The 144,179-nt window shown below is 43.0% G+C and overlaps 1 protein-coding gene across 2 annotated transcripts; it reads left to right on the plus strand.

Moving 5' to 3' along the window:
- The first annotated feature begins 30,288 nt into the window (after window positions 1-30,288).
- csf3r (colony stimulating factor 3 receptor) lies at window positions 30,289-100,713 on the plus strand. 2 transcript variants are annotated; one of them, XM_079469779.1, is made up of 15 exons: window positions 30,289-30,413; window positions 30,753-30,824; window positions 31,645-31,944; window positions 38,893-39,022; window positions 45,743-45,912; window positions 50,624-50,784; window positions 52,164-52,314; window positions 68,453-68,529; window positions 87,127-87,325; window positions 87,407-87,595; window positions 96,618-96,716; window positions 97,231-97,377; window positions 97,471-97,605; window positions 98,984-99,162; window positions 99,420-100,713. In XM_079469779.1, exons 2-15 carry the CDS (start codon window positions 30,764-30,766, stop codon window positions 99,870-99,872), a joined length of 2,451 nt encoding a protein of 816 aa, XP_079325905.1. In that variant the 5' UTR covers window positions 30,289-30,413; window positions 30,753-30,763; the 3' UTR covers window positions 99,873-100,713. The 2 variants fall into 2 exon arrangements, with proteins under 2 accessions (XP_079325905.1, XP_079325906.1); XM_079469780.1 differs by lacking the exon at window positions 31,645-31,944 and having other exon boundaries at window positions 30,306-30,413.
- The last annotated feature ends 43,466 nt before the right edge of the window (window positions 100,714-144,179 follow it).

The raw sequence follows: 144,179 nt of genomic DNA on the forward strand, positions 1-144,179 counted from the left end.
CAAATTAATACTTCCTAGGTTCGTACAGTTTATATCACTGAAATAGTAATATGCTAAAGCGTAGGTAACGTCAATATCTTAGTTTCATTGACTTCGAGCATGTGGTGCAAATAACCGATTCAGTTCAAATGTACTTTTTGGGATTTTAATAAACACGAGACAAAGGGGAAATAAACCAACTAACTAAACAATGATGAACAATTAGACAAACACCCATGGAACGTAAAAGCAGTAAAGAATGAAAGTAATAGACAAAGAAGGAGTGGCAATATTACCTCAGCAATTCACATCTGCATAAACCATCAAGGACAATCTCCTTATTGAAAGGGGTAAAACTTATGCGCAGCTATTTATAAAAAGACCAGATACTTGCATTGGCTTTTAGATGTGCTGGGACATGTTCTGGTCTGCGCTGATGGAAGTCCTGATGCGTTTAAAGCGAGCGGTGAGTCCGTTGGGTTCTCCCTGAGAACCGGATTGGCTGCCGAAGGAAGTACGAACTTAGCCGAAGCAAACTGCCGGAAAAGGGCTGTCTCCAGGGAGGAGACAGGTCTCGAGATATTGAAGGAACAGCAACGAGCGCATTTTCTTCCGTGCACAGATGTTTTAACCCTGAGGGCGTCACGCCCCTCCCGAGTGGGGGATCCAATGTAGTGAGCTGATTTTTGAGCGGGAAATGTTCCTTTGTCCGGCTCAACAGCCCATTTGCATTTATGGTCAACTGGAAGTTTTGGCGCTGTAATATTCTTAGATGAAAATAAAACGAGTATGGTATACAATACATTACTGTGCTATACACCATCATCTAAAGAAGGAAAAGGGGAACCTTTATGTATGAAACATGATAGGGTTATTAGAACATTGACCCATAATTTGTACAAGAAAACAATTATGAGCCTAGTTACGGTGTAACACCTATGCCTTTGATATTATGGTTAGGCTAGCATATCATGGGAACAAACATAAACGGTAGACACATTTATTTACACTTTAAGCCTTTCTAAGGTGGCAAGAGGGGAGAAAGAGACATTCTGTGGTAGACTTTGAATCTCTCTCTGTTCCTGGTGCCACATGGCTTTTGTCACCTTAGGACGCATTCGGGACCCCCCCCGAGAATGCCTTTGAAGCTCAGGGAGAGCGTCGGAATGTCCCCTGGTCAGTCCAGATAGGTGATAGCTCGGCCATTTACATTTTACGCTCCCATATGTTGGCCTTTGATCCGACCAGACGCTACACATGATACCAGATAATGATCCGAAATGTCTTCACTCTGCTGAAGGATTTTTACGTCGTCCACGTTTATACCGTAAAACAGTATTAAATCTAAAGTATGATTAGGAAGGTAATCCTGACACATGTTGTGGGTCCTGACACATGTTGACTAATGCCCTTGGAGCCAAGAGTGTCTTTAAAAGCCATTCCTAAAGCATCTGTATCATTATCTACATGAATGTTAAAGTCACCAAGAACAAGGACTCTGTCTGCAGCCAGTACTAGTTCTGATAAGAACCCACCAAATTCTTTAATAAAATCTGTGTGGTGCCCTGGAGGCCAATATACAATAGCCAGAATAAATTTTAAAGATGTTTTATCCTTAGTATTGTCTTTACTGGAGGACAGCGGGGAGGCTGTCTCCAAGCAGAGACTGGTGCAACTTGATCGCGGATGCCATCACTTTGGCCCACCGCTCCCAGGCCCTGCCCACTATTAGTGACGACTCACTCCACCGGGGTGTTGCCTCCTCGTGGGCACTGCCTCAGTGTGTCTTTTTGGCAGGCATCTGCAGAGCTGCGGGTCGGGCGACGCCCAGCACTTCACCAATGTCGGACCTGGTCTTGAGCAAGAACTATGGTCGGTTGGGACCTAGTGGTCCACACGTAGTAACCCCCACAGGGCTGATGTATCGTCATGGTGGACCTCCCCTTGGTGGGCTTCCACCTCTCGCTGTACAACTGCACATTGTTCCTTTGAGTTCTCCCCTGCGGTCTCAATGTTGAGAGACCGGCAGAAAGGGAACGTCTTTTTTACGCATGTAACCTTGCTTCCCTGATGGAGGTAACGAGACGTTGAGTCCATCATGCCACGAGCACTGCCCCACCCCGTTGCAGCGAACAAGAGTGCCTCTCAGTTTCCTCAGCCCAAAAAGGTGAATGAATGAGCCGTCCCATTCGAAAAGTTAATTGGCCTTTTCAAAAGTATAATTGGAGTTGATAGGTTCTCAAGTCAAACCCCTCTCTTTCAGTCTCGACACAACGTCTCATTCCCCTCCATCAGGGAACTGAGGTTAGATACGTAACCAAGACATTCTTTTTTTACCATTTGCACTATGCTTCTGTTCAATCTCGGGTCGATTTTCCGATTTTGCGGGCATTCCCAGGGAGGTTGGCTACAATTCCATAGACCTTAAAGGGAACCCAGGGTATAGAGAGATGTATGGCTTAATGCATTGTAATAGCATTACACTTCAAGCGTTTGTATTAGAAACACATTGAATATTTTCAATTCTTAAAAAAAACCTAAATGTAATACTCATTTTAACCTAAGGAGGCCGCCATGTTTTTTTTCGATTATCGAAAATGGTTTCACGCACAGCTAGGCAGCCAAACTAAACACAAGACACACTAATCGGTTCTTCAGTAAATATAAGGTTCTGTAGGATAATATATATATATATATATATATATGTTTATCAGTATATTCTCATAATGTATAAAATATACGATTATGATGGATGCTGATGTCTTAAATAGTCTTAAATGTCTTAAAGACGGTAGTTTAAAGCTATGATTTAATGCACTCTTACCTTGAACAGATGCTTTCTGATACTGAACACGTTCTTTTATGGCAGACAGGCAGGCTGGCTTGTGTCAAGAGGGTATACAGCCACATACTGTCTCTGTGTGTTTATATATCTGATCTTATGTTTTACTTATCATATTTTACTGTTATATATGGAAAACGTGTGTGCTTCGCTGTAGGGTTAAGAGAACAGGTTGAGGGTTACAACCATTGGACATCACTGATTTTGACGCAAAAGATTTTTATGAAAGTTTATGAATACTGTGACAGTTACACTGTTTTTTATTATTTACAAATATAAAGTCAATGCCATTGGTCATCAGCCATACATCGCTCTATACCCAAGGATCCTTTTTTCGTTTCTTATTTTTAATAAATTTGCAAAGATTTAAAACAAACTTATTTCACATTGTCACTATGGGTTATTGTTTGTAGAATTTTGAGGAAAATAATAAATTGAATCCATTTTGGAAAAAGGCTGTAACATGACTGTAATGAAGTTTGTTATAAGGGAAGGAAGGAGGCGGGAACCGGCGAACATTCAAACACTAAAACTTTAATTAAATAAATAATAAACACGGAAGTAACCGGCAGCCACCTCACGGTAGACTGCCGGCCATAAAACATACACAAACTAAACATATGTCCAGGCCCGGTGCTCTCTCGTCAACAGTCCTGCCGATCGTCCTTTTAAGCTCCCAATCTCCTCCGTGATAAGATGCGGGACCGGTGCGCGCACAGCTGCTTGCACTGATCACTCACGCCACCGGCCCCGCGTCACGGCTCTCGTCCCGCCTTCCTCACCACATACCCCCATCACCCCTTACAGGCCGGGCACCTACTCCCCCCCCGGGGAGCCAGTCTCAGAGTCGGCGGCGCCTTGGGGTATGCACCGGCGAGACGAAAGAACGGAGACGGGAGCCCCCGGAGCGACAGGGACGAGAGGGGAGAGAGGAAAAGAAAAAACAATTGTCCGGTTCCCTGACACCCTGTCGCTCGGTCCTCAGCCCAGCCGAGAGGCTCTTCCTCGCGGTGCAATGCGGTAGTGCTGGACTTCGGGGGGACGGCCCGATCCTCCTCCGCCTCCTGGCGGTTGGCGATGGCCCTCGGCGTGAGGGCAGCCAGCAGCGGGTCCCCCACTTCCTGTTGCTCACCCTCATGGTTGTTGGACACAGGATTCCGGCCAACGGCGACGACCCCTCCGCTCCCTCCTTAAGGCCGCCATCCCACCTCGGCCCAGGAGCATGGCAGCGGGCTCTCCGTCCCAGCCGATTCTTCTTGCTCCAGCACCACCGCCTCGGGCAGCCACCGGCGGACGTCCCTTGTCCGAACTCCTCCGCACCACGATGCCCCTCGGCAGCGAGGGCTCTTCGACAGCATGCCCCTCCTTCCTCCCGGGTTTCTGCACCAATGTAATAAAGTTCGTTATAAGGGAAGGAAGGAGGTGGGAACCGGCGAACATTCAAACACTAAAACTTTAATTAAATAAATAATAAACACGGAAGTAACCGGCAGCCACCTCGCGGTAGACTGCCGGCCATAAAACATACACAAACTAAACATATGTCCGGGCCCGGTGCTCTGATCAGACAGCGCCACATCTCTAACAGAGGTGGATGAGATGTTTAGACCTTTGTTAATGAGCAGATCCAGAATTGTGTGTGAGACCGTGCACATGCTGGATCAGATCAAAAGTGTTTAAACATTTAAGACTTAATTTGCAGTGTTGTTTTCTGTCTTGTCTACATGAATTTTAAAATATCCAGCAATAGCAAGGCAGTCAAATTATGTGGAAATAGCTGATAGCAACAAAGATTGCGAAGTATTTGGGAGGTCTGTAAATAATTGTAAACAGAATGCATGGTGCACCGTTTAAAGCACTACTCAACTGAATATAGGGTTCCCACTTGTTCTGTAAATATTTGAGATTGTTGCTGTTATTGTGGCAGGGACCCAATTCATATCAGTTTCCAGTGCTCTTTGCAGTCTTGTTCCCTCTCAATATTGTGTCGAGACTGACAGAATGGGGTTTGACTTGAGAACCTATCATCTCCGATTCTACTTTGAAAAGGCCAATGAACTTGGCGAATGGGACGACCCGCCAGACTCCGCCCCGTACATACGGGTATAAAAGGGAAGATGGCGAGCCCATTCATTCACCTTTATGTTCTTCGGAACCTGAGAGGCTTAAGCTGAGCGATCTTAGATTCTTCCTACTGTATCTACGACGCAAAGCAGCGGAACTCATCCTGGCGTTTACGATTCCCCTGGCCGTTTCAGTAGCTGGTCGGAGGTGTCTTAAAAGAGCAAATTCTCCTGCAGCGCGCACATGTCGCCAGGCATGTCTCACCACTGTAGCCCAATGATGAGCACAACGTGGAGATGTCAGGCATGCTTGCCCAGACCGTCGTGAACATTGGGCGTGCACTGCACTGCCTTCCCCACAATTCACGGCCGGATTCCTGGTACCAGGAAACAAATATGTGCTCACGAACACTGGGAACGCCCCCTCTGGGAGATGGGCTCGGTCGCCTTGACTTCCCTAGACTCTTGAGCAGCTGTAGGCCATGTCAATATCCCAGGTAGAGCATGCTCTCGTGGCACAAGTGCACTTGTGTCCACAGACGTGCCACCTGGAAGCACCAACCAAGACTCCCTTCCAAAGCGTGTTCGTCCTCGCCATCACTGATTTCGAGGGCTTACACTGCAGCTTACATGCAGCGGGTCAGCTGCCTACGCCCATCACGCCATGGCCATCCTTCAGATCCACCAGGCCAAGGTGTTGGAGTGGTTAGACGAGAGAAAGCAGGACCCATTGGTTATGCAGGGCATGCGCACCACCACAGACCTTGCTCTCCGGGCGACCGAAGTGACGGCACTCACTTGGGTCACTGGGTCCGACGATGTCCACTCTTGTGGTCCAAGAGAGACACCTGGTCCAATGAACAGTTGCTCAGGTTGATGCATATGAGACCGCTTCAGCATTGTCTTCAGAGACGGGTTCCCGGGAGAGCATGGCACACCGGCACAGGGCATGTTCCCCTCACCTCTATCTGCCGGCGCATCCTAGCCCCTCAGACAGACATGTCCCACTCTGGGCTGGAGTCCCGTTAGAGCAGATGGGAGGTGTGCCATAGTACGGCAGACACCTCCCTGCTCGGTTGGTGTGCGGTGTGCAACGGACAGGCAGTGTCATGGTGCTGGACGGGCTCCCACCTGCAGTGGCAATCCAATTGCCTGGAGTTGCTGACAGCTTGCCTTGCGATGTAGAAGCCTCTGCCTCTCATTTGGTGCAAGCACATGCTGCAGGCTCTCCTAGGCGTTTGTTAATGGCAGATGTCACAACTCGCCCGATGCCACCTCTGGAGTCAGCAGTGGGAGGTGGCCCTGCGGGAAGTTGCAGACTCCATCCCCGTGGTCCAGCTCATTGGGAGCAGAGCAGGCAGGAACAGGTGGTCCTGTTCGGTCCCCTGCACACCTCCAATTGCCCGCCTGGGTACTCTCTAACCGAGACCTCCTCGGTACGGATGTCTTTACGCACAGCGGAATGCGGGACAAGCGGGAGTACATCTCCCCCCCCCCATTGAGCCTCCCTGCACAGGTACTTTGCAGAGCTAGGGTAGAGGAGCATTTAAGTCTGCTAGTTGCGCCTGATTGGCCCGGGCCGCGTCTTGAGTGAGATCGACGGTGGCTGGGTGTACGCCTGCGAAGCGCAAGTAAGCGCTATTCCAGCCTCCGTATTTCCTCCACTGGACAAAATATAGGCATTCCATCCATCACTGAGAACTTGGGGGTACGAGCCTGGCGGAGCAGCTCGTATTCATTTCCCAGTATATGTGAGTTTCCCTCACGCGTGAATCCTTGTACCTGGGCTAGTGCTCCAGACGTAGTGACTCCCCTCCTTGGGTAGTCCCGTCTGATGCTTTCTCACTCTTGGTTCTCTTCGAACCTGTGACCTCCCCTCGGTGGTCTCCACCGCTTCTGTGCACCCCTGGGTGTGGCCCCGCACTGCTACTCCCATGAGTTTTCCCCACTGGTGAGACCGTGTAAGTATTCCACATTGATCTCCCTCCGGCAGATGTGGTCTCTGTAGCGTCCTCCCCTGCTTCCCGGTGCGCCTTACGGTGTCGGGCGGCCTACTCGGTTGTTAGAACCTCTTGTCCTGGTCACACGAATTGATATTTTACTACACCACTGGATGGTTACGATTCGCAAGGACACTCATTTGTGACTCGCCTAGGCTGGTCAGTGTCGTTCCGCTGGAAATCGTGAAGTTTCCGACATGGACCCCATTCTGTCAGCCTCGACACAACGTCGAAAGACCAACAGAAAGGGAACGTATCGATTACGTATGTAACCTCGGTTCCCTGATGGAGGGAACGAGAGATTGTGTCCATAATGCCACGAGCGCTGTGCCAGCCCGCAAACAAGAGTGCCTCTCAAGTTCCTCAGCCAAAAATGTGAATGAATGGGCAACCCATTCGCCAAGTTCATTGGCCTTTTCAAAGTAGAATCGGAGATGATAGGTTCTCAAGTCAAACCCCATTCCGTCAGTCTTGACACAACGTCTCGTTCCCTCCATCAGGGAACCGAGGTTACATACGTAACTGAGACGTTAGTTTACCTCCAGAAGTTGGGGGTTGGTGTTTTGGCAGAGGCCGGAGAGCTCTTTCAGAGAGAACAGGTTGGTGTGGTGGACTCCGAGGCTTTGGTGATTGTGGGGCACATCATTTGTTAAATGAAACTTGTGGACTCACGACAATAGAGTGAGTTTTGTTCCAGCAAACACTAGTTCCTCCATTCTCTGAGAATCTCAAAAGAGAGAGGGAGAGAGTTTGTAGTGAGAGGGACTGTGAGTCTGGGGTTTCTGAAGGCTGAATTATGTTATCTCCGCTCTCCCGGTTGTTATTCACAGAAACGGCCTTGGGTGTTGAAACTTCGTCATCATCCTACTGATGTGATGTCACTGGGCAGGGTACAGCCTGAGTGGTGTTATCCAAATGTCCATCCAACTGCTGAGGTGGGTCACTGAGGCCAGGTGTATGAGTGCCATTCAGGAGTGGGCTGGAGAGAAAAGGATATTGTCACATCTTGCTTATATGCAATATAAGCAAGACGAGACAACTCTGATTTAACTACAGTATGTAAATCCTTAGTCAGGGACACCCCTACTATTAATTTGTTTACTGACACGAATTTCCCCCTTTTTTCGTGTCAGTCAGCATGACTTTCAATCATATGTATTTTAATATGCGGTATCATTCATATGTATAAATACATATCAACGCAATCTGATGGGAATTCATACCTATTTTACAAGGTGGCTCATTCGTGTGAATTCCTATTTCCTACGGTCTCATTGGTATGTTTTGTTATGATTTGACTTTTCCCCTGTGACGTTAGGTTTAGGGGAGCCATTTATTATTGTTTTGCCACCTCGTGAAACTTGCATTTTAGGCATTATTTTAAGGTTTGTGGTGAAGTAAGGTGTTGGTTAGCACATCCTAAAATATGTACAACTTCTTTTGATATCAGGTTATAATATATAAATGTAAATACACAGGCAGTCTGTGTATTGAAAGTTGTGCTGAGTGACATTAAAAAAAGGTCGTGCTCACTGACAAAAAAACTTGGATAATCGTGTCCATGAACATGAATTAAAAGATTCCAAAGTTCGTGTCTATGCCACGAACTGCCTTGAGACTGGGTTGCCCAATTACACATTTGACCATTTGTAAGGAGAGTGGGGCATTCACATAAACAGTGGAGTTAGAGCATACAAGTTTTTGAACCTCATAATTAAATAATAAATGCGGGGGGAAAAACTACAAAAAAGGTCCACTTTTTGAGAAAACGGACCACCCCATACACAAGTCTGGCTACAGTCCTGTGACGTCTTTTTAGACCATATTCAGTGATCTGTAAATCGTGGACATTGTCACGTTCTGCTTGCGTCATTAATATACTGTTAAGATAGCATTGCATGATCGAATGCCATAGATTAGATTCCGAATAGAAACTTGACCTGGGATTTAGCTCCGTTAAATGCAGTATTGTATAACAAAATCACAATAAATTATTTTTTGTTTTGAAGATTTCTAGTAAAGAGGACATGAAAGATTGAGCAAATCTGCCCCTTCCTCTTTTGGCATTTTGCAACACCACTACAAGATTTCATAACAGTGGGAGGTGATCTTGAAATTGTTTATAATTATCTTATTCTTTGTAAAAAAAAGGGTTATAAGTGAAAAACTACATCACTCATCTCGTATTTCATGTATCATGTATACAACATAGAAAAACAGAACAGTCAGTATTATGAGAGGAAGGAAAGTCCATCTCTTTTCTTACTCAATGAAACTGTGTGTATGGATTAGGGACTGATGACAACTAATTTCCACACGCTGCACTTCTGTGAGGTGAAACTGTGCTGTTTATAGGGAACTTTCCATATATAAAGCTGTCTTGTATGTTCATTGGTCAAAACAACATCATATTTATACTAGAAATTCTGTGAAAAGAAACAGCTACTGTGCTTCCTTGAAGTGAATCAAGAGAATGGCTTAAAAGTGAGTGTAAAAGGAATGGAAATTAAGAAAACTGCAACCTCATTTCACTTGTCAAAAGTTGATTCTGTGTTGTAAAATATTTCATGAAATGAACTGACTTATAGAAAAATCTTGGAATTCTTCATGCACAAATTATTGAGTGAATTCAATTGTTATCATGTTCAACCCACTTAAACTTGTATAAAGGATCATTACCTCATTATTTTGTGATGGGACACATTAACTATTTTAGTTCATTTCACTAACTGAACAGTGAATTTAGAGTTCCCAGCATGCTTTGCATGTGACAGCATTAGGACAGTCATTTTTATGGAAAAGTTCTATTTTATGTGCTTTACAAAATCGTTCAGAGCGGTGCTTGTGCTTAGTTCATGGGAGAGAGCTCATAATGTGTGTTCTTTTCCACACAGTGAACAGCAATGCTGCTAATGCCAGTACTGGGACAACTCTCAGCTTACTTTTACATCATTTATGTTGTAAACAACAATAAATCTTTAACTGAAGTTAAAAAACACCAATGCTCCAATCAACTCCAAAAACTCCAATGCTTTGTGTTTCTCCTTGATTTTTTAAGATTATCATGTGACTTTGTTTAAACATTTTAGCTAATTTAAAAATAAGCTTTAATGTACTTTAAATATGATATTTTTAAGTAAGTATCCATGTCATTTTTTACAGTGTAGGCATTTTAAAATGTGCAGTTGATGCAACACTAGGTAGTGACATGAAAGAAGTCATTGCAAATATAATAACTGATGGCTGCATAGAACCACAGGCAATTAATCCCTGTGAGCAGAGAGCAAATGCTGAACAGCAGTCAAACAGAAGTGAACGGCTGATAAACTGAGATTGACAGAACCCCGTATTGTACCCTGGTGCTGGATTACATTGCGTAACCCAGTTTTATGTTGCTGGTTCTCTTTTGTTTTTAATTTTCACTTGTGCACTCTACAAACTCGATCTAAAAGGTCTTGATGGAAATGATAGAAGGTGTATTGTGTGTCAAGTACAGAAGGATAGGACTCAAAAGAAGATTTGAAATAATTAGACTTGTTTATCCAAGGGCGAGGCAGAGGCGAGGTCAGGCAGGCTGAAGATCAGTCGAGGTGCATACAGGGTCCTCCCAGCTCTCCGAGTGGATGACGAGGATCAGTTTATAGGAACACACCTAGAAGGGGCGCTCCAGGTTTTACTGAGCTCATCATGCACTTCCAGAAAATTGCACCGGGCCAGGCGCGGCTTGTCAAGGGCTAGTCGCACTCAGACCCGATGTACAGAGTATCCAGCCGCGATCGTTGGGGAATGGGCGGTGCATGCACTGCAACCCAATGCTCACGGCGGCCAGGGAGAGCATGGCTGACATTTTGACATCTGCTTTTTAGGTGAATAAATGCAGCATGTCGTCTCCCCTTTATACCCAGATATCCGGGGACGGAGTCAATTTCAATGGCATTTTTAAAACTAGTCAGGAGATGATAGGTTCTCAAGTCAAACATATAGATCAAAGTGATCCAAATCCTACAAAAAAGTTCTGAAAAACCCAAACTAAAGGTTTGATTAGGATGAAAACCAAGATTGGATTACGTGATCTAATCCGATTATGTGATCCGTTTTTTCTTTTGAAAAACACATTTTCAAGATTTGATCAAATCCGTTATCCAAAATCCTAATGGATTACTTTTGAAAAACCGGGCCCTGGAGTAACGTTAGTTACCACCAGCTGGCCCACCAGCCTTGCCTGGATGATGGCAGGTCGTGCCAAAGCGTGAAGCGTGCAGGGCGCACAGCAAAGCGCTTACTGTCTATAGAAAACAAGTGAAAAAATGCCTCTTTCTCTGCAAAAGCCTCCCTTCGTCTATTCACTACTTTATACTGAACTCTATGACCTCATCTTGGTCTATTTCGTTCATAATATCTAGCCTATTGAATGTCCGTCCTGGATGATATCCCTCCTATGTTGCTCTTCCTAACATGTTTGTCCATCAGGGATGTAAGGATTGAAGATATTCTATTGCTGTACAAATTGTAAAGGTCTTTGAGGCACAGATATTGGAATATACAAATCAAATCAAATTGATGTAAATCTCTCTTAGATTAGTTTGCAATGAGGCTTAAAAGACTAAGTGCTTTTGCAGATAACTGACAGCTAAGCAAATGATACTGATCTGAACTGAATTACTGATCATGTACACTGTATGTTTTTGATGATTAGAGTCCACAATCTATTAACTCCACTGAACGACAACGATTTGGATGAAACTGTGATCCAAATTCTGCAGCATCATCCCAACTGTGGTTACAAAATGATGTTGGGGCACCTCAATGCACAAGGCATCCGCATACAGAGTAAGTGACTGTATTACCATTCACTGGCTCTGGGGGAAGTTTGGGATTTGAGCTACTTGCTCAGGTTGAAAATTATTGTCCTTTATTTACTGTCAGGTTGGATTTTGGGCTACTTGTTAATGTACTGTGAGATTGGGAAAGGGTCAACTTGTTTTTTGAGTACAACTAATTCTCTGTGTTATTTTGAATATTATAGGACAACATGTGCAGGAATCCATGCGGCGTGTGGATTCTCAGAGAGTTTTGATGCGCACCCTTCAGCTGAACCCACGAAGGCGCAGGAGGTACTCTGTACCAGCGCCAAACAGTTTGTGGCACATCGACGGAAACCACAAGTTAATAAGGTATAAGAAAAACATTAATAATATCAACTACTTGTACAAAATTTCATAGCAACCTCCATACAGTGAATTATCCTAGTATTGAAAACTCGATAGGCCTACTTTTTATGTATATTGAGATTTTGATTTGTCCATGGTGGATGGATTAAAGGACTACTTTGAATCAAAATACTCCACAGAACTATGCATTAAATAAATCCACTTGTTTAGTTGTGAATGTATATTACAACATAAATTATGAACATTATTCATCATTCAGGAACCATGTTTTTTTGTGTCTATAAAAGATAGGCTATTATAAATACAATATTAAAAGCTTGATTAAGTTAGACTTCTGTGTAACACTTGCCTTGGCTTACACACAGAGGTGCACGATACAGGTGGTGTATTTGCTTTCAATATGTCCATATATGTTTCAGATGGCGAATTGTTGTACATGGTGGTATTGTCAGGATCTGGGTATCCTCCTTATCTCTTCCTTTACACTCTCGCTCTCATTTACCCCTTTACACACACATTTATACAGAGTTATTCTTCATCTCTCTTTGATACACGTTAACCCTGTTTTCACCTGTCGCTCGTCACAATCAGCGCTCGCGCTGTCTTGCGGTGACACCTGTTTCTCGTCTTGTCTTAATTGGTCTGTCTACTTCTAGCGTTTGTTCCTTCTGTTTCTTGTCGGATTATTTTGTGAGTAAGATCGTGTCTGCTGGCATTATATTTACCCTGTCTTGTTTTTAGAGCCGCCTTGCCTTGCGTACCCTGTCTCCAGCGACCTGTTGAGATCGGTCAGTTCACTGGACTCTGTTCTTATCTCCTCCTCAGAGGTTCCTACTTCTACGGGGAATTGTTCCCTGAAGCATTCTGATTATTGTTGCATCTAAGGGGACCTGCTCCCCCGAGCCGTGTGGATTACTCTTGCATCTAGGGGAATTGTTCCCTGAGACATACAGATTATTTTTGTGTTGCATTTTTCCTGTTTTGTTCCTGACCTCCTTGGGAGAGTATTTCTGTTTCATTTTTGCACAGCTACTGAGTCTGGCGTTTCTGTTGTACATTAAAGCCTCTGGATTGTACCTACCTCGCTCTTGGGTCTTCTGTTTCGTACGGCATAACAGGTATTGACGGCTTTAGTCGTCTCATTGTGTACCTGAGTGCTGCCACCAACAATCGTGCAGCAACAGTCCTGAGAAGCTTTCTGGAAGCCGTCGATGTCTATGGTGTGAGGTCGGATAAAGGAGGCGAAAATGTTGAAGTTGCACGCTTCACGGTGGCAAACAGAGGACTTGACAGGAATTCGCACATTGCTGGCAGGAGTGTCCATAATCAAAGGTAACAGATCACTTACCTACAAATACATAAATTGGAATCACTTTTAATTACCAATTATTATGATTTATCTAATAATGTGCACATTGAAGGAGTTTACAGTCATACAGAACACAAAATAAACATTTAAATTTCTAAATTTCTGGGCTTCATTTCCCAAAAGTATCTTCAATGCATAGCCTAGCCTACTATGCAAGCATTAAAAAAACAAAGACGATGTATAAACACACACTGCCTCTCAATCATCACTTGTGACTCACAAATGTAAGACGAACCAAAAAACAAATTCCTCTTTTTGCATAACAGCCTATATCAGCCTATAACAGCCTTTTTCCCATAAGAATAGAGAGGCTCTGGAGAGCTGTTTACACCGAAGTGCTTGATCTCTTCTACAGCATCTTTAACAACCTTGAGAGAGAAGGGGTTCTAAATCCTGACAGCGACGTTCATGTGTTTGCTCTACATTGGTGCTTTCTGCCTCATGTTCAGAAGCACCTTGAGCTTTTCCAGCGTGGTTGGAACTGCCACCGACTGAGCACTGAGGGAAATCAGTCCCCACTTCAGCTGTGGTCTCGCCATGAACATGAGGCACAGCAGGACCCTATGCAGGTTTGAATTTATTATTTTTCTATGTCCTAGATTTTATGTCTACATTCTAACCACCTCATCTGATATTGTACAACTACAGTGTTTCAATTGTTAATCCAGGTACAGACCATTCAAAAGTCCTGTACTGCAAGCCATTATCAGTAGAATATTGTAAATTAGATTGATATCTAGGAACTAAATGGAGAATTTAATTTTTTGTTCTTGCTATAATGTTGGGATTAAACAAGGAGCAGTGATTTGTGGTAAATAAACATTATAGCTCTCTCATCCACAAACTAATTTGATAATTACAATGACTTAATCACTCCTTCTGAATTAAAAGGTTGTCATGGACTATGGAGTTGACTGGACTGGACCAAATGGTTATCGTCAACCTGATGTTGTGGTCCCTGAAGTTCAGCTACAGCGCTCGCTGACATAGCAGGAAATACAAAGACTACCAAAACCTGATGGCCCTCTGTCCAATGTGTTGGATGTCTACATACAAACTGTGAGCCAGTTATCAGAAATGCTCCTGTAAATTCCAGATTCAAAAGCTGTAAGACGCAGAAGGTTTAACCTAAATAAGAAGCAAGTAGTAGTTGATGCTGTACTTTATAACAGCTGTGATTCTAATGGTGATTTCGATTTTTCTTGTTAAAATCACAATTAAAGACAATTGAGAGAAATCATTGTCTTTATTTGACAGCAGTCTTCATATAAAATACTTACATCCTTGGCCATAACTGTCCCATTGTGGTTAATTGTTGTTTTGAAGCATTTAGCTTAAATGAAATGAAAGCTAGACATTATGTAAATCACATTATGTAAAAAACATGGAGAAAAAAAGGGAACTCCAATTTGTCTTTTTAACAATGTACACAGATCTTTTGACTTAACAACTTAAAGCAAGAAAAGCACAGCTGTAAATAATAATACTATGATATGCAATGTCATTGAGACAGCATTAACATTACCAGAATGCTGGAACTCTTTAATAAACAATGCAGCATTCTTTAATGTATTCAATTAATTATACCAATTGACTAGTGTTATTGAACCAAACACAGAAATGCTTTACATAAAGTACTTAATAAAATTATGCCTCAACACGACAAGCTTGCACAGTTTTACACACAGAACTAGGTGCTACATGCAAATGCTTTTAATTCTTTAACTCTGAACTCATTCACTGTTCAGTACAGTTTTACTGAAAGAATCAAAGGCAACAAAATGTTATGGTGCACACATTATATATGATGAATGTCCTTAGACCATTCCAAAACCTGTATCAACACTCCAAATAGCAGCAAGGACATCTCTTTCAAAGACACTATATTCTTTGTAATGTCCTGGGAGTTGAAGCAGGTGGAAGACTTTGGGAAGCGGCTGTCCACCACTTCAACATCCAACTCTTTGGGAAGCACATTCCAGCCCACCCAGAACTGCACAAGTTTTCCAAGTATGTTTGGAGAGGCTACCACAGGAGAGAAAAAATGGCATTTTTCTGTTATTGTTGATAATGGCTGTCTATCTAATGCAAAAACCAAAAGGTTCACTATTATTTTATCATCAAATATGTGCTTTGGTTTGTTACACTTAGACCCACACCAAAAGATTCAAATAGAGGAAGCACATTCTTGTGTAAGCTTCAGTTATTTTCCTATTACAAAGCTCCAGTTAAATAACCTGCGAGGGATTATTACATTAAAGGCATAGTTCACTTTAAAATGAAAATTCTGTCATCATATACTCACCCTCATGTTGTTTCAAACCTTTATGAATTTCTTTCTTCTAAATATCTTCCTTTCTGTTCAGCAGAAGAAAGAAATTCATACAGGTTTGAAACAACATGAGGGTAAATATATGATTACAGAATTTTCATTTTAAAGTGAACTATCCCTTTAAGTACACTTTAACTTACCATTCTCAACATGTATCTTCCAAAGAGACATCACTGTCTTCCTCTTCGTCCTGTGTTGGCCAGTTGATCTTGTCCAAGACCATCTGCCAAAATATTTTTTAGCAATCAGTTAACGCCTGCTTTTCCTAAAGAGCCAAGACAAAATTCTTACAATAAACTGCCATATAGATATAGAGAGTCCATATAAGTTGTGTGATTACAGTATGGTCAGGATGTAGCGAGTTTGCAATCCAATGACAAGTGTAGCTGAAGGGAAAAGTAATGGCTGTTTACAGTTTCTACAACAGGTTTCAATACAGTTACACTTTGATTAACAAAATAGTTAAAGAATTGTTTCAGCCAAGCAACTAATTATTGTAGCTGTTCTCTCAAGTTAATTGTGGTTATGTTCTGAAACGACCATAGGTTAGGAGTGTTTTTGAATTGACATTTACCTGTGGTGTGCACTGTGCATCAGACATTCTTGAAAAGAGAATTGGAATTGTGTCTTTCCTGTCTGTTACCAAAGGCCAGATCAATGTCTCTTTTAAACCACGTCGTAATTGTTTTACTTGTCTGGAGGTTCTTCCAAGGACCTGCAAAATATTTGTTAAAAAGCCAGCAGCCTTCAACTCATAGCTCTTGTAACAGTATCTAATATATAATGTATCTCAAAGGAACAAAAGACAAAATACAATCCATCAAAACACCATTTTTGATCAGTCAGTGGGGTGTATATGATCTGTTAAGTATAGAATACTCACAGCATGGAGAAGCAGTTTGTCAAGCAGCCACCTCCTGTTCTCTGATGTGACTCGAGGCAAATCCCAGGACACTGCCAGCTCATTGATGGTGTGCTTTTCTTCAGATGACAGTTCCGCTGTGCCATCAAGCTCATAATGAAAGTTGGAATTAATACTTGATTTCTTAAGACGACTTAAGTTTTCACCCTTGAAATGTTTTTTTACTTTATACACATGACCAAAACATAGCAAAGTTCAAATAAATATCCTCAGAAATTAAAATGACTTGATAGAATTCCACTTTTTGGCTCGGCAAGGTCCTGCGAGTTCCATGCTGTCACTTTGCTTTCAACACATAACAGATGTTACACAGACCTCTTCTGATTTTATTAGTCACAAAGGCCACAAACACATAGCAACAAGCTTGCAGGGTGTTTTTTTAATACTGCCCATGTGTTGTCATGATGATAAGAGGTTTTCCTAATTTTGTTTCTGTTATACAGTATTTGGACGATTCCTTAAAGGGATACTCCACTGTTTTTTTCATATTAAACTATGTTATTCCCTTAACGGAGACGGGTTGATACATACCTTTCTCATCTCAGTGCGTGCACTCAATCGCTCTGGCGTACCGCGACACTTTGATAGCACTTAGCTTAGCCCAGTATATTCAATGGTACCAAACGGAGATGAAGTTAGAAGCGACCAAACACCTCCACATTTTCCCTATTTAAATACAGTTACACGACCAAGTATGGTGACACAAAATAAAACGTGGCACATTTCTAAGCGGGTAAAAAGGATAACTATGGCGTAATAGCACTTTTGGGAGTACTTCGACTCGGCGCAGTAAAAAGTTGCATTGGTTCTAATGACAGAAGTGAGAGGGAGAGGATTTTTCAGGCCTCCATTGAATGAACTGGGCTAAGCTAAGCGCTATCAAAGTGTCACCACGCGCTAGAGCGATTAAGTGCACGCACTGAGACGAGATAGGTATGTATCAACTAGTCTTAGTTACGGGAATAACAGTTTAATACGAAAGAACGGTGAAGTATACCTTTAAGTTGCAGTGCATTGAGCTCTCAGGACCTCCTTGTAAAATATATGATGTCACAATGGGACTTTTTCTGTTAAAAAAAAGGTTAAATAAAAACAGGGCCACCATAGATAGTATTTTAGCTATCTCACATATCATTAAAATGTTTTGGAAAAAAGTAATCATACCAACTTAATTGTCTCACAGATATCAAGGTCAGCACAGTCCTTAATATCTATTGTGGCTTCTTCTGGGGATCCATTAAAGAGCACATGTAGGATTGCCAGGCTCAGCCCACAGAGACATGGCCCATCATGTAAGAATGAATGACCAATCATTCGGCCAGCAACAACAAAAAAGTCGCTCTCCAGAAGGAAGTGGGAAGTGGAGGGAATCAAATGATCTTTTTCACCCTCAAACAGAAGAGTTCCCCCTGGCCCTTACAATGAAAAAGAAAAAATCAATAAATCTGCTAAAAATCAATACTTTTCTGAGTTAATTCAACTCCATAGTAATAGGCCCAACGTTTTATTTTCAGTAATTGACTCTGCTCTTAATCCTACTGCTAATCAACTCCCTGAGATGACTGACTCTCTCTGTGAAGATTTTGCGATATATTTTAATGATAAGATCTCACTGACTAGATCTCAAATGCCGGTGTCAACCTATATGCCATTGGAAATACCCTTATGCTCTTCTGCATGGTCTGTTTTTGAGCCTGTTTCCCTTGACTTGCTGACTAAGATTGTTTCAGCCTTGAAACCTACTAGCTGCTTTCAGGATGTGATTCCTACTAGATTTTTTAAGCACGTTTTTGGTGCTCTCGGTCATGACTTGTTGTCTATTATCAACAAATGTCTTCTTACTGGGGTTGTTCCTAACAGCCTGAAACATGCCTCTGTTTTGCCTAAACTTAAAAAATCTAATTTGGATTTGTCAGTTCTGAGTAACTATCGTCCTATTTCTCATTTACCATTCATCTCAAAAATTCTAGAAAAAGTGGTTTTGAGTCAACTTCAGTCTTTTTTAACAGATAGTCAGATTCATGAAAAATTTCAGTCTGGTTTTAAATCACGTCACAGTACAGAAACTGCACTTTTAAGAGTCATGAATGATATAATGCTTTCCACTGACACCGGGCGATCTGTGGCTTTGGTCCTGTTAGATCTCAGCTCTGCTTTTGATCTGGTTGATCATAATATTTTAATCTCCCGTCTTGAAGTGTGCTTGGGTTTTCGGGGTACAGTGCTAAAATGGTTTCGCTCTAACTTGTCAAATAGAAGCTACTCTGTGCGCATCGGGCAACAGGGTTCATCTAAAATGAAACTGGGGTCCGGTGTCCCGCAGGGTTCTATTCTTGGCCCGGAACTGTTTAATTCGTATTTGCTACCCCTGGGATCCATTTTATCTAGACATGGGGTTTCTTTCCATCTGTATGCCGACGACACTCAAATTTATTTGCCTCTGAAGCGAGAAGACACTTCTTCTTTAAAACCACTAATGGACTGCCTTGACGAACTGAAACTCTGGCTCTCTGGTAATTTCTTGAGTCTAAATGAGAAAAAGACGGAAGTTATCTTGTTTGGCCCAAATGATCGTAGTACCCATCATCTTGATCTCCAAACGTTATTACCTTACAGCACCACCTGTTTTCGGAATTTGGGGGTCTGGATTGACTACAACCTTAAATTTGATAAGCAAATAAATGCTGTGGTTAAATCCTGTTTCTTTCACCTCCGTCTCTTAGCTAAGGTTAAGCCATTCTTGTCCGCTAAGCACTTTGAGATTGCCATGCATGCATTCGTAACATCCAGATTGGACTACTGTAATTCACTATACATTGGTGCCTCACAGAAATGCATAACCCGTCTACAATTAGTCCAAAATGCAGCTGCTCGCCTCCTCAAAGGGAAGCGAAAATTTGAAAACATCACACCAGTTCTGATCTCGCTCCATTGGTTACCGGTCAAATATAGAATTGATTTTAAAGTTTTACTATTTGTTTTTAAGTCACTACAAAATCAGACTCCACAATACTTATCTGAATTGCTTCACCCTGTATCTCAGTCAAGATCACTGAGATCGGGGGACTCAAATTCCCTAGCCGTCCCCAGAACTCGACTGAAAAATAGGGGTGACCGTGCTTTTTCAGCCTATGGACCCAAGCTTTGGAATAGCTTACCCCTTTACATTAGATCAGCACAAACTCTGTCACTTTTTAAATCCTCTTTGAAAACGCATTTGTTTTCGCTAGCTTATAAATTATCGTGATGTTTTTTTTTGTATGTAATATGTTACTTATGTGCTTCTATTCTATATATTTTGGCCTTGTTAAGCACTTTGGTCAACGCAAGTTGTTTTTAAATGTGCTATATAAATAAAATTGTATTGTATATTGTATTGTATTGTATTGTAAAAGTCACACCACATAGAAGGTAATGTAAAGAATAAGGATATTAGGCTATGTACAGCATTGGTACTAGCCACTGGATACTAAAGGTAACTTTATCTTGCAGTCTATTAAGAAAGCAATGGCTATATTCACATGTACCTCTTTGGTATCAGGCAGTGCTGATAAACAAGCACCATCAGATTTATAGTGAAGAAATGCATCATAAAAAGTGTGAAATAAATGGATCAAATAAAAAGAAATGTCTGCTTACCAACACTGACATCAAAACCATGCTGTAGTTTGGACATAATTGTTGCAAAGAAATGGCGAGTCACGCCATCACCAATTGCTGGATCTCCTGAGCAGACAAAACACATAGCATATATGTCAGTAAACAAAAAAATTTAATGTATTTTGCTTTAGTGCAGAAATCGCTATGTCAACTAAAGATACATCTCTACCTGTCCATAACTTAAAGAACATTCCCAATAACTGTTCTACACATGTTTGTGACACATGTTTGTGACTCGGCTTTCACCGAGCTTGCACGTGTTTGTCTGGCTTTATTATCTTCCTTGTGATTTAACTGCAAACACAAAATTGCTATAAAAGAATATGTATGCTTTGCTATCCTGCCCTGTATAAATGTAGTTTAATAAAGAAAAAAAATGAATCTTTTAGCTTGTTTACCCACCCCCCCACCCACACACACCACACACTTACCCTGCAGTGTGCATGTCAAAGGGGAAGCCCACTCAACATGAGCCTTCTTATAAAAAGAAAGGATTGCTATTTCCCTATCCTCGGCACTGTCTCTTAAGATCCATGGCAAGACTTAGAGGTTTTCCAGTTGCATGCAGATTCAAAATGTTGTTTTTGAACATCTTTGCTGCCTTTGCAGGATCTGGCTCATTTCCCTAATCTAACATGGTTAAAAAACAACAACATCAATTATATATATATACAATAACACAATATATATACTTTTCTCTGTCTTGATACGAGTATTTAATCCATATATGTTGAGAAAAACAAATTACTAAAATAAATCATGCAATGTGTCATTTTAAGTTAACAGACCAGCAAAGCCTCCTTCCTCAAAGGAAAGTAGATCATAGGTCTGAGGAGTAGGCACATGTTCCTGACGTGGTACCGAGGCTGGCATATTTCCCTGATGTGGCCCTGAGTTGCTGGCCCTTGCTGTCTGACTCTCCTCGAAACGTGCTTCACCTCTCCCCTCTAATACAACACGGAATCAGGTTGTTGTATCACTTAACTTGCACTTCTTTCATATTAGTGTATTTTATTCATAGCATACATTGTTAATTATCACTGTCGTTGCTAACTTATCCTGATATCTCAATAACCTCTCCTGGTTATTTACTTGAAAATCTTAAACCAAAACACTCAGCGCCGTTAGCATAGCACAAGCGTGCTAGCGGGCTTTCTGTTTACACTGCTAAATATCATCTCGCCTTCTAGCTGTCTTGTGTGCTAACGGTTTCTCTTTAAAGCGTATATACTAAGAATCACCGAGCAGCCTTGGTAAGTTGGAATTACTCTTCAAACCCGGTGAGTTATGGCTTCTTCTCTTATTATTGTCACTTGCACCTCATGTCATATGTTTAGCTTAGCCTTCTCTGTCAGCGGCGAGGGCTTTACATGCGATAAATGCAGGGAAATAGCTAGGCTGACAGAGAAGATCACAGTATTAGAGTCTCGCATCCAATCTTTATCTGAGGATAGTAAGAATGTAAGGAGCTTAGAAAACACTTTGGATGCGAGCAATATTAGCGCGCACAGTTCGGTTCCGGTTGAACAACCCCCGCAGCTGGGAAACTTTGTGACTGTGAGACGGTGTAGTCGCAGGTCAAAACACCACTCAAACGTTCCGACTACAGTCTCGAACAGGTTTGCCCCGCTCAGCGACGCACCGACTGAGAAACCTGCTGAAAGTGCCCTAGTTATCGGTGATTCTATTGTTCGGAACCTTAACATAGAGGCACCAGCCACCATAGTCAAATGTTTACCGGGAGCCAGAGCGCCTGACATCAAGTCAAATTTAAATGTGCTGGCTAAGGCTAATCGTAAATTTAGTAAGATTGTTATTCACGTCGGCACAAATGATGTTCGACTCCGTCAATCGGAGATCACTAGAGATAATATTAAAGAGGTGTGTGAGCTCGCAAGCACGATGTCAGAAACTGTAATATTCTCTGGCCCCCTCCCCACTTATCGTGGTGATGAGATACATAGCAGAGTATCATCACTAAATGGCTGGTTTTCTGAGTGGTGCCTGCAGAATGATATTGTTTTTATAAATAACTGGAAGAGTTTTGAGGGCAGACCTGACCTGTTGAAAAGAGATGGTCTCCACCCCTCCTGGGCTGGAGCTTCTCTACTCTCTAGAAATATGGCACATAGTCTTAATGCTAAAACTTGACTCACTGGGGCCCAGGTCAGGGAGCAGACAGAATGGCATAACCAACGGTCTGCTTGCCGTCTCACGTTGCAGAACACACATAATACACAACATGCGATAATACTTTCTCCCAAACATCATAAAATAGAGACTGTGTCTGTCCCCCGGATTAGTAAACATAAAATAAAGCGTAAACCTCTCAAAGGTAATTTAGTTAACGTTAAACTAACTAAACATGAACATAATACAGATAATCAACTGTTACGACTCGGATTGCTTAATATTAGATCTCTCTCTAATAAAGCACTTTTTGTCAATGATATGATAACAGATCATAAAATAGACATGCTCTGTCTCACAGAAACATGGCTAAAGCCAGATGATTATATTGCGTTAAATGAGTCTGTCCCCCAAGATTATTATTATAAACACGAGCCTCGCCTAAAAGGCAGAGAGGGAGGTGTTGCTGCACTTTACCGTAACTCTTTTATCATTTCTCAGAAGTCTAATCCTAAATACAATTCTTTTGAAGTCATGGTACTTGATGCATCAATACCTAATACTAAGGACAAAACATCTTTAAAATTTATTCTGGCTATTGTATATAGGCCTCCAGGGCACCACACAGATTTTATTAAAGAATTTGGTGGGTTCTTATCAGAACTAGTACTGTCTGCAGACAGAGTCCTTGTTGCTGGGGACTTTAACATTCATGTAGATAATGATACAGATGCTTTAGGAATGGCTTTTAAAGACACTCTTAACTCCATGGGCGTTAGTCAACATATGTCAGGACCTACTCACCTTCGTAATCATACTTTAGATTTAATTTTGTCTTACGATATAAACGTGGTCGATGTTAAAATCCTTCAGCAGAGCGAAGACATCTCAGATCATTATCTGGTATCATGCTTGCTTCAATACCCAATGGTGGCAAATCAAACTACAAGTTACAAATATTGTAGAACAATAACTCCGACTACAAAAGGTGCGTTTCTTAATAATTTGCCTGAATTGTCTCAAATCTCTAGCATGAGTAATAACGTTGAAGATCTTGACTTTACTATTGAAAATATTAATGCCACCTTCTCGGAAACGCTAGACATAGTTGCTCCCTTGCGCTTAAAGAAGATTAAAAATGACAGACCGACACCGTGGAAAAATGAACACACTCAGGCTCTAAAGAAAGCGGCACTAAAATGGAGCGCAACTTTAAAAAGACTAAATTAGAGGTATTTCGTACTGCCTGGAAGGATAGTACAAAAAAATACAGGAAAGCCCTAAAAACGTCTCGATCCGCCTACATTTCATCATTAATAGAAGAAAACCAAAATAACCCTAGGTTTTTATTTGATACAGTGGCTAAATTAACCAAAAATAAATCGTCAGCGACTTCTGATGCTGTATACCAGCATAGCAGTGATGATTTTATGAACTATTTCACAAATAAAATCCAAGATATTCGAGAGAAAATTATAACTATGCAACCAAATGCGAAACCCGCTGAACAAACGACTTACTACAGCACCCCTAAGGAGAAATTATGTTTATTTTCTACTATAGATCACGATGAACTATCGAAAATCATTAGATCATCTAAATCGACTACATGCATGCTAGACCCTATACCTACAAATCTTCTGAAAGAGATGCTCCCAGAAATTATAGATCCTCTACTTAGCATTATTAACTCATCTCTGACATTAGGACATGTGCCTAAAGCATATAAGGTGGCTGTTATAAGGCCCCTTGTCAAAAAAACCATCTGGACCCTGGAGAACTAGTTAACTATAGACCCATTTCGAATCTACCTTTCTTATCTAAAGTTCTGGAAAAAGTAGTCTCAGCTCAAATATGTTCCTTCCTCCAAAGGAATGAGATTAATGAAGATTTCCAGTCTGGATTTAGAGCACATCACAGTACAGAGACTGCTCTGATTAGAGTTACAAATGATCTGTTTATGGCGTCCGACCGAGGTTGTATCTCCTTATTGGTGCTGCTAGATCTTAGTGCTGCATTCGACACCATTGACCACAGCATGCTCCTACATAGACTTGAAAATGATGTCGGTATTAAGGAAATAGCTTTGAAATGGCTTAGATCTTATTTATGCGACCGTTTCCAATATGTAAAAATAAACAATGAGGTATCACGCAAATCGCAAGTCCAGTACAGTGTACCACAGGGCTCAGTACTAGGGCCTATGCTCTTCGCATTATACATGTTACCCCTAGGAGATATAATAAAGCGACACGGAATAAGCTTTCACTGCTATGCTGATGATACGCAACTTTATATTTCCTCAAAGCCTCACGAAACACAGCAATTCCATCGAATAGTGGAATGCATTGTCGATATAAAAAAGTGGATGAGTAGCAATTTTTTATTACTGAACTCGGACAAAACTGAAGTGTTACTTATCGGACCGAAAACCGCCCTACGTAACAACCAAGAATACTGCTTAACTATTGATGGATGTTCCATAAAACCCTCATCTTCAGCTAAGAATCTTGGCTTTATATTCGATAGTACTCTGTCATTTGAGAACCAGGTCGCCAACACCTGTAAGATTGCGTTTTTCCATCTTAAAAATATATCTAAATTACGTCATATGCTGTCATCATCAGATGCGGAGAAGCTTATACATGCCTTTATGACATCAAGACTAGATTACTGTAATGCACTATGAGGTGGTTGCCCTGCAGGCCTATTACAAAAACTCCAACTGGTCCAAAATGTGGCAGCTCGAGTTCTTACACGTACAAAAAAGTATGAGCATATTAGCCCGGTTCTGTCAACCTTGCACTGGTTACTTATAAAGCATCGTGTAACCTTAAAATCTTGCTTATTACCTATAAAGCCTTGCATGGTTTAGCTCCTGACTACTTGAGAGAACTTCTTACGTATTATAGTCCATCACGTGCACTACGCTCTCAGGCGTCAGGTCAGTTGGTAATACCTAGAATTTCAAAATCAAGTGCAGGCGGCAGATCCTTTTCTTATCTAGCGCCTAAACTTTGGAACAGTCTTCCCTGCAATGTCCGGGAGGCGGACACACTCTGTCAGTTTAAATCTAGACTAAAGACGCATCTTTTTAATCTTGCATACACTAGATTATCATAATATATGTATTTCAAAGATCTAGGCTGCACTAGTTAGATCAACCGGAACCAGGGACACTTCCAATAACAACTGATGCATTTGTTGCATCAAAGAGTGCAGAACAGTACTCTACTCTCAGCCAGTCTTGTCTCATTGTTCCAAGGTTACAAGAGCGGAGCGGGCAGGGCGCAATCCATTCCTAGACCTGACAAATGCTGGACGAAGGAAGTGACGTCCCTACAAAACTTCAGCCACTATTAGATTATTAATGATAATTTTAAATCTAATTTTTTTTTATTTTCGCCTTGTTGTGCAAGCACTGTTGAGCTTGTGCAGAGGCTGCAGTTTTTGCCAGAGGGGAACTGGAATCCCCTGGTTAGGCCTGGTTTCCCTCCGAGGTTTTTTTTCTCCTCCAATGGAGTTTTGGGTTCCTCGCCACCGTTTGCATACTGTTTTGCACTGTTTTGCCTGGCCGGGGGGGCTGCTAGAATTTGGTAGTCTTATTTAATTAACACTGCATATAGGAATTTATTGTGTGTCTGATATTTGACCTGTGTTTTGAATTCCATAACCTTTTATGTTTTACTTATAGTCATTTTTTCTTGTACAGCTGCTTTGTAACAATGAAAATTGTAAAAAGCGCTATATAAATAAAGCTGACTTGACTTGACTTGACTGTGGTCTTGTCAATGTGCTCACAGATCTACCTTCACTTTGGGGGAGTGGGGGGTCGGTTTCTTTGGCTACCTCAACACTGCTCTGCAACAGTCTTGTATAAATAGAGGGGGTTTTGGTTAGTGTACTTTTTATATTGCAAGAAAAATTTAAATAAAGACTGCACTGTGCTATTACAAGTTGAAAAGGAAGGTCATATTAAAATAAAACATCGAAAAGGACAGGTGTGTAGGACTTAGTGGCATCTATCAGTGTAACCCCTTTGCTTTACCCTCACTCTCTCCTTCCTAAAAAGAAGGAAAAGCTATGGTGGCCGTAAAAAATGCACAAAAAATAAAACACACACACACACACTGTTTGTCTCTGGGCTACTGTAGAAACATGCATGTTCAGCATGACAGACTCCATGAGTGAGGCCCGATGGAGTCTGTAGAAACATTTTACTGATCGTACCTCATGCATTCATCACTATGAGCCTTAATACTTAAAAAAGAGAATTCTTCTCCACAAGTCACACATTTCTGGACTGGCCCAACCAGCTCACTGCTGCATTCAGTTCCACATATCTGTAGGAAAGTTCATTTTAAAATTCCACAAAATAATAATAATAATGTGACCGTCATTCATAGTCTGCATTTTTAAGAAGAGAACAGTAGTGGAAAATTACAGGATCCAGATTCAGATTCCTCTGAAGTGGTCGGATAAAAATTGTTGCATGACCAATGTGAGTTTGTGGTTCCTTTAGATATCGGACATGGTAGCCATCATTGGGACAGGGGATGAGGACCAGTTCACGACTCCGAGTTGTTCCAGATATTTTTAGCAGTTCAAATCCACCCCCCTGTCTGAGCTTAGGATATGCTGCTAAAAGGAATTCTCTGAACTCCTCTGGATTTGTCTGAATACCTGAAAAGAGAAGGCATACTATAACAACTGAAATTTCTTTTTTCATAAACTTTTTAAATTCATATACATTATAAAAACATCCACTTAAACAGAGTCTACACTGTAGTCATGATGTCTTATTTACCTTGAAATGTAAGACGTTTCTCCCCTAACCCTGCAGCAGCGAGCCTCTGTTTAACACATCGATTGGGGACTAACTCCACGTTTTTATCGTCAAGACAACAGAATAAATGAGTGTATGAGTGAAGTTGTACGGGTCCAGCAGTGGATCGCCGCATTGTCAACCTTCTCCCTCCACGTGCGTATGGCCCAAACAGTCTTGAAACCTCGGCTGTGATTCAAAAGATGAGACCGACATTTATAAAAGAATGGTAGGAAATAAAAATAACTAGGGATGGGGATCGTTTAATAATTATAATTCCTGTTCCCCCTGAACGTTCGCATGAGTCGAATGCTACTAAAGGGAACAGGAATTCCGAACAAAATCGACTGCTGCAGAAACACTGATAGCAGTATCCGATAAGCTGAGACCTTATTGATTTTAGAGAAAGTTTGGGTCCTTTCAGAACCGGGTCTCGATCCCCATTCCCCTAATAAAAACTATACTGAGTAACAAAAGAACGATGGTCTACAGATCATTAGTTGACAGTGTATGGTTTAATTTTTCTAACATTATATTCAATGGACAAATTCTTCAGTGTGGGTGCATTAAAGTCTGAAATTAAGTAAAGTGTTCTTGCAAAAACCTACCGTCCACTGGGTTTCTGGGTGTAACGTTGGGTGTAACGTTAACATTAGGCCTATCTGGCGGCTGAGGTGATGAATTAGATGAACCACTCGATGCTGCACAAAAAGATATGCAATGTGAACTTCGTGAACGCCACATGGTTGGTGAATTTGATTAAAGTTAATACATTTGCCGATATTATAAATTAGGTAGTTAACGTCATTAAAACGCGTCTGTTAACGTTTGCTAACGTAAAATCACTGTATGTGGTTGCACTGGGTGTTGGGGTCGATCTTAAAGGAAGTTATAGCAAGTTAGAAACTCACTTCTTTCCAGCTGGTCAGCCACATCGCGCAACAGGTCCGCCAACGGCCTCCCACTTGAAGCCATTTTGTTTCTCCAGCTGGAGATCCCACATGCATAAAATGCTGGAGACACACGGGATCCACTGATGGATGTCACCAATCAATCAGTAGATCCGACTGCGCAGTGCATGATGGACCTGTCCAAAGCAAAGCATCAGGGTCACAACAAACTGTAAAACTAGGCAATGCTGATCAAATATGAATCAAGATTATGTTGCTGGATTGTCTATTTCTCGACTTAAATCTTTTCAGAAATATATTTCAGTGTACTGTTACCTCTAAAATGGGAAAGTTCCTGACCCGACCGCCATGTTACCGCAGCATTCATACGTAACCTGATAGATGAATCGTTTGATTCTGTCTAGTTAGCGATGCTGTCTCCAGCTAACCAATCCTTCTTCAGACTGATGTTGGCACCCCCCACTCAATTAGCATACAGGCGCAGGGAAAAATAAATGTAGAAATGTGGAAATACAGAAATAAATAAATGTAGAAATGTGGAAATACAGAAATAAATAAATGTAGAAATAAATAAATGTAGAAATAATAAGTGTATAAATACATAAATAAATACATATAGAAATGCATAAATAAATAAATAAATACATGCAAAAATACAGAAATAGCCATTTATATTACCAAAATGTATTTATTTTCACTATTATTTATGCATTTATTTCTACTTTTATTTATTTATTTATTTTTCCTTCTGTCATTTTTTAGTCCTCCATACCTCAGCATGCAAATCAGGAAAAAAATGGCAACCCCCGATGCTAAGGCTATACCTGCTTCTTTAAAAACCTCTCATCCAGCAATTCAATTCAAGCAGTGCATTGGGCTCCCAGTTGAGAGGGCTCCGAAATCCCTTCCGAAAGTGACAGCCAAATGCATTTGAACACCCTCAACAATCCCTATCCGTAAGCCCCATGATCGAAGACGCCGCACCTCTTCAGACCGTGTTGCGACGCCTCGTAACGTGAGGGTGGCAAATATTGCCTGGATTGTCAAACCATTCAATACGGGATGTGTTCTTATCACCTGTAACTTGTTAAAATACTAACACATGGCTAAGGCAGGGCAAATACACTAAACATTAGGTCAGACACAGGTCACAGACTGTAGGTGACTGCATGTTTAAAGTGACCAATTAAAGGAGTGGAGAAATCTGCCATTGTCCCGCCTCCAAAGTCTCGAAGTCAACTCGACGAGCGAGTGTTGAACAGTTGCGAGTGCATAGAGGGAATTGTGCACGCACTCATCACAGACCCTTCTTGCGGACTGCATTTTTGCACACGGAGCAGAAATGCGCAATTGCAAGGATTTTTTTCAGCGCACAGATATTGTTCTGCGCACTCACAGTGTATAAATGTGCTCGTGCGAGGATGTGTATCTGCTTGTGAAACTGTTCTGCTTGCTTGCATCATGAGTGGGCATGTGGTTTTCATTGGAAATTTTCTTTAAGCAATGCAGTTAAACATTAAGTAAAGAACAGAAAGGTAACTTAATCTAAGCAAACTAAATTGTGTTAACACAACTAAACTATAATTTATTTTGAATTCAATTAAGTGTAAAAACTTTCTTCACTTAAATAAAAAACTCACCTGGGCTTAATTTAAAGTACAGTTCTTTGTAATTTAATGAAAAACTGTACTTAACCCTAATAGATATTCCTAAATGAAATAATCATGTTGCATTGTTTTAATGTAAATTTTAGATATCAAAGAATAAATAGCCACAACAAATTAGAGTAATTTTAAAATGTTTGTTTGATGTATATTTTTTGGTAAAGATACAGTACATCATTTATATAGTAGATTCAGTATAAAACAATTTATAGTTTCAATGCCTTTAGCATAGTATTAATAATGTTATTTTTTTTAAATGCAGAAAGTTTTCAAGGTTGGAAGTTTACTCTTGAGTTTACAATATACAGTATAGTTCGATATTACAGCAGAAACAGTAAGATGTTTGTAGAATGGTTTCATCAGAGCATCACATTTCCTGCTTCAGTTTGCTTGTGGTCCAGAAGGAAAGAACAATATACCACAGAGGAACAAACAGCACAGTCTTACAGAGATCTTTCCTCACAACAGCCACAGACTCATTCAACTGCAAACCAGAAGTTTCAATGTGATCCTTCATTCTCCAGATGCCTTTTAAACACTCTTGAGTATGTATTGTGTTTATGTTGGATTTACATTTTTTATTAAGATACTGGATACTTCAGAATATCTTATATTAATACATATTTTAATACTTTATTCGACAAATGATTGTGTAGATGATACAGATTTTAAATCAATAGCATATAGTTGAAATTCCTTTTTTAAAGAAAAAGTATTTGTTTTGAGACTTGAGACTAATGTATGTTATTATTATTATTATATAGAAACCTTTTGGTCTCCCTTTTCTTTGACAGTTACTAAAGTTTAAAGTCTTGCAAATTTGTATAACCTCATTTAAAAACACAACTAAATCGTTACGATTAAATGTTTTCTTTTTCTTTCAGCCTTAATAAATATGGCATCAGTCCGGCTATCAGTACTTGTCCCATGGATGTATATCAACACCTTGTTAAAAGGTGAATCATCTTCACAGTCAAATGATAATCAATCGTTTTCTTTCATTTTTGTTTTAATTTACCTTGATTTTTCTGTATTATTTTAAATTTTATTTAGGGGTACAGTTACTAGCTTGCAGTTAGTTGTAACATACATTAACTCGTAACACAGCGTTGAGAGATGAGCACTTTTGTTATTTTTCTCTCAATTTCAGATGACATTCTTCTGTGAATTTGTGTAAAGTTTTGATGTGTATTCATAGAAATATTGGACAAACGGTATTTTGGAAGCATGAAAGTAAATTTTATCATATCTTTTTTTCTATTTGGGTGTCATCTTATCGAAATATTGCCTTGTTGCCTAAAATATGGCACCATATTGGAACATGTCAACCATTCCTAGCAACGATTAACTAGGCTCCAAAAAAGATTTACACTGTGGGGTTAGTTGTAACAGTGTAGCAAGTAAGCCTATAAGTGTAAAATAACAATAATGAAATGAAAGCAGATATGTATATGTTGCGTGTGTGAAAATCTGATTTATCAAGCTCAGATATTTAGCAAAGAAGGGTTAGGTTGTGCCCTGATCTTCCCTATTCTTTAAGAAGTAAAACAATTTAGATTTTAACAGAAAAGTTACCTGTTAAGTTACTGTTTGTTTATTTGGTGTGATGCAATAGCTCCCCACATATTTTGAAATAGTTTTTTTAGAACATGTTGTCGGGAACATGTAACATAATGCTATTTCATCACAAAACGGTGTGTAGTTAGCTAAGCTATGATCACAATTCACTTGGATTAAAACATGCATATTCACGTTATGTACGTTTATTACCCACAGTGGCTCAAGCATTGGTCTGTGGCGAAGTAAACACTTCTGCTTCTGTGGTGGCTGTAGGGTCGTCCATATCAGCGTCCTTCCTCCTCAACAACAACTGCCCACTGACTAAAGGCAAAGAGTTTCGTGTGGAATGGAAGATTAACAACCATTTACTCCCCACCAATCTCACTTACATGGAGAGAAATGGGACGTATGCTGTATTTATTCCTCAAATTCTGGGCACAAGTGCTGAAATTACTTTTGGAATTTGTGTAGAAACCAACTGCCAAATAGTCGATGGAAGCACCGTCAAAGTGATACGTGAGAAACTTTTTAAATTGATGAATCACTAATGTTATTAACATCTATAATCTTACACCCCACATATTTCATTTGCCATTTATGGTGACCCAGAACCGAAGTGTGACCTCTGCATTTAACCCATCCAGTGAGTAGTGAACACACACACAATGCAGTTGTGAACACACACACCTGGAGCAGTGGGCAGCTATCACTGCGGCGTCCGGTGAGCAAACATGGCTTGAAAGAGAGGTTGCAACCAATCTTGTTAGGTGTCTTGCTCAAGGGCACGTCAGTAGCTACCTGCTGACCCTGAGAATCAAACCGGTGACCTACTGGTTACGAGTTATATCCGGGACTGATCCTGTTAATGTTACTAGGTCCCCTTTCCGGAATCACATTTCGGATCAATCCGTGATGTGTTTGCGTTCACACAGAAGGCACTCTGGCAATGTTTTGGCAATTTTCTGTAAATCCATCCTATATCCTTGAATCTCACCCCTCTTTACTGATGTCATCATGATGGTGTACAATGTCCTTAATGTGATGGGTGGTAAGAGAAATAAAGCACACCCAGAAAAAGAAAAGTTTTAATTACAGGGTTTAATCTGACTGCTGTTTACAAAAGGTATTACAGCGGTCGATGGAAGCAAAGAATTAACATAAGGGTTTTACAAAATAAAAATAAAATAACCCCTTACATACACGAAATGAAACAAAATACAAGAAAGTACTACAAAATACGGTAGTGGCTGTGCATAGAAGAACATAGCATACCAGTTAGCCACTTTACAACCGAATCAACATTAACGATAAAACACATGATACATTTATCTGATCAAACATATGCTTCTGTTAACAGCTTTTATAAAAATAATATTATAAAGAAAGCAACATACTGCTGTAATATATTAAACAAAATTACATACCCAAATGCTCGCTAGCATTCACCACGAGGTTAACTCGCCATGCGCACACTGAATCCACCGCAGCAAAATTACCACAATGCACAGAATCTGCAACCACGATGACACGCAACGTTTATATGCACAACACCAGCGATGACACGCAACACTCCTTCTTTACAAGAGTGTAATGTTTTCGGCCTCTCAGAGCCACGCAGCACACACAGTGCTTCGTCTCCACCAGAGCGTAACGTTTTTCATTTTTTTCTCTGCGTTACGCATGCGTACCAAGAGTAAGCGCACCGCATCACGTGAACGGGAGACACATTTCTTAAAGGGCCATACACAGATTGTTTAATTTTCTTTACCACCTGGCCACACTCTCCCCTGCTGAGAGTCATTGTCCTCAATGACTTAATACATACTCTTCACCTCTTTAACAGCCTCTCTGAAGAACACAGTACCAAGGCTTGTTAACACCTGCGAAAAAACTTCAGGACTAACAGAAACGGAATTACAAACCGACCTTGGTTCGTTAAACAGGTTTGAATGCACACCAGCATTAGGCCGGCTGGTTCGTCTGGGTGTAGGCACTGGTCTCCTAGACACAGGTCTGTCTACCTTAGCAATTACCACAGGCTCTGACGGTTCACCTGACTCAGAAGCGTGTTGTTCCAAATTCTCCAAAACAGGATAAGAGCCAACAATAGACACCTCCTCAACTGGCCTGGACATCTCAACATTCACACGCTCTGTTTCTGCAATATTTGGAAATGTGACCTCTTCCAAAACAACACAATCTGGATCAGAACCCCCCACTTCAACCTGCTCAACCTGACACTCAGGTTGTGGAGATGCTGGGCTGCTGTCTGTTACCACAGGTTTAACAACAGGCGCTTCACAAGGATGCAAATCCACTCTGTGAACTCTCTTACTGGGGCCACCCTCAAGAGGCTCAACAGTGTAAGTAGTACCCTGCACTTCTATGACCCGGTGCACCGTAGGAGCCCACGCATCCTGTATTTTGTTTCTGCCAACCGGTCTGTGACGCAAGTACACGGTCTGGCCAACATCAACAGTAGGACAGTATACCTTGTCATTCAAGGGAGCAAGTCTCTCGCGAGCTTTCTGCTCAGCAAATGCTCTTGCTCGTTCATGAGCTTCCCGGAGTCTGTTCTGGTGAATTACCAACCAATCCTGCCGTCTATCCCCAGCTTGCTCCTGACCCAGAAGAGCATCTACAGGAAGACGTGGATCTACACCAAACAACAAGAAATAAGGCGAGTACCCTGTTGTCGCATGTGGGGTTACGTTATACGCATAGACTAACTCAGGAAGGTACTCTGGCCAACGTCTCTTCTTTTCAGGGGGAAGAGTTCTCAACAACTCATGGAGCGTCCGGTTAAACCGCTCACACTGAGCATTGCCCTGGGGCCGGTAAGGGGTAGTTCGCGTTTTCTTCACCCCATACAATTTACATAACTCCGCTATCACCTCACTCTCAAAGTTTCTCCCCTGGTCCGAGTGTAACCTCTCTGGAATGCCATACTTCATGATCCACTCTCGGAGTAAAACCTTGGCGGTAGTGTCTGCCTTCTGATCTTTGGTAGGGAAAGCCTGTGTAAACTTTGTAAACACATCGGTAACTACCAACACATTCTCACGACCATCTGAGGCCGGTTCAAGCAGCGTAAAATCTACAGCCACTACCTCCAAAGGCCTTGACGCTAGAAATGGCTTCATTGGAGGCCGAATCCTCGGCTGAGGCATTTTAGTCAAAATACACCTTTGACACCCTTTGATCCACCTCTCTACATCCTCATACATGCCAACCCAGAAGCATCTCTGCCTCAACAGGTTAAGTGAGCGCTCAATACCCTGGTGTCCCATCTCGTCATGGACACTTTTCAGGATTCGTTCCTGCAAACAAACAGGTACAAGCAGCTGCTGACACTCACCATGACGAAGATCATTCGCAACTCTATAGAGCAATCCGTCTGACTCAGTAATACACTTCCTCTGTTTCAAAAGGGACAATACAGGCTTAGGCAAGCTCCGCCTTTCCTGATAAGTGGGCTTTCGGTGTCCATTACAGAATTTTCTGAAAGAACTGAGAAACAGATCCTTTAGCTGAAACTCTCTCAACTCTGCTTTTGTATAGCCTGGAAGAGTAAACATACCTCCTTGAGTATCAGTCTCTTCTACTCTGACTCCACACTCTAAAGCCCGAATTTGCCTCACTTTACAACATCGATCCCCAGTGGATAACAACTCTGAGTCCAAAGGGGTACCCCTAGTTACCACATTACAGATGGCAATACAGTCATCGTATTCTGCATCATCCAAGTTCACAGGCTCCCCTGCTAATGGGTGTCTAGAGAGTGCGTCGGCGGCAGCATTCTGCCGTCCGGGCCTGTACTTGACCTCAAAGTCAAAAACGGCTAACTGGGCCACCCACCGTTGCTCGATGGCACCTAGCTTTGCTGTTTTCAGATGACATAATGGATTGTTATCCGTGATGACTACAAACTTTGAGCCTAACAGATAACCACGGAACTTCTCTGAGACAGCCCATTTCAGAGCTAACAGTTCGAGTTTCATACTACTATAGTTTCGGTCATTCTTTTCTGCATGGCGCAGTCTCCTACTAGCATACGCGATTACTCTTTTTCCGTCACCTTGTTGCTGACTCAAAACTGCTCCTAGACCTTCATTACTCGCATCAGTTTCCACAATAAACGGAAGGGTGAAATCGGCATAGCCCAATATAGGAGCGGATGTAAGCTTCTCCTTCAGCAACTCAAAGGCTGACTGACACTCAGCAGACCATAGTGAGCAAAACTCAGGCTTCCTAACTGTACCCTGCTGTTTTAGGCACAAGTTCACCAAGTCGTGAAGAGGACCTGCGATCCCGGAAAAACCCTCCATGAACTTTCAGTAATAACTACAGAAACCCAAAAATGATCTTAACTCCTTCACTGTACTAGGAGTTCTCCATTGACTCACAGCCTCAACCTTTCTGGGGTCAGTGCCAATTCCTTGAGCAGAGATCTGGTGACCCAAAAACCTGACTTCTTTCTGCAGGAAACTGCACTTCTCAAGCTTAACCTTAAGCCCGGTTTCCTTCAGCCTATGAAAAACTACCTCTAACCTCTGAAGATGGTCGTGAAAGCTAGAGGAGTATACTAGGAGATCATCCAAGTAGACCAACATGATCTGGAAGACCAAATCTACCATGGCAGTTTGCATAAGGCGCTGAAAAATGTGGACGGACCATTACAGACTCCAAATGGCATACGAGAGTACTCAAATATACCAAAAGGTGTTGTGAATGCTGTCTTTGGTTGGTCTTGCTCACGCACTGCTACCTGATGGTACCCGCTTGCCAAGTCAATGGTCGAGAAAAACTGTGCCCCGCGCAACGCATCAAAACTTTCATCTATCCGCGGCAACGGAAATGCATCTCGTTTAGTCTTTGAATTCAATTTTCTGTAGTCAACACATAGTCTAAGACTACCATCAGTCTTTCGGACAAGCACTAGAGGCGAAGCGTACGCACTATTGCTCTCCTTTATCACCCCCTTCTTGAGAAGCTTGGTGATGTGTTCTCTGACCTCACCATACTGAGTGGGTGGAAGGCGTCGATATGGCAGAGAAACTGGAACATCATCTACAAGATGGATCTCGTGCTGCACTTTATCAGAGAACCCAAGATCCTCGTCGGCCAACGCAAACACATCAGAAAACCTAGAGATCAAAGCTTTTAGCTCTGCTTGTTGCTCTATAGTACCACCTAGACTCAGTTTGTCAACGAAATCTGGCAACCCATTCGCCAATACCTGTCTCTCTTCGGTTTCAACAGATACCTCCTCCACTCCAGCTGAAATTCTCTGGAACTTTACTTCACAGCCAGCTTTTGGATTTACCTCAACAGGGCAAAACGTACCCAGCCGGGCACGAGGCTGCAACCATACATCTTCTGTGGAGAGATTTACAACTGGAACAGGCAACAATGGTTTTACATTGGACACAAGGGACGGTACTACGACTAACCCCTCAGGTAAAGGTGAATTTCCAGACTCTAACAGCCAGCTGGAACAACCCTCAGGTAAGGCAGATTCAATTCCTCGAACCATTACTGTTGAGACTGATAAAGCAGGTATATGCACAGTTTCTTTTCCAGCTAGTCGTGCAACACTTCGTTTTTCAAGTCTACCAGCACGCCGCACCTGCTGAAAAACCTCTCTCCAGTCAGACCGTAACTCTCCACCTAGAGTGGTATCAAATTCAGCATGAACCAACTGCCTACATCTGTCTATGATAATCATACCGATGAGTGCTTGAACAGCAGATGAACTCTGTGAATCTCTAACTACTAAAAACCCACACTCCGACAGGGTCATACCCATAGTCTCAACTGTAAGCTCGAGATAGCCCAGGTAAGGGATATCTAACCCATTCGCAGCGGTAATTTTGAGCCAACCGGATGTAGACTGCATGTCTTTGGCTTCACCTGCTAAATGCTCTTCAAAGAACTGTTCTGTAATCGTACTGACTTGACTTCCGGTATCAAGCAAACACGACACATTTACCCCGCAAATTTTTAAATAAACTACAGGACACCTCCCCACAGCATTCTGAAGTAACCGGTCACGATCAGTTTTAAATTGAGTTGAGCCAATCATCTGCCCTCGCATAGCCTGACTCACAGCAACCGAGGGTGCGCATTTCCCTGAGGTGTGAAGGATACTGTATCCTCCCTGACTGTCTGTTTCAGCTTTCGAATGCAATTTTTGGCTATGTGGCCCACCTCATTACACTTGAAGCAGATGGGCTGGCCATCATCTGTAAATCTGGGCTGCATCTTGGGGTTGGGGCAACGCGCAACTTCAGCATTAGTACAACGAAGAGTTAATTTCTGAACCGCTTCAGTTAGTTCCCCTATGGCCTTCCCTTGCTCTGCTACTACCTTTAAGACTTCTTCAAGCCTGACAGAGCTTTTATCGGACATACCGATAGTCTCACAGCGGGCGTCTGTAGACTCAGAAGTGACATGCTGATGAAGGGTTACCTTGCTAACACGCAATTTGGGGTCTTCGAAAGACCACATGATTGCTTCGTCTCGTACCTCAATCAAGGCGTGTGTTCACTACTCTACTCTCTGGATGGGTTAAATGCAGAGGTCCCATTTCGGGCATGGGTCAACATATCTGACAAAAAGGTAACTTTGATGTTTTTTTCCCACAAAAGTTATTAGTTTGAGAAAATATTAGTCGTCTCTCGTTCTAATTTCAGTTCCACGTCACATATGTGTCACTCGGTGTAAATTCCGCCTAGGTTCCATTTGCAATGATGTACATGGTAGACCGATCACAGCAGTCTAGACCATCTGACCAATCAGATCAGAGTGGCCTGACCGAAAGGAGGGGATTAGATAGATGAATCACCGAACAAATAGTTTGAGAGTCAGGTAATAACAAAAAATTATTAGAAAATGAAAGTGTTTTTACAGCGTATATGTACATAAACTTGTTGTTAGACACTCCATGTGAATCATCGATCCAAAAAGTTTGCTCTGTGCCCTGCACTGCAAACTCAGCCAGTGTGGAAGCACAGTGGTCAAACGCTCACCCTACTTGCTGTTCATGAGGCGAAATAACACTGGAATCACGTTTATGACTGCAGAAACCCAGTTAGAACAGAGGTGTGGGTGAGCAGTAGCTTATTATCATTTTAAGAGGCAGGCATCAAACAGGGTCACGGTGAACAGAGTTTGAAAAGGGTGTTGTTTTTCATCAGTGGTCATACCAAGGCATAAGCATCCGCTGTCCCCTTTAAGCTGGTTAATGACATTGAGTGTATTTATTTAATTTAGGGATTTAATATTTGCTAAAATTTTTATTTTATTTTCCTTGGTTCTTGCTATCTGGAGGCGAATATATTGATGGATAATACAGTACATTTGAATTAGATAATAAATTACTAATGTCTGCCCTATATACAGATTTTTAAGATAGAATTGTTGGGTACATTTCAACTGCTGTAATTTATTTTATCTTTAAAGATCCACCACCCATTCCAAAGAACCTAAGCTGTGCCATGACTTTTGCTACGAGGGGAATGCTGTGTAAATGGGATCCTAGTCAAGAAACGGCAGACATTTCTACAACCTACACACTTCACACCTCTATCAGGTCTCTGTTTTTGTCAACATTACAGACACTTTAAAGGTGACATTTGTATCTACAAGTATAAAGCTTGGGGTCCACAGAATGTGTCTGTGAGGTTTCAGCTTAAAATACACAACAGATCTTTTATTATACAATTCTCTGAATGTCCAATTTCCTACTGGAAGAAAAAAACACATGTCTCTTTAAATGCTAATGACCTGCTAGTCTTATCCCCCTTTTCAGCAGAAAGCACATGGGTGTGTGTGAGCCAGTCTACAAATTTAGAAACTGTCAAATAGTGTCTTGTCTTTGTCCATACAAAGGACAAAGTGTTTTCTGTTGTACTCAAACATGTAACTTCTTTAAAAACGTCAAGTCAAGTAACGTCAAGTCAAGTCAACTTTATTTACATAGCGCTTTTTACAATTTTCATTGTTACAAAGCAGCTGTACAAGAAAACATTGACAACAAGCAAAACATACTGTACAAATATATTGATCTGATTAATTTGCGGAACTCCTGCACTTGTGCAGACTGACACACACTTTACTAACTCAGATTTATATAGCTTTGTCCGGAACTACATTTTCTCTTTTTTTTTTTTTTTTAATGCTTTATTGAACCTTTTGCTATAACAAAACAATGTTACAACAGAAACTTAACAAAGAAACACTAGATTAATGAAAAGAGAGAAGAAAAAAAAACATTTCCATGGCTCGAAACAGACAAGACAAAAATAAAGAATAACAATAAAACAGATCAAAAACCAATACATGAGAGGGAGTTACACAAATAATATAAATAAATAAAAAATAAAAAATTAAATAGGTTGAAAAGCTTATAATCAGTGCAAATTTTACAAGTCCTTTGTGCTTTCATATTGGAGGAAAACATAATTGTTTTTAAATAAAGTTTTATCTCTTGTGGAAAAACTATAAAAATAGGTTTGCTATTAGAAAATTTACATTTATGTATATAAAATTTACACAGAGAAAGAAATAGGTTGATTATAAAACAAGCATTTTGGTCACCTTCAAAAAATCCAAAAATAACAGTTTTGGGGTTCATAACAAAGCCCTTCAAAATAGTATTTGAAATAAACAAACCAACATGTTTCCAAAGTAGTTGAGTACAGTTGCACGACCAAAACAAGTGAAGAAGAGATTCAGTGTCATTCTGACAAAAGATGCACTTGGTGTCAAAGTCAGATCTAAATTTTTTCTTTAGAAAAGTTTTGGAAGGGTAAATGTTATGGAGTATTTTAAAGGATATTTCTTTGACTTTATTAGAAAGAAGATATTTTTGTTGCATGGACCATATCATTTTCCAGTTTAGATTATCAAAAAGGCTGTTCCAGTATGAAACAGCAGAAGGGGCACAGGCAATGCTCTCAATAAGTAAAGCTCTTACCTTAAGATTTCTTCCTTTTTTATTAGTAAAACATAATTTACCCGAAGGTGTATCGCTAGGCTCAGGTAAAGAGACTTCTGAAAATAAAGAACAGTTTCTAAAAAGCATGCATATGCCAGATGGAATAGCATCCATAACAATGGCAAACTCCCTAGGAGTTACTGGTATATTATATTTATATTGCAATATTCCATTACTGAACCACTGTTTAAAGAACAAAGACCTATTTTTAAATAGAATGTTTTTATTGTTCCAAATGTAACATCGATGAGGGGAAAAGTTATGTTTGTACATAAGAGTCCATGCCAAAAGAGCCTGTTTGTGAAAATTAGATAGCTTAAGGGGAAGTTTTTGAATATCGTAATTGCACATTAAAACAAATTTTATGCCACCAAATTGTGAAAATGCAAATTGGGGGAATAGATTCCAAATCGAGGTAGGATTATTGAGAAATTGACTGAGCCAGTTTATTTTAAATGAATTATTCATTGTATTAAAATCAATAAAGTTTAATCCACCCTTATTGTGAGAGTTTACTAACACAGATTTTTTAAGATAATGAGGTTTGTTTTTCCACAGGAAATTATATAGCATTCCATCGATTTTACTTTACATGTGGACTTGTCAATGTACAATGACTGCGCAGCATACGCAAGGCGAGACAGACCCTCCGCTTTAACAAGTAATCCCCTACCTGTCAAAGAGAGGTCCCTCTGTAGCCAGCAGTTAAACCTTTTCTTTGTTTTAGGTATAATTCCTCAAAGACTAAAATCGAGTTATTAAGTTTCCAATAAGAGGGGGTTATATGCGATATGTATATATGTAATATGTATATATGTAACTTCATTTGAGAAAGGAATATGAATAGTAATACATTTGTGATCAGACAAAGGTGAAGGAATAATGTCAGTCGAAACGTTATGCAGCTCCTTAGAAATAAGCCAAGGTCAATGCGAGATTGACAAGAAAATGAATTATTATTCCATGTAAATGATCTTAAAGAAGGATGAGTATCTCTCCAGCTATCAACCAGACAGAACCTTTCCATGTACATCTTTAGATAAGAAATAGGACTATTAAGTTTTGGTGGCCATCTATCCATGTTATTGTCACTAACCATATTAAAGTCACCTCCGAAAATCAAATATGAATTTGGGTAGTTAGTTAACAGTGAAAGTATACGTTTTTCTATGTGATCAAAAAACCTTTCATTTTCTTTTTGTTGATTGTGCCCATAAACATTGGTGACGATAAACTTCTTATCTGAAATTTCTAGTAAGAGGCAAACATATCGACCATTTGGATCACACTCAGTGAATAAAACTTTCCCCTTGAAACAATGACGTAAAACACATACCCCAGCTGAGCTTGAGGTTGCATGAGATCTCCACAAGTCCATGCCCCATTGGGATCTCCATAACTTCAAATCTTCTCTGACTGAATGACATTAGAGTTAAATAGATTACAGAGATTACAGAGTTAAACTGTTTAAGGTACAAAAAATAGCTTTACGTTTGGTAAGATTTCTTAACCCTCTCACATTAAATGAAAGAATAGACAGAGCCATAACAGAAAAAACAAAGACAAAACGAGAACTTCAAATTAAACAATAATATCAATTATGATCCAAGTAACGTGCTAAGGGATCACTTATTTATGGAATTTATGCAGAGATGAGCACAGCAAAATCTTAGAAGTAAAACATCCTAATAATGTAGTGCAGTGCAAGAACTACTCCAACAGAGTGAAGTAATAACTTTATAAAAAAATTTTTTTAGCAACATATAAGTAAGTGATATGTTACCTTAAGAACATGGCTTTCATACAAGTGGAGTGGATAAACACAAAGCCAAAACAGATAGTTCAAGTTGCTGAAAAGATTTCAGTGCCATCCACAAAAGCTCGTCCTCCTACAAAACAAGCTCGCTTGTTCTCACGACGTGCTTTATCCACAAGAGGCAATAGTTTATTTCTTCTTTCCCTGTCAGATGGAGATAGGTCCTCAGAGATTTTTAGATTGTTGTTTCTGAGAAAGGTTGAGTCCTTCGCTGCCCGCCAAACGGCATCACGATAGAAGCGCGATGTAAACTGGAAGATTATCCCTCTAGGCTTGTCGTTATACAGCTGTTTGCAACCGAGTCGATGTACAGTGTCTACGGTGAATGTTATTTTTTCCTTTGCTTCAGGTAAAAGCTGTTGGCATACCTGGATGACACGTTCACGAATATCCTCTTTCTCTTTTTCTGGCAGTCCGTACATCCTCAGATTCCAACGACGTGTATATCCTTCGAGATGTGAGAGACTTTTCTCTTGCTCAGAAGATTCAGCATCCATCTTTTTCACTTTTGTCTCCATTGCACCGAGTTTAACTTTAACATCATTAACTTCGTCGCTCACAAACTCAACCGCTTTTTTCACATCAGCTATCTGTTTGGCATTTTTAATGACCGTTTCTTTCATGCTCGAGATCGCTTGAGCATTGTTTTTCACCATTTTTTCCAGTGCATCCGAACGATTGTTGATAAGTTGAGAAAGTTCTTTGAGTTGAGTGAGAATATTAGCGGTATCCAAGCTCTCTATTTTCCGCTGTTTAACAGCCGGAGACTTGCTTGGAGTTTCAGGCAAAGGAGGGAATACTTCATCCATAAGCATGACACCTGTAGGATCCATTTCTGATTCCAGATTATCGTGTAAATTTTCGCTCAAAAGCTTATTCGGGGCTGGTTGCGTTACCGAGGTAGCTTGATTAGCATTGGCTTGAAACACGTTCTTGTTTTTCCTTTTTATAGATTTTCCCATTGTCAACCATTGCAAATTATGTGGCAGTCAATTACAAAGCGACATATAACCGAAAATATAACTTACTGCACTACAGAACAAATTATACGTACTGACTTTGCCGAGCTCTCTTAAACACGTGTAATCCGGAACTACATTCACGTGACGTAAAAAGCAGAGGGGCAAAATCAAATATGCCCATATGACTGTCTATCAGACCAGACTGCACTTCCATTTCTCGCCTTAGATTTACATTGGAAAACCTTAGATCTCAGGAGGGCTGAAGCTTTCTCTGCCCTGCTTAAAGTTCATTATATTGCTAACCTATCTGCGGAAGCCAAGCTCTAAATTTCTACATATTCGTCTCATTTTACGAATTTAAATGACAAAGAAGCCCCGAAAATATTTGTTGAAAATATTTCAGAACACATTTTTGAGTTAACAATCTTGCTTGATTCCGTTTATATACAGTTCTGTATTTCTGTAGAGGATTATTTTGGAGGGGCACTCCCCAAACAGATGAGCAGAGGCTGCTTGCCACAACTCTATTATCGAGTTATTTCTTCTGTGAAACTCATGTATTTTAGTTATTTAGACCCCACAGAACCGTTCATTCGCATGCCGTTAGAACTGATACACTACATTTCGCTTGTGAAAACAACAATTGTGGCAGCACTAGGGGTGGAAACGGCTGGTGATATTATAAGAAGATAGGGTAGCAAAATATTGCATGGGCTCATTTTTCTTACATGCTTGCAGAGAAAGGCTCAGCAAAACAAATTTACTGGGTAGCCCTCTTTTTTTTTAAATGTCACCTTTAACTGTCAAACTGTCAATTTCCTACTAATGTATACCAGTTTTTTCTATGATGTTTGTATTTCTTTGCTTCTTTTTTAAATGTGTATTCTAAAAGACATTCTACTTATTACTTTCTGGGGGAATATTAACTCTTTCCCTGCCTGTTGCTTATGTTTCCAGCTAGTGCCAGTATTTTCACAAAACATTGATGCCCTCCATAAATGTTTCTTCTATGCATATACAATATTTCAAATGAAAGAACAAAGTAAAAATACCTCTCTAAAAATACATTTAAATCCTGTTTCTTTTTAAATCACAGTTTTAATGTAGCTAGGTTTTTCTTGTGTCGAAGAATTCATCCAAATCTGGGCCCGTATTCTTAAAGCATCTTAGAATCCTACAAGAAAGCTCTTAATTTAGCTTAAAAACTTCTACGTATGAGTCTTAGGTTAAAGGTGATTCAGGACCAATATGAAAGGACCTTTGAGCAAAGAAAATACAAAGGCTGAATCTGAAATGGCATACTTTCTTACTATATACGTAGTAGGCAAACAAATAGTACGTCTGAAACCTCGGTCTTCATAAAACCGTAGATGAGAAATACGCAGCTGATGCACTATTTCTGTGAGATTTTGATGTCCATATACAAATGTTGCATCCGAAAACGCTAAAGAGAAGTATGTCTAAATCGTCAGTATTCATAAAAGAATAGGCGAAAAGTTCCCAGATGGCGTAATGGTTACGCACAGATTCTGAAGCGATGGATAGTTTAGATTCTCTATATCCCATGAGCCCACGGGACAGAATACCACACAGCCTGCAAAACAGTCTCAGTCGACTTTTGTATACAATTAAACATGTTAATTATTGTAAAACTAATGTAACATTAACATTGACTTTGCTTTGTTAAAATGTTGGACGTTAAGAGCTCTTTTAAGGGTTAATATGCTTTATGAATTACATAATTTTTACTAGGGTATTTTCTGTAATTTTAAAAGGAAACGGCCATCTTGGAATTTTCTTAGAAGCAACTCTTTGCACTAAGATTTTTCATGAATACGGGCCCAGAATTACAGTGGAATGATTAACAAAACAGAAACAGTTGCTGTTTTTGAAACCATCAATGCTAAACTATTTCAGAAGATTGGTAACAGTGCTCCCTACTGTATTAGCAATGTACATAGTTTTGCAATAAACAACAGAAAATGCTGTCATGGCAGGGAAAGAGAATACAGCAAATAACATCTATATGATGTATAGGTATCAATTATATTATATCTGATCATGTGTTTGGGTTAGAGGCCTGGCTTTCAGCCCAACAAATTGTCCCTAGGGCCGGGCTTCGGGCCAGTTTTCAAGTCATAGTTAAAATGCTGTGCAGGCATCTGGCCTTTTTTCCACCGTGCCTTTGTCCCCACTTCCCCGCATAGCAGTATCTCTTCGCTATCTGGACCAGAGCACGCTTACATTATTACTATGCGACTGTTTTGAGTTAAACAGTAAGAAAATGCTGTAATGTTAAGTTTGTGATTTCTAAATATGAATAATTTGCAATTAAAAAACAAAACAACTATTTTAATGGCTGCAACAGCATGTGTAATGCGAAAGTAAAAAAAACACGGGCCTAGAGCCTTAGCACTCAGGGCCAGGGCCGGGCTAGGACCGAAAGTTGTATGGTGTAACATGTATTGGCGGGGAGTGTTAATTATGACCTTGTGTTCTGATCTGTGACATTTTTGTGAACTTTGGTTATTTTAGAAGCACCACTCCAAAAAGTTACAGGTATGCTCTTCCTCCTGGGGTGCATTTTTACCAGATTCCCCGAGTGGATATTGATCTTTCATCTAAGATGGAGATTTATGTGGAGGTAGCGAATGTCTTCTGGAGCATCAACTCTGCATGTCTGCTGTTGGTGCCAATGGAATCAGGTACAGAATATTTTGTTATTCTACTATTAACATCATTGAGTTTATTTTTAGTAACACCTGCGTTTATATCTGGCAAACGGCGCGTATCTGTAACCGCTCAGCACAACCTGTGCTTATCCGCAAACAGCCCAGCACCTCTAGCCAGAGCCAAGTCCAACAGCAGAATAAAGACTAGCTCGATAAATAGCGCAGCACATCGACACCATGTCCGGTGGCAAAACAGCCACCTTAATATACCCGGATAAATGAGACGCGGATTAACTGCAAGCATCTAGGGCGGAGCCGACAAACGCAGAGAGTGCGCCACCCAAGACCGGCACTTCACTACATAGAGTACACAATATAAGTGCTCCAGCTACAATTATTACTCTTTCAATATTTCATTTTCAGTATTAAATATCTTTTCATTCTGTATATCTTAAATTAATACTTAATAAAGTGGATGTAACATGCAGTTTCTGCCAATCGCATATATATCTTGAGAACCAATAAAGCATACTTTATGTAAAAAAGATGAGCTTCTGAAGGCGAATGTTTCAGAATGCATGAGACAATGATGAACCACCCCTCACAGTGCGCACACTCAGCTACCTCGAGTGTTCGGGACCTGCTTGTAAGGTGCAGGGCCAGAATGATGGGAAGCAAATATGAACTTATGTCTAACAGGTTGCGCTGGTGCTGGCATTTATCATTGCTGGCAAACAATATGACGCATTTGCAGTTTTGATTGGATAGATAAAGATTCACTTTATATCTGCTTTTTGTGTTCCGCGTGAGTGAGAAATCCACCACTTCAGATGATTCAGATCGTGCTGCAAACTAAACAAATAATTTGAACTGATTCGTGAACCTATTCAGACAGTTGTGCCTATTGTTCGATTAATCCTTTCAAAAAGATCAACTCAAAATAATCAATCCCTCGGGAATGCCTGTAAGAAAGGACGACAACCCTATAATAAACAACACTTTTTAAAAAGAAGGAATGTCACGCAATGTAACGAAGAAAAAGTACAGTTTTTCTATTACAAATATTCTCAAGTAAGAATAAAAGTACCCACTTTTAATATTGCGTAAATATTTTCCAAAAAGTTAATGTGGTGACAATCCAGTTTTTCCCGTCATTTTCTAAAGAGAGCGCAGGGCGCGCACGGAGAGACGCTCACTGGGGCTCTTCCACCCAGACATCGAATGATGGCAAGCAAACAGACAGGGACTACCTCGGTAGGCGACTGCAAATGGACGCTAGGTCTCCCATATACTGAAACCTAAATGTTGACAAATATTGTTAAAACAGATAAACAGCCACCATAACGCTTTATTTAACCTGAAAAGAGGATTCATTCATTCAGTGCAGGGGAGAGTGACAGCGTGATGCCATTCCCCTCACAACACACAGTTTGACGAGAGACTATACAGTGCCTGCCGAAAAGTAGGTTTTAAACACGTTTACATTTTAGATAGTGTTGATATTTTTACCATTAATAATTGATCTTATTCGCCCGCGACCCACTTGGAATTATTAAATGTTAATCTATAGCAATTGATCCTCCCGACCCGCGGATTATCAGCATCACTAATCTGCGCTAATTTGTGCAACATTTAGTAGATTTCGTTGGTCATTATGGGAATAAGATTTTGGGCCTGTGTTTTTTTATGTGCACCCACAGAGATGTCCACTCCCATTGGCGCTTTTTTGAAAGTGTGTTTCCGTGCTATATTGCCCTGTGAAGCAGGGACGTGCACAGGAATTTTGAGGGGCAGTTGCTCTGACCTGAAAAAGGGCACCCCAAAAAAAAAACTCACAGGCTATATGAACTGAGAATAACAGGGTCTTTATTAAAAAAATATATATAAAGAAGTAAAACACTGAAATAGAGCACTCAATCATCTTAACTAGTACTAATAATAACACAGAAAAACATAACTCCCTGAATGATCTCTCCCTCTCCTGAATCCGCCTCTTTTCAGTGGCCATCTTGGCTTCAAACAATACCCAAAATAGTGAAAGGATTTAGGCATTTAACCATTTAGAATAAAATAATGAATGTGATGCATTGCTTCCATCATTCATTCTTCTTGCTAAAACGAAACGTGAGAAACTAACTATCAGCAGACATGTAGCTTAGTTTTGCCTAATGCCTTCCTACCAAAACAATTGTAGCCTAGGCTGCTTGTCTGCAAGCTATCTGTCTTATTATTTAGGCTAAACGTGGCAAACTCAGCCTGGATTTATGAAGATTTTAATTCATTTCATAAAACTTGATGATGATGATCGTTCGTTTGATATACATCACAAACTCACCTTTTCTGACAACGTAATGGTGGCCATTTCCATAACACCAAAAAGGAGGACACTCAGCATTTAGTGAGGCAAGAATTATTGCATAGGACTCTGGTGTACTCGCAACTACAATACAATTGTGTGCGTCATATCGATGGTCTCATGATACAGTGATTCTGAAACAGCCTACTCTGTTTTGTAAAAAATTGTCTGGCAATGAATTTTTGACCTAAGCTTAAGGGAAGATGTACCTGCAGCTCATCGGTTACTTTTGTTTTTCTGTGCTGGCATGTCGCATGTCCCTTGACTACAAACGTCCACTTCACAGCGACCTCCATGAAAAGTGCCTCTACTGCTTTTTTATATAAAGTTGTGCTCTTTTGTCCATTCCGGATTAAATGAAGTCTGACGTTTCAGGAAGTTACCGTTATGATGTGACGAAGCTAGCACGTGGACTCCACTTCCACGTCATGGAGGCTTGTTAACGTTTTTAACCAATGATATATCAGGTATTTATTTGACACCTCTTTCAGCCAATCATTTGTTTGACCGGAGATCTTACGGCATCAGACGCTATGCTGCTGCGTCCCTATAAATGTTCTAAAGCGGGTTTTGTTTAGGCTGATTCAGCACAACTCAAAAAAGAAGGACAAATGAGTGTCCGGTTTGAGGCTGCCTCGGACGCCGGACAAGGGCTTAAAATCCGGACTGTCCGACCGAAATCCAGATTTATGGCGTTGAGTCGTATCACCCGATAACCGCGACAAACTCCTACTAGGGCCGCTCATGCACGCTCAGCTCAAGTGCCGGTCACGTGCAGCGCTGCAGCCATGTAAACAGAGTTTGCCCTTCCCCTTCTGACTTTCACTTTAGTTGCCCGAATACAGAAGTGAATGAGGCATTTTTTTTCATCTAGACGTATGTGAAATTCTGCATCCATTGTACATGATTTATTTATTTATTTTCTACCTCGGAAGGTGTTGAGGGTAGATGTGACAGAGTCGTCTTGAGCAGATGTAAGCACACAGGAGAACAGTTGCAAACAGATGGGATCTTTTTGTTTATCCTCCGTAAGGCCAAAGAAAGGTACTATAAATTTAACAAAAGAAAAAAAACATACATGTTTGGGGACAAAAAACAAAAAAAAATCTAAATTGACTTGAGTCAAATAAATAATCAAAATTTTGCAGCTGCTTGGAAAATAGCCTTTACACAAGCCCATATACAAAGAGCATCGACAGACTTATGTCCTCTCTACTCGCTCTTTTCCATAAGACTGGATCATTTACCCTTTATATGCCTGAAGGCACCCCTAGAATTGGCACATACCAACACAATATCACAATACAGGGGTGGCTCAGGTGAATATGCCATAAATGCTTAAACAGCCAAAACGTTACCTCTAGAAAACTAGAAAATTACAAAATATTATTTCTATGGATTTAACTTACTTTGTCAAATAGTATATAGTTAAATTAACCGCTGAAAATTATTAACTTAAACTCCGAACCACTTCCTATTGACCCGGAAGTCATAGCGTCATATAAGCCCCACAATTGAGGCAAAAAATCCTTTACTCCAGGAGACGGCAGTAAGACATAAAGATGGTATGTCAGAGCTATGTTAATTTTAAACTAAATAAAAAGATACATGATTAACGAAAAACCTGTGTTGCGTGGTTATTGTAACTGGTAAAGATTGTGAAGTAGATTACCTGGTTTTAAACAGCTCAATATGTATTGATAATAGTAGCTATAGCATTTAAATCACTGTAGTATTAGATATTAAAGTGTGCACACGAAAGCTACGGGATTACTGTAGAGTTTGGATAAAAGACTAGGTTAACCGCTAATTTGCAAGAATATGAGCAATAGGAGAACACATTGACCCGCTAGACAAACAAATACCAGCAACATTTGCACTCAGTCTTTGTGAACTTGAATAGGTAGCGCATCGCTGCCGTGACGGTAGCTATGTGCCCCGTCACAGAAGGGCAACGTGAGTCGAGAAGGGCATATGGGCAGTTGCCTGGGCAACCTGAGCAACCCCCCCTGTGCACGTCCCTGCTGAAGTAAATCTGGCCCTTAATGTATTAAGGTGTCTTGACATATATTAATTCATTTCTGAATGCTGTCAATCTATTTATAAAATGCGTGAGACTGAGTGGCATAGGATTCTGAATGAACGAATGCAATTAAAAGTAAATGGTTAAAGCAGATTACTCAAACATTTACATAAAATGTCATGGTTATTAAAGATGGTTGATAGAAAATGTGTTCTGTCAACACAATTAGCTCAAATAAATTCAGTTCATATGTGAAATCATGAATTGTAGTATAAATTTTTTGAAATTCTTCTTGTTTGCAAACATTGTATTGTGGAGACTGAGTGTGCTCAACACGGATTAACTTTTAATGTATCGTTTTTCAGCAAAATACGGCCCTCCTGACATTCAGAGGATTGAAGCATATCAATTAGGATGTTTCAGTTACAGATGGAGTCTTCCAGAGTCTCAGAGTTGGGTGAGATTGACCTTTGATGTGGAGCTGAGTCTGAAAGAAGTGGACAACAAGTTAGCCAAAGAGGAAAGAGTGAGTTAATGCTTTTCACTATAATATTTACAATCTATAATTAGGGTTATCCCGTGTTCCAACGTATTATAACAAATCATGTTTTGTCTCGTGTTAGGGTTAGTTGTTTTTCCGAAAATTTCTTTTCTGCTGAGTGATACAGCGAGTCCTCTTTCATGCAAGAATTGCCTACTAAAATGTCTCCAAATACTTTTGGAGAAAATTTATATCAGTCAACTACCAGTTAGTGAGGGCGGCTGCCAACATCAGTGAAGTGTACAGAGCACGGAGGGAGATCGAGTCAGAGGAGAATATGTTAAAGAAGTGTGTGTGGACATCTAAGAACATCCAAAACAGTTTCAGTTAGGTTTCAGTTTCATTATGCAGCAAATGCACACAAATCTTATGGATGCTGCTAAAAGTGTCAGCCAATTTTTTAATCGTAAAAAGTTTTGAATAGTATAAAATGCATTCAAGTTAAGGACATTTGTTATTTATGAACAGTTTTCAGCCAGAGAAACACACTCCATAATTGATAAAGATCCCACTTTTTCTGATCATAAAAAATCAGAGGAGTTGTGTGTTCAGAGGTCCCATGTCCAATGTTGGGTGCTATTCCAGACATTTATTTCATGTGTTCAAGGATAAAATTTCCTAAATTGTCTGTATGTTGTCTGGAAAATGTATTTCATTAATATTTTGTATAAATATTTATTTGATATTTACAGTCATAGTTTTAATAGTCACTTAATTTTGGAGTTAAACAGTGTGTAAAAGTATGGATTTCCCTTATAATTGTAGCTACTCATTGGAGAACACAAAAGGCCTAGAGTGGGTTTCCTGTAGCTCAGTGGTAAGAGCATTGCATTAACTAACAACGCAAGGTTGTGGTTTGGATCCCAGGGGATTGCACTTACCTATGTATAAATGTATAGAATAATGCAAAGTAAGTCGCTTTTGAAGCGTCTGCCAAATGCATAAATGTAAAAGTTTTCTAATGAAATGTGTCCCAAAGTGGAGAGACATTCAGAGCAGCATCATCATCAACTTGTACTCCAGAAATCCTGCTTTCACGTTCACGAAACCATGCTCTCTGATGAGCGGGCTTGTGCAAAAAACACTGTCACTTGTTGAAACAAAAACAAGGTGCCTGTGTCTAATAGATGCACATGCGCAGTTAGTTAGATGGGGAACAAGTCACTTAATTTTGGAGTTTTATGCCTGCCTGCCTGCCTGGTATGGTACATCTGCACACTTTGAACAAGTGTTATCCTCAATTAATCTTCGTCCCGTATTCCAGTTTAACAAATCTGTTCAGCCTATCTGTAATAAAATAATTTTATACTCTTGTTAAAAAGTTATTACAGGGTTGTATTTTTAAAATATCCATTTCATTTTAGGTTTTCCTAAGAAGTCCATTACAGCCAAATAAACCAATTAAGAGGTGTGATCTCCTCCACTGGACTAATTACAGCATCAAAATGAGAGTTCGGTATGTCAATGTATGGAGTGAATGGAGTGATCCAAAAGTAGCCACCACACTTACAACGGGTATGTAACTGACTAATTATTTATTTTGAACCACATAAACACCAAACCTTATTCTCTGAACATTATCATCTTAACATCTTAATCAATCAAGGTCAGATACAATTAGACACAATTTTTAAAAACTCTCTCCTTTAAAACTATTTAAACTATTTAATCACTGCAGTTTTTAAAAAATGCTGACACGCAAAATATGATACCTGAGGAGCATTTAGTGAAAATATTCACTCACATCACTCATCTTCAGAGAAAGCCTGCATAAGATCTTGGGTTACTTCATATTCTACTTACGTTATAACAAATGAAGCTGTCTGGGTCATATCTAATCAGTCAAGTCAAGTCAGCTTTATTTATATAGCGCTTTTTACAATTTTCATTGTTACAAAGCAGCTGTACAAGAAAACATTGACTATAAGCAAAACATATAAGGTTATGCAAGTCAAAACACAGGTCAAATATCAGACCCACTATAAATTCCTATATGTAGTGTTAATTAAATAAGACGATAAAATTCTATCAGACCCCCCGGGTAAATTATTAGATTTAAGATTATCATTAATAATTCTGTACTGTCGCCGCGTCCTTTGTCCAGCTCTATCATCACAGTATTTGTCAGGTCTGGGTATGGATTGCGCCGGTCCGCTCTAATAACCTTGGAACAATGAGACAAGACTGGCTGAGAGTAGAGTACTGTTCTGCACTCTTTGATGCAACAAATGCATCATTTGTTAAAGGAAGTGTTCCTGGTTCCGGTTGATCTAACAAGTGCAGCCTAAACCTTCAGAATATATATATATATTATGATAGTGTAGTGTATGCAAGATTAAAAAGATGCGTCTTTAGTCTAGATTTAAACTGACAGTGTCATGATTCCGCTATCATGTCATGTTTATTCTTTGTCTTGCAGCGGAGTCATGGCATAGCCTTAGGTTTTGTGTGAGAAAGTAATGGCGTTGTTTATATTCTGACTTGCCATGTGCTTTCTCGTGTCTCGTCGGTGTTTCCCGCCCTTTTGTCTCGTTAACCTTCCCTGAGTGTTTCAGTACCCGCACCTGCCCCTTAGTTATTATCCTGTGTTTGTTTCCCCTTTAAAACATCCTCGTGTTCATTGTCCTGTGCTCGTTCATTGTATGTTATATGCCTTACCCAGTCTGTAAGTTGGATTTCGATACTGCCGTGCTTTTGTCTAATTCTTGTTACCTCGTGTTTAGTGAGTCTAGTGGTGTTGAGTTTGGTACTAGTGTTTATTTTCCTCAGTCTAGTTAGTCCGTGTCCTAGTGTCATTATTATTTATCCTGTCTGGTTTTACCCCCTCGTGGGTTTTTGTTTTGTTCTTGTTATTTATAATTAAACGTTTTTGTTAACCCCTTCATCCGTGTCTGCCTGCACTTGGGTTCTCCCCTCACGTTCCATGACAGAATGAACGAGCCAAAACAGAACCCAACAGGCAGATTGGAGGCAAGGCGAGCGGCCCAGGCTCGTCGCCTCCTGTGTTTAGAGTTTGCGGACCGCTTCTTTGAGGTGGCAGGGGAGATGGTCCACAGTGAGCAGGAACAAATGGTCCTGTTCAATGGCGGCCTCAACCAACCTCTAGCGGGGTGGGTGATGCAAATGCTGAGACCGCTGGGTTTCACCGACCTTATCAGGTATGCCATGAATCGGCCAGAGCCCAGGGTCTCAGTTCAGCCCAGTTCTTCCCCCCCACTGGCCGCCATCCCCGAGGGCCGTACCCTGCGAATCGGGGCTTTGGGCCTCTCCTCATCCTCTGCACCCTTCGACTCCTCCAGCACGGAGCTAGTCGTGCTCCCCACCGCTTCTCCGCAGCCTGCCACACTTACCGTGCACCGGCCAAAAAAGAAGCCGAGGAGGGGGGTGTTGTCCAGCCCGAAGCCCCAGCCAGAAGAGAACATCGGGACTCAGCCCAAATATTTTTTGGGGGGGCGCCATACGGGCAGGAGGGCCCGATCGTCCAGCGGGCCTCCTGAGGTCTCAAGTCAAGTGCCAAGTCCGGTGGTCTCAAGTCAAGTCCCAAATCCGGTGGTCCCAAGTCTGGTGGCTCGGCCGGCGTCTTCCGGCCGGCGTCTTCCAAGATTTTAAAGTTTATGTGATGCTTTATAAGTAATCAGTGCATGATTAACAGAACCGGGCTGATATGCTCATAGTTTTTTGTACGTGTAAGTACAAACTTGAGCTGCCGCATTTTGGACCAGTTGATCCATCAATAGTTAAGCAGTATTCTTGGTTGTTACGTGTCGGTTTTCGGTCCAATAAGTAACACTTCAGTTTTGTCCGAGTTCAGTAATAAGAAATTGTTACTCATCCACGTTTTATTAGTTGACTATGCATTCCACTATTCGATGGAATTGCTGTGTGTCATGAGGCTTCGAGGAAATAAAAGTTGCGTATCATCAGCATAACAGTGAAAGCTAACTCCTTGTCGCTTTATTATATCTCCTAGAGGTAGCATGTATAATGCGAAAAGCATAGGCCCTAAGACTGATCCCTGTGGTACAGCGTACATGACTTGCGATTTGCGTGACACCTCATTGTTTATTGCTACATATTGAAAACAGTCGGATAAATAAGATCTAAGCCATTACAAAGCTATTACCCTAATACCAACATCATTTTCGAGTCTATGTAGGAGCGTGCTGTGGTCAATGGTGTCTAATGCAGTACTAAGATCTAGCAGAAGCAATAAAGAGATACAACCTCGGTCAGACGCCATAAGCAGATCATTTGTAACTCTGATCAAAACAGTCTCTGTAGTGTGATGTGCTCTAAATCCAGACTGGAAGTCTTTATTGATGTCATTCCTTTGGAGGAAGGAACATAACTGATTAGAGACTACTTTTGCCAGAACTTTAGATAAGAAAGATAGATTCGAAATAGGTCAGTAGTTCTACAGGTTCGAGATGTTTTTTTTTGGCAAGGGGCCTTATAACAGCCACTTTATATGAATTAGGGGCACATGTCAGAGATGAGTTAATAATGCTAAGAAGAGGATCTAATAATGTCTGGGAGCATCTTGTTGTGGAATTTTCCTATTTCTTAAACTAGGTGAGTCAACCTTGACAAACGGGACACACAGAGAGGTGAGGTACTTTGCAAAGTATTTTATTGTCGTTTAATCTGCATCGAAAGCAATGAGATGGTGCATAGAAAAGGCCCTAGAAAATGTCCATTACATTCCCCCCTTTTATCATATATGATAACCAAAATATTTATACTTTGACCTGTAAGATGAGCAACACCCTTTCTCTTACAGGTTTTGTTCATCTAAATATTTCTTAAAATAGTGAATTAAACATGGTAACATAATCATAACCAAAAACAACCCCACAAGAATCGGCGGCCTGAAAATTCCTTGGCTGTACTGCTATCTGAACCTTCTGACCTGTCTCCTTCCCCTCTGTTGACCACACCACATACACCAATACTGCCCTGCATCTTCCATCGTCAGATTCCATATTCTTACTCTCATTTGGGGAGTCCCTCCCGTCCCCTCATATTTAAATGTGTCTGAGTTAGAGTTAGTCGAAAACTTTCTCTTTTCCCTTTTTATTTGGCCGTTCCAGGGGACATAATGGCCCACATTTTCAAATTGTATTGCCTTATCCACCACATCACCTGAGGTACACATACCTCTACACAAATACAAATTTATTCCCCAGTACCTAGCAGAATTGGGGTAACACTGTCCCTCCCCATACCATTTTATAAAACCTCAAAATATAGGGTTGCACAGAAACAAAATTCTATAATCTCTAATTTCTCGGGGTTCGATGCGTCAAACAGACTTAAACAGTTGATTCCCTTTGCGAGCACCAGCAGCCTCGCTCCTCCTGTTGCTCGAGACAGCACGACCATTGCAAAGAGCCATGAGGATGCCATTGTGATCGGCCCACTCCTTGGATACCCCTTTTTGCAAGGGGAGGCTTTTCCACGACTTCCTCCTGAAATCTTTGACTACCACAAAGTCTCCTGGCTAGAAACTGTGTAATGATTTGTCAGCTCCATTTGCTACTGCTCTTTTGACCTGCACAAATATTATGAGAGCAAAAACACATTGCCTGTAACATCCCCCCTTTTGATGCGTGGCCATGCGTCAAAATCGCAAAAGCAGGTAAAAAACTTTTGGCAAACAGGTGGGTCCCCCCCAAACATTGTCTGTGTATTTACATGAGCACTCCTTCCAGAGTGCACGCTGAGCTGGTTCTGCAAAATGTTTGCATCTCTGCAAGAGAAAGAGTTTTGTTAGTGATTTCTGGAGAAAATCTGTCTGTGGCTCTGATGTTGCTTGCTTTGCTGCAAGGTCAGCTCGTCGGTTTCCTGCAAAAATTGTATCAGATACAAAAGTGTGTGTAGCACAGTCACACATAACAATGGCTGATGTGAGAAGAATAGCAGAGAGCATATCAGCAACCTGTATGTAATTAAGAATGTTTTTACTATCGGCTTTTACAAAGTCTTTGGGTTTCCACAGTGAGCCAAAATCATGAGTTACACCAAATGCATATCTACTGTCTGTGTGAATGTCTACATTTTTACCCTTTGCTAATTCGCATGCACATGTGAGTGCAATGAGCTCTGCTGTCTGAGCAGAGAAATGGTCCCTAAAAATGATATCAATTGCTTCTTTGCTTTTGGACGTGTGATGTCTGTAATTGCAGACACGCTTTGTGGACAGCTGTCTGCCGTGGTCAGTAATTTCGTGACCCAAAAAATTAACAAATCGTTTTGCCAGCTGGACTTTGGAGACATTTACTTTTTATTCTTTTCTCTTATCTTTTTAACTAGAAACAAAGGCCTGCGCACCGGTGAAATTTGGCATGGCACAACTATGCCTTTTTTGAGAAACTCATTAAATATTGACTTATGCCATTGAGGGCTTTTGGTTTGATGGCTTCTGTTTTGAGGGGGTATTGCTGTTTGCATGGACGAAAATTACCCTTGGGCGTTATCCCAACAGGCTCACAGTTCCTAATGAACCCAACATAATATTTTCCTGTTACCCACAGTTGTACCTTCCCAAAATTTCTGGTATGTCAACATGCATCATTACGTGTGTGAAAACACTTCAAGTCCCCTTGTTGCTCACAGACAAGCATGATTCTCACGATGGGCATGCCACAAATTTGAATATTGCACGTCATCCCTTTCTTATTCCTTAAACTAGGTGAGTCAACCTTGACAAATGCGACACACAGAGAGGTGAGGTACTTTGCAAAGTATTTTATTGTCGTTTAATCTGCATCGTAAGCAATGAGATGGTGCACCCTCTTTCCTCCTGCACACAGAGTTTATATATGATTAAAAAGTGACACCCCTCCGTTTGCCCCCAGCAAGAATCCCGAGCTGATTATGAGAAGTGATCCCCTTTATTCCAAACAGAACATCTTGGCCCCTGCTCGAGGGCAAAGGCAGAGTGGTATGACGCTTATAGAGAAAAATATGATAACATTCTAAAGAAAACAAAGATAAACACTTCATAAACATAAAGACAGACACATCAAGAAGCAAGACTAGAAAATTTCCATTAGAATCTCTTTCAGTAGATTTGTAGGTATAGGGTCTAGACTGGACCGTGATGAACAGGTAACCGGCAAGAGAAGGGGTGGGGGAGTATGTGTATATATAAATGAGGGTTGGTGTGGAATTACACAGTAAGAGACTCTTATTGCTCGGAGGATATTGAGCTAATGTCGCAGTCGGTAAGATCTTATTATTTACAGAGTGTTTGTCACTGTGGTATATATTCATCCCCGCGCTAATATTAAGGTTGCGGCAAATAGGATATACGACACAATGGCTAAATTAGAAAACATGGCACAAGATGTGCCGAAGTTTGTTCTTAGAGATTTGAATGGACGTTCAATCACAAGTGTACTGCCCAATTACAATCAATACGTCAAGTGCCCGACAAGGAGGGAAAAGACACTTGATCTATGCTTCGGGAATATTAAGGACGCCTACAAGGGCTGCGCAAAACCACCCTTCGGAGACTCGGATTACAACCCAATTCAGCTCGTCCCGCTGTATAAACAAAAGCTCAAGACCGGCAAAACCGAGATAAGGACAGTCAAACAGTGGACTACTGAGTCTGTTGAACTCCTTAGGGGCTGTTTTGATTGTACTGTGTACCAGTCGGAGGAGAGTGCCTCGACAGCCCGATCCCTGGACACGGAAACTAGCTCTATTGACGTGGTACGTCACCTCGCTGGCGGGGAAGGAGCCTGAGATGGTGCGTGAGGTTGAGAGGTTCCGTCTAGAGATGGTCGGGATCACCTCTACGCATGGCTTGGGCTCTGGAACCACACTCCTCGAGAGAGGATGGACACTTCATCACTCTGGAGTTGCCCATGGGGAGAGGCGGCGGGCTGGTGTGGGTCTGCTTATAGCCCCCCAGCTCTCCCGCCATGTGTTGGAGTTTACCCCGGTAAACGAGAGGGTCGTTTCCCTGCGCCTACGGGTCGGGGTTAGGTCTCTCACTGTTGTTTGTGCCTACGGGCCGAACGGCAGTGCAGAGAACCCGACCTTCTTGGAGTCTCTGGGAGGGGTACTGGAAAGTACTCCGACTGGGGACTCCGTCGTCCTACTGGGGGACTTCAACGCCCATATCGGCAACGACAGTGCCACCTGGAGGGGCGTGATTGGGAGGAACGGCCCCCCTGATCTGAACCCGAGTGGTGTTCAGTTATTGGACTACTGTGCTAGTCACAGTTTGTCTATAACGAACACCATGTTCAAGCATAAGGGTGTCCATCAGTGCACGTGGCACCAGGACACCCTAGGCCGCAGGTCAATGATCGACTTTGTGGTCGTTTCATCTGACCTGCGACCATATGTTTTGGACACTCGGGTTAAGAGAGGGGCGGAGCTGTCAACTGATCACCACCTGGTGGTGAGTTTGATCCGATGGCAGGAGAGGAAGCTGGACAGACTCGGCAGACCCAAACGTACTGTAAGGGTCTGCTGGGAACGTCTGGCCGAGTCTCCTGTCAGAGAGATCTTTAACTCCCACCTCCGGCAGAGCTTCAACCAGATCCCGAGAGAGGCTGGAGACATTGAGTCCGAGTGGACCATGTTCTCAGCCTCCATTGTCGAAGCGGCCACTCGGAGCTGTGGCCGTAAGGTCTCCGGTGCCTGACGAGGCGGGAATCCCCGAACCCGGTGGTGGACACCGGAAGTAAGGGAAACCGTCAAGCTGAAGAAGGAGTCTTATCGGGCCTGGTTGGCTTGTGGGACTCCTGAGGCAGCTGACAGGTACCGGCAGGCCAAGCGGACTGCTGCCCGGGTGGTTGTGGAGGCAAAAACTCGGGCTTGGGAGGAGTTTGATGAGGCCATGGAGAAGGACAATCGACTGGCCTCTAAGAGATTCTGGCAAACCGTCCGGCGCCTCAGGAGAGGGAAACAGTGCCCTACCAACGCTGTTTACAGTGGAGGTGGGAGGCTGTTGACCTCAACTGGGGATGTCGTCGGACGGTGGAAGGAGTACTTCGAGGATCTCCTCAATCCCACCATCACGTCCTCCATTGAGGAAGCAGAGGCTGAGGGCTCAGAGGTGGACGCGTTCATCACCCAAGCCGAAGTCACTGAGGTAGTCAAGAAACTCCTCAGTGGCAAGGCACCGGGGGTGGATGAGATTCGCCCTGAGTACCTCAAGTCTCTGGATGTTGTGGGGCTGTCTTGGCTGACACGCCTTTTGCAGCATCGCGTGGCGGTCGGGGACAGTGCCTCTGGGATGGCAGACCGGGGTGGCGGTCCCTCTTTTTAAGAAGGGGGACCGGAGGGTGTGTTCCAACTACAGGGGGATCACACTTCTCAGCCTTCCCGGGAAAGTCTATGCCAGGGTACTGGAGAGGAGAATACGGCCGATAGTAGAACCTCGGATTCAGGAGGAACAGTGTGGTTTTCGTCCAGGCCGTGGAACGCTGGACCAGCTCTACACCCTCTACAGGGTGCTGGAGGGTTCATGGGAGTTTGCTCAACCAATCCACATGTGTTTTGTGAAAAAGCCATTCCTAAAGCATCTGTATCATTATCTACATGGATGTTAAAGTCATCAACAACAAGGACTCTGTCTGCAGCCAGTACTAGTTCTGATAAGAACCCACCAAATTCTTTAATAAAACCTGTGCGGTGCCCTGGAGGCCTAAATACAATAGCTAGAATACATTTTAAGGATGTTTTATCCTTAGTATTAGGTGTTGATACATGAAGTACCATGACTTGAGACAAAAGAATTGTATTTAGGATTAGACTTCTGAGAAATGCTAAAAGAGCTACGGTAAAGTGCAGCAACACCTCCCCCTCTGCCTTTTAGGCGAGGCTCATGTTTATAATAATAATCTTGGGGGACAGACTCATTTAAAGTAATATAATCATCTGGCTTTAGCCATGTTTCTGTCAGACAGAGCATTTTATGACTTTTTTATGAACTGTTATCATATAGTAAACAAAAAGTGCTTTATTAGAGAGAGACCTAATATTTAGCAATTTAGATAAGATTAGATTAGATTCAACTTTATTTTCATTACACATATACAAGTACAGTGTAACGAAATGTAGTTTAGGTCTAACCAGAAGTGCAGTTAGCAAGTGCAGGATATACAGTTTGAATTAATACAGAATACAATACAATCCGAGTGGAAACAGTTGATTATCTGTATTATGTTCATGTTTAATTAGTTTAACATTAATTAAATTACATTTGAGAGGTTTACACATTATTTATGTTTGCTAATCCGAGAGACAGACACAGTCTCTATTTTATGATGTTTGGGAGAAAGTATTATCGCATGTTGTGAATTTTGTGTGTTCTGCAAGGTGAGACAGCAAGCAGACCGTTGGTTAAGCCATTCTGTCTGCTTCCTGACCTGGGCCCCAGTCATTTAAGTTTTAGCATTAAGGTTTAGGGTTAAAGGTTAAAATAAAATCTCAAAAAATATGTGCCATATTTCTAGACAGAAGAAAAGCTCCAGCCCAGGAGGAGTGGAGACCAGTTTTCAACAGGTCAGGTCTGCCCTCAAAACTCTTCCAGTTATTTATAAAAACTATATCATTCTGCAGGCACCACTCAGACAACCAGCCATTTAGATATGATAATCTGCTATGTATCTCATCACCACGGTAAGCAGGGAGGGGGCCAGAGAATATTACAGTGTCTGACATTGTGCTTGCGAGCTCACAAACCTCTATAATATTATCTTTTGTGATCTCCGATTGATGGAGTCGAACATCATTTGTGCCGATGTCAGGCGCTCTGGCTCCCGGTGAACATTGACTATGGTGGCTGGTGCCTCTATGTTAACGTTCCAAACAATAGAATTACCAATAATTAGAGCACAAAGTAATTTCAATTTACCAAGGTTGCTGGATGAATCTTAGTATATACGCTTAAAAGAGAAACAGTTAGCACACAAGACAACTAGAAGTCAGCGAGTAAAACATGAAAAAATAAATATCCAATGCAATATGAACATATTCTGAATGTATTGCTGTAATGAGCCCTTTTTGTTCATTTTCACATTTTATTGTAATCGAGACAGTTGTTATACATTTAGTTTTATTATGCAGGGGCATTTTTTGCTCCTTTATCTTGAAATTTGCATTTATTGTATCTTATCGTAGAATATTTGCACAAACCCCTCTTAATTTCCCGACCCTGCTTATGAACTCACTCGAATTGCCCTGCAGATGATGGTTGAACATCGATATGCTGTTCTTGTGTTGAGGCCTAATGCCTAAAAAAGGATGCCAAGCTGGGTCAGTCACTCACTGAGAAGCAGTGATGGCAATTGTGTCCTGCATATAATACCTTAGCAGTGGTGGCTCAAAACCATAGGGTTTTCTCTTGTTTGGCATCATCAAGGTCACACGCTGGTGTCTGTGTGCCTTGGTCATTTGGAAAAAGCCTTAGTCTTTATCCCAAGGTCCTGCTCTGGGAAATCCATGTCAGCATGTAACTCTGTCCTGTTATCATAGCTTAGGCATCTATCACAGGGTGACGACATGCAGAAGGAGTGGAACCTCTGCAACGAATAGTGTTTCCCTTAGGGAGGGTTTTCGGGGGACACCCAAAGAAAAAGCCGGTTCCAGATTTGGTTGTAAATAACGGTAATCCCAGGATTAATGAGTGAAATCGGTCACAGGTGTGTGATGAGAGGAACTGCAGCGGACGATTGGGACACATGCTCAGGGAGAAGACTATAAAAGTGGATTCTAGCGGACAGGAGCGGAAAAGAAGAGGCGGGAGAGAGCGACATCGGATATAAGCTCCCGGCTGGGATTGGAAGGAGTGCGTGCAAGGAGAGTAGCGGGAATTGGATGGGAAACTGCCGTCTTTTTGAGATCGAACTCCGCGGACGTTATTACTGCTGGTACTCGGTAGACATGGCTTTGACGCTGTTGAGATAAGTGCCATGTATTGTTGATACTATGAGAAGCCAATGTCTCTCCTGACCTCTATGTTACCGCGAGTTACGCCACACTGCTCTCTATCAGATAAAACACGTTTTGCATGATACTCTGAAGGACTTGAGCGAGTATTTGAATTACTAATTATCTTCGAACCGTTTGATTATACAGCAGCCCTCCACCTAGTTCGGTGTCTGGAAACCGCTCTCTGGATTCTGTGTTTGCCTTTTTATCACCGTGAGTCTTGTGATTTTCAGTGTTTCACGTTGGAGAGATCAAGCCGAGAAGACTTGTATTGTTTGTAGTGAGGACACAAGTGTTTAGTATTTTGGATTGTGGTTTGCACTAGAAATTCCAGTTGAGTGGACTCGCAGAATCCTCTGTGCTGTGTTATCGAGCTGAACTATTCTTGAGTGTGTCCTACAGTGCTGGCGCAACTGTTCACTGTCTGCAACTCTGTTGGAGAGGACGTGGAACTGCATTACAAGCATCGTTTTGCCTACTGTCTAAACCCCTACTGGTGAGAGTGAGAATCCTCTGTGCTGCATTATTGAGCTGAACTACCCTTGAGTGTGTCCTACAGTGCTGGTGCAACTGTTCACTGCCTGCAATTCTGCTGGAGAGGACGTGGAACTGCATTACAAGCATCGTTTCGCCTACTGTCTAAGCCCCTACCGGAGAGAGGGAGAATCCTCTATGCTGTGTTACTGAGCAGAATTACCTCTGAGTGTGTCCTACCATGTTGTGCTGAACCACCCTCGACTATCCGAATCTTACTGTAGAGGACGAGCCCTTGCTAGGTGGACACCAATTCCCTACTGTTGGAAGAGAACGGCTCGCTAACGCCCTACTCGGCCTGTGACACATCTTTATAAGCTGGCTCTGCAATTTCAAACTGCTCAATGTGAGGGAAATTTATATCCTGGGACATGTAAATCAGGGAGCAGATATTTTTCGAGGCAGGGGCTGAAGCCTGGGGAGTGAAGACTCCATCCAGCATTATTGGAAGGCATGAATTTCTGGGCGCGGAAAAGTTGATCTGTTTCTGTCTCAGGAAACTCCACATTGTTCTCTACTGATTAGGGAAATGATTAACACAGTTGACATTTCTGTTACCGAATAAAAACATATTCAAAATAATTTAGTTATGCATTATATGCTATGAACTTATCTGTTGTGTCAAGTTTTCATTGAAAACAGCAGAATTTGCAAAAGATAAGTAGTTTGCATCTCTGAAATCTTACCATTTATCAATGTTACTGTTAAACTGTTTTTTTATGTTTACCCCTGGACACTATACAGTATATGCTGTGTGTTTTGTTGTGTTTGGGGTCAGGTCTACTTATCGTATTTGTTTGTTTAGTGCTGACCCTGTGGTTTATTTGTTTACCTGTGGATATTCATTAAACTTTTCAAGAAAGTTGTTTATGCTGTGACTCGTTCTGCCCTCCACGTGTTTGGTGACAACATCTCACTACACAGTTGTCATTAGTGCCTGTCTGCCGACAGTAATCTTTTCTCTTCTTCAGTTTGATTGGCTGAAATGCTGTTTGAGCTCTGTAATTTGATTGGCTGGAATTCCGTGAACCCTGTTTGATTGGTCAACCTTTTGAAATTGGGTAGCTCTACGTTAATCTCACTGACTGGAAGAATCTTGGCCATGACTTAAACTGAAGCGTCTCCCTGAGGTTGATCAATCTGTCAACCTCAGGGACCTGTCAATCTGGGAGTTCAGAGGTCCCATGTCCAACGTCGAGGTGCTATTCCAGACATTTATTTCATGGGTTCACGGTTCGAATTTCCTAAATCCCAGTCATCTGGAACATTTATTTAATTCATATGTTGTATTTATGTATAAATATTTATAAGCGCAACGTCCCTGAAGTGTGATGTAATTACTATTAATCACCCATACATTGATGCTTTGTACTGGCATCATGTGAGAAGTGCAGGTACACAAGAAATATTGAAGGTACGCTAAAGATCTTTAATAGAGAAGGGCCGTACAACATTGTTATGAACTGCTCCGAGACTTGAAGGTGATATCCAATTGCAGCTTTATTAGAGGGTAATCCAAAGGAGTAATCCAAATAACGGGCAGGGGTCATACACAAACAAGTAACAAACAAAACAAAGAAACCAACAAAACAAACAAACAAACAAAACAAGCAGGGACCAGAGGCAAAAGGGTAATCAGGTAATCAGGGAACAAGGGAACAAGGGAACAAGGGAACAAATCCAAAAGACCAGAAACCAGGGAAACGCTCAGAAATGCAGTAGAAACTAAAACAAGACTTCGCAAAGAATGGGTGTGTGGAAGTGGTATATATGTGTGTATGTGAATGATATGTAGGTGTGTGTGCAATCAGTGCTGATGAGTCCGGGTAGTGAGTTATGGGAAATGTAGTTTGTGAGTGAGTGAAAAGTCTGATGTGGAGTGCCCTCTGGTGGTTCTCAGGGGCACTCCAGCTGGTGACCGTTACAAACGTACTGGTGTGTACGCAGTACGGCCTTCAAGCACTGCTCTCAAGATAAATGTGAGTTTATTTTAGATGACTTTTTTCACATTTGTTGGTGTTAATGCATTGCCTCATATTTCATTTCAATTTAATATCACTACTCAAGCAAGACATTGCAGCATTAAACAGTATGTAAGTGCAGCTCTTTTCTTCAAAGTGCATTGGAGTTTGAACAGTGATAGAGCTTTTTTATTGATTGAATGTATTGAAGGATATGCCCTTAACTGAATGAGTCATTTGAGTTGCAATGAATTGAATGAACATATCATTCATGGTCAAATATCCTTGGTGTTATCCATGTCTAATTAGGTAATGTTAATGACTTTGTTTAATTTCAGGTAAATTGAATTGTTATGTTGAAACAGTTAAATCCTTGTCTGTAAACTAAATTAGTCAAATCTGTTCAATTGTAGTAGACTTATATAATGTAAACTCAGTCGACTTAAATCTTTTTAATATTTAGTCGACTTAAACTAGACAACAAATACATCATCGCATCCCTTCATGTTCTTTACATTACATACACGTCGATTGCCAACAAAACAAAATCTTCAAATCCAGCGTTATATCCACTGTTTATATTACATTCATCACCGAAGTGAACAAATAGACACAGCTGAACTTCACTATCGCAAGAGTAATGAGCTGCAGGCCCACACTGTATAAAACAATCCTGTTAAAAAAACAGATAAAGTACTGACAGAAAATTACCAGTACATTTCCATTATTTTACAGACATTTCCGTTAATGCTAAAATGTAATTTAATGTAGAACAAAATGTTAAATACAGGTAAAACAACTGTAAAAATTAATACGGACATTTCGGACCGTATTCTGAAATACTGTATAATATAGAGTGCACAAAGCAGCCATTCTTGATTTCCTATCGTTCATCGGTTGGCGCATGGGAGTGCTCTTTCTTTAGTTTTTTAACAAGTTGACCATGTTAAGCACGAGAAGCCAGCACGTTCAAAAGTGTAAAGAAGTCAGAATGCATTAGTTAGCTTGACACCCCATTTTTAATTTGCATTAAAAATCAACTTTTTCGAGGTCGCTATATCAACTGCGCTTGGGCACAGGCTGGAAAGGGCCTCAGAGAATCATCAGTCTTTCCTGATTAACGACTGGCTCGTTTTACTGACGATTAACGCCCCACCCACTTGTCACCCTTGTTAATCATTTTGTTATTGTTTCATTCTCCTCATCAGTTTTTTGTCATTGCTGTCTCTCTCTTCTTTCCTGTTTCTCATTTGTGTCATGATTTTCCTCCTTTCATATTGAGGGTAGTGGTAGTCTATGGTAGCCTATGGTAGCCTACGAAACACTCGTAGAGGTGGTACTCATTAGTCAAGAGACTGACTTTATTACATCAGCAATTCACATCTGTATAAACCATCAAGGACAATATCCATATTAAAAAGGGGCAAAGCTTACGTGCAACTATTTAGAAATAGACCAGATACTTGCATTGGCTTTTAGGTGTGCTGGGTTTGCGCTGATGGAAGTTGGGTATCCTGATGCGTTTAAAGCGAGTGGTGAGTCCGTTGGATTCTCCCTGAGAACCGGATTGGCTGACGAAGGAAGAGCGAATTTGGCCGAAGCAAACTGCCGGAAAAAGGCTGTCTCCAGGGAGGAGACGAGCAACGAATCAATTAGCAACGAGCAACGTTTCTTCCGTGCACAGATGTTTTAACCCTGAGGGCCAGAGTGGGCGATCCAAAGTAGTGAGCTGATTTTGAGCGGGAAACATGTTTCTTTGTCCGGCTCGATAGCTCATTTGCATTTATGGTCGCCTGGAAGTTTTGGCGATGTAATATTCTTAGACGAAGATAAAATGAGTATGATATAAAATACATTACTGTGCTATACACCATCATTTAAAGAAGGAAAAGGGGAACATGTATATATGAAACATGATAGGTTATTAGAACATTGACCTATAATTTGTACAAGAACACAATTATGAGCCTAGCTATGGCGAAACACCTATGCCTTTGATGTTATGGTTAGGGTAGCATACCATGGGAACAAACATACACGGTCCGACCCGACTCTACAAAGGATTTCCATTACATGACCAAGTATGGGGTCTCTATCCCTCACTCTATAGCGCCACCGACAGTTCAAAAATGCACTTTTCAAACGGCTATAACTGTTTGCAAATGCACAAATCGATCCACAAATGTGCAGAAAGACGGAATTTTCGCCGTTGCTAAAAATGAAGACTTCGCAAACTTTTCAAAGTTGACCTAAAAATGTGAGAAGTTATTGTAGTAAATGTGAAAAACAGTTTTTTGTTGCTACTACAAATTTTGTTAGGTTTTTCTGGGGTAATCTTTGGACAGAGTCACACTCAGGGGTAATTTCTTGTAGATACACCTCTTCAAAGTTGACTGTGTCGTTCTCTCTTTCTCTTATTGAGCTATTCTGACTGGATGTAAATACATTGACAGCCAAGTCAACGGAGTGATACACCTTATAAATTTGCAAGTCTCGGGGGGAAGAGGTCGACGGTTTGAATCTCATGTTGCGCATTTATAAATTTCAATTTGCAAGTATGTAAACTAAGGAAATTTAATGTTGTTTCAGTAATGAAATAAAAGTGCGATGCAACTTAAGTTGATTACAATACATGTAAATATATACAATCAGAAACAAGGTAAGTACAAAATGACATTCTTGCATTGTCACTTCTGACATCTGTTCCTCCTCTACACCATATTTCTGCTACGTTTGCTCTACTGTCTCATTGTGTGTCGTGGGTACACTGGGGGAAGTGTGGGCTGCGTGTGGGGGAAGCGTGGGCTGGGTGTGGTGGGTACACTGGGTATAATGTGGGCTTGGCCCCAGTGGTGCTGCTTGCAGCTCTTTTCCCTTTGTTTCTCTTGTCCTGTGTTAGACTGATGTTGATATTTTGTATTATTTTGCTGTTTATTGTGTCTTTAATACGTGCCACTTGTGTCTTTTGCAAGTTCATTATGCAAAAAACAATAAGTCGGTTCAAGTTGAATTTGGAATTGATAGCGATGTTGAGTGCACTGTAATGTGCTTATTATTTAGAGTTTCCTTTGTTTAAACACACATGCCCTAAATGCTCAAGAAATCCTGGACATGGCTCAGATGTTTCTGTAGAATTGTGATTTGTGCCCTGGAACTGGACACTCCAGGACTAAAGGTAGTATTGTTCATCTCTTCTTTTTCAGCTCCATCTGGACGTCTGGACACATGGCTCAAAATACCAGACGATGATGGTGATGATATTGCACAGCTTTATTGGAAAGTAAGAGCGCCTCTCACAACACTGACATGCTTGAAATTCGCTAGTATATATATTAGATTAGATTCAACTTTATTGTCATTACACATATACAGTGTAACGAAATGTAGTTTAGGTCTAACCAGAAGTGCAGTTAGCAAGTGCAGGATATACAGTTAGAATTAATACAGAATACAATATGAGAGAATATAATACAGTGGGCATGGACTATACAAATATTTTGCAGTAGGTATTTTCTATGAACAATATATACAGATGGCTATATACTATGAACATTAATGTACAGGTGGATATGAACAGATAATAATTTAGACTAAAATTGTGCAAGTGACTTAGGTATGCATAAATTATTGACATTGGCTATTAAAGTTGCAGTGCAATAGGTGAGTTAATGCAGTTATTAAAGTTACGGTGCAGTATACAAGTTAATGCAGTTATTAAAGTTACGGTGCAGTATACAAGTTAATGCAGTTAATAGGTTGCAGTCCAAAAGATGAGTTAATGCAGTTAATAAGGTTACAGAGCAGTAGATTAGTTAATGCAGTTATTGAAGTTACAGTGCAATAGATGAGTAGATGCAGTTAATAGAATTACAGTGCAGTAGATAGGTTAGTGCAGTTATGGAAGTGGTCCATTAGTGCAAATGAGCATTAAGTTAAATATTCCTGGTGTGCAAGTGAGCAGTATAGAGTGACATTACAGTTCAAAAGTCTTTTGCTGTTGATGATGCGGAGTCTAATCTCGTCCATTTTGTTAATTAATGATTGAACATTAGCAAGGAAAATGCTGGGTAAAGAGACGGTGTGGTGTTAGCTTTAGCCTAGCTCTTAGCCCTCCGCGCTTCCCCCGCATTTGTTTACGATCTCGACGCCGCCGACGAGCACTTCCGCCCGGCCGTGTGAGGTGCTTAGCATCGGATGTTCTGACGATCTCAGGGACGAGTTGAATGTTGCTGATACAACTTCTGGACATGCGTAAACTGATATCCAAAAGCTCCTGCCAGGTGTACGATGTAAATGCACAACTGTTCTGGATGAACAGACCCGAGATGAGCAAGAAATACACTATATAAATGCTAAAACTGGAGAGACGCTGAGCCTCGCGATGTTCACGCGCCGCCATTTTGGTGATCTCATATACATATATATGTACATTCCTGAACAAAATCTTAAGAAAACATTGCAAATTGCCCATTTCTCGCTGGCTGTTCATCAGCTTCAGACCATAGCCCAAAAAAATCCACAACCGAACTAATAGTGTCAAAAATGGACTCAGTAGTGAGTTGCCCCACCGTTTTTGTTGATCACTTCAAACACTCTTTTCGGCATGCTTGATGCGACTGTTTCCAGGAGGCTGGTGGGCACGTTGCGCCATGTTGTGAAGATGGTTTCGGGAATGGCATCCACATTCTGGAATTGATGTCCGTTTTTGTAAACATCCCTTGTCATCTATTTCCATACGTTCTCAATGGGATTTAGATCAGAAGAGTGACGTTACACTCCTGGAAGAAGTCCTTTGTCAGGCGGGCAATGTGAACTGCAGTGTTGTCCTGTTGAAAGATCCAGTCATTTCCACACAGACGAGGGCCCTCAGTCAAGTGGGATGCCCGCTGCAACATTTCCTCATAACCAGCCGCTATTTGACAGCCCTGTACAACCTGACGCTCAATTTTCCCATTGAAGGAAAAAGCACCCCAGATCATGATGGAGCCTCCAACACTGTGCAGCATAGAAACCATCTCCAGTGGGATCTCCTTGTCATGTCAGTAACGTTGGAAGTCATCAGGACCGACCAGGTAAAAATTATCATCAGAGAATCAATTAGTGAACAAACTCCTTCGCACACCTGCAGGTGATAGGTGCGTAGGATAACAAGACCAATTGGGTATAGGTCGTATCAGCAAATAGGAAACTCCTGCACACTATCGTAACTTGCACATAAAATGATTTAATGACTCAACGTTTTCGGTCACACAACCTTCATCAGGAATATACAAATGTTCAAATTCATCTCTTTTTCTAATAAACACACGACCAATCAACAGAGCTCCATCTGTAAACAATTAAGCTCATTAAGAGAACATAATTACCACCACATATTATATAAATACATATATATAAATCTACAATATTCCAACATTTCATATTAGCTGGGAGGAATCATCTGGTCTTGATGAGATATTTTGCTGAGTACCATCTGCATAGCAATGGAAGCTAATTCCATGTTTTTAATAATGTTTCCGAGGGGCAGCATGTATATGGAGAACAGCACGGGTCCCAGAACCGATCCCTGAGGTAATCCATAGTTTACTTGTGTTAGATTTGATGATTCCTCATTTAAATGGACAAATTGATGTCTGTCTGACAAGTAAGATCTGAACCATTGTAGTGTCCCTCAATACCGGTATAATTGTGTAAGCGATCTAGAAGTATGTTATGGTCTACGGTATCGAACGCAGCACTAAGGTCAAGCAGGACTAGGAGTGAGATGTTGCCTTTATCTGATGCTATAAGCAGGTTGTTTGTAATTTTAACGAGTGCAGTTTCAGTACTATGATGCGGTAAAAAGCCTGACCGAAAGTGTATTTCGTTATTTTGTAAGAAAGAGCACAACTGAGTGGAAGCTACTTTTTCTAGAACTTTAGACAGGTATGGGAGATTTGAATTCAGTCAATAGTTTCCTAGTTCATTTGGATCTAAGTTTGGTTTCTTGATTTGAGGCTTAATGACGGCCATTTTAAAGGGTCCTGGGACATGGCCTAGATTAATTGATGAGTTGATAATTTAATAAATGGGCTCAATTGCAACAGGTAGTAACTCTTTTAATAATTTAGTTGGTATGGGGTCTAATAAGCAAGTTGTAGGTTTAGATGTTGCAATAAGTTTAATTAAATTATCCTGTTTTATAGGTGAAAAACGCTGTAGCCTTTCTTTTGAGCGGTGGTTGGTACTAATTCATAGGACAGACTTGGAGGTTGAGTTTTTACTATTTTGTCGCGAATGTTTTCGATTTTCTCTGTAAAAAATATCATGAATTCATTGCTACCAAGGCGGAATAGCCAGGTCAGTTTATGTCTGTTTATTTGTTAATTTAGCAACTGTGCTAAATAAAAACCTAGGATTGTTTTTGTTGGTTTCTATCAGGTTACGGAGGTGCTCAGCCTTTGCAGCTTTAAGTGCCTTTTTATAACAATTTGGACTCTCTTTCCTCGCCATTTTAAAGACCTCTAATTGCGATTTTATCCATTTGCGCTCTAGTTTACGTGTTTCTCGAAAGGGCGCGAGTGGTGCTATTGTACCATGGTGCAATATTTTTCTCATTAATCTTTTTTGACTTCATAGGTGCAACAGCTTCTAATGTATTAGAGAAAATTGTGCCCAATTTGTTGGTCATGTCATCGAGCGATTCTTTATTTATTGGTATGGTTATTAACGGAGTCAGATCTGGCAAGCTCTTTGCGAAAGTCAAGTCAAGTCAGCTTTATTTATATAGCGTTTTTTACAATTTTCATTGTTACAAAGCAGCTGTACAAGAAAACATTGACTAGAAGTAAAACATAAAAGGTTATGGAAGTCAAAACACAGGTCAAATATCAGACACACAATAAATTCCTATATGCAGTGTTAATTAAATAAGACTACCAAATTCTAGCAGCCCCCCCGGCCAGGCAAACAGCGCAAACCAGTATGCAAACGGTGGCAAGGAACCCAAAACTCCATTGGAGGAGAAAAAACCTCAGAAGGAAACCAGGCCTAACCAGGGGATTCCAGTTCCCCTCTGGCAAAAACTGCTGCCTCTGCACAAGTTCGACAGTGCTTGCACAACAAGGCAAAATAAAAAAAATTAGATTTAAAATTATCATTAATAATCTAATAGCGACTGAAGTTTTGTAGAGTCGCCACGTCCTTCGTCCAGCATTTCTCAGGTCTCGGAATGGATTGCGCCCTGCCCGCTCCGGTAACCTTGGACTGCATCCTGCCCGCTCTAGTAACCTTGGAACAATGAGACAAGACTGGCTGAGAGTAGAGTACTGTTCTGCACTCTTTGATGCAACAAATGCATCAGTTGTTATTGGAAGTGTCCCTGGTTCCGGTTGATCTAACTAGTGCAGCCTAGATCTTTGAAATATATATATTATGATAGTGTAGTGTATGCAAGATTAAAAAGATGCGTCTTTAGTCTAGATTTAAACTGACAGAGTGTGTCTGCCTCCCGGACAGTGCAGGGAAGACTGTTCCAAAGTTTAGGCGCTAGATAGGAAAAGGATCTGCCGCCTGCACTTGATTTTGAAATTCTAGGTATTACCAACTGACCTGACACCTGAGAGCGTAGTGCACATGATGGACTATAATACGTTAGAAGTTCTCTCAAGTAGTGAGGAGCTAAACCATGCAAGGCTTTATAGGTAATAAGCAAGATTTTAAAGTTTATGTAATGCTTTATAGGTAACCAGTGCAAGGTTGACAGAACCGGGCTAATATGCTCATACTTTTTTGTACGAGTAGGAACTCGAACTGCTGCATTTTGGACCAGTTGGAGTTTTTGTAATAGGCCTGCAGGGCAACCACCTAATAGTGCATTACAGTAATCTAGTCTTGATGTCATAAAGGCATGTATAAGCTTCTCTGCATGTGACGGTGACAGCATATGACGTGGTTTAGATATATTTTTAAGATGAAAAAACGCAATTTTACAGGTGTTGGCGACCTGGTTCTCAAATGACAGAGTACTATCGAATATAAAGCCAATATTCTTAGCTGAAGATGAGGGTTTTATGGAAGATCCATCAATAGTTAAGCAGTATTCGTGGTTGTTACGTAGGGTGGTTTTCAGTCCAATAAGTAACACTTCAGTTTTGTCCGAGTTCAGTAATAAAAAATTGCTACTCATCCACTTTTTTATATTGACTATGCATTCCACTATTCGATGGAATTGCTGTGTTTCATGAGGCTTCGAGGAAATATAGAGTTGGGTATCATCAGCATAACAGTGAAAGCTAACTCTGTGTCGCTTCATTATATCTCCTAGAGGTAGCATGTATAATGTGAAGAGCATAGGCCCTAAGACTGAGCCCCGTGGTACACCGTACTGGACTTGCGATTTGCGTGATACCTCATTGTTTATTGCTGATGTCATATGGAGAGATTATGGTTCATTTTATTTCGTGCTTCTTGTGTGTATTGTCACTGGTTGTTTTCTTTTCTTATTTGAGTTTTTTTGCTTTTATTTTATTCACGCTATTATTTTGGTGGTTGTTTGAACATGATTTGGAATGTGTGGTAACGCCCCCGTGTTCTTCTGGGTGCCCGGACCACAGCTGATTAGATGGACAGCTGTTGGTGATTGCCACGTCAAATCACAGACTGTTAAAAAAGCGAAGGAACTGGGGCGGTGTGTGTCTGTGGCCCGCGAACTCTGTTGTTGCAACTCTGTCGCCACGTCATTGCTGGATTGTTTATGTTGTCACCACGATCATCGCACGGATAATTGTCTGCTTGTGTCGAAGCCTGAGGTTTTGCTGATGTGCCGGTTCCGCTGTCGACTCTGTGTGGGTTCGTCTCCTCCTCTGTTGCATTGCTGTCGTCCGCTGCTGTGCTAAGCTTACTGTCACCCTCTGCTGTGCTGGAAATTCTGCCGTCCTCGGTTGCGCTGGGATTGCTGCTGTCCTTTGCTGCGCTGCCCGAGCCCCGCCTTGTCCGTTCTGGTCCTGTAGTTTGAGGAGCGCTGTTCAACGAGACTGGGAGTTAGATTCGTCTGCTCCCAGTTTATGGGTGAGTGACGTTCTAGCTAAGTTATGCTGTCTTGCCTCGTCCGAAGTTAAGATCCACGTCACGGTCTCATCTAAACTGGAGAGTGTCAGGCTGTCCACTGTAGTCTTACCATAACATATAACCTATTCACGGATTGTAGTGCTTTACTTGATTATTGCACGATTGATAGCTTTTAGTGTGGTGCTGTGCTTATGCTGTGTTTGATATCTATTGTGGAGATACTGGCGGCTTTTCTTCCTGTTGTGTGAGTGTTGTGTTGGTGCGTGCGGTGATGGACAGGTGGCCTGCTGCGTATACGTCACTGCCTAGCGTGAGACGGACTTGAGAGAGAGAGGGACCGCTTATGGACTGTGTATCTATGGACTTCCAGTGGACCTGAACGTGTTGCCTGATGTCCAGCTTTTACTTTGATTAATAATTTTAAGAGCCTGATTGAGTGTGTGTGTGCATGGGCACCTCATTTATTTATTGAATTAGTTTATAATAAATATATATTTTTACTGAATTTGTTGTCTTGGTGAATCTGTTGTGTTGCTCCCACCAAACTAAAATAACTTGCAGTTACTTATTTAATCGAGTCCCAGCTCTTCAATTGGGTGGCGTAGTCGAGCTATATTGCCTATGTCACACTACATATTGAAAACGGTCGCATAAATAAGATCTAAGCCATTTCAAAGCTATTTCCTTAATACCGACATCATTTTCGAGTCTATGTAGGATCATGCTGTGGTCAATGGTGTCGAATGCAGCACTAAGATCTAGCAGCACCAATAAGGAGATACAACCTCGGTCAGACGCGGTAATGGAAATCTTCATTAATCTCATTCCTTTGGAGGAAGGAGCATATTTGAGTTGAGACTACTTTTTCCAGAACTTTAGAAAAGAAATGTAGATTTGAAATAAGTCTGTAGTTAACTAGTTCTCCAGGGTCCAGATGGTTTTTTTTGACAAGGGGCCTTATATACAGCCACCACATGTCCTAATGTCAGAGATGAGTTAATAGTGCTAAGTAGAGGATCTATAATTTCTGGGAGCATCTCTTTCAGTAGATTTGTAGCTATAGGGTCTAACATGCATGCAGTTGATTTAGATGATCTAATGATTTTAGAGAGTTCATCGTGATCTATAGTAGAAAATAGACATAATTTCTCCTTAGAGGCGCTGTAGTTAGTCGTTTGTTCAGCGGGATTCACTTCTGGTTGCACAGGTATAATCTTTTCTCTAATATCTTGGATTTTGTTTGTGAAATAGTTCATAAATTCATCACTGCTATGCTGGTACACAGAATCAGAAGTCGCTGACGATTTATTTTTGGTTAATTTAGCCACTGTATCAAATAAAAACCTAGGGTTATGCTGGTTTTCTTCTATTAGTGATGAAAGGTAGGCAGATGTATACGCTTTCCTGTATTTTTTAATACTATCCTTCCAGGTAGACGAAATAACTGTAATTTAGTTTTCTTCAAGTTGCGCTCCATTTTTCGTGCCGCTTTCTTTAGAGCCTGAGTGAGTTCATTATTCCACGGTGTCGGTCTGTCATTTTTAATCTTCTTTAAGCGCAGAGGAGCAACTATGTCTAGCATTTCCGAGAAGGTGGCATTAATATTTTCAATGGTAAAGTCAAGATCTTCAACGTTATTACTCGTGCTAGAGATTTGAGACAATTCAGGCAAATTATCAAGAAACGCACCTTTTGTAGTCGAAGTTATTGTTCTACAATATTTGTAACTTGGAGTTTGATTTGCCACCATTGGGTAGTGAAGCAAGCATGATACCAGATAATGATCCGAAATTCGCTCTGCTGAAGGATTTTTACGTCGTCCACGTTTATACCGTAAGACAATATTAAATCTAAAGTATGATTACGAAGGTGAGTGGGTCCTGACACATGTTGTCTAACGCCCATGGAGTTAAGAGTGTCTTTAAAAGCCATTCCTAAAGCATCTGTATCATTATCTACATGAATGTTAAAGTCACCAACAACAAGGACTCTGTCTGCAGCCAGTACTAGTTCTGATAAGAACCCACCAAATTCTTTAATAAAATCTGTGTGGTGCCCTGGAGGCCTATATACAATAGCCAGAATACATTTTAAAGATGTTTTATCCTTTGTATTAGGTGTTGATGCATCAAGTACCATGACTTCAAAAGAATTGTATTTAGGATTAGACTTCTGAGAAATGCTAAAAGAGTTACGGTAAAGTGCAGCAACACCTCCCTCTCTGCCTTTTAGGCGAGGCTCGTGTTTATAATAATAATCTTGGGGGACAGACTCATTTAAAGCAATATAATCATCTGGCTTTAGCCATGTTTCTGTTAGACAGAGCATGTCTATTTTATGATCTGTTATCATATCGTTAACAAAAAGTGCTTTTATTAGAGAGAGATCTAATATTTAGCAATCCGAGTCGTAACAGTTGATTATCTGCATTATGTTTATGTTTAGTTAGTTTAACGTTAATTAAATTACCTTTGAGAGGTTTACACATTATTTATGTTTGCTAATCCAGGGGACAGACACAGTCTCTATTTTATGATGTTTGGGAGAAAGTATTATCGCATGTTGTGTATTATGTGTGTTCTGCAACGTGAGACGGCAGGCAGACCGTTGGTTAAGCCATTCTGTCTGCTCCCTGACCTGGGCCCCAGTGAGTCAAGTTTTAGCATTAAGACTATGTGCCATATTTCTAGACAGTAGAAAAGCTCCAGCCCAGGAGGGATGGAGACCATCACTTTTCAACAGGTCAGGTCTGCCCTCAAAATTCTTCCAGTTATTTATAAAAACTATATAATTCTGCAGGCACCACTCAGACAACCAGCCATTTATATATGATAATCTGCTATGTATCTCATCACCACGATAAGTGGGGAGGGGGCCAGAGAATATTACAGTGTCTGACATCGTGCTTGCGAGCTCACACAGCTCTTTAATATTATCTTTTGTGATCTACGATTGACGGAGTCGAACATCATTTGTGCTGACGTGAATAACAATCTTACTAAATTTACGATAAGCCTTAGCCAGCACATTTAAATTTGACTTGATGTCAGGCGCTCTGGCTCTGACTTGATGTTTGGCGCTCTGGCCATAGTCAAACATTTGACTATGGTGGCTGGTGCCTCTATGTTAACGTTCCGAACAATAGAATCACCGATAACTAGGGCACTTTCAGCAGGTTTCTCAGTCGGTGCGTCACTGAGCGGGGCAAACCTGTTCGAGACTGTAGTCGGAACGGTTGAGTGGTGTTTTGACCTGCGACTACACCGTCTCACAGTCACAAAGCTTCCCAGCTGCGGGGGTTGTTCAACCGGAACTGAACTGTGCGCGCTAATATTGCTCGCATCCAAAGTGTTTTCTAAGCTCCTTACATTCTTACTATCCTCAGATAAAGATTGGATGCGAGACTCTAATTCTGAGATCTTCTCTGTCAGCCTAGCTATTTCCCTGCATTTATCATGCAGGCAGTGTCGAGTTCCCCGCCAGGGAGAGCTGTTCTTTTTCCTGGCTGACATGCCAGCCCCTCGACAGTGCCGAGGGAAACTGGACATGAGAGTATGTGGTCAGTTGTCATGAACCACTCCTGGCGTCTGACAGACACCAGAACGCGCTTCTGCGCCTCCTGAATGGCACCCTTGCAAGGTGCTGCTCAAGGTATGCAGCGACCCCTGGTTTTGGGGATGATGAAGTGCGGCTGTAGAAGTCACTGGACATCTCGATCGCCTTCGCCAGAGGGGTGGCAGCCCCGGCCTGGAGCACGGGAACATCCCTGCCTCTGCTGAGGTAAGAGGATGCCCGAAGCCCGGCGTAGGTCTGGCGAACTGGATCGAATGCCGAGACGGACCGCACTCCCAGCCACCGTGATGGTTTGAAATGCTAAGCAAGCACCGAGGGACCTCACAGGGGGGCTACGATCTGCTTCATCAGACCTTGCTCGACATCGCCCACCTGCGCAAGATTGAGTCCGAGGTGTCTCTCCGGGCCACTGATGTGGACATCGTCCGACCCAGCCTGCGCTGCCACCGCGGTCCCCTGAGGGCCAGTCTGTGGCGGCACTACTTGGGTCGGTCTTACCCCGTGGGGCTCTCTTTAGCGCCCTGGCCTGCAGGATGGCCATGGCATAAGAGTGGTGGCAGCTTGGCCCAGCCTCAACACCAGAGATGTCAAGACCTTACATGCCCTGGATGGTGAGTCTAGGTCAAGCTCCCCAGGTGGCCGCCGTCTGCGGATACCCGCGACTGCATGCTCCACCCAGGGTAGAGCTGTAATCGGGCCTTAAAAGTTAGGCCCGACAAGGCCTGAGCCCGTCAGAATTCGGCCCGAGCCCGACAAGTACAATTTGATTGACAGGTTTTTACAAGCCCGAACCTGTTTACAGCCCGACATTATTAAAATGTGCGCACACACGTCACACAGACACAGCTCTTTTGTCTAATTTGTCAAGTAAAGTCAAGTCAAGAATGAGTCATTTAATTTAGGCTATACCTTTTTTTTATAATTTATTGGAAGTTGGAAAGAACAAAGAAATACAATAAGTCTTCTGTAACAACATTTCAGCATATGTCTCCATAATCACCAATACAAATGTATTTGTAACGAATTAAATCAAGATACATTCTAAACTAAAATAGGTATTTGGCAATAACGAAATTTGTTTATTTTAATTTGTTATTATTGCAGAACAACATACACAGGGGAACACAGTGTATTATTATATAGTAGGCCTACATTTATAATAGCATAAAAGAAAAAAATGCAATAATAAAAAAATATATTTTAGGGCCTTAATAATATAAGGAAATTAAGATAAAGGAGCAGGATTTGCTTCGCCACTTCTCTCCACAATCTGGGCTGGCCTCGACGCGACAGTGACCAGCAGCTGAAATGTAATAAAAGAAGAATAATGTAGCCTAAAGCCTATACTCTGCTGTTTAAATTATGCATTTAAGACTCAATTCATATTTAGATCTAATTTGAGAAACATTTACTCACCAAGATTAGGCTACATGTTTTTGTGGAGGAAAATTATCGAATCCACTGTGGATGGCTTAAGCGTGGTCCTGCGCTCGCTGATGGTGCGTCCGGCAGCACTGAACACCCTTTCACTGCTGCTGCTACTGGCCGGGATGCATAGCACCGATCTTGCTAATTTCGCAAGTTTTGGGTAGGATGTTTTGTTTCTCTTCCACCAGCCAAGAACATCCATCTCATTGTCCATATCAGCAGCCGTTTCGATGTAGCGAGTTACCTCGTCATTTTCCCAGTCAGCTTCCTTCACATTTTCCCACTCCGCAAAATTTGCCCTTTTTGTCGGAGGACTGTCAGTGGCTTCGACTCCGGAGAGCTCTGTGACCGGGTCTCGAATCTCCACATCTGGTGCACCTGCAGCCATGGCTTGCAGAATAGTGCGGACTTGATCATGTATGGCATTCCTGTCTGAGTGTGACAACATTCTCAGCTGATTAAATTTTGGCCAGAGGAATGTTGCGATCTTGTGGAGGTCCTGTATGATCACTTTACGCGCGAGCCAGTCTTCGTGCCGTTTACGCACGACAGCTTGTTGAGGGGAGTCCATGGCATTGGGCTGACAGTGGCGTTTCAGTTTCTCACTCCAGAGACACACACTATTAAGTGTTGGATACGTGTCTCCCTCAAGTTCCCTCTGTGCTTCATAGAACGGCTTCAGAAAGTTTAACAAAAAGTCCAGTGTGTCTGGGGCTATTTTCTCAATGCGCGCGCTCTCCCCTCGTGCATCCAGCTTTTCATGGAGCTCATGATAAATGGCCTGTATAGAAGTCAGTGTGAGGTATACCGTACTGAACCGAGTGTCTCCCATTTGCAGCAATGTTGTTGACAGTTGTGCAGCCAACCCTGACTGTTTAACGTACCTCACTAATGATTTAGAAGCAGAAATGGTATCTCCTATGTCTGGAGCACCGTCGGCTTTCGATAACTCGGCAATGTCGAGTCCATGGCGCAGTACCGTATTAATGAGATGGTCTATGCAGTCCAATCTTTGGTATGGCCGCAGAGCGAATTTAATGTTTGCCCCCTCATCGGTCACCCATACAATTTTGCTGAGAGTGGAAGCGTCAAGACCAAACTTTGTCACCAGTAGTTTCAGTATCTCCCGTCTGATATTTTCTCCCGTCTTTGCCTCTTCCAAAGGGAACATTGTAGTTGTCAGGGTTTTATTTACCAGTTCCATCTCCTCACTTATGAAATGGCATGTGATTGTCAAATAACTAATCTTCCGATAATCTTCTGTCCACATGTCTGTGGTCATTGCGACTGTTCCATCCTTTAACACAGTCTTAAGTTTCTGTACTAAAGCTTCCCTCTTTTCTTCTGCCATGTCAGTGCATTTCTTCGCAATTGTCACATGGCGGGGAATAACAGAATTTGCGGGAACCCTGCCATACGCAGCCCCGACATTAATTAGTTATTGCGCCAGCTCTTCAAAACCCTTGCCATTTACGATATTAAAAGGCCTAATATCTTTACAGCAAAAGCTGACACACTTCTCCGTCACTGTTTGTTTCACCTTTGCAGGGATGGGTTTTGATGCTGTAACAAACGATGTGATTGTAGGTTGTTGTTGATCCTGGGCACTGCCGGGTGTTGAACAGCTTCGATCAATATGCCTTCTCAGCGACGAATTCCCTGTCGTTTTGCTGTCGTACTTTAACAGAATGTCGCATCTTGCATTTCCCATATCCCACTGTCTCATTGTTCTCATGCACAATGTCAAAACATTTCCACACCTCAGACTTTGCTTTTTTACTCTTTGCAACTAAAACATAATCACCAGAGGCCCCCCGAGCCCAGCCCGAGCCCGTGTAAAATAATCAAAATTAAGATCGAACCCGCCGGGTTCGGGCAAAGATCTTCAGCTCTAACCCAGGGTGCATTGACATAGTCCCTAGCTGCCTCCCCGCCCCGAGGGAAGAGAGGGCGATAGAGTCAGCTAGACGGAAGCGCACCGAAGGGGGCGCTCCAGGTCTTACTGAACTCCTTATGCGCCTCAGTAAAACTCGGCACTTGAGCCGGGCACGGCTTGGAGTCGCGCCCGGACCCAATGTGCGAAGTACCCAGCCGCGAGCCTTGACGTCTGCTCTCACCTGTGCTCGACCTCCTGAGGGAGGGAGCTTCAGGGAATCGCCAGAGTCTGATGCCGGCAGGTCGCGCTCCGATGTTGCAGGGACACCTCACCTCCACGGCTCGTGTCCGAGCGCGTGGCTGAGGAATAAGACGGCTTAGGACCATCTTCGGGGAACTGCTAAACAAGCGAGACTGGGCGCGAGCGGTCCTCGAGCCGGCCGGCCGGCTGACGGATTAACGCTCACGATAATCACCCTCATTGCTCACCGTCGCTGACGGCAGGGCCGTAGCCGCTGCGGTCACAGAACGGGAAGCAGACGAGGTGGTGGCTGGATCTTGAGAGAACACAGCCACCGTGACGCAACGTCTGAATAGACATCCGCCCGCAGTGCGGGCAGGACGAATCCACGAGGCTGCCACAGTGGTCGGACCCACGAACACCTGCGGCAACCACAGTGTCCGTCCCCATCCTCGATGAGTGTACCGCACCCAAGAGATCAGCGGGCAATGCCACGCTGAAGAAATTGCTCTTTTAGAAAAACACCTCTGTGTTAACTCACCGGGTTTGAAGAGTAATTCCAATTTACCAAGGCTGCTCGGTGATTCTTAGTATATACGCTTAAGAGAGAAACCGTTAGCACACAAGAAAACTAGAAGGCGAGATGATATTTAGCAGTGTAAACAGAAAGCCCGCTAGCGCGCTTGTGCTATGCTAACGGCGCTGAGTGTTTTGGTTTAAGATCTTCAAGTAAATAACCAGGAGGTGGTTATTGAGATATCAGGATAAGTTTAGCAACAACAGTGATAAGTAACAATGTATGCTATGAATAAAATACACTAATATGAAAGAAAGTACAAGTGCAGTGATACAACAAACCGATTCCGCTGCAGTGAGGTGAAACTCCGTCTACCGGAAGCCGAAACTATCTTTTGTAGTGGAGGTAATTGTTCTACCCTGTCGATAACGAGTTAAAGGTCTGATTACTGCTGTGCGCAAAGTACCTGTTATAAGATCGGTGACATCGTCGCTTTGAGGCATAATATCTATATTGGTTAGATTGGCTCTGTGAGATATAATCAAGTCTAGTGTATGATTAAAACGATGAGTGGGTCCTTTAATGTGTTGTATTACTCCAAAAGACTGTAGTAGTTCTGTAAACGCCACAGCTAATGCATAGTTAGCGCTATCTACGTGGATATTAAAATCTCCAAAAATTAGTACTTTATCAACTTTAACCAATAGGTCCGATAGGAAGTCTGCGAACTCTTTCAGAAAATCAGTATAGGGACCAGGAGGTCTATACACCATAGCCAATGTAAAAGAAAGCAATGGTTTTTTACTTTTGTTAGGAATAATTATCTTCAACTCAAGCTCTTCAAATTATTTAAATTTATGCTCTGTTCTCTGGGTTACAGTAAGAAAGTTTCTAAATACTGTAGCGACACCGCCACCCCGACCAACCTGACGTGGCTCATGCATATAACAGTAGCTTGGTGGGGTAAACTCATTTAGACCGAAATAATCATTTGGTTTAAGCTAGGTCTCGGTAAGACAGAGTATAGCAAAACTGTTGTCCGTGATCATTTCATTTACAATAACTGCCTTTGAATTTAGTGATCTAATATTAAGTAGGCCAAACTTTATGAATTGGTTTTCATTGTTTATTACATTGTCGACGATCAAATTTTTTCTCTGACTTTTGCCAAAATAATTACTTTGTAGAATTATTCGGGGGACACATACTATATATTTGGAAACAGTAACATTTATAGCAGTTGAGGAGTACAGACTATGATTAAAGTTTTGACTTACCTGAGGGAGACTTACCGGAGGGAGACATAGTCAACAGGTACGTAGCACATTCGAGATGTTGTCGGACAGGACAGCCGCTCCAATGCTGCTTGGGTGCAGGCCGTCGGGGCGGAAGAGCCTAGGTCGCTCCCAGAACAGATCAAAATTATCAAAAATAAGAGCAGCTTCTGTTCAATACACCATGACATCAACCATTGATTAAGCGAAAAAAGTCTACTAAACTTTTCATTCCCTCGTCGGTAGGTAGGCAGCGGTCCTGATATGATGATCCTTGCTGCGGCGATGCGTTGCGTACTGTCTCGTTCAGTCTCCTGAAGTCCCTCTTCTTGATCTCCGGCTGCCGCATCCTGATGTCATTCACTCCCGCGTGCACGACAGCTCCGACGTTAGCGTCGTCCTTCAGGATCGCAGGTACCTGCGCAGACACATTAAGATCACGAGCGCCCGGAAAACAATGAGAGCGCACCTTATCTTTAGTGGAGGAAGCGTGTACGTTCCGGACGATCGAGTCTCCAATGATGACAGCGTTGCATTCGGTCTCGCAGAGGGCGGCAAAGCGGTTACTGGTCGGGATCTCGAAGACCGGTGGCAGCAGCTGAGTCATCTCACTGGTCCTGGCTTGCGCCTTTCGCCGTGGGTGTGCTGGTGCAGTAGTGAAGTTCATTCGGGCTGATCGTGTTCTCGAAGCCTGGGCTCTGTGCAGAGAAACACGCGGAGTAGAAGTGGTAGAAGTATTATAATCGCGATGAAAACTTACCGCAGATTTGCGAGCTTCAGCCCGGGATGTTTCCAGCACTGTTTTACGTTCTCGCAGCCGTGTCTGCTTCTCAAGTAAATCCTGGATCTGCTTCTCCACAGCCTCCAATTCAGACTGAAGTGCGAGCGTTTCCTCAGGTACAAACAGGTCTGAGATGTTAGCATTAGCCATTAGTGATGTAATAATGAGAAGAGCTGGTTAAGCAGTATGCAGGCTGGTAATGCTAACAGCCTTAGGTATGATATACTAAAGGATAGGTTTCACCCTCGATGAATAACAATTGAAAATACAATTCTTCAAGATATAACAAGAATTGACGATGTATTAGATTTGAAAGAGCTCCCGCTCGCGCTCTCAGTAAACAGTTAGGGTTAGAGGTTAGACAGGAAATGACGTCACAGTCTTCTCGAGAGATATGTTGCACAAGAGAATAAGTATTATTAACACAAAGCCCCAACCCCCTTAATCATTCATCACAATAGATAAACCAAAGAATATAGTTCTGATGTGCAATATAGAGCTACACAAAATAGAAAATAGCTTTAAAAGAAATAGTTAAAACTTAAAAAGAATTCCAACATCAGGGCAATGATCAAGAAGTTTGAATGGACTGGAGATTGTTAAAATCTGCTTGAAACAGGATGTGTGTCTATATTGTCTCAATGCACAGCGAGGAGAAGAATGTATATGTGGCCGAAGACTCTTCAAAGTGCACAGATGGAAAATTGCAGTAGTCAATCGAATTTTGGGTTCAGAAAGCATTTTCTGAAAATAAAGGAAAATTGGCTTGTTTGGGACACGGTTCAAGAAACAAATCTTCTGCTCTCATGCAAAAACAAACTCCACCATATTAATCTACCATACTGGTTCTTCAAGCAGGACTGGGGTCTTTGGCCATATTAATTGAAAAATATTTTTTTGGCAGCAATAACACAAGATAGATTTGGTTCACACTGGGACAAAAAATGCCCCATGTCCAGAGTTATTTATACCACCAGATCTTTATCGTATTGCTTTTATACCAGAGGTTAGAACCTTGTTTAGATACATGGCATCATGTTTTATATCAAATACCAAAAAATTAAGGAGGTGCAGAAAGTTTTGAATGCAAGGGTTGCAACTATTGTGACCAGGGTTTTTTTAAGATGATTTTTTTTCATAATGTGATATTCCCCCCACTTCAAAAATGTTTTTATTCTAATGAAATGTTGGAATATTTTTGATTTTTTAAATATAAGATCAAAAGGTGAAAAAAATGGCGATTTTTTTTTTACAGCCTTCTTTTCTCATACTTACCAAGGGTGCCAATAATTGTGGAGGGCACTGTATTGTTGTTTGTTAATTTACTTTAATACCTTTTATTTATATATTTACTGGTAAATGCAGAACAATGATGAGAAGAACGAAAGAATGAAAGGTTCTGAGAGAATGATTAAGCGAAGAAAAATATGAACTGCTCACAAATGAGCTGGACAGTGTGGGGGTTGGAGTCGCCACTCTACGTGGAGCATGACCTGCCGAGAAAGCGCATCGGCTGTCTGGTTGAGGTTGCCCAGGATATGAGATGCCTGCAGAGATTTCACCAGCTGCTGAGTCTAGAGGAGGAGGCGCCAGGCGAGTTGCGACATCTGCCGTGAGCGAATGCCACCCTGGGTTCTTCATTGCCGAGAACTGCTGCTACAAATCCTCGACGGTTTCACCGAACAGCCCACCTTGCGCAATGGGCGCATCAAGAAAGCATACCTTCTCTCATCTGCACAACTTGGAGCCAAACGTGCCAACCGGAGTGGACATCGTACGACCCAGTGCGTGCAGGCCATCACCTTGGTCACCCGGATTCACAATTTAGCCCCCAAGAACCCCTTTCCTCTGAATGCCCTCCCGACAAGACATTCGTACCTTTGGACCTCCGCAACAGAGTCATACACCAAGTTCACTCATCACACAGCTCCGGCCATCCCGACATTACTGCCACTCTTCAATTGCTCCAGAACAGCTTCTGGTGGCCAACCATGAGCACAGACACCACCAACTTTGGGCCTTATACTAACAAGTCATGCAATCATTTACCAGCTGGTTTACTGCAGCCTTTACCTCACCATTGATTTCAACACCGACCTCCCCGAGTCTAATGGCTAAACAACTTTACTCACTGTCATATATTGCTTCTCCAAAACATGTTTTGGATTGTATTCAATGTTGCCTCACCCCCCTTTCCAAGCTACCCACCACATTTGAGACAGCCGAAACGTTGTGCAACTCAGTTTTACGCTTCTTTGAAGATATCGTGTTGGATCAAGGCCCCCAGTTTACATCCCAAATATTGTCAAATTTTTTCCAACAACTCAATATCAACATATGTCTCACTTCAGGTTACCACCCCCAATCCAACAAACCGGCAGAATGCCTCAACCTAGAATCTCACTTCCTCAGATCCTATTGTCACCAGAATCAAAACGATTGGAGTAGTTACCTCTTATGGGTCGAATATGCTCAGAACTGTCTACAAAAACCTTCCACAGTATGAACTCAATTTCCATTTATAATTGTAATATATTTATAATATATTTGAGAACAAGCTCATGCGGACCTAACGAAAAAAACGGTTAATAAAGCAGACTGCACATAATAGGCCTCTTACAAAGATAAACACACTCCGCTGCGTGGAAAAATTGCTGAGCGATCAAGTTTATTAAAGCGATTTTGTAACTCTTGTTTCCTGGCAGTTTTATAGCAACTTTAGGGGATCATTGCTCCATGTGAATGGGCTAAGTGAAGTACAACTCATATTGATGGGTGAAAATCTGCTTAGATAGGAGGCGCAACTGCACATATCCGATTCATAGCAGATTTATTTCCACATACGATTGTTTTCCATGTGTTTTTTTCCTGCTTACACGGTCATGGGTCATATCTGATCTGTGCTACATTGGAGGACAAAATCGGAATTGGGTCACTTGATACATGCAGTGTAAATGTGGCCATTGTACCAGGTTGACAGACACTTTTATCCAAACAAACGGAGATACACATTTGATTGGTATATACGATACATATGTCTGATCTTTGTGCTGATAACACACTGCTTTACCACTTGAGCTACAAGAACCATACTTTTTCTTCACCTGGAATATTGCCTTTTACTCATCATCTCATTTCAGCCCTCACAACACTTTCGTGCCAATGGCAGGATTAAGTCATACACTGTTGAATCCAAGGAGCCACAACAGATTTTATGTGATACAAGAGAAAACTACTGCTTTTTCAATCTCAGTAAGTGGATTCGACAGGTCTACCTTACTGCCTCTAATGCAGACGGCAGCTCCACACCTATTGAAGTCAAAGTATATGGGAAGAAAGGTATGTAGAATTCCCATGCTAATGTTCAGTGCACTGGTCTTTAAATGATCCCACATCATGCTTGATTTTGTCTTTTGGTAGGACTGGAACCTGTGTCTAACATAAGTGTGCATCGCCAGTCTGAGAGCTCAGTTCTGATAGTGTGGAATAGCTTGGTGTCCTCTCGTGTCATGGGATACATGCTGGAGTGGAGATCTCTCAGCAAGACACCTGCAGCCCAACTCTTCTTCACACTGCTCGACAAAAATCACTCCAGTACTGTAGTAACAGGTATCATATAACAAACTAGCTCACAGTGTGCTACATCCTGCGCTTGCTTTATGAATCTGCTAACAAGGTACATTCTCAAAACTGACTTCAGTTAAAAATGTTAGGACACTGAATCTTTTATTGAAGTTACAGTATGTGTCATTGCTTAATGTTCTAAAAACATTAGTGTGGCGAGCAGGGTGGGACGAGAGCCGTGAGAGAACGGCGCAAGCCCGGTGACGGGAGTGATAATGAGCAAATGTACTTACATGGAACACAATAAATCAGTCAGGATCTAACCAGAAGAGATTAAACAACTCCACAAACCATTACATATTGACTTATTACAAACAACTTTTATCCAATGCTACTTATGAATGTTTGTCAATTAGCTAAACAATAACTATAATTTACAGAGTCATGTTTACAAGAAGGATTAAAGCTATGGCAAGGAGAAATTAACAACACACGCACACATAGAATATTAAAAAAATTAAGCTAGGAAGTAAATGGGAAGGAAAGTGCATTGAATAGAAAGTTTAATTACAATGTTGAACACTTAGTTTGAGAGAAATGTATTGTAAATGTATTGCTTTTTACTAGGTTCAAGATACATTTCTGAATATTTAAAGGGATACTTCAGCCAAGAACCAAAATTTCCCCATGTTTCAATCATGCTCATCTGCATCCTAACTGAATATGACTTTATTCTTATAATAATTCAAGATCCACAATGTTTAGACGTCTGGTTAAAGTTCCCTTTCTGCCGGTCTCTCGACGTTGTGTCGAACTAACATATGGGGTTCGCCCTTGAGAACCTATCATCTTCTGACTATTTTGAAAAGGCCAATGAAATTGTCGAATTAAATTTGCATGCCGGGCTCCGCCCCCGGATATCCGGGTATAAAAGGGGAGCTCATTCATTCACCTTTTGTTCTTCGGAGCCTTCGCATCGAATGACTTACGAAGCTGAGATCTTGACGCGGTGCAGCGGATTGTCCCTTCCAGTGATCATCCCCCCCAGCGTTTCAGCAGTTCCAGAGGTGTTCGAAAAAGAGATCATTTCTAAAAGAGCAAATTTCTTCAGCGTGGCATGTCCCGCTGCTCTCGTGGGAGGTCAGACATCGAGGGGGGGTCAGTTGTGGCCTGGGGGTTAGAGCATTGGGCTTGTGATCAGAAGGTTGAAGGTTCTAATCTCAGTGCCAGCAGGTCATGACTGAAGTGCCCTTGAGCAAGGCACCTTACCCCTGATTGCTCTGCAGTAATGTGTCACTGTAAAAAAAAAACTACTTGTAAGTTGCTTTGGATAAAAGCGTCTACCAAATGAATAAATGTAAATGTCTGCGTCAGGTGTTTGGGCATCCAACACGCTGAGGCAGCTTTCGTGGAGTCATCCTGCCCGCACTGCGGGCAGATGACTATACAGACGTTGCGGTCACGGGTGGCTGAGCTCTCTCGAGAGTCAGCCACCACCTCGTCTGCTTCCCGCTTTGGAACCGCAGTGGTTCCAGTGACGCCCTGCCGTCAGTGCTGGCGAGCAGCTTGGGTGGCATGGGGATTACCGTGAGCATCAATTCGTCAGCCGATGTAATTGGTACATCAGATCTGAGCGCGACTCCAAGCCGCGCACGGCCCCTGTGCCTTTTTTCCCGAGGTCCATGAGGAGGTCAGCAAGACCTGGAGCGCCCCTTTACGTCTCACTCCCATCAAGCTGACTCTGTCGCCCTCTCTTCCCTCGATGGTGGGGCAGCTAGAGGCTATGTCGATGTCCCCCAGGTGAAGTGTACAGTCGCGGTGCACCTGTGCCCGCAGACGGTGGCCACGTGGAGGTCTCGACCTAGACTCCCGTCTAAGCCGTGTAGGGTTTCGGCATCACTGGTGTCGAAATCCTACAACGCCGCTGGACAAGCTGCCTCAACTCTTCATGCCATGGCCATCCTGCAGGTCCATCAGGCCAAGGCACTGAAAGAGCTCCATAAGGGTAAGACTGACCCAAAGGTCATGCAGGAGCTCCCCACTGCCACCGAACTCGCCCTCCGGGCGACTAAGGTGACGGCTTTGGGTCGGACGATGTCCACACTAGTGGTCCACGAGAGGCACCTCTGGCTAAACCTTGCGCAGATGCGGGAAGCCGAGAAGGTTTGCTTTCTTGATGCTCCCATCTCGCAAGGAGGGCTGTTTGGTGACGCTGTCGAGGACTTCTCTCAGCAGTTTTCGGGAGTGCAGACGGAGGCCATCAGGCACATCCTGCCCCGCCGCGACCCGGTTACCTTTCCACCATCGAGGTCCAGGGAACGTCTGCCTCCCAGCAGCCCCGGCCTTCCTCATCATCAACTCCGGCTACGGTGCCCCCTCCCCAGGCGGCCCCCCGGAAGAGGACGGCAAGGAAGCGACCACCGTCTCGTCAGCAGCCGCCGCAGAAGCGTTCCTGACGAGCCGGACCCGATCCCAGCCATTCCATCGCTGGCCGGTCGGAAAGGGACGGGACAAGTCTCTCTCTCTGGGTCTTTCTTTCTGCACTCACTCTCCACAGGACGGTGTTCGGCAACTCGACGTTGCGTCGTGACGACACGTAAAGCCGAGTATAAAATTGCGCAGCCCTCAGCACCATTACCTCGACGGTGCGTTGAGCTGCGCCACTGCCACGCAGGCAGGGCCGGATTAACCATATGGGCAATTGGGCAATTGCCCAGGGGCCCCCGACCTCTGAAGGGCCCCGCGGGCGGTAACACCAATCAACGTGCACTGAGCCGGTCTCGTGACGGCAAGCGCTACAACACAACCCAAAAATGCAAACACTGAGTAGCTAAGTGGGAGCGCTAATCGGAAATTTAAAAGAAAGAAGGATATCAGGAACGCAGAAAATTTAAAATATAGACCGAAAATAGGGAATTTCTTTACGCTAGTAAACTTTAGCAACTAGTCTGCTAAGGCACCATCCGTCAACGAGGACAGCTCAGCTAGCCAGGACATTTCTTCACTGCCGGCGCTAGCTAATGTTCACAGCCCCGAGAGCGAAGATCCCCCTGCAGCATCTTCAACCACGACCCGGATTCTGCTGCGAGTGCGACATTGAGGGAAGTGGTGATGGGTCTCGAGTCTAACCGCCATCTGAACCGCTCGTCGAGTCTGCGAGCAGCCCGTTTCACATTCAAAGTCCAGAAAAATGCTCATGTGAGATGTGTTTGCCAAATGAAATCAAGCATTTCAATTTTATAAATGCTCTTCCCCATTATTTAGGATTCAAATTGTGTATTTTGCCAGATTATTTAGCATTTCTTTTTGTCTTGTCTAATTGAGATAAATTGACAGATTTCCAAATGTTTATATTGCACTAAAATGTTTAACCCTTGCCTGTCTTGTTAAACTGTGATGTGACAAGTTGTTTTCTGTTTTAAAACTGTTTAGGAGCAGATGATACTGCATTTGTTACATTTGTTCCTTGTGGTGGCTCCATGTAAATGCTGTACATTTAGTTTTTTTAAATTTTTTATTTAAAAAATGTTTATATTGCGCTATAACTTGATAGTCCTATTGAATTCTGATGTGATTTCTGTTTAAAATAAGATGAGTACCAAAATGATACTTGATTCTAGGAGATGGATTCTATGGATTTTTGTTTGTGTCTTGTCTGTGAACTTCCTCAGTGATGGCTCTTTCAATTCTATGCATTTGTGTTTGGAGTAGGTGTTGTTAAATAAATATTGGATGCTTTGAAAGTCGTTGCTTATTTATCTTTTGTGACTATGTAGTGGGTCAATTTTGCCAGATTGATGCCGATGTGTTTTGTTTTCATAACATCATGACTGAGTGGTCTTGACAAGAGAACATAGTGGTGCATTTGTAGTTCGATGAACATTTGCACATCTGTACATCAAAATGCACTTGATGGCAGTTAGTTATTGAAATATTGAGTATATTGACTGTATTACTGTAATTTATTCTGTATTTTGCCAGATTATGGTGATCCTGGGGTTGTGATGATGGGGCCCTTGAATATTGTTGCCCAGGGTACAGTGAAGTGTTAATCTGGCCCTGCACGCAGGTAAGTCAGCAGAGCCAGCCCACCCTCGAGGTAGAGGCCGGCACCGCTAGCCAGCGAACCACCCTCCGCGGGGTCGGTGAAGCAGATCGTTCCTCTAGTGCCCCTGTCGCATTCTTGAGTGCCTGATTAGCACTCACGAGACCGTCAAGGTGGCTGGAGAATACGATCCGTCTCGGCTACTCGATCCAATTTGCCAGACCTCCGCCCAAGTTTCGGGGCATCCTCTTCACCTCAGTCAGAGGCGAGGGTGCTCCCGTGCTACAGCAGGAGGTGGCCACCCTTCTGGCGAAGGGCGATTGAGCCCGTTCCCTCAGCCGAGATGTCCAGCGGTTTTAACAGCCCGTACTTCATCGTCCCCAAGAAAGGTGGAGGGTTGCGCCCCATTCTGGATCTGCGTACCCTGAACAAGCACCTTCAAAAGCTGCCGTTCAGGATACTCACGCAGAGGCGCATCTTGACATCCGTCAGGTGTCAGGATTGGTTCGTGGCTATCGACCTGAAGGACGCGTACTTTCATGTCTCGATTCTCCCTCGTCACCGAGAGAGACCGTTTGGGGTTACGGGTCAACCAAGAAAAGAGCCAGCTCTCCCCCGGCAGAGCTCCTTTTTTCTCGGTATGGAACTCGACTCTGTCCCCATGATGTCGCGGCTCACTTGAGAACGCGCACAGTCAGTGCTGAACTGCCTGAACCTCTTCAGTCGGCAACCAGCGGTCCCCCTGAAACTTTTTCAGAGGCTCCTGGGACACATGGCATCCTCGGTTGGGGTATTTCCCCTCGGGTTGATGCACATGAGACCGCTTCAGCACTGGCTACAGAGACGAGTTCCCTGGAGAGCGTGGCACACAGGCAGGAGGCGGATTGTCATTACGCCTCTCTGCCGTCGTATCCTAACCCCGTGGTCATCATGACCTTCTTACGGACTGGCGTCCCCCTGGGGCAGGTCCCTAGGCGCGTCGTGGTAACGACCGACGCCTCCCTACAGGGTTGGCGTGCAGTGTGCAAAGGTCACACAGTGTCGGGCCGCTGGATGGGGGCCCACCTGTGCCGGCATATCAACTGCCTGGAGTTGCTAGCTGTTCTGCTTGTACTGAAGGGACTACGGTCCCTCGTGCAGGGCCAGCACGTACTGGTCCGATCAGACAGCAAAACTGCCATAGCGTATATCAACCATCAGGGTGACATTCGCTGACAGCAGTTAACGCAAATTGCTCGACGCCTCCTCTTGTGGAGTCAGCAGGTGACGAAGTCGCTGCATGCCACTTACATACCGGGACTTCTCTTCGCTCTCTCAACGGAGGCAGTCGCATTTTTCTTGCTCCCGTCCTCCCCTTTTTTTTTTCCTGCTGATCTTGTGTCTCGTCTCGTATCATCTATTGAGAGATTTTCTCTGCACTGCTCTACAACTGAAATTATGGATCTGATCAAATGGTCTTTCAACGCTAATAACACGATCTTCTCGACGAGAAGCTTGGGTTCGGGGGAACCTGCCTGCCCTGACGGAACGTTCGCAGCTGGCTACACGATGGACGCCTGGGAGAGATGGCGGATCATGTGTCTGGCTCCTCTTTCCGTGGAGGACATTGAAGATGTCTACCTATTCGGGACCATGATAACAGGTATTATGCGAATTGGATTAGGCTGTGCCGTTTGTTATCGAGAAATTAAGAAAACGGTAACAGCTCTCAAAAGTCTCACAAGGCTGCCCGTTATGATGGAAGTCGTGGGAAGAGCGGTCGGCTCTGGAAATGAGACTAATAACCGCAATATGGATTCTATCACGGAGAAGCTCACGACTTTGCAAAGATAAATTGATATTCTTGGAGACCATATTGGACAAAGAGAGTAGCCGTGGAAATGGAATGCGGTTGCTCGCCCTAAGACCAAACAATCAATCTTATCTCTTTCGACTCCCCCGTATCAGCCTTGGGCAAGGCTGCTGCTAGAATTCAACCCTGAGTGGAGCAGTACGGAGAAAAGCTCTTGCGTACCTCCCCCATTCTACTGAAACACCTGCATAGACTATCACACAGACTCTTACACACACACACAAACATAGGCCACACTCGAGGGCGGCAAACCCACTCCTAGATCCAGTGCCTCCGTCGCTTCGACCCGCCAGCCTGACAAGTGGGTCTGCATGCGGCGCCACCATGGCAGCAGAATCAGATGCTGCTTGTCGGAACTGGATTACCTATCCCTGTTGCAAGTCTTGTCTTTGGTGTATTGTGTACATGTTTTTCTCCCCACCTTCCCCATGTTATGCTTTATCTTCTTCTAAAAATACATTTCGTTGCACTGTACTTGTATGTGTGTAATGACAATAAATTGAATCAAATCAAATCAAAAATCTAACCTGAACCAGACAGCCGACGCGCTCTCTCGTCAGTTGACGCCCCGTGGAGAGTGGCAACTCTACCCCCCGTGCAGTCCAGCTTATTTGGGTGCAGTTCGGGCGGGCACAGGTGGACCTCCCTGGACAACACCCTTTGCCCGCTATGGTACTCCCTGTCCGAGGGCCACCTCGGCTTGGATGCTCTAGCGCACAGCTGGCCACGGGACAAGCGGAAGTACGCCTTCCCCCTAGTGAGCCTCATTGCACAGGTCCTGTGCAAGATCAGGGAAGAGGAGCATCAAGTGATACTAGTTGCACCTTACTGGCCCAACCGGACTTGGTACTCGGAGCTAATGTTCTGACGACAACTCCCCCCTGGGCAATTCCCCTGACGAAGGACCTTCTCTCGCAGGGGAAGGGCACGTTGTGGCACCCGAGACCAGACCTCTGGAACCTCCACGTCTGGCTCCTGGATGGGACGAGGAGATCCTGAGTGGTCTACCCCCCGTGGTGGTGGAGACCGTCACTCAGGCTAGGGCACCTGCCACAAGGCCGCTGTACGCCTTTAAGTGGCGCCTCTTCTCGTCTTGGTGTTCTTCTCGCAGAGAAGACCCACGGAATTGCTCGGTCAGGCACGTGCTGTCCTTCCTGCAGGAGAGGTTGGAGAGTAATCTCTCCCCTTCCACACTGAAAGTGTATGTAGCCGCTATCGCCGCTCATCACCAACCAGTCGCTGGAAAACCTCTAGGGCAGCATGACCTGATCATCAGGTTCCTCAGGGGCGTGAGGAGGCTTAACCCACCTCCCGCGCTCCGTACCCTCTTGGGACCTCAATGTGGTCCTGGCGGGCCTTCAGAGGCCTCCCTTCGAGCCTCTTTGAGAGACCGCTCTTTCTCATCTTGCGATGAAGACGGCTCTCCTGGTGGCGCTCGCATCCATCAAGAGGGTGGGGGATCTGCAAGCATTTTCCGTGTCCACGGATTGCCTAAAATTCATGCCCGGTGATTCTCACGTGATCCTGAGACCCCGGCCCGGCTACATGCCCAAAGTTCCCACCACTCCCTTCCGAGACCAGGTGGTGAACTTGCAGACGCTCCCCACCAGGGAGGAAGACCCAACCCCATCCGTGTTGTGTCCAGTACACGCCTTGCACCTCTACGTGGACCGCACGCAAAGCTTCAGAAGCTCTGAGCAGCTCTTTGTTTGTTTCAGAGGTCAGCAGAGGGGAGAGCTGTCTCCAAACAGAGACTGGCGCACTGGATCGTGGACGCCGTCAAGACGGCGTACCGATCTCAGGACTGCCCGTGCCCGCTGGCAGTGAGGGCACACTCCACTAGGGGTGTTGCCTCCTCGTGGGCACTGGCTCAGGGCGCCTCTCTGGCAGACATATGCAGAGTTGCGGGTTGGGCTGCGTCCAACACCTTTGCAAGGTTCTACAACCTCCGTGTGGAACCGGTGTCAGCTCGAGTCCTACAGGGTAACACCAGGTGGGTCAGTGCGCTATCATCTGCCTCCCTTCTTTCCCCTCGCGCGAAGAATAGGCAGTTCATCCATCACTAAGCACTCAAGGCAACGGGCTCAGCGGAGCAGCCTGCCACCTTTGGCGGGCCCAAGCTGAGTTACCCTCACGTAGCTCTAACTGACCTCAGTGCTCCAGATGTAGTAACCCCCCCAGCAGGGTGGTTTCGTCTGAGATTTCGTCATGAGTTTGTTCCCCTCCTGGAACCCATGACCTTCCCCAGGTGGACATCCACCTTGCGGCATCCCGCACATACCTCCCATAAGCTCTTCCCTGCCGGTAAGACCATGTTGATGTTTCCACTGTATTCCCCCCCGAGGGTGGGAAGTGGTCTCCGTTGCACACCTCCCCATTGAGGGAATAGCGCTTACCCAGGGGTCCTACGGTACCGGACGGCACTCGCCAATGGAGCCGTCTGAGGTGGCCGAGGGCAGGGGCTACTCATCTTTTCTAAAGCTCTGGGACCCCTGCCTACCTACTGGAAGGTTACAATCTCGCGACAGCGCTTACGTCTGACTCGCCTAGGCCGGTCAACGTCGCTTCGCAAAGATTGTATAGATTGTGACGCGGCTAGTGCTGTGGCGTTTTCAATAGGAACCCCATCTGTCGGTTCGACACAACGTCGAGAGACCTACAGAAAGGGAACGTCTCGGTTACGTATGTAACCTCTGTTCCCTGATGGAGGGAACGAGACGTTGTGTCCTTCATGCCACAACAATAGCCGTCCGCTGCAGCAGTCTCGAGATGCTCTCAGGCTCCTCAGCACAAAAGGTGAATGAATGAGCACGCCGGCTCCCCTTTTATACCCGGATATCCGGGGGGCGGAGCCCGGCATGCAAATTTCATTCGCCAATTTCATTGGCCTTTTCAAAATAGTCAGAAGATGATAGGTTCTCAAGGGCGAATCCCATCTGATCTGTCGGTTCGACACAACGTCTCGTTCCCTCCATTTGATTGTTATATTTGATTGTGTTGAAATGACCAAGGAAGAATAATATATTACTATTGTTCTCTTAACAAGTTGTGGTATTAGTGTGTGTAATTGAAAATCTGCCATGTGCATCCAAGATTTTTTGAATGTCTTTCAGCTCATAATTTTCATTCATCACTACATTTAAGTATGGATGTTTTATTTCAAATTTCAGGGTTTGAGCCTTACAAGCCTTATGAGATCTCTATTTATCCCAAGTATTTGGATGGAATTGGACGTTCTCTTACTGTGATTGCATACAGCAAAGAGAAAGGTGTGTGGTACCCTGCAGTATCCTTTAAATCATTACTGTCGTTAAAGTTTTTCTCAGTTGCTTTGGTTTATTTTTGGAATAATCCCTAAATGTTATACAATAGTAAGTGCATTTCTAAAAACAACCCGTGTAAACAGCACAACATCACAGAATACCTGAAAAAGCCTGTAATTTGTCTAAAATCCTTAATTCTCAAATACCATAAATATATATATTATATTATTTATATTTATTATATATTGACATTGCATACGCAATTAATAATATGGAAAACCGTAGACAACTGACATCAATTGCATATATAAATGTAAAAAAGGCATTTGATGGGCACAAGTGACTAGATTAGTGATTAGGGTGTTTTCAACATTTTATTTCAAATATTTTCATCTACTATGAAAAAAATGTGAACTCACTAAAGTGACTGAGAATAACTCAAGCTGAAGAATGATACAATTACTTTCTCTTGTGGCAAGATATTGCTTTAGCATACTAATATAATGTTTGCACATTTCAGCACCCTCTTTGGTACCAGAGTTGATGTTTGGAGAAATTCATTCTACACATGTCCACCTTTTGTGGGATGAAATTCCTCTGGAGCAGAGAAATGGCATAATTCAAGGATATACCATTTATGTCTGGGATGAAAGACACAACATACAAAGTATTTAAGGATACAAAGTTGCAGTTTGTGTGTGTGCATTAAATAATTGTGAAATAATTTGTATTAACCACAGTTGTTCGTTGGTGTTTTAAGTTTTAAGGACTAAGACGACAGATATTTTGGTGAGACAACTGCAGCCTTTATCCAGATACAATGCCCTTATATCAGTTCATACACTGGGTGGGAGTTTGAACGGATCAGTTGTGATCTTCAAAACGGAACAACTTGGTAAATGCCTTTTTAAAAACTGTTAAATAACGTATATATGTTTAAGGGGAACACCGCTTATAAAGGAAAAGCCTGCCATGAATTAATCACCCTCAAATCGTTCGACAAGTCTAGGCCTCCGTTCATCTTTGCAATGCCAATTAAGATTGGGAGGTTTGGGAGTTTTCTGACTCCCGCCCATGGAAAGCAACACAACTGACTTTCATAGCGCAGAATGTCAATTACGTTGCTATCTATGGGCGAAAGTCAGAAAGTTTGCGGACCTAAAGGAAACATTTTAATATGCGTTGCAAAGATTAATTGAGATCTTAGGCTTGTTGAAAATTACAGTTATTCACCTGTCTGATCAAATATTACATTGTAAACTTCAATAACAGCTTTAACTAGGATTTTAGGCACTTCTCAGAGGCAACCACCTTATATATACACACAAATATTGTGTTAAAGGGGAATTCCGGCGAAAGAATTATTTCTATATACATTAAATATAATTCTGATTAAATGTCAGTGCAAACATGTAAAATCAGTTTGTTCGGTGGTAAATAACTCTTTATGCCTCACACTACTCTCTCTCTCTCTCTCTCTCTCTCTCTCTCTCTCTCTCTCTCTATATATATATATATATATATATATATAATATAAACAAATACAATATATATATCTATATATATATTGTATTTGTTTTTCAATCACAGACTCATCCAGTAGTGGTGTGGTAAGGCTCCAACAACCAATCACAATGTGTACCCAACACCATAAATGAGCATAGACTTCATACCCATTCCTTGTCTGGTCTCGTAAAGAGTAACTGTTATATCCTATGCTGAATCCCTGGTTTATCTTCCAAGTGGTTACTGCCAAGTCTTTTCTAGTATACTCTCTGACAACTGGGTTCTCCTGTCTATCTATAGCTGTCAATTGCGAATCCAAAATGCGAATGGAGGAATGGGACACCCCCTTTTTTATGCATTTGAAGCTTTAAATCAAGTGGCAGTATACTCCTGTATCTGCAGTCCATAAAGAACCCATAAGGGCCCATTCCGAAGGTGTGTTTGAAAAAAGTAATCTAATCTGTATAGGTAAGAAGGGTAAACCTTCATTTAAAAAATTTATATAAAAATTGTAATAAGTTTCTCATTATGACAGCATGTTATTTAGAATTTGGCCTCACACGCGTAAGTACACATTTCTAAGGATTTTTGGTGTAGATGTTAAGACAGACATGTGCTCTACACATGCATGTATACATGCACGTCGACACATGTAAGCTTGGTTAGTAAAGGAAATACACAATCAGAGCCCCATATCCGATGTGATGTGGTGTGATGCTGTAATGAGGGAATGTGTTGATAAGATGATGTGGGGATTGTGTTTGCAGGTGGAGTTGAATTTGTGCTCTTGGTGATTCCTGTATGCGTTGGATTGTTTTTGCTCATCCTCATCACTGCGTTTTCATGTCTCAACAAACATGAGCGCTTGAAGTTGTGTTTGTGGCCGATCATTCCTGATCCTGCCAACAGCAGCATAAGAAGATGGACAACCACCGACTCTTTGCAGGTACATCTGTTCCTCTGTATTGTACCTTAGGTGACTGCTAATGAGAACGCTTTCTTTCTTTCTTATTTAATCCCAACCCAAAGTTTTGGGGTTTTTATTATTATATTTAACAATATGATGATCTACAAAAATGATGATCAAATTTTTACTTGGTTGATTTATTGGTTACTGGTCACACTGATTGTAAAAGTCATGTCAAACTTTTACTTTTGGTTAAAATTGTTCAATAAATTCATATTTTACTGTTGTTTTTCAAGGGCATGCCCCCTTTTAAGGAAGACAAGGACCCTGTGATGGTGTATCTGTCTCATTTCAGTCTTCTAGATCCTTCTGACAAAGAGCTCTGCAACAGTGACTATGTTAAAGAGAACCTGTGGTCACATGACAGTGGCAGCCATGATGAAGGCAACAACTTATTCCAGACCTCGCAGAAGAATACAGACGTTGTCCCTTATGCCACTGTTGTGTTTAGTGGTCCATATGAAAACCAGACAGCCTCGCCACCGGTCTACCTACGCTCTGAGTCCACGCAGCCGCTCTTAGGGGTGGAAGACCCTGATAGTCCCCTACCATATGAGAATTTGTCAGGAAGGGTTTCTGTAGAAAACTTCTTTACTAAGATCCCTCAGGAGTCCACTGAGAATGAAGCACTTTGGGAAGAATTTCCAATGCTCAGGTCTTTAGAGAACAGGAATACAGACCACATTTAAACTCAGTCAACACATTTTTATATGTGCTTGTTTTATAATGGCGCACTTTCATGAGCCTATAGAGATTTGTATGAATGTGAATGCTGTTGCTTTGAATAACAAAACCTTGTATGCTGTGCTGAGTCCACCCAAAATAGCAATTGTCTTTAACTGCCATCAAGTGCTTCTCATTTCCTGAATTGTGAATCTTCAGTTTCTATGCCCTCTATGCCTGTGACCCAGGAAGTCCATCTACAGTAGGTAGTCCACCAAAATGCATAATTCCACCACGTGATGTGTAACATCAGCGCAAGGCAGTAAAATCTGACCTGTCACAAGTAAAAGTTGTTCACACATTCACCACCAGGTGGTGTAAAGGGACAGTTAGAAATATTTCGCAGTAAGGCTGCATTTGTTGTGTGCTCATTTGTAAATGGAGGTACATGATAAAATATTGGGTATAAGTTATTAGTACTAATAATAATAACAGTATGATAGTATTGCATTAGAATATTCAATCTACTAATATTAAAGTCAAATGTTACAAAGATGGCAGTGCTTGATGTGTGTTTATTATTTAAGGCACAGTATTTTTAAACATCACACCTTAAAGTGATTTGCAAGATCAGAAATGAAGATCTTAGTTACTTGGAATGGAGACATTATTAGTGATCCAAACTAGTTTGGTTTATTAACTTTGTCAATATTGTATCATTTGTCTTTTATAGACCACAGACGCTGATGCATGTACACACGCCATGTGCTTTCGTTTATTCTACGCCCACTACACAACCATTACTGAAGCAACTGTGTAGCATCTGTACTCATTATAATAACAAAATAAATTCCTTTAAACAAACTTAAACTTTTGTACATTTCCATGTTGATGTTGTTGTTTGAGGTTAAATTGAGATTTCAATGAATGGCCTACTCTCTGTTTTTTTGTCTCGTGCTCCTGTTTCTTGTTTTGGCATTTTGAAGGGTTAATGTTTGTCCCCAGTCTTAAGATTTTGTTCAGGAGTGTATAAGGAAAGGTGCGACTGTAACGCTTTGAGATTGGACGGATGAGAACACCACCAAATTCCAGTGAAGAGGTTTATTGATCCTGGATAGCGAAAACTCCACCAGAGTTAAATAAGCACAAAGACAATGGCATAAAGAAGCAGACAGAATGGCATAACCAATGGTCTGCTTGCCGTCTCACGTTGCAGAACACACTAAATACACAACATGCGATAATACTTTCTCCCACACATCATAAAATAGAAGCTGTGTCTGTCCCCTGGATTAGCAAACATAAAATAATGTGTAAACCTCTCAAAGGTAATTTAATTAACGTTAAACATGAACAAAACACAGACAATCAACTGTTACGACTTGGATTGCTAAATATTAGATCTCTCTCTAATAAAGCACTTTTTGTTAACGATATGATAACAGATCATAAAATACACATGATCTGTCTGACAGAAACATGGCTAAAGCCAGATGATTATATTGCTTTAAATGAGTTTATTATTATAAACACGAGCCTCGCCTAAAAGGCAGAGGGGGAGGTGTTGCTGCACTTTACCAAAACTCTTTTAGCATTTCCCAGAAGTCTAATCCTAAAAACAATTCTTTTGAAGTCATGGTACTTTATGCATCAACACCTAATACGAAGGATAAAACATCTTTAAAATGTATTCTGGCTATTGTAGTTTGGGGTTAGTTAGGGGCAAATAATCAAAGATCTAGGGCCCTAACACCCCAGAAATGGCTGTGCACTGGCCCACTTTCTACTGACCACCTAAGGTCGCCCAAGGCCAAGAAGAGAAAACGATGCCGTTCCCAAATGTCCCCATAATTCCCGTGAATATTTTATTTGTATATGTTGATGCTGACCAAATTGTGTTATGTTATATTATATATGTGTGTGTGTGTATATACCTCCCAACAACCTTTGTGCATCAATAACAGCCCAAAACTTTGTCTGTTAAATGGCCTGTTGACCTGGGGCCTCATTTATAAAACTGTGCGTAGGAATCTTACTAAAAGTTTACGTACGCACAAAAGCCAAAAATGGCGTACGCAAAAAAAAAATCAGATTTATAAAACCGTGCGTACGCACACCTGCACGCAATTTTCACTTTATAAATCACAGCCTACCTGATAATTTGCGCACGCAAAAAAAATCATTTACCGCCCTTTCTCCGCCCACATTCAACCATATATAGACAATGCAAATTACCTCATTAGCCATGGATATATTAAAGGAGCAAGGATATTTGTGTTTTTTAAAAACAAAATCATGGCAGCAATGGAGAGCAAGGGCAAGAAGCGAAATTATATATACATATAATTTGCACATTTATTGAATGCACATGTTTGCGATTCACGTAAATGAATTCATCTACATATGGAGCCCTTTACATATGGAGCAATATGAGTGCAGTCGATTGCGCCGATTACATTTGGGAAACCGGACATTGCTGCAAATTGCCCTTTGATAGTGGCCTGTCCTCCAACAGTGTAAGAAAACTTTATGTATCGATTGGTCATTTGAATAATCCCTTTCAAAACTGCAGGCATTAATGAGTTTAGGGATGGCTGTGAAATCCAAGACCTATGACAAAGTAATAGGAATGGTAAAATCAATAAGGTTTTGCTTAAAAAAAAGGTACACTTAGCTACCTGTCGCCTATTTCCTGCTGATATGTCCCGGTTGCCAAAAATCCTAAAACTGAAAGTACTTGGGTTGGTACTGTAGGATTTTTATTGTGGTTTAAACGTGCTTTTACAAAATATAGTGTGTGAGCCAAGAGTTGGGGATGCTTTTGAGAGGCTTTTTCCATAGGAAATGGGTATGTGTGTGTGTTAAGGTCAGGTTACGCAAAGAGCGTGTTGGAATGTGTGAGGGTATCATGTAATGTCTTACAGATGGAAGGTGATTTGAAAAACAAGGCAGTGAGCTGATTGGCTGAGACATTATATTGGCTGAGATATTATAAATATGCTGTGAAATTGTTTTTCTGGGTCGGTCGGGCCGTTGTAAAGATATCAGTTCTTTTTGTAAGACTGAGTCTAAGGCAGCCCACCCACCCATCGGCTGGTGTACACAGCTGATGTATTTTGTTTTAATCTTCTGATCAATAAACTTCAAGATTTTACTTTGACTGGCCTCTCTCAAATTTTGAACGCGCAGAACATTGCTCAAATGTTCAACAGATGGTGACCCCGACGTGATTGGAGAAAAAGGCATCTAAAGAGAACCATACTCGGGGATTGACCGAAAATCGGGACGAGACAACTTTTAATTCAACACACTGTCGACAGAAAAATAAGGTGAGCAGAGACCTGTTTAAATCAAACTTCTGCAGATTGGATATTCCAAATTTATGTGTTGAGTTTGAAGTATATCCGTACCCTTTATTAAAAAATTTAAAATCATTGATATTTGTTGATCAGAATAAAATGATATTTTTTATATATATATTGGAAGACGGGGTGAGAGACCCGCGTCACGATAGTTACGAAAACTATTGTTGTTAAATCCCTTTAAACAACGGCAAGTATCAAAGCCTTGCGGCGTGAGAAAGGGCGCTTTTAAAACAACGGCAAGTATCGAAGCCTTGCTGGATGATAAAAGTGAATAAGTTATTAAATCCCTTTAAACAACGGCAAGTATCAAAGCCTTGCGGCGTGAGAAAGGGCGCTTTTAAAACAACGGCAAGTGTCGAAGCCTTGCTGGATGATAAAAGTGAATAAACAGAGATGAATGCGTTAAAAAGCGTGTGGGTGACCAACACCATAGTACGCGAAAAGCCGGTTAAACTGTGTATATTAATAGTATATTGTGCACTGAATATTACTTTTAACAAGTATATTAAACTGTGTGTATTAATTGTGTATTGTATACTGTAATACTATTGTGTAAAATGTCTGAATTTGAGAGGAAGTGTGCAGAGTATGGATGTTCCGTGATATGTTAATAGCTCAGTCGGAACCAAAAATCAAAAAAAAAAAAGGAAAGAACGATTTGGGAAAAATTAGTCAGATATGTCTGGAAAATGTGCAGTCGGTGAATCCGGACACCTGTGTGCCATTTTCAGATTGTGTATATTTTGACAAACTGACTGTTTTGATTAAACATTTCTCTCAGCAGACTCAATCTGACATTGATCCTGAACCCATAGGGGTGAATGGTGTCCGTCATGGGATGAGGTAATAGAATATACTGGTGGTGGGACCCCGAAAGATCTCACACCTAGAAAAATATACCATGCCTCTATTGTCTGGCGACCACTTCCTAGATGAGGATGATAATGATGTTTGTGATGATTTGTGACCATTTTTAATGGTCAAGAGGGGGACTGTAGGATTTTTATTGTGGTTTAAACGTGCTTTTACAAAATATAACCAAGTGTGTGAGCCAAGAGTTGGGGATGCTTTTGAGAGGCTTTTTCCATAGGAAATGGGTATGTGTGTGTGTTAAGGTCAGGTTACGCACAGAGCGTGTTGGAATGTGTGAGGGTATCATGTAATGTCTTACAGATGGAAGGTGATTTGAAAAACAAGGCAGTGAGCTGATTGGCTGAGACAAGACAAAGAGGAGAGAAGCTGATTGGACCCCAGCTGAAGAAGAGGCACACCAAAATATTATAAATATGCTGTGAAATTGTTTTTCTGGGTCGGTCGGGCCGTTGTAAAGATATCAGTTCTTTTTGTAAGACTGAGTCTAAGGCAGCCCACCCACCCATCGGCTGGTGTACACAGCGGATGTATTTTGTTTTAATCTTCTGATCAATAAACTTCAAGATTTTACTTTGACTGGCCTCTCTCCAATTTTGAACGCGCATGAATCTATCTATCTATCTATCTATCTATCTATCTATCTATCTATCTATCTATCTATCTATCTATCTATCTATCTATCTATCTATCTATCTATCTATCTATCTATCTATCTATCTATCTATCTATCTATCTATCTATCTATCTTTCTAACCAACCAACCAACCAACCAACTTACTTACTTACTAACTTACTAACTTATCTATCTTTCTTTCTTTCTTTCTTTCTTTCTTACTAATCCATCTATCTATCAAACTTTAACCTACTTTAAACATCAAACTACTTTAAACTTCTTCAAACTCTCTTGTCCGGCTTTCTCAAGCCAACTTAAAGTTTGTCTCAACAAACTTTTTTTCTAGTTTGTATTTTTTGTTGTAACCGGGACCTATGAGCAACTTGTAAATATTGTAAATATAGAAATATGTCAAACTTAATTTTGCCATTTTGCAAAGGGTTAATTCCCTTTATCCACAGTCAGTTCCTCAACTCACCATCAGTGTCGCCAAACTGCTTTGTCTTCAAAATGTGCGTACGCATGGGTCAGAGTTTGCGTGGAGGTGCGCATATTTAAAAGGTAAGTAAGATCATTGTTATTTTTGTTTCAGGTGTAATATGTACAGGGTTACTGATGTTAGGTGTTAGGAATGGGATTATAATATCTTCCAAAATGTCCTCTATCTCCTTAATAGTGTCGGTGTAAATGGGCCTCTCGAGAGGACGGTAATGTTCCGCGACCGAAAGTTGCCTCAGTCCTTACGCCATGTATTGCGATCTGTCTAAAATAACTGTGGCGTTACCTTTGTCGGCTGGTTTATTGACTATGTCAGTGTTGTTTAGGGTGGCCATACGTCCGGCTTTTGGCCGGACAGTCCGGATTTTAAGCCCCCTGTCCGGCGTCCGGCGCAGCCAAGTCAAGCCGGACACTCATTTGTCCTCCTTTTCGGAGTTGCGCTGAATCGGCCTTTAAAAACGCGCTGTAAAACCTTTATTGGGACGCAGCAGCATAGCGTCTGACGCCGTAAGATCTCCGGTCAAACAAATGATTGGCTGAAAGAGGTGTCAAATAAATATCTGATAGATCATTGGTTAAAAACGTAAATAGTAGAGATGATTTCCATGGATTTTGCACACTATGTCGCTGTGAAGTGGACGTTAGTAGTAAAGGGAAAGCCGACATGCCAGCACTGAAAAACATAAAGGTAACCGATGAGCTGCTGGTACGTCTTCCCTTAGGTCTTATTTTCGAGAGGTAACCTCAGGATGACAAAATCTCCGCTGCAGAGCTTTGTAAAGTCTATCATGCAGTCAAGCATCACCAGTCATACAGGAGTGTCTTGAATAAATACTGTGAACAAACACTTTTTTGTTTCTGTTACACAAAGGTCTACATCAAGATATGTCGTAGATCAAATTGTCTGGTAATGAATAGAGTAGGCTATTTCGGAATCACTGAATCATGATACCATCGATATGATAGACAATATTGTATTGTATTTGCGAGTACACCAGATGCAGTTATTCTTGCCTCACTAAATTCTGCAAAGTGTCCTCCTTTTTGGTGTTATGGAAATGCTTTTTCATAAAAAATAAAAGGAAAAAAATAAAAATAAAATATATACATATATATATATATATATATAAAATAAATAAATAAAAATAAAAAGAGACAAATGAGGGCTGGAGTTAAGCCATGTTGATAATCCTAGTTGTAATCATACTGCTAACTTGATGGAGATCCTGGACTGTTTTAACCTGACACAACATGTCAAATTTCCAACTCACAGAAAAGGTCATACACTGGATTTAGTGTGTACAGCTGGTGCTGATATAAATCAGCTTGAAGGTAAAGATTTGTGTATTAGTGACCATAAGCTCTTGAGTTTTAACTTATCGGTTTCCTTGCAAAAACTACAAAAGAGGGTTATTAGTTTTAGAAATCTTAAAAATATTGATCTTAATCAGTTTTCATGTATGATAAATGACACTCCTGCAGGAAATACTGTTGATCATTATAATTCAATTTTATCATCAACTCTAGATGTGCTGGCTCCCAAGAAGGAACGTGTTGTTTCATTTTTGAAATCATCACCCTGGTTTACTACTGAGCTCAGGGCTCTTAAAGCAAAAAATAGGCAGTTGGAACGACAGTATAAAAAATCAGGGCTCACTGTCCATAAACTTATGTATGATGAGCAATTGGTTCTGTACAGCGATGCCCTTAAAATAGCAAGAACTGAATACTACTCGCAAATCATTAATGATGGTACTGCTAATCCAAATAAGATGTTTAAAGTAATCAACAAACTTCTTAAACCTACCAATTCACTTGTTTGTTCCACTGTGCAGCAGTGCAATATGTTTTTAAAATTCTTTGCTGAAAAAATTGATAATATTTATCAGTCTATTACCTGTGCCTCTCTCAGTGCACCTCCTGAGATTCAGCCATTAAATTGTCCGTATACTTTGTTTTCTAGTTTTAAAACAGTCACCATTGATTACATTTCCAAACTAATTATGACTATGAGTTCCACTACCTGTACCTTGGATCCTATTCCAACTCATGTTCTTAAAGAGTGTCTGTCGTCTATCAGTCCTCTCATTTTGAACATTGTTAATACCTCCATTACTACTGGACTTGTTCCCCAAGCCCTTAAGGTTGCTTCCATCACACCAGTTCTTAAAAAGCCTGGGTGTGATGTGTCTGATCTGTCTAATTACAGGCCTATATCTAATCTTCCTTTTTTGGCGAAGGTTTTGGAGCGTGTTGTTGTGTCACAACTTCATTCTCACTTGTCCATGAACGAGCTTTTAGAACCTTTTCAATCTGGTTTTCGTTCAGGACATAGTACTGAGACTGCCTTGGTCCGAGTTATGAATGATCTCCTCGTCTCTGCTGACTCTGGTGCTCTTACTATCTTGGTGCTCTTAGATTTGAGTGCAGCCTTTGACACGGTGTGTCACTCTATACTGCTTGAGAGACTCGAGACTTGGCTTGGTATTTCCGGTACAGTGCTTGAGTGGTTTAAATCATACCTGACTGATCGTACCCAGTTTGTTATTTTAGAAAATAATAAATCTAACGTTGGACAGGTGTGTCATGGTGTTCCTCAGGGCTCTGTCCTTGGCCCGATACTTTTTAATATTTACATGCTTCCTCTAGGGCAGATTATTAGAAAGCATGGTCTGGGGTTCCACTTCTATGCTGATGATACACAGATTTATATTAGCACAAAAACTAATATCACAGATATTTCAGCAACCCTTTCTAACTGTCTCCAGGAAATTAAATTATGGATGTACCAAAATTTTCTTAAATTAAATGGTACAAAATCTGAGGTTCTTTTAGTCGGTACCCCTGCAGCTGCCTGTAATGGTAACATTTTTAATCTGGACATCGAAAACAATGTACTGTCTGCATCACCACAAGTACGTAACCTTGGTGTAATTTTTGATTCTCACTTGACACTTGAAGCACATATTAAGAGCATTTCAAAATCGGCATTTTTCCATTTAAGGAATATTGCTAGGATCAGGTCCTTTCTTTCATTACCTGATGCCGAAAGGCTTGTCCATGCACTTGTGACCTCTAGGCTTGATTATTGTAATGCCCTTTATGTTGGGCTACCAGCTAAATCTATTACGCGCCTGCAACGTATACAGAATTCAGCTGCACGTGTTCTTACACATACTCCTTTTCGTCAGCATATCTCTGGGGTGCTTAGCAACCTGCATTGGCTTCCGGTCCATGACCGTATTGATTTTAAAATTCTTATCTTAACATATAAAGCTGTACATGGAATTGCACCTTCATATATATGTGATTTAATTACGCTCTATATGCCCTCTCGATCTCTCCGTTCTGCCAACTCTTTTTTACTTAAACAGCCTTCTTGCAGACTGAAAACGATGGGTGAAAGAGCTTTCTCTGTGTCCGCCGCCAGGTTGTGGAATGCACTTCCTTTAACTGTTAGGAATGCCCCAACACTAACAAGTTTTAAGAAACAGTTAAAAACCCTTCTTTTTAAGATGTCTGTGTCTTGATTGGTGACACTTGATGTGTATAATTGGTCTTATTTCTTGTTTGTTTTATTTTTAATGTATTTTTAATGTTTTTACTTTTGTACTGTACTGTAGCGCTTTGGGTACAAGAAAAGCGCAATACAAATAAAATATATTATTATTATTATTATTATTATTATTATTAAGCCAGGTTAGCCTGGAAAAATTGCATAAATGGTTGCCACTTATTGCAAAATTTGGCGAGATTACCTTTCTTAGAATATCTTATTTTTTCCAGTTTTAGAAAAGACATGACATCAGTCATCCAGAGTGTATTGGACGGGGCATTTGTTGCCTTCCAATTAAGAAGGAGAAGGCGTCTCACTATCAAGGAAGTGAAGGCCAGGACCTCTAACTGTGCTGATGAAAAACGGCGGTATTCTTGAGGAGTACCAAAAATGGCTACATGCGGAGAAATATCAATGGTCTTGAGGAGCACTTTAGACATTGTGTCAAAATACGTTCGCCAGATATTTCCTAGGTTTGGGCAAAAGAAAAACATATGTGCAAGATTACAAGGCGAACCAGAGCATCTGTCACAAACATCATCTGTATTAGGGAAAATTTGTGATAGTCGGGTTTTGGAATAGTGACATCTGAACACTACCTTAAACTGTATTAAGGTCAAGCGGGCACAGATTGAGGCTTTGTGAATACCGTTCAAAACAGATTCCCACCAGTCATCATCAAAGGCCAAGCCCAACTCTTTCTCCCAAGCCTCCTTTGCCCCAGTGATTAAATGATCATCATATGTCTGGATAGTACCATAAACTTTTGAAATTAAAGATCTCTGTGAAAAATTCAACCATAAAAGACTGTCCCATGTCTGCTCAGGAGGGATTTGAGGAAAATTAGGGAATAAGAGTTGTTCCTAATTTGAAAATACCTAAAAAGATGTGAAGGAGGGAGGTCGAACTCGCTAGTTAAATCTGTGAAAGAGCAAAAGACCCCGTCTTTATAAAAATCCTTAAAACATTTCAGACCCTTATCATGCCATAAAGTGAAAGTGGAATCGGTAAACGCGGGTTTGAAAGCATGATTCCTTAACAGTGGACTTGATATGGTGGGAGTAAGAAATTTAAAATGCTTTCTAAATTGAAACCATATCTTTAATGTGGAAATGACCACTGGGTTGCTAGTAAAGCCAGAGGGGTTGACCGAAGCATCACCAGCTAGTATTGCCAGTAAAGAGGACGTGGGACATGATTGTATTTCCAACCGACACCAAGGTATGTTGATCAATTTCAGCCAAAATACAGTTCTAGCTATATTCGTAGCCCAATAATAAACTTTGAAATCTGGTAGAGAAAGGCCACCATCAAATTTGCACTTCTGAAGTACTTTTAGCCTAACTCTAGGTGCCTTACCATTCCACAGAAAATTAGATATAACTGAATCAATGCTCTTGAAAAATCCTTTAGATAAAAATATAGGTAGGCACTGGAACAGAAACAAAAATTTTGGGAGGACATTCATTTTAACCACGTTAATTCTACCAATCAGGGAAAGGGGGAGGGAACCCCATCTTTGGAAATCAACCTTAGTTTCAGTTAATAGGGGAGAAAAGTTGACATCATAAAGAGTTTTGTAGGACCTGGCCACATGAACCCCCAGATACTTAAATCCCGAAGGACTCAGTTTGAAGGGAATCTCAGATTGAGAGAGTTGTTTTGCTAGGTCATTAACCGGGTAACAGTCGCTCTTCAAGACATTGATCTTGTATCCCGAAAACGAACCGAATCTACGAAAAAAAGAAAGGATAACAGGACACGCCCCTGCAGGATTTGCGATATACAATAGCAGGTCATCAGCATATAAAGAAAGTTTGAGTTCGACACGGGAACGCGTAATGCCGTTAAAAATGGGGAAAGACCTAAAATAAATGGACAGAGGTTCTATTGCGAGGGCAAAGAGGAGGGGAGACAGGGGACAACCTTGTCTACAGCCGCGGAGATTGAACATTATTAGTTGTGATACTAACGCAAGGCGATGTATAGAGAAGGTCTATCCATGATATAAAAACATTACCGAAACCAAATTTTGTCAAAACTGCAAACAAGTAATTCCATTCAACTCTGTCGAACGCCTTCTCTGCGTCAACGGAGATTACCACTTCTGGAGTGGCCGCGGTTTCTTTCGAGTAGATAACATTTAATAAAGTACGGACATTATAAAAAAGTTGACGTCCTTTTATGAAGCCAGTCTGCTCGTGAGATATAATAGTTGGGAGCACTTTCTCTAGACGACGTGCCAAAGCTTTCGCGAGAACTTTTGTATCGACATTCATCAAAGAGATAGCTCTATAAGAAGTACAGAGTTCGGGATCCTTGCCCTTTTTCAGAAGAACGCTAATAGAAGCCTGTCTCAAAGTGAAAGGAAGAGAGCCATTTGACAGGGACTCTACATAAACAGCATGTAGTAACGGGATGAGTTGGTTATGGAATGCTTTGAAAAATTCAGCCGGGAACCCGTCTGGCCCAGGTGCCTTATTATTTTGCATATTTTGTAGAGCCAATGTAAGTTCTTGCGTAGTCAGTGGAGAGTCCAACTGACTAATTGCATCTGTGCTCATATCCGGGAAATCTAGGTCTTGCAGAAACGCATCCATATCAGTCAAGTCCGATGGAAGTTCAGAACTATACAAAGATTTATAAAAGGATGAAAATACTGAATTCATACGGTCAGGTTCTTCCACCAACATCCCGGACTCATCTCTAACACGAGGTATTAAACGCGAGGCTGTTTGTCGACGCAAATGGTGAGCTAGCAATCTTCCAGATTTGTCTCCATATTCATAATATTTGGCCCGAGAGTGTAGGAGTAACTGCTCTGCTTCATTAGTTGTGATCAGGTCTAATTCTGTTTTTAATACCACACGCCGCCTTAATAAATCAGGAGACGTGGATGTGGCAAGTTGTTGATCCACATATTCCAGATCAGCCAATAATTTTGGAATGGTTGACGTTCTTAATTTCTTCAAATGAGCAGAATATGAAATAATCTGACCCCTTAAGTAGGCCTTTAAAGATTCCCATAGGAGAGTCTTAGAAATGGGTTCCGATTCAGACTGGTTGAGAGATACAAAATCCTCAATTGTACTTATGACAAACTTATGAAATTTGTCATCAGACAAAAGAGATATATTAAATCTCCAGTGAGTGGGGTAACGAGATTCAGATGAGAACTGAATGTCCAGAGTTAAAGGCGAATGGTCTGAAATAATAATTGGATGATAACAAGTATCTGTCACCCTGGGCAGCAGTCTGGCATCAATAAAAAAATAGTCGATACGGGAAAATGTCTGGTGTACGTGTGAATAAAAGGAGTATTGTCTGCCCGTTGGATTGCGAACCCTCCAGGGGTCAATGTAGCCATTATTGGACATAAAACTGCTTAGAGTTCTAGCCATTTGTGACTGACTCAAGCTGGCTTTAGAGCGGTCAAGCTGAGAATTCACAACGCAATTCATGTCCCCGCCAAGTATAAAAAGTACATAATTTAAAGATGGTAGTTTCTAAAACAGATTATTTAAAAAACTAGGATTATCAAAATTTGGTGCATATACGTTGACAAGTAGAACTGGGACCTGGTATAAAGTGCCTAAAACGATCAGATACCTGCCGTCCTTGTCAGAAACGACTTTGGTTTGTGTAAATGGAACTGATTTACTAGTCAGAATGGAAACCCCCCTGGCTTTAGAATTGAAGCTGGAATGGAATACTTCGGCAACCCAGGGACATCTCAATCGTGTCTGGTCATTATTTCGCATGTGGGTCTCCTGCAAAAAAATAATATCAGGCTTTAAACGCTTTAAATGAGAAAACACCTTTGAGCGCTTGACAGCACTCCCCAAACCCTTGATATTCCAACTAACAAATCTCGCATTTAAAGCCGTAGTACTTGTCATATTCGGTTTATATCAAAACTGAAACTGCAACCACAATTCGACCTCCAGCAAAAAAATAAATAAAAATAAGATAAAAAAAATAAATAAAATAAAATAATAATAATAATAGATAAACCCAAACCCCCTCCCCCCGCACCTACTATTATCCCATCCCCAAACGATAGAATACCGGTGCAGACTCCACTGGGAGTCATTAACAAAACAACTAAACTCCGTGTATTAGACCTGACAGTCATCTTCATACTTCTCCAACTTCAACAGGAGCTCCTGCACAACAATAATACAATGTGTAACTTAAATTACAGGGTGTACATTCAACTAGAACAGTGCAACTTGTGGGAACCTGAGAAAGATATTTGTGCATCAAAGTAATAACGTCTTTGTGCCACCTTCACTTATGTCTCAAAGTCAGTTTTGCTTTGATGCTACATGGTCGTTCAAAGTCATTTTGTAGGCAGCTGGCATTCAAAATCAGCTTTAACTATCTAAGTGTTTTGATAAAGACAGCAGCCTCTCCAGGGGATGTGAAATCCTTTGTTACCCCTCCACTCGTCGTGATCCAGAGGAGAGCAGGATACATTAGACCATACCGTATGCCTGGAATATCCCTGAGTTGTCTCCTGACGTCATTAAAGGTCGCGCGCGCTCTCGCCGTCCGGGCTGTGTGATCAGGGAAGATGGAGATTGTAGAGTCCCCAATCTTGATCCGCTGCTGGGTCCTGGCACGTTGAAGGATGTCGACACAATCTGCGTAGTAATGTAAACGTGCTATAATAGGACGCGGCCGCTCTCCGGGTTTTGGCTTGGGATTTAGGGATCGATGAGCACGATCAATAAGAGGTGCTTTATCCAAGTTAAGCGCTTCCTTAAGCAGAGCAGAGGTAGATTCCGCGGTAATCGTGCCACATTGCTCAGATAGCCCGATTATACGGATGTTATTGCGGCGAGATCTACCTTCTAGATCTTCACATTTATTCTCAAGAGCCAGAACTTTACTAGACAGGCTCTCCACTTTACTCTTGAGGTACACCACATCGTCTGTGCAAGTTGACAGTTATTCCTCCATCTCAATCACAGTCCCCCTTAACTCACCCACGTCGGATTTTGTAGCGGCTAGGTTAGCCTTCAGCTCCGTTCTCACACTTTGCAATTCTGATTTTATTTTGGATAAGTTTTCAGTCATAGCCATCTGTAACTCAGACTTGAAAATGCCAACCATCTCTTCTCGGAGAGCTACAAGAAGTTCGGCTTTAAAATCCGCAGAAGCCATACTCGAAGCTGCGACTGTGTTAGCGGTGTCAACGCCATCTCCGTCGTGAGGCGGCGGTCTAACAGGACCACGTTGGGTCGGGGATGTAGCCCCTGCATTTGGCCGCGCTCTCGACACCGTCTGGTTGTCCGTATTTCTTGCTTTTGGAGGCATATCGGCTCTTAATACAATCAAAAAAGCTCTATAATATCAAAATCTGTACACACCGCGTCGATAGAAAACACCCTGATAGATGTTATAAGCAGCGCATCCTCTCTGCCCCCATCCTGACAATACCGACTGCAGATGAACCTTTTGTGGTGGAGGTAGATGCATCAGAGGTGGGTGTTGGAGCTGTCCTGTCTCAAAGGGGTGAAGACAAGAAGCTCCACCCTTGCGCCTTCTTCTCACACCGGCTTACCCCAACTGAGAGGAACTACGATGTGGGGGATCGTGAACTCTTAGCGGTTAAGATGGCATTGGAGGAATGGAGACACTGGCTCGAGGGGGCTTCTCAACCGTTTCAAGTGCTTACGGACCACAAAAATCTGGAGTATATCCAGCAGGCGAAGCGGTTGAACTCCAGACAAGCTCGATGGTCTCTTTTCTTCAATCGCCTTGTCCCGAGTCTACGCTCCCGCCATTCGAGAAGATACTCACATGCCTGTCCTTCCTGTTTTTAAGATCGTGGCCCCGATCTCGTGGCAAGTTGAGGATACCGTGAGACGAGCTCAAGCTACCGAGCCGGGCCCAAAAGGAGGTCCCACCAATCGGTTGTTTGTTCCCAAGACAGCGAGGACCCAGGTCCTTCTGTGGGGTCACTCCTCTTGCCTCACCTGTCACCCGGGCATAGGCCGCACCTTGGAGTTCATCCAGCGAAAGTTCTGGTGGCCCACCATAAAGGAAGACACTGCCACTTTCGTCAAGGCCTGTTCCGTATGCTGCCAGGGCAAATCTTCTCACCTCCGCCCTCAAGGACTCCTTCACCCTTTATCTATTCCCCACCGACCCTGGTCCCATATCTCGTTGGACTTCATTACTGGCCTCCCCCGTCTCATGGTAAAACTACTATCCTAGTCATCATCAACCGGTTTTCTAAGGCGGCCAGGTTCGTTCCCTTGACTAAGTTACCTTCTGCCAACGAAACGGCTGAGCTGGTAATTAACCATGTGTTCCGAGTCTTTGGCATTCCTCAGGATATGGTTTCCGACAGAGGTCCCCAGTTCGCCTCAAGGTTTTGGAAGGTCTTCTGCCAACTCATAGGGGCCACTGCCAGTCTATCTTCAGGGTACCACCCGGAGTCCAACGGCCAAACCGAAAGGATGAATCAAGAGCTGGAAACCGCCCTCGGATGTATGGCCTCCAGCAACCCATCCACGTGGTCGTCCTTCATTGTTTGGGCCGAGTACGCACACAACACCTTGTGCTCCTCCTCCACTGGTATGTCCCCGTACGAGAGTCAGTTTGGCTATGCTCCTCCCTCCGCCCCGTGTCATCAGAGGCCAACCGGCTTATACCGTCCACCGGATACTGGATTCCCGCCGGGTGCAGCGGTCCTGGCAGTATCTGGTGGACTGGGAAGGCTACGGTCCTGAGGAGCGCTCCTGGGTTCCTGCCAAAGACATACTGGACCCTGACCTCATTCGACAGTTCAGGGCCCTTCATCCTGAGAAAGCTGGTAGGAACGTCAGGAGCCGTTCCTAGAGGAGGGATTCTGTCAGGATTTGGCCAGGGTTGTTCCGGTTTTTGGCCACTAGAGGCCCCATTGTGCCTTTTGACCTTTTTGTTTCCAGTTATTAGTTGCACCTGTGCCTCGTTTCCTTGAATGTATTTAAACCCTTAGTTTTCCTCAGTTATTTGCTCTGTGTTTGAATGTTGGCACCCAGCCTCAGTGAAGCTGTGAATGTTTGTTGCGCCAGTTGGACTCTCTTGTGGTACTCTGTTTTTTGTTCTCGTTTATATTTTTTGTTGTCTTTTGAGGCTTTATCTACTGTACCTACTACCTTGGGGATTTACCTTTTGACTAGAAGGATTACCTTTTTCCCTTGGATTTACTTTGGACGTTGTGGATTTATAATTTAACCTGAAGAACTTTACTTTTAATTTGATTAAATCTCCGTCTCAAATATTGCTCTGTTTGCCTCATCTTTTGGGTTCTGAAGACGATCAGTGGCTCAGTTTGTTAAGTGACTGTTTCTCACACCGAAGACCCGAGTTCGAAACCGGGTCCTGACAGGTTTCTTGTCTAACATAATGTCTGTGTTCTCTTGCAGGTATGTTCCTCGTTCTGCTGTTTGAAGAGGGGCGATACTGTCGGCCCCTATCCCTGTTAGTGAGGTAAGTATCGTGTAGGGGAAAGTCAACGTCATCTCGGCTACCTACATGAAAAGTGAAAGAAACCTTTCTGGGTCTCTGATTGGAGGGGGTGTATGTGCGGTGGTTTCTAACATATTGTCTGTTAGGTTGGGGATCAGGGGGTAGTAAGACCCCATGTTCCACACGCTCTAAGCCCATTTCATTGTCCTGCTGTGGAACCGGGTCCTCAAGGGGGTCGTATCCCTGGAGGAACTCTGTAAGCGATGACGGTGATCTGGTAGGGGACGGTAAGTCGTCTGAGAAAATACCGCTATGTCGGGAATCCTCCAAGGGAGCAATCGGGGTTGACATTTGTGGAATAGGGGCCCATCCAACATCCTGGTCTACCGCCGGAGGGTTAGGTGAGGTAGGGTTCCACAAGATGGCGCCTGTGTTTGGCTATGCATCGGTCACTTCTCTGCTCTCCCATATATTTGAAATTTTCCTCGGGATTTTCCTTGTGTCAACTCTATCAACCACCAGTTATGTGTCTGCAATGATACAGTATGATCGGGCTGCGTTGCTCAATATTAAGGCACATATGCAGGACTTCTGTATTACCTCAGACAGATTTTCTGAGTTTTTCCCGCCAAAACTGGAGTGCCACGCATCGTCGCATGAATACCTGTTGCTTACCCGACGCCGTGGCAAGAGGAGGAAGCGGGGATTCAGGGCCGGGGTCCAAGTCTGGAGGAGAAGGTGGCGATCCCATGGATTTCTCTCTGGGCCGAACGGATCCAATGCTCCGGGGAGTGAGCGGTGCCTGAGGCTGGTTCCGGTCTGGGAGTACGATCGCCTGTGCGGAGTGCCGCCGACCTGATCTTCCCCTCTCGGCCTGCTTGCCATCACACACCCCGCCAGCGTGTCCTGTGCCCGGTTACCTGTCTGACGGATCATACCATCCAGCATGTCCCAGGCCAGCCCCTGTCACGCACGCGCTCTACCAGGATGGCACTTCTAAATGCGCGCTCCATTGCGAGCAAGGCTTTTATTTTGAATGACCTTTTCACTAAGGAGATCTTGGATTTTCTGTTCATTACGGAGACATGGCAGAGAGAAAACGAGCACCTCCATCTTAAAGAACTATGCCCCCCGGATTGCTCCGTGTTTGGGACTCCTCGGCTGGTATGCCGTGGAGGCGGACTTGCGCTGGTCTTTCGGGATTCTTTCGGCTGCAGTTTGATGGTCACCGCCTCGTTCAACTCCTTTGAGCTGCAGATGTGTAAGGTTGGAAAATTACACCCCTTTTACTGTGTTTTAGTTTACCGACCTCCTGGTCCTGCACGTGCATTTCTTGACGATTTCTCTGAGTTTTTAACGACTATCATCAAACTAGATCGCGTTTTAGTCCTTGGGGACTTTAATCTGCATATTGACGATCTCTCTTGTTCGATTGCAGCTGATCTGTTGACTGTTATGGATTCTTTTAATTTTGTACAGCATGTTTCTGGCCCCACGCATAAAAAAGGCCACACGTTAGATCTGGTTTTCTCTTATGGCCTAAACATTGATAATCTGAGTGTTGACGATTTTCAAATTAGTGACCATTGCTGTATTTCTTTTAATTTGTCACTTATCATAATGCCTACTGTTTGTAACGTTGTAACAGAAAAACGCATCATTAGTGAGAGAACACCTAGTGATTTCTCTGCCTCTTTCGATTCTCGCTCCTTTGTTGAATGTGATGATGTTGATTCATTTGTGGAATGTTTCAACAACCACTGTCTGTCAGTTTTGGATATGGTAGCGCCTGTTAAAAGGTTTTCTGGGTCACAGAAAAAGGCCCTCCCTTGGATAAATGATAACATCTGTAGTTTCAGGAGAAAATGTCGGATGACAGAGCGCCTGTGGAAAGCCACTAAATTAGAGGTGCATAGACTACATTTAAAAGACATGATGCTGGATCTGAATGAATTGATGAAGCAGGCTCGCTCATCTTATTTTTCTAACCTTGTGTCCGGAAATAAGAAAAATCCTAAAGTCTTGTTTGACACCATTGAGAAGCTTACTGCACCTTCAGCTCCTCCTGTGCCGGTGTACACACATGAGGACTGTAACAACTTTTTGTCGTTCTTTGTGAACAAAGTACATGACATTAGGGCCAGTGTTAATTCTCCACTCATTAGTGTTTGTTCTACTGAGTTTTCACCTGTGTCATCTTGGTCGTCCTTCAATCCTGTCAGCCTACAGGATGTAAAGACTATAACAGGAAATACGAAACCGTCTTCGAGCCCCGCCGACATTGTCCCAACAACTCTATTGCTGAAAACGTTTGATATTGTCGGCCCCTGTGTGGAAAAAATAATTAATCTGTCACTTAGATCTGGCTCAGTTCCCAGCTACTTCAAACATGCTGTGGTAAACCCGATCCTTAAAAAGCCCAATCTTGACCCTTCAGAACCTAAAAACTACAGGCCCATATCAAAACTTCCATTTATCTCCAAAATCTTGGAAAAAATCGTGGCATGCCAGCTGACCGTCTTTATGGAGCAGCATGACTTGTTTGATACTTTTCAGTCTGGTTTCCGAAAATTACACTCCACTGAAACAGCCCTTATTAAAGTCTCTAGTGATGTGATGATGGCAGTAGACTCTGGCCGCTACACTGTGCTTGTACTACTTGATTTGTCTTCTGCTTTTGACACTGTGGATCACAGTATACTGATCAATCGGCTTCATAATGAGATGGGACTATCGGGATCTGTCCTTCAGTGGTTCTCTTCCTATATAAAGGACAGAACCTTTAACGTTGCTGTAAACAATGTACAGTCTGATGTAACCAATTTGTCATGCGGAGTGGCACAAGGGTCTGTTTTGGGTCCTATCTTGTTTTTACTCTACATTTTGCCACTTGGTCAAATTATTGGTTGTTTCAAGGATGTATCGTATCATTTCTATGCAGACGATGTCCAGTTGTATTGTTCCTTTAATGATACTGAGTTTCATCGTTTGTCTCTGTTCCTAGAGTGTGTGTCCTCCATCAAAGACTGGCTTGCCAATAACTATCTGCAGATAAATCCAAACAAGACTGAAACGCTGATCTTTGCTCCAGACCATAAGATCACGTTGATCAAACAGCACCTTTTATCATCTTAGGAACATCTCTAAAATTCGCATATTGTTGTCAAAGAATGACCTGGAAATGATAATTCACGCCTTCATATCAACAAGACTTGACTACTGTAACTCCCTGTTTACCTGTCTGAATATGTCGGCTTTGAACAAACTGCAAATTGTTCAAAATTCTGCTGCTAGACTTTTAACAGGTGCCCCTCAAAGGTCTCATACCACTCCAGTCTTGTCGGCTCTCCATTGGCTCCCTGTAAAATTTAGGATCGACTTTAAGATTTTAGTGCTGACTTTTAGGGCCTTAAACGGTAAGGCGCCACAGTATATCCGAGACCTTTTGAAGCCGTACTTCCCTAGCCGGACTCTTCGGTCCTCTGACCAGTATTTGCTTGCAGTCCCTAAGACTCGTTATAAGACCCGAGGGGACCGGTCTTTCCAGTCTGTTGCTCCCAGACTGTGGAACGCCCTGCCCCTGTCCATGCGCCTGGCTGACTCTGTTGTCTCTTTTAAAAAGGATCTGAAAACTTGCTTATTCAGGAAAGCTTTTGGTTGATGTGTTCTCACTAGTGCCCCTTTCTTTTGATATATGTATATGCATTTTATACTGTTTGTTCTACCTATTCTGTTGTACAGCACTTTGTGATTCTGTCTGTGAAAAGCGCTTTATAAATAAATTTTACTTTACTTACTTACTTTTACTAGGGTTATCCTCAGGTAGGGCCTCTAAAACAGAGATTAATGGCTCTGGTGTTTCGGGGCGGCTCTGGGGTGGCGGAATCGCTAGAGAAGGTTCCGCTCGCGGTCTTAGGTAATTTCGTACCTCTTTTATAATTTCTTCCTTTGTTCGCAGGGTTGAGGCGCTCCAGCCTGTGTGGGCTGAAGGGAATCAGGCAGGTTCTGGGGAGGAACTTCCTCCTCAAAAGACCAATCTCCTCTGCATGGAGGAGTGGCCACTTTACCCTGTTCGTTGAACATTGGAGAGGTTTGTATTTCAATGTCTCTACGATTTATTATTTGTTGTAAAGGAGCGGTGTTAGTAGGGTATTGGACGGTAAAGGCGTCAGGGCCCGTATGGGTGTTTGACTCGAGGACGAAGCGGCGGCCTGACTAGAGGAGGCGCTGACGACCACAGCAGCATAAGTACGAGGGGTTTCTGTCCCTGAGGATACTGTCGGGGTAACCCGTGTCGTCGTACTGTTGTCAGTAACATTTTTTTCGGCTGTAAATAGGGCCTTGGCTTGTTGAAAAGCTTCTGGGCTAATCCTACCGCTGTAATTTCTGTCCGCCCAATGCGAAGCCACCTCAAATGCCTCAGGCCAATCAGCCTGATTGGTCTGGTTACGTATGCTCTGTTTTGTGGTTTCAATCGTCGACTCGTAGTGCTGTTCGAGGATCAATTGTGTGTTGTGTGACCAATCTTTAGAGTTCTCCTGTAATCTCTGTGCAACTCTCTCGTTTGCAAAAGCTGGTCTCACCGTCTCTATAAGGAGGTTAGTGAGCCTTTGGAACGTGATTGGCTGGTTGTGTTGCACTTTTGTGGTGACCTTATCCAAGTGGTGTACCTGTCGAATGAGCTCGTAAAACAATTTGATTGTTGTTTTGAGCGGAGGTGGTGCCGGTGTGAAGTGAGGGTTTTGTCTTGCATTATTCCTGTGTAATGGAAATTTTCTAGTCTAGCTTCTTGATGTGTCTATCTATATGTTTATGAAGTTTTTATCTATGTTTTCTTCTCTATGTTATCATGTTTTTCTCTATACGCGTCATACCACTCTGCCTTTGCCCTCGAGCAGAGGCCAAGATGTTCTGTTTGGAATAACGGGCATCACTTCTCGGAAACCAGCTCGGGATTCTGGCTAGGGGGCAAAGGGAGGGGGTTTCACGTAATCATATATATACTCTGGGTGTAGGAGGAAAGAGCGCCTTTGCTCTGCACCATGCTCATTGCTTATGATGCAGATTAAACGACAATAAAATACTTTGCAAAGTACCTGATGTCTCTGTATATTGCGTTTGTCAAAATTGACTCACCTTGATTAAGGAATAAGAAAATTCCACAACAATTTGGCGACGAGGTATGGGATCACAAGGCTGATGGAGAACGGATTAGAGTTGACTGATCATCCTGGACATAGCAAATCCAGCTCTAACCCCATACAGGGACGAGAGAACTCTACTCCGGACCCCAGGCTGACGTGATCCCAAAAGAACTCAGTGCAAGGCACAAAAGTGAAAAACGGTGAGTTGAAAATATTCTGAACAGTCTAAGAAGAAAGGGGAGACTACTTAGCGCTAAACAGTCTGATTAAAGAGGGGAGACTACTCAGAATCAAGATAGATTCTAAACAGTCTGGTTAAAGAGGGGAGACTACTCAGAATCAAGATAGATTCTAAACAGTCTGGAGGACTGCTTAAGACAGTTAAAGAGGGGAGACTACTCAGAATCGAGATAGATTCTAAACAGTCTGGAGGACTGCTTAAGACAGTTAAAGAGGGGAGACTACTCAGAATCAAGATAGATTCTAAACAGTCTGGAGGACTGCTTGAGACAGTTAAAGAGGGGAGACTACTCAGAATCGAGATAGATTCTAAACAGTCTGGGAGACTATTCAGAATTATGGATAAACCAACATACAGAGAAATGAGGAAAAGGTGGGGAACGGGAAGTTTACAAGGTGTACCCTATTTAATAGAAAAAGCTAACTTTCCAGAAAACGGTACATTTAGTACCACAAAATTAGGGAAAATAAGAGAACACATGGGGGAAAAAGACATATTTAAAATGTCTACAAAAGAAAGGGAAAAATATGACGAAGCGTGTAAATGTTTAGAATTATGGGAAAAGGAAGCAAATAGACGTGACTATGTTTTTAAAGAAATGGCATTGGAAGAACTGCCACCACCGAAAACTCCATTGTACCCTATTTTGCCTGAATATAATGATGTAACCCCTCTGTCTTCTTTACCCCCATCTATGACTTGTTACAAAAACCAACCGGAGGATGATTGTGTCCCTCCTCACCGACATCTGAACCCGATCGAGGCAGCTCCAGTGCCCCCACCAGTGTCTCCACCAGCACAAGTGCCGTCTCCACCGCAGCCCGTGGTGCGTCAAAAGCAAGAAAGAGCGCGTCCAGCACCAACAGACAAAGAACTTTTGACATTTTGCAAAGAATTCTCACCCTCAATGAAAGAATTAGAGAGACTGTTGAAAGTCAAACTGAAACCATCTGACCTAAGAAAGCTACAGTGTAAATGGCCTGTGGAGGAAGTATTTAAAGAACATTCTGGACTTCAACCTGATGCAGACGGACCAGACATTGGTCCGTTCGAAGGACATCTCAGATCCGCTTTTCTGCGGAACCTCAGAGAAGAGCTGAGACGAGAAGTGGAAAAATCATGCATCGAGCGAGAATGAGTGAGATCGTCGGTCATGCTGTACACGCCGAAAGACAAACAGGCAAGAAAGAGCTTCAGAAGAAAAACACACAAGATAAAGAACTCCACATGGCTCTAATGAATATCGGAGGAGAACACGGAAGAATAGGAAGATGGCGAGGGAGAGGAGGTTTTAAACCCTCTAGTAATTATGATCCAGAGAAGTGTTTCAATTGTGGAAAGACGGGGCACTGGCACAAAGATTGTCCTGAGCCTCGGAGATCACAGAGGTCAAGAGAAAAGGTAGATGGAAGTGAGGAGGTGAGGCATCATTCCGAGGGTGGTGAGTATGATTTCCCTTAGCATATGCAATGAAGAAATGCTTTTTCCTACTGTATGCAATGAAGATCTGCTTAGCTCACATTCCATGATGAATGAAACTGCTTTCTGAACTTTGCTAAAATGCACAATGCTTGTGTGCAACAAACCGCTTGAATTTTTGATAGATTCAGGGGCAACAAATAGCCTACTGTGATTCACAAGAAGTGTTTAAATTTACCAGAGTCTAAACTAGCTGTGTTTTGCCTAAATGCTAGTGGCTCTAATGTAAAATAATTGATGTCAAAAGGGTGCAATGTGAGTTGGGGAGTGTCAAATTTCAACACAGGTTTCTCATGTCTGACTGCTGCCCGATTCATTTGATGGGCAGAGTCATAATGTGTATGATGACAGATTGAGCATGATACCAACACGACCCGTGTGCAGCGCTCGTACAGCTGTACGATGTAGTTTTGAATTACGTAAATATGATGTAGAAAGTTTTGCCTCACAGAGCCTCATGACGTTGATTACAATGGTGTGGGGAGCTGTGGGTGTTTTGCTGACAAATATGCGCACACCATAGAATGGGTTAAAAGGGATGACGTGCAATATTCAAATTTGTTGCATGCCCATCGTGAGAATCATGCCTGTCTGTCAGCAACAAGGGGACTTGAAGTGTTGTCACACACAAAAAGATTAATGAAGAAATTTTGGGGAAGGTGCCCGTTCAACTGTTGATAACAGGAAAATATTATGTTTGGTTGATTAGGAACTGTGAGTCTGTTGTGATAACGCCCAAGGGTAATTTTCATCCACGCAAACAGCAATACCCCCTCAAAACAGAAGCCTCAAAACAGAAGCCTCAAATCAGAAGCCCTCAATGGCATAAGGCCAATATTTAATGAGTTTAAAAAATTTTAAAAATAAAGGCATAGTTGTGCCATGCCCAAATTTACCGGTGCGCAGGCCTTTGTTTCCAGTTTAAAAGATAAGAGAAAAGAACACAAAGTAAATGTCTCCAAAGTCCAGCTGGCAAAACGATTTGTTCATTTTTGGGTCATGAAATTACTGACCGCGGCAGACAGCTGTCCGCAAAGCGTGTCTGCAATTACAGACATCGCAAGTCCAAAAGCAAAGAAGCTATTGATTTCATTTTTAGGGACCATTTCTCTGCTCAGACAGCAGAGCTCATTGCACTCACACGTGCATGCGAATTAGCAAAGAATAAAAATGTAGACATTCACACAGATAGTAGATATGCATTTGGTGTAACTCATGATTTTGGCACACTCTGGAAACACAGAAACTTTTTAAAAGCTGATGGTAAAAACATTCTTAATCACACACAGGTTGCTGATATGCTATCTGCCATTCTTCTCCCATCAGCCATTGTTGTGTGTGACTATGACACACACACTTTTGTATCTGAAACTATTTTTTGCAGGAAGCCGACAAGCTGACCTTGCAGCAAAGCAAGCAACATCAGAGACAGACAGATTTTCTCCAGAAATCACTAACAAAACTCTTTCTCTTGCAGAGATGCAAACATTTTGCAGAACCAGCTGAGCGTGCATTTTGGAAGAAGTGCTCATGTAAATACACAGACAATGTTTGGGGGCCTCACCTGTTTGCCAAAACATTTTTTCCCTGCTTTTGCGATTTTGACGCATGGCCTAGACCACGCGTCAAAAGGGGGGATGTTACAAGCAATGTGTTTTTGTGTTTTTGCTCTCAAAATGTTTGTGCAGGTCAAAAGAGCAGGAGCAAATGGAGCTGACAAATCATTACACAGCTTCCAGGAAGTCGTAGGAAAGACATGCCTCCCACTGCAAAAAGGTGTCCAAGGAGTGGCAACTCCAACCGTAGGCCATCAAAATGGCATCCACAATGGCTCTTCGGAATGGTCGTGCAAGCGACAGGAGGAGCGACACTGCTGGTGCTCGCAAAGGGAATCAACTGTTCGAAGTCGGGGATACATCGAACCCCGAGAAATTAGAGATTATAGAATTTTGTTTCTGTGCAACACTATATTTCAAGTTTAATAAAATGGTATGGGGAGTGACAGTGTTACCCTAATTCTGCTAGGTACTGGGGAACAAATATGTATTTGTGTAGAGGTACGTGTACCTCAGTTGATGTTCTGGATAAGGCAACAAAATTTGAAAATGTGGGCCATTATGTCCCCTGGGACGGCCAAATAAAAAGGAAAAAGAGAAAGTTTTAGACTAGCTCTAACTCAGAAAAATTTTAGTTATGAGGGAACGGGAGCAACTTCCCAAATAAGAGTGGAAATATGGAAAGTGACGAAGGTTAAGCAGTGTGTGTGTGTAAAAAGCTCAGGGTCAGTTGTTGTTTCTACATTCAGGAAGCCGGATGATATGACTGAACAGCCTGTTGAAGTGGTGGAATTGCTAAAGTTGGGGAATGGGGCTGAAGCGGGTGGTGTTACCAATTCTAGTGGGATTTTAAGAAGTGTTTAGATAGAAGAATGAAACCTGTAAGAGAAAGGGCGTTGCTCATCTTACATGGTCAAAGTATAAAGATTTTGGTTATCATATATGATAAAAGGGGGGAATGTAATGGAAATTTTCTAGTCTAGCTTCTTGATGTGTCTATCTATATGTTTATGAAGTTTTTATCTATGTTTTCTTCTCTATGTTATCATGTTTTTCTCTATACGCGTCATACCACTCTGCCTTTGCCCTCGAGCAGAGGCCAAGATGTTCTGTTTGGAATAACGGGCATCACTTCTCGGAAACCAGCTCGGGATTCTGGCTAGGGGGCAAAGGGAGGGGGTTTCACGTAATCATATATATACTCTAGGTGTAGGAGGAAAGAGCGCCTTTGCTCTGCACCATGCTCATTGCTTATGATGCAGATTAAACGACAATAAAATACTTTGCAAAGTACCTGATGTCTCTGTATATTGCGTTTGTCAAAATTGACTCACCTTGATTAAGGAATAAGAAAATTCCACAACACCTGTTTTCTCCAACCGGTGTGACATTGGTTTCTTGTCTAACATAATGTCTGTGTTCTCTTGCAGGTATGTTCCTCGTTCTGCTGTTTGAAGAGGGGCGATACTGTCGGCCCCTATCCCTGTTAGTGAGGTAAGTATCGTGTAGGGGAAAGTCAACGTCATCTCGGCTACCTCCATGAAAAGTGAAAGAAACCTTTCTGGGTCTCTGATTGGAGGGGGTGTATGTGCGGTGGTTTCTAACATATTGTCTGTTAGGTTGGGGATCAGGGTGTTGTGGCCGAGATAACTCAAGCCTATCCCTTGTCTCTGCATCCCCATAGAAACCTTCACGCCAGACCTGTCTGCGCCGCACTGGATCACCCTGGTGAGGACGTGATTCCCTCATTCTAGCATTTTGACGTCTTTTACCCCTATTAGTGTGAACAGGAGGCCTGTATGGGGCTGCAACTGTTTTGTAATGGGCATCGTCATGGGGAGATCTGTATGGATCTCCAAGCCCATAATAATGCTCATCTTGTACAACAGGGATATGTTGGGAGGGCCCAGGCCTGGACACCCCCCTAAAAGTGGCACCGTAAAATTCCCTGTCCTGATACCTATTGTTATTTGTGTTATTTCTATTTCTTGCAGGGCGGGACTGTGGAGCTGTGTAATTTGCTCTCCTGTATGGGAAACCACGCTCCCTAGCACGGGGACGTGCTGAAGTGTTCTAAGGTGTATAATTAAAGCGTGTAAAATCAGGAGTCACGCTGTTGTGTCTGATTTTAAGGTGTGGTGTGGTCCTCGGTGTAGACCTCCCACGAAACTGTTCCACGTTGTATGAACTGTGTGTGTATTTTTGAGGGATTTTAAAATGTTTTTTAGATTTTTTTGGTTGTTTTGGAACTATAAGGATATATATACACACAAAAGAGTTTAAAACGTTCTGAAAAGAACTAGAACAAAAGTAAACAAAATAAAATGAAATAAACTTAAATAAAATGGCGAAACTGTTCAAGTCAATCGCGACGTTTCGGTAAACAATTATTACCTTCTTCAGGCTGACTTGAACTTAATCAAAAAACAGTGTGCTGAACAATCATTCAACAACAATCAAAATAACAATCTGAAAACAATATTTGTAGAAGTAGTGGAGGAGCGAAAATGGCTGCGACCAGTAGTCTACAGAGAATAGCATGAAATGAGAGCTGTCATGATTCTGCCTGCTCTTGTCTTGATTTTCTGGTCTAGGGGCAGAATCATGACAGACCCACGTGTTTTATGTGGAGAGGATCATATTATGGTCAATCAGGACATAATATGCGTTCTCTCCTGTCTCGTCATTTGGCCCTGCCCCTCTCGTTTCTAGTATTGCTCTCCTCCTGTGTCGCATTACCCACACCTGCCTATCGTTATCCCCTTTGTTAGTCTCCCTATATAATACCCTCTTGTCTATTGTCTTGTGCTCGTTCGTTGTACATGTTTCATGCTTTTTGCCATGCCATGTCTTGGAGTCATTGTCATTGATAGTCTAGTCTAGTCTAGTCTAGTCTAGTCTAGTCTAGTCTAGTCTAGTCTAGTCTAGTCTAGTCTAGTCTAGTCTAGTCTAGTCTAGTCTAGTCTAGTCTAGTCTAGTCTAGTCTAGTCTAGTCAGTGTGAGTGTTTTGTTTTGTTAGTCTAGGTGTTTTTGTAGTTGTAGTTCTTGTCAAGTGTTAGTCTTCAGTTTATTGTGTTCCCTGTTTACCCCCTCGTGGGTTTTTGTTTTGTTCCTGTTTATTATTTATTAAAATCCTGTTTAAACCCTGTTTCGCTGCCTGCACTTGGGTTCTCTTTCCGCGTTCCTGACAGAACGAACGAACCACTACAGAACCCAGCGGCAGCATGGACACTGACCGGTCCAGCTTGGCCCGTCGCCTCTGCAGTCTTCGCCAGGGGAATGAGACTGTGGATGAGTATGTGGGGAGGTTCCTGGACATCGCGGAACAAGGTGCGTTCGGAGAGAGGGAGCTGGCGGTGCTTTTCAACGCCGGTCTCAGAGAGCCACTCTCTCGCTCCGAGATGAGGGCGATGAGGCCGTTGGATTTCGACGCCGTGTGGGTAACTGCCGCAGAGCGTTCGGAGTCCGCGACCTCATCGAACCCATTTTGCTCATCTCCGCTGGTAGCGATACCCGAGAGTGGTCCTCTGCAGATGGGTGTTGTGGGCATTGCCACGCACCACTCTCCAGCCTCGGCAGCCTCTCCACAACCGCCCAGTCTCACTGGCAAGCGGGGGAGACGGGAATCCTGGGGGTCCTCGTCCGAGGCCTCCAATCCCGAGCCGCCCATCCCATTCACTTCGTTCCTGCAGCCGACCACCAGGCGGGTGGCTCGGCAGAAGAAGAAGAGGCAACGGAGGGCGGCTCGGAGTCCGGTGGTCCTGGTGGTCCCGTCAAGTCCGGTGGTCCTGGTGGTCCCGTCAAGTCCGGTGGTCCCGGTGGTCCCGTCAAGTCCGGTGGTCCCGGTGGTCCCGTCAAGTCCGGTGGTCCCGGTGGTCCCGTCAAGTCCGGTGGTCCCGGTGGTCCCGGTGGTCCCGTCAAGTCCGGTGGTCCCGGTGGTCCCGTCGGTCCCAAGTCCGGTGGTCCCGGTGGTCCCGTCAAGTCCGGTGGTCCCGGTGGTCCCGTCAAGTCCGGTGGTCCCGGTGGTCCCGGTGGTCCCGTCAAGTCCGGTGGTCCCGGTGGTCCCGTCGGTCCCAAGTCCGGTGGTCCCAAGTCCGGTGGTCCCGGTGGTCCCGTCGGTCCCAAGTCCGGTGGTCCCAAGTCCGGTGGTCCCAAGTCCGGTGGTCCCAAGTCCGGTGGTCCCACCTGCACCCAGTCCAGAGTCAAGTCCTGCCCTGCCGGCCTTCCAGCCGGCGTCAAGTCCTGCCCTGCCGGCCTTCCAGCCAGCGTCAAGTCCTGCCCTGCCGGCCTTCCAGCCGGCGTCAAGTCCTGCCCTGCCGGCCTTCCAGCCGGCGTCAAGTCCTGCCCTGCCGGCCTTCCAGCCGGCGTCAAGTCCTGCCCTGCCGGCCTTCCAGCCGGCGTCAAGTCCTGTTCCTCAGCCGGCCCCTCCCAGAACCTCTTGGCCTCCGCGCTCTCGAGCGCCGCCCCCCAGGGTGTACCCTGGTACTCCGCGCTTCCGAGCGCCAGGGACAAAGACTGTTTCCCCTTGTGCCAATCCCTACGGATTTACCCCCCGGACTCTTGTGTTCCCCCCATGAACTCTTGTGTTCCCCCACCCCCCCTCCCCTGTTTGTTATTTTTATTATGTCACCCCAACCCATTGATTATTCTTGCCTGTCTGCCCTTGTTGTTTTTTACCATGTTTTGTTGGATGTTGTCCGTTTCCCAGTCAGTCTTGTCTCGTTAGTCTGCTCCTTTGGTGAACGCCAGGGGGCGTTCATTAAAGGGGGGGGTCCTGTCATGATTCTGCCTGCTCTTGTCTTGATTTTCTGGTCTAGGGGCAGAATCATGACAGACCCACGTGTTTTATGTGGAGAGGATCATATTATGGTCAATCAGGACATAATATGCGTTCTCTCCTGTCTCGTCATTTGGCCCTGCCCCTCTCGTTTCTAGTATTGCTCTCCTCCTGTGTCGCATTACCCACACCTGCCTATCGTTATCCCCTTTGTTAGTCTCCCTATATAATACCCTCTTGTCTATTGTCTTGTGCTCGTTCGTTGTACATGTTTCATGCTTTTTGCCATGTCATGTCTTGGAGTCATTGTCATTGATAGTCTAGTCAAGTCAGTGTGAGTGTTTTGTTTTGTTAGTCTAGGTGTTTTTGTAGTTGTAGTTCTTGTCAAGTGTTAGTCTTCAGTTTATTGTGTTCCCTGTTTACCCCCTCGTGGGTTGTTTTGTTCCTGTTTATTATTTATTAAAATCCTGTTTCGCTGCCTGCACTTGGGTTCTCTTTCCGCGTTCCTGACAAGAGCATGCTGGAATGCGCGTCCACTATATAGCCTAGCGTCTGAAAAAAACAGGTTTTTCTAAATGTATTTTTAAAGCCTTTCGAGACGAAATAGCTTCAAAACTCGATCACGGGAGGTAAGTAAAGTTTCTTACGGTCGAGTAAAGAATATTATTAAAAGATAAAACATGTATTAGAGTGAGAAAGTAGTTAAAGTGATCTTGAGCGTGATTGCGTCAGTAATGACGTTTAAACCGGAAGAAGCGAACAAATCTTTAAAAGTGTTTATAAAGATAAGGAAAGTTTCTAAAAGCTGAAATATACGACTCAAACATTCCCTTAAGTGTCCTGTAAAGAATCGCATAGCTGAAATGAGCTTTAAAGTAGTACAAATAGATTGGTTTCTACCACGTGTAAATGGACCTCGGATGACGTCACGCCCACCGAAGATCGCGTTTGAACAATAAATTGGTAAAATAACGGTTATAAACACGAAGGAAAATTCCAATATAAAAATATATATGGCGCAAAATGAGGTTAAATAATTTATTCAAGACAGCATTCTTGAAAAAACGAACTATTTGTGGAGAAAATGTGTAAACAAACATGTAAACTATGCGCCAAACATTATGTGTGTATGTATAAACATGTTCCTTCCCATAAAATTGGGTAACCTTCAACCCAGTGCTCCTCTAAAAAATGTGGGGAAAATATATCACTTGTATGAGTATGTTGCATGTTGATAAGAATATGTATTATTAATTTGTGTCATAGGGATCAAAAGTGTACAACAAACGAAAACTAATCTCGACCAAGGGCTATCCAAAGGCTCAGAGAAAGTGGCACGGGCTTTGTTAGGGGCAAAAAATCCAAGATCTAGGGCCCTGAGGCCCCAGAAATGGCTGTGCACTGGCCCACCCTCTACTGACCACCTAAGGTCACCCGAGGCCAAGAGGAGAAAACGATGCCGCACCCGAGTGTCCCCACAATTCCTGTAATATTTTATTTGTGTATGTAAATGCTGACCAAATTGTGTTGTGTTATGTTATATTCCATATATGTGTGTGTGTGTGTGTGTGTATATAGAGGCAACCCAACAACCTTTATGCATCAGTGACCGGCCAAAACTTGGTCTTTTAAATGGCGTGTTGACCAGGATTGGATTCCAGGAGGTGAGGTAAGTGTTTGAAAGGTAAGTAGGCTCATTGTTATTTTTGTTTTAGGTGTAAGATGGTTAGGGGAAAAGAAATCCAAGATCTAGGGCCCTAAGGCCCCAAAAATGGCTGTGCACTGGCCCACGTACTACTGACCACCAACGGTCACCCAACCGTGTGTGGTCTCATGTGTAACATGCACAGGGTTACTAATATTAGGTGTTAGGTTTGAGGTAGGGATGTGCCCTCACGTGTAATACATGAGGGGATACTGATGTTAGGTGTGGGTTAGGAATTTGTGAGAGCCAAAGCCAAATGTCAAAGACAAAGCTCGGTGTGCACTGGCCACAAACCAGCTGACCACCCCACACGCCTCCGGCCCGATCCCAGAGACAGTCCGAGCCATCATCCCATAGGGGAATTAATCTAAAAGCGTCCCCATGGCCGTCAAAATGTATGCACCACATCACAACCTCAGAAACCCCATCATTTAGAACCATTACCTTTACCGAAAATCCCACGAGCACAGGTTGAACAGGATTTGGTCACTGGAAGTAAACACTCACGGTAACCATAATATATTTTTATATATATAGTACTAATAATAATATTAATAATAGTCATCTCCCTAATGCCCCGTAAATATTAGCCTATCAATCCCCAATTATTCAAATATATTCTCCTACCTCCATTAATATATGCCCTATACACATACTCACCTGTACATTAAGAAGGCCATACCCCCATCCACCTACCCTCCCACCTGTATTCATCTATATATACCTAAGTACATATATATATATATATACATACATACACATATATATATATATATATACACACATGTCCCCAGAGAGATTTCTTTCTAAAAAGGAAAAAAGGAAACCCCACTGCCGCAAGTTCAATGAGTATAATATCCAAATTGTTTATATTAATATAGATATGAAGTATAATAAACTTTTCTAATAGCAGAATAATCAATCAATCTCATTTCAGCAATGTGGCATGGATGTCTTCCTTAATGGATTTGTTCGATCCAATAAACTCATTGGAGCAAATCCCTGTGTCTCCCTTACCCTCATCTATTGTGTGTAACAGTCTCCCTCTGGTGGACAAACGGCGGAATGGTCCTGGTTAAATAAAACCGATGATTAACTGAGACAGAAGTGGTTTGTATATAAGTAGATATAAGTAATCCCAACCCTATCTATATCCTATGTTCCATTCTATTAATAAGGAAAATGGAGAAATGTCTCTTTTTGTGGACCTTAGTATCCATACGTTTATTATATTACCATAAAAGGCCCCACCGGGTCTTGTTGTCACACAGTCAAAAAGAATTATAAATAAAAAATCAAAACAAACATTCCACAAAGGGCTGTTAGAAGAAAATCAGAACACATCGGTAATAGCAAATATCCTCAAAGAATGGGGTTTGTTCTAAGTGAACCTCCATAGGTCACACACAAGAGAGAGAGGGCGCACCAGCAGTGGAGTGGATATTTATATAATAATAATAATACTACTAATATAATGAGTAATAATACAATGTGGGTATTTTAATATCTATTTAGACTGAGGGTCCTGGCTCTAGGTGTAAGAGAAGAGGGAGAGTAGGTCATTGTGACATGCAAGCCGATTTGCCACGAGGGCGGCCTAGACAGAGTAATCTTTAGATTGGGGGTCCTGGCTTTAGGTTTAGGTGCAGATGGGGGTTAGGTCATGGTGGTATAGGGTTAGGGTTAGGGGAAAAGAAATCCAAGATCTAGGGCCCTAAGGCCCCAAAAATGGCTGTGCACTGGCCCACGTACTACTGACCACCAACGGTCACCCAACCGTGTGTGGTCTCATGTGTAACATGCACAGGGTTACTAATATTAGGTGTTAGGTTTGAGGTAGGGATGTGCCCTCACGTGTAATACATGAGGGGATACTGATGTTAGGTGTGGGTTAGGAATTTGTGAGAGTTAGGGTTAGGGTTGTAGGGCAAAAAACGAAGGTTGCACCCCTGGTGAAGTGCACCCCCCCACTTATCTTTCGAAGGGATGTAGGTAGAGACTTGAAATTGCGTATATATAGTAATTGGCGGACGCCCTTTCGAACGCGCTCACTTTTAGCTCGATAGCGCCCCCAGCGGCCGAGATAAGTAAGTGCACCCCCCTTAATGAAAGCGTAAAAGTAAAACGAGGCACGTCATTATATAGTTTCGAGGTCGCCGAGCACGATGGTGAAGGTTTGGAGTCGATCCGAGCTTCCGTTCGGAAGTGCACCCCAGGGTGAAGTTTTGTAAAAGTTTGTAAAATTTTCCTAAGTCTAAAAGTGCAAATTCGTTCACCCAGAAAGCCTTTTTCTACACGTTTCAGGCCATTTGGAGTCGATCTGTATAGTTTTCGAGAGACACTTTTTGTAAAAGGTGTTGTCAAGGGGTTGTACTTGGCTGAAAACACGCTCTAAACAGACGAATTTGGAGTCGACGTAACTCGGGCCGCGAAGATCGTAGAACCTAGAGCCAGGTGTCATTCGAAAGGGGAGGTCCAGGCCTTTCCAACGACACCAAGCACGCGTCGCTGCGACGTTCCTAAGCCGAGCTAGACCCCCGAACAGAAAGGCGTCTGAAAGGTGTATCTCTGGCCAGGAAGGTCGCAGCAGGACGTGGTCGGACGCGTCTTAAAGGACTCGCCGAGACCTTTCCAACGACACCAAGCACTGGGTTAGGGTTAGGGGTTAGGTTAGGGTTAGGGTTAGGGTTAGGGTTAGGGTTAGGGTTAGGGTTAGGGTTAGGGTTAGGGTTAGGGTTAGGGTTAAGGGTTAGGGTTAGGGTTAGGTTGTAGGGCAAAAAACGAAGGTTGCACCCCTGGTGAAGTGCACCCCCCCACTTATCTTTCGAAAGGATGTTAGTAGAGACTTGAAATTGCGTATATATAGTAATTTGCGGACGCCCTTTCTAACGCACTCACTTTTAGCTCGATAGCGCCACCACCGGCCGAGATAAGGAAGTGCACCCCCCTTAATTAAAGTCTAAAAGGAAAACGAGGCACTTATTTATATAGTTTCGAGGTCGCCGAGCACGATGGTGAAGGTTTGGAGTCGATCCGAGCTTCCGTTTTCAAGTGCACCCCAGGGTGAAGTTTTGTAAAAGTTTCGAAAATTTTCCCAAGTCCAAAAGTGAAAAATCGTTCACCCAGAAAGGCCTTTTCTACACGTTTTAGGCCATTTGGAGTCGATGTGTATAGTTTTCGCGAGACACTTTTTGTAAAATAGAGTCGGGGTTGTACTTGGCTGAAAACACGCTCTAAACAGTAGAATTTGGAGTCGACGTAACTCGGGCCGCGAAGATCGTAGAACCTAGAGCCAGGTGTCATTCGAAAGGGGAGGTCCAGGCCTTTCCAACGACACCGAGCACGCGTCGCTGCGACCTTCCTAAGCCGAGCTAGACCCCCGAACAGAAAGGCGTCTGAAAAGCGTATCTCTGGCCAGGAAGGTCGCAGCAGGACGAGGTCGGACGCGTCTGGAAGGACTCGCCGAGACCTTTCCAACGACACCAAGCACTCGTCGCTGCGACCTTCCTAGGCCGAGATATTTTTTCTAGAGCCGTTTCTGTTTGGCTCCCCCTATCCGTCACGGAAGGTCGTACCGCGTCGGTCGACGGCTCGTTGGAAAGGTGTCATCCAGACCTTTCCGACAACACCCGTCTCGCGTTTCTAGTCCATTCCTACACGGAGTTATAACGTTTGTCCGCCAGGCGGCGCTATTTTTTGAATAAGTGGGCATAACTCTGCGTAGGAAGGTCGTAGAGATACGAACGTAGGCTCGTCGGAAAGGTCTCGTCCACGCCTTTCGAACGGAACGCGGTCCGACAATTGTTTCCGAGGCTTTCGATGAGATATCTTGCAATTCGTGTCCATTGCAGAGGGTTCCTGACCTTAGGTTTAGAGTTTGGTTGGGGTGGGGGTTAGATGAATTTTGCCTAATTGTCCAACGACCAGAAGGTGCCTGACCTTAGGGTAAGAGTTTGGTTCGGATGGGGGATAGATCAGATATCAGAACAGGGTTAGGGTTAGGTTGTAGGGCAAAAAGGGTTAGGTTGTAGGGCAAAAAACGAAGGTTGCACCCCTGGTGAAGTGCACCCCCCCACTTATCTTTCGAAGGGATGTAGGTAGAGACTTGAAATTGCGTATATCTAGTAATTGGCGGACGCCCTTTTTAACGCGCTCACTTTTAGCTCGATAGCGCCCCCAGCGGCCGAGATAAGGAAGTGCACCCCCCTTAACGAAAGTGTAAAAGGAAAACGAGGCACGTCATTATATAGTTTCGAGGTCGCCGAGCACGATGGTGAAGGTTTGGAGTCGATCCGAGCTTCCGTTCGGAAGTGCACCCCAGGGTGAAGTTTTGTAAAAGTTTGTCAAATTTTCCTAAGTGGAAAAGTGCAAATTCGTTCACCCAGAAAGGCTTTTTCTACACGTTTCAGGCCATTTGGAGTCGATGTGTATAGTTTTCGAGAGACACTTTTTGTAAAAGGTTCAAGGGGTTGTACTTGGCTGAAAACACGCTCTAAACAGTCGAATTTGGAGTCGACGTAACTCGGGCCGCGAAGATCGTAGAACCTAGAGCCAGGTGTCATTCGAAAGGGGAGGTCCAGGCCTTTCCAACGACACCGAGCACGCGTCGCTGCGACCTTCCTAAGCCGAGCTAGACCCCCGAACAGAAAGGCGTCTGAAAAGCGTATCTCTGGCCAGGAAGGTCGCAGCAGGACGAGGTCGGACGCGTCTGGAAGGACTCGCCGAGACCTTTCCAACGACACCAAGCACTCGTCGCTGCGACCTTCCTAGGCCGAGATATTTTTTCTAGAGCCGTTTCTGTTTGGCTCCCCCTATCCGTCACGGAAGGTCGTACCGCGTCGGTCGATGGCTCGTTGGAAAGGTGTCATCCAGACCTTTCCGACAACACCCGTCTCGCGTTTCTAGTCCATTCCTACACGGAGTTATAACGTTTGTCCGCCAGGCGGCGCTATTTTTGAATAAGTGGGCATAACTCTGCGTAGGAAGGTCGTAGAGATACGAACGTAGGCTCGTCGGAAAGGTCTCGTCCACGCCTTTCGAACGGAACGCGGTCCGACAATTGTTTCCGAGGCTTTCGATGAGATATCTTGCAATTCGTGTCCATTGCAGAGGGTTCCTGACCTTAGGTTTAGAGTTTGGTTGGGGTGGGGGTTAGATGAATTTTGCCTAATTGTCCAACGACCAGAAGGTGCCTGACCTTAGGGTAAGAGTTTGGTTCGGATGGGGGATAGATCAGATATCAGAACAGGGTTAGGGTTAGGTTGTAGGGCAAAAAACGAAGGTTGCACCCCTGGTGAAGTGCACCCCCCCACTTATCTTTCGAAAGGATGTTAGTAGAGACTTGAAATTGCGTATATATAGTAATTTGCGGACGCCCTTTCTAACGCACTCACTTTTAGCTCGATAGCGCCACCACCGGCCGAGATAAGGAAGTGCACCCCCCTTAATTAAAGTCTAAAAGGAAAACGAGGCACTTATTTATATAGTTTCGAGGTCGCCGAGCACGATGGTGAAGGTTTGGAGTCGATCCGAGCTTCCGTTTTCAAGTGCACCCCAGGGTGAAGTTTTGTAAAAGTTTCGAAAATTTTCCCAAGTCCAAAAGTGAAAAATCGTTCACCCAGAAAGGCCTTTTCTACACGTTTTAGGCCATTTGGAGTCGATGTGTATAGTTTTCGCGAGACACTTTTTGTAAAATAGAGTCGGGGTTGTACTTGGCTGAAAACACGCTCTAAACAGTAGAATTTGGAGTCGACGTAACTCGGGCCGCGAAGATCGTAGAACCTAGAGCCAGGTGTCATTCGAAAGGGGAGGTCCAGGCCTTTCCAACGACACCGAGCACGCGTCGCTGCGACCTTCCTAAGCCGAGCTAGACCCCCGAACAGAAAGGCGTCTGAAAAGCGTATCTCTGGCCAGGAAGGTCGCAGCAGGACGAGGTCGGACGCGTCTGGAAGGACTCGCCGAGACCTTTCCAACGACACCAAGCACTCGTCGCTGCGACCTTCCTAGGCCGAGATATTTTTTCTAGAGCCGTTTCTGTTTGGCTCCCCCTATCCGTCACGGAAGGTCGTACCGCGTCGGTCGACGGCTCGTTGGAAAGGTGTCATCCAGACCTTTCCGACAACACCCGTCTCGCGTTTCTAGTCCATTCCTACACGGAGTTATAACGTTTGTCCGCCAGGCGGCGCTATTTTTTGAATAAGTGGGCATAACTCTGCGTAGGAAGGTCGTAGAGATACGAACGTAGGCTCGTCGGAAAGGTCTCGTCCACGCCTTTCGAACGGAACGCGGTCCGACAATTGTTTCCGAGGCTTTCGATGAGATATCTTGCAATTCGTGTCCATTGCAGAGGGTTCCTGACCTTAGGTTTAGAGTTTGGTTGGGGTGGGGGTTAGATGAATTTTGCCTAATTGTCCAACGACCAGAAGGTGCCTGACCTTAGGGTAAGAGTTTGGTTCGGATGGGGGATAGATCAGATATCAGAACAGGGTTAGGGTTAGGTTGTAGGGCAAAAAGGGTTAGGTTGTAGGGCAAAAAACGAAGGTTGCACCCCTGGTGAAGTGCACCCCCCCACTTATCTTTCGAAGGGATGTAGGTAGAGACTTGAAATTGCGTATATCTAGTAATTGGCGGACGCCCTTTTTAACGCGCTCACTTTTAGCTCGATAGCGCCCCCAGCGGCCGAGATAAGGAAGTGCACCCCCCTTAACGAAAGTGTAAAAGGAAAACGAGGCACGTCATTATATAGTTTCGAGGTCGCCGAGCACGATGGTGAAGGTTTGGAGTCGATCCGAGCTTCCGTTCGGAAGTGCACCCCAGGGTGAAGTTTTGTAAAAGTTTGTCAAATTTTCCTAAGTGGAAAAGTGCAAATTCGTTCACCCAGAAAGGCTTTTTCTACACGTTTCAGGCCATTTGGAGTCGATGTGTATAGTTTTCGAGAGACACTTTTTGTAAAAGGTTCAAGGGGTTGTACTTGGCTGAAAACACGCTCTAAACAGTCGAATTTGGAGTCGACGTAACTCGGGCCGCGAAGATCGTAGAACCTAGAGCCAGGTGTCATTCGAAAGGGGAGGTCCAGGCCTTTCCAACGACACCGAGCACGCGTCGCTGCGACCTTCCTAAGCCGAGCTAGACCCCCGAACAGAAAGGCGTCTGAAAAGCGTATCTCTGGCCAGGAAGGTCGCAGCAGGACGAGGTCGGACGCGTCTGGAAGGACTCGCCGAGACCTTTCCAACGACACCAAGCACTCGTCGCTGCGACCTTCCTAGGCCGAGATATTTTTTCTAGAGCCGTTTCTGTTTGGCTCCCCCTATCCGTCACGGAAGGTCGTACCGCGTCGGTCGATGGCTCGTTGGAAAGGTGTCATCCAGACCTTTCCGACAACACCCGTCTCGCGTTTCTAGTCCATTCCTACACGGAGTTATAACGTTTGTCCGCCAGGCGGCGCTATTTTTGAATAAGTGGGCATAACTCTGCGTAGGAAGGTCGTAGAGATACGAACGTAGGCTCGTCGGAAAGGTCTCGTCCACGCCTTTCGAACGGAACGCGGTCCGACAATTGTTTCCGAGGCTTTCGATGAGATATCTTGCAATTCGTGTCCATTGCAGAGGGTTCCTGACCTTAGGTTTAGAGTTTGGTTGGGGTGGGGGTTAGATGAATTTTGCCTAATTGTCCAACGACCAGAAGGTGCCTGACCTTAGGGTAAGAGTTTGGTTCGGATGGGGGATAGATCAGATATCAGAACAGGGTTAGGGTTAGGTTGTAGGGCAAAAAACGAAGGTTGCACCCCTGGTGAAGTGCACCCCCCCACTTATCTTTCGAAAGGATGTTAGTAGAGACTTGAAATTGCGTATATATAGTAATTTGCGGACGCCCTTTCTAACGCACTCACTTTTAGCTCGATAGCGCCACCACCGGCCGAGATAAGGAAGTGCACCCCCCTTAATTAAAGTCTAAAAGGAAAACGAGGCACTTATTTATATAGTTTCGAGGTCGCCGAGCACGATGGTGAAGGTTTGGAGTCGATCCGAGCTTCCGTTTTCAAGTGCACCCCAGGGTGAAGTTTTGTAAAAGTTTCGAAAATTTTCCCAAGTCCAAAAGTGAAAAATCGTTCACCCAGAAAGGCCTTTTCTACACGTTTTAGGCCATTTGGAGTCGATGTGTATAGTTTTCGCGAGACACTTTTTGTAAAATAGAGTCGGGGTTGTACTTGGCTGAAAACACGCTCTAAACAGTAGAATTTGGAGTCGACGTAACTCGGGCCGCGAAGATCGTAGAACCTAGAGCCAGGTGTCATTCGAAAGGGGAGGTCCAGGCCTTTCCAACGACACCGAGCACGCGTCGCTGCGACCTTCCTAAGCCGAGCTAGACCCCCGAACAGAAAGGCGTCTGAAAAGCGTATCTCTGGCCAGGAAGGTCGCAGCAGGACGAGGTCGGACGCGTCTGGAAGGACTCGCCGAGACCTTTCCAACGACACCAAGCACTCGTCGCTGCGACCTTCCTAGGCCGAGATATTTTTTCTAGAGCCGTTTCTGTTTGGCTCCCCCTATCCGTCACGGAAGGTCGTACCGCGTCGGTCGACGGCTCGTTGGAAAGGTGTCATCCAGACCTTTCCGACAACACCCGTCTCGCGTTTCTAGTCCATTCCTACACGGAGTTATAACGTTTGTCCGCCAGGCGGCGCTATTTTTTGAATAAGTGGGCATAACTCTGCGTAGGAAGGTCGTAGAGATACGAACGTAGGCTCGTCGGAAAGGTCTCGTCCACGCCTTTCGAACGGAACGCGGTCCGACAATTGTTTCCGAGGCTTTCGATGAGATATCTTGCAATTCGTGTCCATTGCAGAGGGTTCCTGACCTTAGGTTTAGAGTTTGGTTGGGGTGGGGGTTAGATGAATTTTGCCTAATTGTCCAACGACCAGAAGGTGCCTGACCTTAGGGTAAGAGTTTGGTTCGGATGGGGGATAGATCAGATATCAGAACAGGGTTAGGGTTAGGTTGTAGGGCAAAAAGGGTTAGGTTGTAGGGCAAAAAACGAAGGTTGCACCCCTGGTGAAGTGCACCCCCCCACTTATCTTTCGAAGGGATGTAGGTAGAGACTTGAAATTGCGTATATCTAGTAATTGGCGGACGCCCTTTTTAACGCGCTCACTTTTAGCTCGATAGCGCCCCCAGCGGCCGAGATAAGGAAGTGCACCCCCCTTAACGAAAGTGTAAAAGGAAAACGAGGCACGTCATTATATAGTTTCGAGGTCGCCGAGCACGATGGTGAAGGTTTGGAGTCGATCCGAGCTTCCGTTCGGAAGTGCACCCCAGGGTGAAGTTTTGTAAAAGTTTGTCAAATTTTCCTAAGTGGAAAAGTGCAAATTCGTTCACCCAGAAAGGCTTTTTCTACACGTTTCAGGCCATTTGGAGTCGATGTGTATAGTTTTCGAGAGACACTTTTTGTAAAAGGTTCAAGGGGTTGTACTTGGCTGAAAACACGCTCTAAACAGTCGAATTTGGAGTCGACGTAACTCGGGCCGCGAAGATCGTAGAACCTAGAGCCAGGTGTCATTCGAAAGGGGAGGTCCAGGCCTTTCCAACGACACCGAGCACGCGTCGCTGCGACCTTCCTAAGCCGAGCTAGACCCCCGAACAGAAAGGCGTCTGAAAAGCGTATCTCTGGCCAGGAAGGTCGCAGCAGGACGAGGTCGGACGCGTCTGGAAGGACTCGCCGAGACCTTTCCAACGACACCAAGCACTCGTCGCTGCGACCTTCCTAGGCCGAGATATTTTTTCTAGAGCCGTTTCTGTTTGGCTCCCCCTATCCGTCACGGAAGGTCGTACCGCGTCGGTCGATGGCTCGTTGGAAAGGTGTCATCCAGACCTTTCCGACAACACCCGTCTCGCGTTTCTAGTCCATTCCTACACGGAGTTATAACGTTTGTCCGCCAGGCGGCGCTATTTTTGAATAAGTGGGCATAACTCTGCGTAGGAAGGTCGTAGAGATACGAACGTAGGCTCGTCGGAAAGGTCTCGTCCACGCCTTTCGAACGGAACGCGGTCCGACAATTGTTTCCGAGGCTTTCGATGAGATATCTTGCAATTCGTGTCCATTGCAGAGGGTTCCTGACCTTAGGTTTAGAGTTTGGTTGGGGTGGGGGTTAGATGAATTTTGCCTAATTGTCCAACGACCAGAAGGTGCCTGACCTTAGGGTAAGAGTTTGGTTCGGATGGGGGATAGATCAGATATCAGAACAGGGTTAGGGTTAGGTTGTAGGGCAAAAAACGAAGGTTGCACCCCTGGTGAAGTGCACCCCCCCACTTATCTTTCGAAAGGATGTTAGTAGAGACTTGAAATTGCGTATATATAGTAATTTGCGGACGCCCTTTCTAACGCACTCACTTTTAGCTCGATAGCGCCACCACCGGCCGAGATAAGGAAGTGCACCCCCCTTAATTAAAGTCTAAAAGGAAAACGAGGCACTTATTTATATAGTTTCGAGGTCGCCGAGCACGATGGTGAAGGTTTGGAGTCGATCCGAGCTTCCGTTTTCAAGTGCACCCCAGGGTGAAGTTTTGTAAAAGTTTCGAAAATTTTCCCAAGTCCAAAAGTGAAAAATCGTTCACCCAGAAAGGCCTTTTCTACACGTTTTAGGCCATTTGGAGTCGATGTGTATAGTTTTCGCGAGACACTTTTTGTAAAATAGAGTCGGGGTTGTACTTGGCTGAAAACACGCTCTAAACAGTAGAATTTGGAGTCGACGTAACTCGGGCCGCGAAGATCGTAGAACCTAGAGCCAGGTGTCATTCGAAAGGGGAGGTCCAGGCCTTTCCAACGACACCGAGCACGCGTCGCTGCGACCTTCCTAAGCCGAGCTAGACCCCCGAACAGAAAGGCGTCTGAAAAGCGTATCTCTGGCCAGGAAGGTCGCAGCAGGACGAGGTCGGACGCGTCTGGAAGGACTCGCCGAGACCTTTCCAACGACACCAAGCACTCGTCGCTGCGACCTTCCTAGGCCGAGATATTTTTTCTAGAGCCGTTTCTGTTTGGCTCCCCCTATCCGTCACGGAAGGTCGTACCGCGTCGGTCGACGGCTCGTTGGAAAGGTGTCATCCAGACCTTTCCGACAACACCCGTCTCGCGTTTCTAGTCCATTCCTACACGGAGTTATAACGTTTGTCCGCCAGGCGGCGCTATTTTTTGAATAAGTGGGCATAACTCTGCGTAGGAAGGTCGTAGAGATACGAACGTAGGCTCGTCGGAAAGGTCTCGTCCACGCCTTTCGAACGGAACGCGGTCCGACAATTGTTTCCGAGGCTTTCGATGAGATATCTTGCAATTCGTGTCCATTGCAGAGGGTTCCTGACCTTAGGTTTAGAGTTTGGTTGGGGTGGGGGTTAGATGAATTTTGCCTAATTGTCCAACGACCAGAAGGTGCCTGACCTTAGGGTAAGAGTTTGGTTCGGATGGGGGATAGATCAGATATCAGAACAGGGTTAGGGTTAGGTTGTAGGGCAAAAAGGGTTAGGTTGTAGGGCAAAAAACGAAGGTTGCACCCCTGGTGAAGTGCACCCCCCCACTTATCTTTCGAAGGGATGTAGGTAGAGACTTGAAATTGCGTATATCTAGTAATTGGCGGACGCCCTTTTTAACGCGCTCACTTTTAGCTCGATAGCGCCCCCAGCGGCCGAGATAAGGAAGTGCACCCCCCTTAACGAAAGTGTAAAAGGAAAACGAGGCACGTCATTATATAGTTTCGAGGTCGCCGAGCACGATGGTGAAGGTTTGGAGTCGATCCGAGCTTCCGTTCGGAAGTGCACCCCAGGGTGAAGTTTTGTAAAAGTTTGTCAAATTTTCCTAAGTGGAAAAGTGCAAATTCGTTCACCCAGAAAGGCTTTTTCTACACGTTTCAGGCCATTTGGAGTCGATGTGTATAGTTTTCGAGAGACACTTTTTGTAAAAGGTTCAAGGGGTTGTACTTGGCTGAAAACACGCTCTAAACAGTCGAATTTGGAGTCGACGTAACTCGGGCCGCGAAGATCGTAGAACCTAGAGCCAGGTGTCATTCGAAAGGGGAGGTCCAGGCCTTTCCAACGACACCGAGCACGCGTCGCTGCGACCTTCCTAAGCCGAGCTAGACCCCCGAACAGAAAGGCGTCTGAAAAGCGTATCTCTGGCCAGGAAGGTCGCAGCAGGACGAGGTCGGACGCGTCTGGAAGGACTCGCCGAGACCTTTCCAACGACACCAAGCACTCGTCGCTGCGACCTTCCTAGGCCGAGATATTTTTTCTAGAGCCGTTTCTGTTTGGCTCCCCCTATCCGTCACGGAAGGTCGTACCGCGTCGGTCGATGGCTCGTTGGAAAGGTGTCATCCAGACCTTTCCGACAACACCCGTCTCGCGTTTCTAGTCCATTCCTACACGGAGTTATAACGTTTGTCCGCCAGGCGGCGCTATTTTTGAATAAGTGGGCATAACTCTGCGTAGGAAGGTCGTAGAGATACGAACGTAGGCTCGTCGGAAAGGTCTCGTCCACGCCTTTCGAACGGAACGCGGTCCGACAATTGTTTCCGAGGCTTTCGATGAGATATCTTGCAATTCGTGTCCATTGCAGAGGGTTCCTGACCTTAGGTTTAGAGTTTGGTTGGGGTGGGGGTTAGATGAATTTTGCCTAATTGTCCAACGACCAGAAGGTGCCTGACCTTAGGGTAAGAGTTTGGTTCGGATGGGGGATAGATCAGATATCAGAACAGGGTTAGGGTTAGGTTGTAGGGCAAAAAACGAAGGTTGCACCCCTGGTGAAGTGCACCCCCCCACTTATCTTTCGAAAGGATGTTAGTAGAGACTTGAAATTGCGTATATATAGTAATTTGCGGACGCCCTTTCTAACGCACTCACTTTTAGCTCGATAGCGCCACCACCGGCCGAGATAAGGAAGTGCACCCCCCTTAATTAAAGTCTAAAAGGAAAACGAGGCACTTATTTATATAGTTTCGAGGTCGCCGAGCACGATGGTGAAGGTTTGGAGTCGATCCGAGCTTCCGTTTTCAAGTGCACCCCAGGGTGAAGTTTTGTAAAAGTT

This window comes from Barbatula barbatula (assembly GCF_947034865.1).
Source record: "Barbatula barbatula genome assembly, chromosome: 12".
Classification (NCBI taxonomy): domain Eukaryota; kingdom Metazoa; phylum Chordata; class Actinopteri; order Cypriniformes; family Nemacheilidae; genus Barbatula; species Barbatula barbatula.

What these genes read in the sequence shown, in the direction of transcription:
- csf3r (XM_079469779.1), top strand. Translation starts at nt 30,764, where the DNA reads ATGGCATCAGTCCGGCTATCAGTACTTGTCCCATGGATGTATATCAAC. An exon ending in TATCAACACCTTGTTAAAAG is followed by an intron (nt 30,825 to 31,644) that starts GTGAATCATCTT and finishes TATTACCCACAG; the next exon opens with TGGCTCAAGCATTGGTCTGT. An exon ending in TTGCACAGCTTTATTGGAAA is followed by an intron (nt 68,530 to 87,126) that starts GTAAGAGCGCCT and finishes ATCTCATTTCAG; the next exon opens with CCCTCACAACACTTTCGTGC.